General features: G+C 39.8%; 1 protein-coding gene and 1 long non-coding RNA gene across 2 annotated transcripts; both read right to left on the bottom strand.

Moving 5' to 3' along the window:
* Positions 1 to 26,495: 26,495 nt before the first annotated feature.
* LOC128651681 (uncharacterized) lies at positions 26,496 to 68,809 on the bottom strand. The gene is made up of 3 exons (XR_008401160.1): positions 68,700 to 68,809; positions 27,363 to 27,509; positions 26,496 to 26,617 (listed from the first exon to the last, which is right to left on the bottom strand). It is a non-coding gene; the product is annotated as an uncharacterized LOC128651681 (long non-coding RNA).
* Positions 68,810 to 76,329: 7,520 nt separating this feature from the next.
* LOC128652373 (maestro heat-like repeat-containing protein family member 1) lies at positions 76,330 to 105,786 on the bottom strand. The gene is made up of 8 exons (XM_053705312.1): positions 105,699 to 105,786; positions 101,759 to 101,853; positions 86,419 to 86,568; positions 85,380 to 85,534; positions 85,110 to 85,215; positions 83,969 to 84,120; positions 76,604 to 76,738; positions 76,330 to 76,390 (listed from the first exon to the last, which is right to left on the bottom strand). Exons 1-8 carry the CDS (start codon positions 105,784 to 105,786, stop codon positions 76,330 to 76,332), a joined length of 942 nt encoding a protein of 313 aa, XP_053561287.1.
* Between the last annotated feature and the right edge of the window lie 4,291 nt (positions 105,787 to 110,077).

Here is a 110,077-nt window from a genome sequence, read left to right on the forward strand (position 1 = left end):
TCCTCTTTCTTCCCTTGTTCCCCTTTTGGATCCTCCTTAATCTCCACGAACTGCTCCAGGGGCAGCAGTGAAAAAATTTCCAAAAATTCCCTCTTCCAGATCTTATCCTTGATCTCCTGTGTAAGATGGATGCCTAAAGGCCCAATCGTGCACAAGCATGGCCTGCTCATGGCAACTTCAGCTACCTTGATAACCTCTCCTCCTGTCCCACTCCCCCCTGCCGGAGCCAATCCCGCCCCCTGTGCCCCAGCGGTTTGACCCCCTTGCTGTCCCCACACCCCAGCCACCCCTAAAGCCCCGCTGCACTGCCTCTCTACCTGAGCCACTAAATCCTTCAAACCCTGCAACAGTACCGCATTCACACCCGCACCCCCAGATCCTGTAGTATTAGCCACTGCAGTGTTAACCCCGATCCCAGGCTCCTCACCTGCCGCCCTTGGAGCCGTAATTGGCTGGTCCGGTACCACCGGGTCTGTCCCCCGCGTTCCTTCTTCTGATCTGCCAGCAGTCACCCTGACTGTCTCCCTCCTTCTCGCTGGTGACCTTGTCCTCCTTCTGTCCCTGTCGTCATCCCGCCGTCTCCTTGGTGACCTGTTCAGCCTGCCCCACGAAGGGGACGAGTGGGATGTCCTGCTCCTCTGTCCCCTCACTGGAGAACGTGACCTTGATCGCCGTCTGTTGTTCCCAGACCTCCCGGCTCCTGGGCCCCCATTGCTGGGGCCGTCGTCCCTTCCAGCCTGCGAAGAAAGCACAACCTCAGAACCAGCCCTACCAGGCCATCCCGTTCCTGTCCCTACTCTGTCGTCCTCCCCTCCATGCCTCCTGCTTGTGTCCAGGCTACCGCCTGCCCCCACCTCAGCCCTCTCTCTGGCAGCCCCAGGTGCCCACATTTGCAACAGCTGCGCCAAAGCCCTCATGTCCCCTACCTGGTCCGCCGTGTCTGGTCCTTCCTCCAAGGCCCCCCCTTGGCCTTCTTCGTCGAATTCATTATAGGAATCCCCCAAGAATATGGTGTCCATATCCATATCATTGAAGTCCAACTGCGCCTCAAGCGGCGCCTGCCTGCCAGGCCCGCCGTCACTGGTCCCGGGAAGCTCTGGGGAAAGGATAAGAGGAGGAGAGACAACCAACATCAGTGCAACCACACCACAAAGTGAAACCCAATGACCCCCCCCCCCCGCCGACCCAGAATGAGGGATGATGATGATGGGGGGGGGGCAGGGCGGGTGGGGGAGGAGAAGGGGGGGGGGGTTTAGAGATGTCTGGTTCAATGTCCCACATAAGTAACCGTGCAATTGGGCTATTGATTGTACAGGGGCCGTTTAAATGCATCCACACCTCATGTCACCTGCTAGCAGTTTCCCATATCTCTATCAAGCAATGAATAACCTAAGCTTATGGGCAGGAAGCCAGAGAGAGAAATCTGTCAAGCTACATCCTGCTACGCTAATTAAAAGCCTGTTGGGGATTCTCATCTCTGGCCTTATCTATAGCCCCCCCCCTCCCCCGCTACGTGGCCCCCTCCTAAGCACATCCCAGGAATTGGGCCTTATCCCCGGCCAGCACTGAGGCGTAACAAATGCTCCCCCCCCCCCATTCCCGGCCTTATTACCGGCCCCCAACAGAATTACCCTTACTAAATCTGGGCCTTATCCCCGGCCCTCACCCCGTTTGACATCCATGGCCTCATTCTGGCCTTACCCAATGCCCTCCCTGGCTCCCAAAGTCCCCGCTGCAGCCCGGGCGGGCCTCTGTTCCTCCCCCGCACCTCCTGCTAATCCCTGCAGGGCCCCGTGTCCGGCCCTCAGCCGTGGCCACTTCACCAACTTAGGCCTCCCGGCCGTCATCTGGTCCCCCCCAGGCCTGCCACCGCACTTGTGCCTCACCTCCTCCACCTCCTTACTACTTACCTCCGTCCTCGACGCACGTTGTCCCCCTCGTCTTCTGCTTCCGCTTCCCTCCGCGGGCCGTGCTTCCTCCGGCCCTGCTATTGACCGGATCGCCAGCCTCCTGCGCCAGCCCGGGCCTCCGTGTGGGCCCAGCCGGCGTCGATGTCCTGCTCCTCCGGCTCACTGGCTCCCCAGGTGATGTTGCCTCCACGTTTCTGCTGCGCAGGCTTCTGCCTCTCGCAGCGTTACCGCTACACAGCTCCGGACTGAGCCTCTCAGGCGGCTTGGCCCTCCTCACCGGCCGGCCCAGAGGAGGCCGTGGTGTCCTGCCTCTCGTCGTCTCGACCTCCGGTGTCGGAGCAGCCCCTGCCTTCCGGAGCTGCTCCAGCACCCAGTCTGCACCCCTGGCTTGGGCCAGGGCCTCCACCGCTGCTACTAAGTCCCGATTCGCCATGATGCAGAAGGTAAGTGTGCAACAAAGATAGCTTTCTTCCACACTTACCCTCTGTTCACAATTTTTGGCGCTCTTTCTAGGACCTCCCCCTCCTTTTATCTCTAACTCCAATCCCCACCTCACTACCCTTAGCCACCCCCACCTACCTCACATCGCTCTGTCACACCTATACAGGGGTCAAATGCCCTTCCCCTGAATAGGTGCCGTCCAGGGCTTCCTATACGCCTGTGTGTGTGTGTATGTGTGTTTATATATATATAATTATGGAATAGAACATAGGTAGCACAGTTTTACAAAATCATTGTAAGTCAGCTGTTCTGCAGATACTTTACAGTGTTCAGACTTTGCTACATGCAGAAAGTATCCTTTTTTTTTTAGAGCAGATAAAATAAAAAAGGGAGTTTTGACTGCTTGAATTTGTTAATGAAAATCATGGGCAGTAATCGTGATGCATCATGATGCATCATGGAATCGAATAGTTGACAGGATAATCGTAATCGAATAGAATCGTGAGACCAGTGAAGATGCGCACCCCTAGTAAAAATATAAAACTTTGCTGACACAGGTAACATGGTTTATGGATTTAGTAAGATGTTTCATAAATAGTTGACAACTATGTGATTTTTCCAGGGACAGTACAATTTTTTGGTTTCCTGTCCCTGCCTTTTAAGTCTGTCTCTTGTCCCGTTTTAGTCTATATTTAGTTTAATAATATTGTGTGCAGTGCAGTACTTCCACCAAGGAGGTCGCTGTGGCTTTCAATTTTACTTTATTGTCATTAACATTGTCATTGCTTACCCTGGGTGCGATTAAATATACGGCGCAGGCTTCGGCGCAAGCGTGGAAACCTGCGCCATCCGTAATTTCACCTCGCACGTCGGGGTATTACATATACTGCGCCTTTAGATGCTAAACTGGCGTAAGTAGGACAAACTGGCGATCTTCTGAAATGTGCGCAAATACACATTTCAATCATCGTAAGTAACTTACGCCAGTATTTTGTCCACGGAAAGTGTCAATAAAGAGTAGTTTTATGCAAATAAGGCTAACACTCATAAAAATGAACCGTAATTTCAAATAAAAATGCGACACGTAATTACGCTATTCAAAATTCATATATAAACCCATGTGCAGCCCCCATTTTTTTCAGTGTGTTTGGATGGTTCGTTGAGCTACAGCACACTACACTGAAGTGGAGGATTAGTCAGAGGAGAGAGAGAGGCGCAAACAGAGGAGTTAGTTAGGTCGCATTGTTGTTTGATTAAGCTTGTACACATACACATATTTTTACATATTGCACACATTTTGCATACATACATAAGCAAATAAACCTCCCTTTTTTTTTCTAACACCTAACACATTTTATTTGAATTTTACAGTGTGATAGGCTGAGTGTTTGGTTGTAATTGTGTGTGATTGAACTGGGAGTGTGTGTAGTGTGATTTAGTGTGAGGATGGCAGGGAGAGGTAGAGAGGAGGGGAGGAGGGGAGAGGAGTGGCAGGGAGAGGAGTATAGGAGAGGACAGGAGGAGCAGTGGGCCCCCCCCCCCCCGTCAGGGAGTAAGTGGAGTGGGGAGAGGGAGAGCCAGAAGGGATGATGGGAGGGGAGATGCCCAAGAGCCCCAGAGAGCAGGCACATCTAGGAAAGGTGCAGAGGGTGCACATGGGGACATAAGGGGGAGGAGGGAGAGGATAGGGAGGAACCCACACCAGGGACATCACAGGGAGGAAGCCAAGTGTCCATAGAGGATGAGAGGCTGAGATGTCCCAACTTCTCATTTGATGAAAATGTTGCCCTTGTCCAGGCCATCATGGACAATAACAGTGCCCTCTTCGGGCAGGAGAAGGGCAAAGGCATTGCCAAAAAGCAAAAAATGGCATGGTTGGCGGTAGAGGATACTGTCAACAGTGTGGCCCCGCAGAGGAGGACTGTTGAGGGCCTTAAAAAACACTGGAATGACTGCAAGAGGCGGGTCAAAGAAAAGATGGGGCAGGAAGCTATGCACCAGAAGGGAACAGGCGGTGGTCCATCCCTGGATATAGAGTATAACACCTGGCAGGAGATGATATGCAGGTCCCTGAGTATCACAGAAGTCCGTGGACTTCCAGGGGCTAGTGACTCAGGGGCTGCAACCACAGCACATCATGCTGGTGAGTAACATCACACACACCAGTATTATATGTATTTGAGATATAACATCCTTTAATATCATACATTCATGTACACAATGAGGAGCATGGTATTTGGCGTACTAACGAAAACATATACAATTATACTTGACATTACTGCTACTTAACACAATGCAATTCATGATATGAGGTTGAACAGTGCAATACTAACATGTCTCAGAGTAACACAGGCCACAAGCCACATGTAGAGTTTTCAGTAAATGGACACTATAGCCATCACAATACTTTTAGCTCAATGAAGCAGGTTCTGTGCCTACATCAGGCTAAAGTAAATTGTGTGACCATTGTGTCACTTAAAGAACACATTTTTTCCATCATTGACATGTACACATAACTATTGTATGAAACACATACCTGTATACTGCACATATTCAAATCCCTCATAGAACAAATCACAATGTGCACATGCATGTTCTAGAGTTTGACATGAGAATCAGTATAGGCCCTAGCATGTATCAATGTACATTGTATGCCCACATGGACATATATCTGACTGTACTAATCCCTTTCATCATTTGACTCCTCCACAGAACCTCCTGTCACAAGGATACTAACAGCCATGCCGCCACCACCACCACCACCAGTCTTCAGGCAACCACACAAACAGTATGCGCCCAGGCATGAGCATGGTTGGATGGCTTCAGTTGAGGACCCAGGAGTGATGCCATCACCATTGCCATCTGACCCCTGGCAAGATTCCTGGACAAAGGAATATTCTTCTTTTGGCTTTGAGGGGGAGCCAAGACAGCCACAAAGGGTCCATGTATTTACCCCCCCCCCCCAACACAATTTCATGGCAGTCATGGCTTTTACCCACAGACTATGTCACAAGAAGTGCCAATTGGACAGGCTGAGTGGTCACACACTGGTCATCAGTGGGACTATCAATAAACTATGAGAGCTCCACCATCCTCATCACTTGGGCGAGTTCCACCATCCTCATCACTTGGGCGAGTTCAACCATCCTCATCACTTGGGTGAGTTCCACCATCTGCAGATGAAAATATAGCAGAAACTACTCAAGCACCATCAGATGCAGTTAAACCTGCCCCACCAGAACAAGCAGATGCAGCTGAACATGCCCCACCAGAACCAGCAGATGCAGCTGAACCTGCCCCACCAGAACAAGCAGATGCAGGTGACCCTGCCCCACTAGAACAAGCAGATGCAGCTGAACATGCCCCACCAGAACCAGCAGATGCAGGTGACCCTGCACCTCAAGCAACTAGAAGCCCTGCTGCTCAAGAGCCTGTGGATGCATTGTATTCTCCCCTGGGTGAGGAATACATTGCACTCCAGAGGAGGCTCATAACAAGCACCGAGAGCATACAAAGAGGCCAAGAGGGGTTCTTCAGGAGCCAAGAGAGGTTCTTCAGGAGCCATGAGAGGTTCTTCAGGAGCCAAGAGATGTTACACAAATGTAGCATAGAGCTGCAGAGGGACATGGCAGCATCATTAAGTGGAAGTGTTCAAAACCAGTCACAGATGATGCGAATTCTGTCTGATATGCAGATGCAGATGCAGATGGACAATAGATGGAGAGAACAAAATCAACTCTTGGGTGTGTTGGTTGAGAACTTTACACACCAGCAGGACACAACCTCCAGCCTATCATCTGTTGCCAGCACACCAGAAGAAACACCAAAATCTGCTAGAACAAAGAGAACAAGGCAATCCACTACAGGCACCTCAGCTCCCTCATCCAAAAAGCCCAAGAAAAATAAATAATGTTATAGTTCACCATAAACATTGTCCTTTGTTATTTACCATGTAATTGTCATACATATCAATGTGATGTGTGTTTTTTTACACTAATATTGTTAAAACATGATAATATGACCTGTGTTGAAATAGCCAAACAAAACAAGTGAGATTATCATGTTTATGACATATTCATGTACTATAACCGACATCACATAGTTGTTTATGAAGGGTACATATAATAGTATTCACTTATAAGATGTAAATCAATGTTTCTCACATCCAATATAAATTGACACTTTGGTATATATATAAATAATAATGTATTTACAGAAGGTGTGAACATAAGGTATAAACATCCATTTTCATTCTTCTTAATAATGATAGTCAAGAAATCATAGGGACATAAACATGAATTAAACAAATGAGACATTTTCAGTAATTAGGGTGGTTAAGGGAAGGGGGGTGGGATGTAGTAGTTTTACTTACATGCAGTGGAAATCCGCAGTATGTAATTCGACAAGACATGATATATACACATGCAATGGTTGGTGAGGTACAGTCAAAAATCATAATACATGTGAATGTTATGGTTTACTGTAATTCTGAACAAGTAACTTACAGGTGAAGTATTCACGGATGACAAAGTCCGTCACTTCATTCCCCCTCAGTGTCCCCCTGCCCACATCCTCAGGTACAGGAACCAGCTGCTGATCTTGGTCTGGTTCTATGTCCCCCAATATATGTGTGTCCACAGCAATGTTATGTAGAATACAACATGCATTGACAATGGAACACACTTTGTTGGGGTTATACTGTAAAGCTCTGCCTGTCAAATCCAGACACCTGAATCTGTTTTTGAGTAGACCAAAGCTCCTTTCTATTACATTTCGGGTACGTATGTGGGCCTCCTGGTACCTGAGTTGTGGCTCTGTAAGGGGGTGTGCTAAGGGGGTTAACAGACATGGTCTGCAGCCTTACCCTGCATCACCTGTCATGTAACATGTGTATTCTGATTACTACAGGTTCATCATGTGCTTAAAGGGACATAACATGGATTTAATTTAAAATATATATTTTTCAAAAACATTAAATTGGTGCATTGTAAGCAATATACTTTTATGCCAGGATTAGTCTAGACAAAATTCTAATTTCATGATTCAGATAGAACATGCCATTTTAAGAAAATATCCTTTTAAGTGAAAAACTATTTATAGTATACTGTCCCTTTAAAGGGACATGAAACACACATTTCTTCTTTCATGAGTTAGAAATAACCTGCAATTTTATTCAACTTTATAATTTACTTCTATTATGTAATTTGCTCCATTCTCTTGATACCATTTGCTGACAAGCATATTAGATATGCTCAGTAGCTGCTGATTGGTGGCTGCACATAGATGCCTCATGTGATTGGCTCATCTATGTGCATTGCTATTTCTTCAACAAAGGATATATAAAGAATGAATCAAATTAGATAATAGAAGTAAATTGTAATGTTGTTTAACATTGTATTCTCTATCTGAAACATGACATAATTATTTTGTGTTTAGTGTCCCTTTAGTAGAAAAATACAGACAGAATGAAGGTAGTGCATACTCACCAAGCAGCCAACCTCCCGAGAGTGTTCCAAAATCAAAAATCTGGAATAAGGAGGTCTGGCGCAGGATGTAGGAATCATGGGCACTCCCTGGAAAGCCTGCATACACATATGTGAATTTCAGAGTGGTATCACAGACCATCTGGCAATTCAAGGAGTAAAACCCTTTCCTGTTAATATAGAGAAATTGCGCTTCATGTGGGGCCACTATACGCACATGTGTGCAATCAATTGCCCCCATGACATTGGGAATACCCCCTAGTCGATAGAAGCCTTGTTTAAGACTGTTCCATTCCTGGGGGGTACGGGGGAAATTAATATTTCACTGTGTCTGGTTATCTAGAGCAGTCAAAACCTCCCCTAGGAGCCTGGAGAAGGTGGACTGTGCTAGGCCAGACACAAGGCCCTCTGTGGACTGGTATGAGCCAGATGCCAGGAAGTGCACAACACACAAAAGCTTCTACATACCAGTCAGAGTTCGTTTCCTATTCGCTTGAGGGTCAATATCATCCGTCAAGACCTCATATAGGTCAATGAGGCTTGCAGAAGTCAAGCAATACTTTTCCCTGACCTCCCCTTCTGTCATTCCAAACAGGGTGACCCTAACCCTGTGTATCCTTGGTGCCCTTGCTCTTCCCCTCTGCTGATGCCGACATCTTATAGGTCCTACTGGCCTATGACCAGCTGCAGCAACAACAGAAGCAGGGGCAGCACCAGGAGCAGGGACAGCAGCAGGAGGAGCAGGGACAGCAGCAGCAGGAGCAGGGACAGTTACAGCACCATGACCAGGGACCTCAGCAGCATCTATATCAGCAGCAGGTATAGCCTCCACAGCAGCAGCAGGTATATCCTCCACAACAGGGGCTTGTAGGGCTTCTAGCACCTCTGGTGTCCTACGATGCTGTCTCTCTAGATATTGTAGATAAAGCAGGGGAAACATGGTGGCTAATAAGGGTGTGCATTGACAGGTGTTTTAAGGCTGCAGGTGAGAGGTTGTGCTGTTTGTGATTGGTTTGACACACTTGCAGGGGCAGGAATAATAAATGCTTAGAAGAGGTTTAACTGTTTGAGATTTGCGGCTGATATGTATGTGATTGCGCTTGCGTTTGTTAGGCCTTCAGGGAGTTACGTTGCTTTTTTAGTCAGTGGAAGGGTTACTGCGCCTGCAATACGGCCGAAGGGTGAAATATACGCGTGTAACTTGTATGCTATGCCATATATATAATACCAAAATTGCGTAAAATCCGTCGGCGGAGGATTTTGCGGGCGACGCTGCATATGTAATGGAGCCCCTTATGCATGTTTTTTTTTTAGTCTACTTTATCAGTAGTCTTCTGATGTATTGAAGTTTAGCAATGTTTAGACAGGTATCAGGTAAGGGGAAGCCATGAGATATGATATGTAACACTAGGGAGGGTAAAGGGCAAGGGGTGAGGGAGCAAGGCATCTCAATAGTGTTACACAATTTGAAACATTTTTCCATTTTCCCATTTATATGCTGTGGCTCTGCTTAGCAGGTGCTTAAAGCATTGGGTTCTTCATGTACCAGGACTGGAAATCACAGGGGAGAAAAAAATCCAGATTTACCGGGACATTTCTGGTCTTATTAACCTACTGCCAGCAATCACTGCAGCAGCTAAGATCAAAACTTAGGGCTAGATTTATCAAAGGCTAGGCAAGCTCTGTATGTTCTTCGCCTGTAATTGCGCCCCAGCTCGCCTCCGGAGAGGCGCACATGTGCGCCTAAATTTATCAAAAAAATAGACGTAACTGTGAGGGCGAGCTGGGGCATAATAATGATAAATTGCGCCTGTCGGGAACAGCATTTACTCCCTTTTTACTCCCTATTTATCACAGTACATCCCTATAAATATTTGCACCGCCATGTTTTGATTATTAAAAACACGTTTTTTAGGTAACTATTTAGTTAATATTTATATTACACAATGTTTCTGTGCTGTTTGTGCCATATGTTGACACAAAAATAAATATATCAATATATCGATACATCTATATAAAAAATGTATTACCATATGCGCCTGTGGAAGCGCAAATTACTGGGAATAACAGTATCTTCTTTGCGCTGAACTTTTGAAAAATTAGTTAAAAGAGTAAAGTACTGCATCACAAGATGTAAAAGCATGTATTATAATGGTGTTCGACTCAGTCTGTATGGTGAAATATACAACACGCAATTACAGCCAGAATTATCGGCGCAAAGCAATGATGAATAAGCAACTGGGCGTATTTGTAGGTCGGGCTGTTAAATTACGCCTATTACTAATGTATATTGGTGCACTCGGGAGCGCGCCTGTGCGCCTAGGCGAATGCAAGTGAAGTGTGAAGAAGTTTCTTTCAGATTTGCACAATTATAGGCGCAGAGTGCTTTGATAAATATGAGGATCCGTTTGTATGCGTTATTTTGGACGATATTACAGGAGAATGGCTTTGATAAATCTTTACCTCAAAAAAATGCCACCTACTTGAGAAACTTTCAATAGTGTATTAGAAAAAGTAAAACATAAAAAAAAATCCTCAGCATGCCTACATATATTGTCTAGATATGTGCATGATTGAAAAATTTGTTTCGGTTCGGATTGATTCGGATTTTTTCTAATTTCGGTTCAGATCGATTAGAATTCGGAAAAATTCAAATGAATTCGTTTCGGATTTGTTTCGGATTCAAATAAATTCGGCTGGATTCGGTTCGTTTCGGAAATTCGGAATTTCAGTATGTGTTAGGTGGGATATGCTGTGTATTAGACTAGTATTATGTACTGTATATTAGGTGTAACCCATAGCAGAGTGATATAACCTAATATACTGTACAATACTAGTGTAATCCATGGCCATCCGAATCTACCGAATAAATCCAAACTAATTCGGATTTATTCAGTAGATTCGGCAGTATTTTAATTCAGAAATTCAAATAGATCCGAATCTCCGAACTTACCGAATTTTCCGAATTTCCGAATCGGTCCGAAACGAATCGCACATGTCTAATATTGTCCTCTATTCCAGCAGCCTCAACACAGCAGGTGGCAGGTTACACTTATTAAGGTAACATCACTGTCTAATTTCAGGCTGTGTAACTAGGGTACATTGTGGTGTACAGATGCTGAATGGTTTATAATTTAACTTTTGCTTGTTTATTTTGTTAGTTGCCATAAGGGTATTCTTCATATGTCAGTTATGTGCTTGTGAGTAAGGGAGGAGATAAGGAGCTTGAAGATTTAACCACCTGCATTAAAGGGCTATAACAGTGCAAAAAAATGTTTCTAATATGTTAGAGTATTTATCATTGCAATATTGCTTGCTCATACCCATATGTTTAACCCCTGCAAAGGGATTAAACATATAATTAAAGTCAGTTCTAGAACAGCATTGCACTACTGGGAGCTATCTGAAAAAATCTGGTGAGCCATTGACAAAAGACAATGGGGCATATGTATCAAGCTCCGAATGGAGCTTGATGCCCCGTGTTTCTGGCGAGCCTGCAGGCTCACCAGAAACAGCAGTTATGAAGCAGCGGTCACAAAGACTGCTGCTCCATAACCTGTCCGCCTGCTCTGAGCAGGCGGACACACAGCGCCACAATACAACCCGATCGAGTACGATCGGGTTGATTGAAACCCCCCTGCTGGCAGCCGATTGGCCGCGAGTCTGCAGGGGGCGGCGTTGCACAAGCAGCTCTTGTGAGCTGCTGGTGCAATGCTGAATACGGCGAGCGTATTGCTCGCCATATTCAGCGAGGTTTGGCGGACCTGATCCTCAGTGTCGGATCAGGTCCGCCAGATCTTGATAACTTGGTGCCTATGTGTGTAGCCACCAATCAAAAGCTAGCTCCCAGTAGTGCATTAATGTTGCAGAGGATATGCACTAATTTCTTTCAACAAAAGCATCAGAGGGAACAAAGTTTATTTAATAATAGAAGTTTATTTAAATTGCATTTGAATACAAAATAACATAAATAATAAAAGTAATATTGTTTTTATCACAGCACACCAAGGCAGCCTGGAGAGAAGTCCTAGAAGGGGAGGGCTTTTGACCCCATGATGCTCTTAGCAAGAGGGTTGGGTATGATGTGGAGATGTGGGGGGTATAAGTAGGGGATGGGGGACAGGAAGTAGGCCTCTTCGATAGAACTGAGGTGTGAAGATTACAGTTACTGTTCAATAATCAGTATTCTATGAAAAGTTTTAGCCAAATAACCAGAACAAGGAAGCACAACTTGCTTATGATGATATGAAGTAGCTTTCCTTCATTTGAATGTAGCCAATGAGCATGAGTGTTTAGAGAGCCAATCAGCTGCCATGTTGTTTTGGCAATGAGCCAATAAGGTCACAGTAGGATTCAGCTATTGATGTCATGTATTGGAGCGGAGAGGAGGACATTTTGTCAATGTATTATGAGATTGCCATCAAGTTGGTTGTTTTTTTTCTGTGTTCTTTCATTTAGTGAGCTTGTAAAACGTAATAAAATGAAAGAAATGGCACAAAGAGTTGACTGGTCACCCAGTAAGCGATGTAAAATAGTACTATTAAGTGAGCAAGGCTACAGTTATGAAGAAATTAGAAGAAATATTGGTGGAAACTTAACCAAAGGTGGCATTTCTAAATTCTTGAAGCGGTATAAGGAGACTCAGTCACTACAAAACCAGACTGGTAAAGGTGCACAACAGCAAGTGATGATAGAAGAATTGAGAGACTGTGTCTACGTGACAGAAGAAAATCATCTGGGTGTATACAAGATGAAATAGAGCAATGCAATGTGAAGTTGAGTGCAAGGACTGTTCGGTGCAGACTGCAGGATTTTGGTCTAAATGCTAGAATTCCATGAAAAAAGCAATTTTTGGCTCTCAAACAGAGGTTGAAAAGATTTAACTGGGCTAAAACCCATGTTAAGTGGACAGCGGAACAATGGGATTGGTAATGATGGCATAAAATACATAAGGAGAAGAATCGGAGAAGATTTGTATCCTGATTGCATTACACGTACCATGAAACACCCAGTTTGTGTTATGATCTGGGGCTGTATGACATCTAAAGGTGTGGGCAGAAATTGCGTGATAAATGGGAATATAAATGCCCAAAAATACATAAATGAAATACTTGAGCCCAAACTGAAGCTTTCCGTACGTGATCTTTTCCAAGATAATAAAGCATTTATATTTCAACAGGATTCAGCTCCATGTCATGTTGCTGCTGTATGCAAAAAGTGGTTTCAAGATAATCATATTCCACTGCTTTAATGTCCTGGGAATAGCCCAGACCTTAACCCAATCAAAAATCTATGGAGCCGACTAAAGAAACTTGTTAGTCAGAAGCAACCCAGCAATACAACCCAATTAATAGAAGCAATAATTGAATCTTGGTTTCACATTATAACAGCTGCAGAACTAAAAAAACTTGGTTCACTCCATGGGAAGGCATTTGGTTAGCTTAGGGAAGGGATTGCTTCCCGGTAGCAGGCTTGCTGGGATATTTGGCAGTACGGGGTTGGCCGGGGACCCATTATTTAGGTATGAGGATGGATCTTTTCTATCAAGTTTTCAATTTGTGGCTGTGTTTAGAAAGGCCCTGGCTAGGGCGCAGTTTGAAGCATCCAAATTTGGTTCACACTCATTTAAAACAGGGGCCGCTACAGAAGCCAGTCTGTTGGGTTTGGGGGAGCAGGTGATTAAGAGAGTGGGGAGGTGGGAATCCTGAGGGATTTTGTGGGGATATTCTGTTTACAGTTGTTTTTAAATTTTAGGTTCAAAGTTTATATATGTTTATAATAAAATGTGGAGCTGCTGCCTTTACAATCCAATTTTGGTGTCTGTCTTCTTCTTGCGGGATAATGCATTTATGGGGTCAAGGTCTTCACTGCCTAAAGGACGATGGAATGGGCATGCAGTTTGTAATTTAAGCTTGGGAAGCCCAGATGGGGGAGGCAGTAATGCAGGGTGAACATACTTGCCTAGAAAATAAACCACAAACAATGTATTATGTTAAAATGAAATGGAGGCCAAATGTACTGTACTTAAAGGGACATTAAACATTTTTGACATGGTAATATAAAATGATACATCATAAATATAAAAAAAACTCTGCAAAATACTTTCTTTATATATTTTGTCCCTTTTTCCTATAATTTCATTATGGAATTGTGAGCTTTTCTGTTCCTGTTAGAAATGGAAGTGCAGAACACTGTAATATTCCACAAGCCATTGGCTGCACACTCTAGTGACCAATTTATAGCTATCTCTAATTGGCCACAGCAGAGAAGGTAACCTAAGTTACAACATGGCAGCTCCCATTGATTTATAGATACTACAATTTTACACTAATTTTTTTAACGGCTAATGAAACTTTAAAATATACATCTATATTTTATTCTCAGACTAATCTTTTCTTTGAATGCTTCATTCTATTTAGCAATTATTTGTGTTTAATGTCCCTTTAAAATTATATAAAACATATATGAAAAAAACAACACCTTATAATTTACAGGATACATTGGGGCACTACTACATTTAATAAAAAATAAAACAAAATCTTAGAGAAGAATAGTAACTTCAATCTTTCTTTGCATTTAGTAATTTGGGGCATATTCACTTTAAAATGCCCTTGTCGTGTTTAGTAGATTATACCATAGAAGTGAGTCTAGCTTGAGTTACTGAATATAGGGGTCTTTTCTGAAAGGTCCAAAAATTATGCAGTTACAGATTTTCAGTACATTATAGGGCATAAACTAGTGCAGACATTTACAGGCAACAAGTTCACATTACTTTACTTTAAAGGGACACTAAACCCAAACATTTTCTTTCATGATTCAGATAGAGCATGCAATTTTCTAATTTACTACTATTATCAATTTTTTTTGTTCTCTTGTTATCTTTATTTAAAAAGCAGGAATGTGATGCATAGCTTATTGGTGGGTAAATGTAAGCCTCCAATAAGCAAGCGCTATCCATGGTGCCGAACCTAAAATGGGCTGGGTGCTAAGATTTACATTCCTGCTTTTAAAATAAAGATAGCAAGATAAAGAAGAAAAATTGATAATAGGAGTAAATTAGAAAGTTAAAATGTCATGCTCTATCTGAATCATGAAAGAAAAAATGTGGGTTCAGTGTCCCTTTAAATAAGAACATTACATCTAAACGGTGGTATTTCATAAATGTTGTTTTCAATAAAATATATTTTTATGGTTTAAAAACTACTTTGTTTAATATGTGTGTGTGTGGGGGGGGGGGTGTTCCTGTTTATCATTAGTTATGGAAGATGTCTTATTAGCTATTGCCAACAAGCAACAAAGTATGAGCATCGACTGTGCACAAAACATGTTTTCCTGCTAGTTTTAACACCAATTTAAAGGGACATCATACAATAGATTTTTTTTGCATAAATGTTTTGTAGATGACACATTTATATAGCCCATCTGGTTGTGTTTTTGTAAGAATGTATAGTTTTGCTTATTTTTAAATAACATTGTGTTGATTTTCAGACTCCTAACCAAGCACCAAAGTTTTAGATGTATACTGATGTATACAGACTTCAGACTGCTTCTGTTTGTATAATGGGTCGTTTCATAAGCAGGGGAAGGGGGAGGGGGGGAGGTTCTGCTCTCAGCTATTTTCAGTGGGTGTCCCAAACTAATCTCATCAACAGTGCTAAACTGGGAGCTTCTAAGTGTTTTTAAACGTTTTTTTACTGGATTTTTATATCAGTATCTGTCCATATTATTTTTTATATTAGCGTCTATTACATGCAGTTAAATGAAAAATGGTGCATACTGCCCCTTTAAAAAGTTTGAACATATTTTAACAGATTTGATTATTATTTTTTCCTATGCACAACTGAAAATGTTTGAGCATAATTTTCTCTTAAAACTCTGCAGAAGACGGAACTCTAAATAACATTACAATTACATGTGAAGATAATTATGAGTGAAAAAGATATGCCCCGTATACATGTGAGCATAGGAGGAGGGGCGTTTGACCAGAGGGGAGCAGATAGGCCCCTGGGAGGGTTTTAGAGGTGTGGTAACGGAGGGGGGTATATAAGTGCAGCAACGTGATGTTGGCGCCATTCCAAAAAGTTAAATTGGTGATACGGTGGGTGCCAATTATTTCCTGTTTCTATCTCATGTGCCATGGAGATTGAGCAACTCATGGTGAAGCTCGGGGAGGCTGCCAGTGATAGAGGCTCAGCCTAGCTGCAGGAACATCTTTCCGGATTCCTAGGTCATGCTGAAGGGAGTGCCAGGGAGTCTTCAGCATCGGTGAGGTCCCATCCCACGCAACGCTCTCAACTGCCGGAGCGGCTCAGCCCTGAGCTGAGTCAGGGAGGAATGTGCAGAAGGAGGAGTCCAAGTGGCGACTCCAGAAGATTGTCCCGCCGCACTTGAACGCCATCCGGTGTGTCACAACAGGTGCTCCCATTTGGGTGGGACGAAAACGGATCATCATTCTGTAGTAGTCACGGACATCCATGGTGCGACGATGGCTGATTCGGGTGAGGCATTGCTGTACCGGTCACACGGCCCAGTTTGGCCTGAAGTAGTGGTGGGCTTCTGGGGAAGAGGGTCCTTGTGGGGTGGGAGTCACCGTAATCGTGGATAGGCAGGTGGTATCTTTGGTAAGAGGTTCCGATGTGGGTAGTGACGGCTTGAGGGTTATGCAGCCAGTAACTGGTTTCAGGAAAAGGTCCCAGTGGTGAACCCCTCTGTGTCTACTGGAATAGGAGGGGGCTTGCAGTATGTGGGAGGGGCAGTTGAGGACCCTGATGGCTTGTTTATTGATGAGCCCGTAGCAGGTTTTGGGTCGGGGGCCTGGGATTAGGGAGATCACATGGGAAACTTGTTGCCTGTAAATGTCTGCACTAGTTTATGCCCTATAATGTACTGAAAATCTGTAACTGCATAATTTTTGGACCTTTCAGAAAAGACCCCTATATTCAGTAACTCAAGCTAGACTCACTTCTATGGTATAATCTACTAAACACGACAAGGGCATTTTAAAGTGAATATGCCCCAAATTACTAAATGCAAAGAAAGATTGAAGTTACTATTCTTCTCTAAGATTTTGTTTCCATGGTAGCCTGGGGGTCAACCCCGAATTACAGGTTGTCGATACTGCAAAATCCATAGGGCATGCACCTTAGTAAGGAGACTAGGGATAAGTTTTGGAAACAGGAGTATATTGAGTTGTTTTCATTGCTCCCGTTGGAGCAGTCTTTTGAGGTTCCAGATGATACAAAAAAAGAGAATAATAAAAAAGAGGAGGACGAGCATAAAAAACGTTATAGAAAGTTGGCGAGAACATTTACTAATTGGTTCCAGGCGTTCGTGATTTATGCTAGTGTTATGTTCGACAAATTTCCTGAGCAAGGGGCCCCTCTTTTTTGTTATCTCGATGAGATAGCCATGGCCCAGCGTACATATGGGGGAATGGCGTGGTGGACGTATGATGAGCATTTTCTTCAGTGTCTCACGGTTAAGACTGACATGAAGATGGATGACCGTGATATGGGTCTATGGCTTAAGGTTATGACTCATTTGAGGGCATCACAGCCCTTTCGGGCAGCGGCCATTGGACTGTCAGCAGCGAGTTCGCCGGCAGCTGGCAGAAAAGGTTTCTGCTTTGCCTTTAATGAGGGTCAGTGCAAGTGGGGTTCCTCCTGCAAGTTTAGTCACGAGTGCTCCGGATGTGGGTGTTCCCATGCATTCGCTAAGTGCTTCAAAAAAGGACGGACAGGGGGTAAGCCTGATGTGCCTAAGGAAGGGAGCGTCCCAAATCAGGGTGGAAAGGATAGAGCGATGGTTAGGTCACTATGCCAGTGAGAAGGGTTGTAGAGAGCGGGCCGCCACACTGTTGCATGCTTTTTCTTTTGGTTTCGTTATACGTTCTGTGGGGGGGGTCTGAGGTTTTCATGGGAAATTTGAAGTCCGCTAGGAAGTGGCCGCAGGTTATTAGGGAGAAACTTCGGAAGGAAGTTGACTTGGGACGTATGGCTGGTTCTGTTTCTTGTTTGCCTTTTCAGGGCCTAAGGATTTCTCCGTTGGGCGTGGTGCCTAAATGCGAGCCTGGTAAATTTTGCCTTATTCACCATCTGTCTTTTCCAAAAGGTTCTTCTGTTAACGATGGGGTTTCCCCAGATTTGGCTTTGGCGACATACGCGTCTTTTGACAACGCGATTGCGCTGGTGAGGTAGGCTGGTAGGCACGCTTTACTTGCTAAAGTTGATATTGAGGCGGCATTTAGGTTATTGCAGGTACACCCGATTTCTCAAAAGTTATTGGGTTGCTTTTTTGAGGGGCCATTTTATGTTGACTTATGCCTGCCCATGGGATGTTCGATTTCTTGCTCCCTATTCAAGAGCTTTAGCCCATTCTTGGAGTGGGTGGTGCATCAAACATCTGGAAGGCCCTCTCTTGTCCATTATTTGGATGACTTTCTGTTTGTAGGTCCTTCGGGTGCATCTGTGCTGAGCTGCGGAATACGTTTTATCAAATAGCTGATAATTTTGGTGTTTCGATTGCTATGGAAAAGTCTGAGGGCCCAGTCACGGTCCTGTGATTTTTGGGCATAACTATTGATTTGGATTTGATGGAATGTAGACTTCCCAGCAGTAAAATTGAGGACATGCTGCAGGGATTACAATACTTTTTGTCGGCTAAAAAAATTAAATTGGTAGAACTGCAGTCTTTGCTAGGGAAGCTGAATTTTGCTTGCTGGATTATCCCTGTGGGGGAGTTTTTTGCTGCAGACTTTCTCTGGCTATGGCGTGGATTCGGCAGCCTCATCATTTTGAATGACTGACTGCACCGCTTAAGAAGGATCTGCAAGTATGATGGGTTTTCCTTGAGCATTTTAATGGTTCTGCTTTGATCCAGGCTCCAAGAGTCTCTAATGTGGAACTGGGTCTCGCAACAGATGTCGCTGGTAGGTTTTGGGGCTATTCTGGGTGATGAGCAGTGTGCGTCTGAATGGCCCAGTGAGTGGAGATTGACGGATTTGGTGAAGAATTTGTTTTATCTGTAGTTATTCCCCATTTTGTTTGCCCTGTTTGTGTGGGAAGATATGATTAGGGACAGGTCTATTCTCTTTTCAACTGATAATATGGGCGTGGTGGTCACAATTAACAGCTTGCGCTCCTCTTCCCCACCGGTGATTAGGTTGTTAAGAGTTTTGGAGCTACAGTGTATGCGGTTGAATGATTTGGTGCGTGCTAAGCATATTCCAGGGGTTGCAAAACTCAATTGCTGATGCTCTTTCTCGATTGCAGTGGCAGCACTTTCGAGAGTTGGCGCCTGAGGCAGACGTGGAAGGGAAGGATTTCCCGGATGCCCTATGGGACCTTGGAACAGAGGACTTGCCAATTTGGTAAGAGCATCCTTGGCTCCTAATACGTGGTCTGCTTACTCAAAGTTGTGGGCCATTTGGGAGGAGCGTTTGGCAACCCATGGGTTAGTGGCTGGTGATGGGGACTGTCAAAGAGTTATGTTGGAGTGGATTTGGAGTTAGGGTTAGAGAGACTTTGAAATTCTGCTTTGGATAAGAGGTTGTCGACCCTTGCATTAAGTTTCTGGTTGCTGAATGTAACTGTCATTACAAAATTGTTTTGCATATGGCAGGTTGTAAAAGGGCTTAAGAGAAAGGGTTGCCATGCTGACCTTCGGCGCCCAAATTCCTTTTGCATTATTGGTCAAGCTATGTGAAGCATTGAAGAGTGTATGCTCCTCGGGCTATGAGGTGCGACTGTGTCAGGCTGATTTTTCATAGGCCTTTTTTGGTGCTTTTCGGATATCTGAGTTAATTAGTGCCAATCAATGGATTCATGGTGGATTGGGAGCTGTTGATGAGTCCATCTTGTTGCGTAGGTCCAAGATGAATCAGTTGGGGAAAGGGAGATCAGTGGTTTTGTTTCCCACAGGGGTTAACACTTGTCCTTGCTTGGCTATGCAGTAGTTTCTTGAAATACGGCCAATGGTGGGGGATCATTATTGCATGTTAACGGCAGGGCTCTGTCTCACTATCAGTTCCGGGCTGTGTTTGGGAGGGCCCTGATAATTTGGGGTTTCACTCCGGGGGAGTTTGGGTCACACTCTTTTAGAATCGGTGCGGCTACTGAAGCCTCAGTGTTGGGTTTAAGTGATGATGAGATACGGGCGGTGGGGAGGTGGAACTCTGATAGTTTCCGTACCTGTGTGTGACCTCAGTTTCAGGTTTAATTGTACTGTTTTGTTTATTTTATAGGTCCTATTCAAGTGTGGGTTGTGGGACATTTGTTTATCTTTTGGGCAAGAAAAACAGCCGTGAGTAGGGCGGATGGCCTGCAGTTAGGTTTTGACAGAGCTAAGGCCTCGGTGCGGTGGTTTGGAGTGCGAGGTCTTCGGTGGGATCAGGTTCTGTCGTCGGTGGTGTGCCATGCTAAGCAGTTTCCTCCTCCTAATATTTTGGTGGTACATGCAATTGTATAGTCAAATATGGTGCCACAATTGATCTGGCGTGCAGCATGGGACCAGGCTAGGTTGAATACCAGTAGGAAGAAAATTAATAAGTTGGTGTAATATTTTGTTAAAAAAATTGATGGGGTCGTTGTTCACCACTATGATTTAGAGGATGTAGGTCAAGGGGATTTAAATGATTTTGGATTGAGTCTTTTCATTTTAAATATTCAGGAAAAGTTGAAAATGCTGGTATGAGGGATGGCGGAACTGGGATGTGGTGTCAACCCAGTTTTTGGCGGGGTGTTAGTCATCATTTTCAAGGTGAACGACCAAGGCAAAGCTGTTTGCCAGCCTCCCCAAGGGGTGGGAGAGCTAGATAATTAGCTTCATGGGCATGGGGTTCCTTGAAGCTGGTTATTAGGTTAAGAAAAGTAACGGACTTAGCCTAGTGTTAGGTCCAGGTGAAGCAGAATACGGCCTGGTCGAGGTAATTAAATGAGACTAGCATCCCATTTATTTTTTTCTGAGTTTAAACAATTGGTTATGTTGTGCTACTTTCAAGGTTAAGTTATATTTTGTTATTTATTTGATTGTTATTTAATAAACAGGCTGTGGCCAGATTTTTCTACCAAATTTCTATTGTCTGTGTTTTATTTATGTTATGTGTGTCTAAGTCAGGTATGTTTTGGGGCCGGTAAGTTGACGACTAAAATGGTCAAGATATGCCCCGTATAAGTGTGAGCACAGGAGGAGGGGCATTTGACCAGAGGGGAGGAGATAGGCCCCTGGGTGGAATTTAGAGGTGTGGTAACGGAGGGGGGTATATAAGTGCAGGAAAGTGATATTGGTACCCAGCAGACCGACCTCTTGGAATTGAGATGGATATTCTGTGATAAAGATACAAGGAGACACAGAGGTGCCTATATGGCCTAGTACAGTTTGGACCCAAAAAGCAATGGTGTATATAATGTGAAATACCAACTGAGGGCAAAGAAGAATTTGGAACAAAAAGTACATCACTAGTTATCAATCTTTCTGACACCCTGTTGACACCTACACAAGAAAAAGTATTAAGCTACGGCCTGAACTTTGTACCAACAGCTAAGTTCAATATATTTAACACAATAGTAGATGTCAACAGACTGGTCAGAAACTTGACCCTAAAAAAACATTTTCACAGTACACAAGACATAAGAGAGACCTTAGAGGCAAATACAATAAGTGAAGAAACCACATCAGAGATACAATTAGATTTCCAAGACTCATGTGCTAAGGAGACTCTAATGAGTCTACTTAGTGAACAAGTGAGCACAGGAGAAGAAAAAAATGCACACATAGGTTTCAAACCTAAGTCCACTTTTTACCCCATCCAGTCCAGGGGGACAATTTTAGAACAATTTCAAGAAAGAGTGGTTAAAGACTTAGAAATATTAAACACAGCCAGTAGTCCCTATCAAGACACTAACTTAACAAGAAAGGAGAGAACAGCTTTGAAAGAAATTGCAGAGAATGATAATTTAGTCATCAAAAAATCGGACAAGGGGGGAAGTATAGTGGTACTAAATAAGGCAGACTATGATAAAGAAATAAAAAGACAACTTGACAATATAAATAACTACCAAATTTTAAGAGGAGACCCAAAATCAAACTACATGCTTCAACTTTCCCATTTACTGGATGAGGGTCTAGCAAATGGTTTTATTAACAAAGAGACACATGATTATATGGTAAACAAACATCCAAAGACACCATTATTTCACATATTCCCAAAAGTACATAAAAGTACAGAAAATGTTCAGGGGCGACCCATAGTGTCAGGGATGGGATCACTACTAGAACCGGTATCAGAATGGGTAGATTCCATCCTACAGCCATTAGTTCTAAACCTAACCAGCTATCTCAGGGATTCCACGCATTTAATACAAAAATTAAAAAATATTACATGGACCACCAAAAGCAGATGGCTATCCCTAGACGTAGTGTCGCTCTACAGTAACATACCACATGCACTAGGTATAGAAGCAGTTAAGTACTTTCTACAAACACGTAGCAATTTGGATGAGAATTTTCAGGAATTTCTCCTAAGAATCATAGAATACCTTCTAACACATAATTATTTTTCTTATGGAGGGGTGTTCTATCTGCAGAGATGTGGCACAGCTATGGGGGCAAAGTTTGCCCCCACTTACGCCAACCTATTTATGGGTTGGTGGGAGCTGTGCCACATCTATGCGGAGGGAAGCCCCTTCAGGGATAATATCAAACTTTACCATAGATTCATAGATGACCTGATTCTAATATGGGAGGGGGATGATGCATCCATAGAAAATTTCCTACAATACATAGGAAATAATAAGATGGGAATAAGATTCACACACGAGTTAAAGAATAAGGAAATTAATTATTTGGACCTCACACTGCGAGGTAATTACTTTAAAGGTGTAATTGAAACAACAATATATAAAAAACCAATAACTAGGAATGCACTGCTACATGCAAGGAGTGAACACCCCAAAGAAACTTTTAGGGCCATAGCCAAAGGTCAACACATTAGAATAAAAAGAAATTGCTCTAATGACGAAGACTATCTAAAAGAAGCAAATATTCTAGATAAACAACTTAAAGTGAGGGGCTACAATAAACAGACTATAAAGAATGCACGCATGGCAGTATCTAAAAAAGCACAGGGAGATTTGATTGTAACTAAACCCAAAAAGAAACCCAGATTTGACACTAATAGAATCAAGTTTGTCACACAATACTCACCTCAATATAACCAAATATGTAATATAATCAAGAAACACCTACCTATTTTGAAGGCAGATAATACTCTAGCAAAAATATTAGACAGCAATTGTCTCTTTTCATATAGAAGGGGTAGGACTATAGGGAATATAGTCTCCCCTACTAATCTCAAAACAAACAAAAGAACAACGTGGTTACAATCTAAAGGCCTCTACAAATGTGGTTATAGTGACTGTAAAGCTTGTAAACATGCAGATATAGGAAACACCTTCAAATCGACTAAGACAGGAGAAATACTACAAATAAACAAACACTTAAATTGCAGAGACAAAGGGGTAGTGTACCTCATAGAGTGCAATATTTGCAAACTTCAGTATATTGGAAAAACAGTGAGAGAAATAAGAAATAGAATTAGGGAGCACTTATCCAGCATCACAGTAGACACTGAAAAGAGCAGACAAAGAGAGGATAAACTGCTACCAATAACTAAACACTTTATAGAGGTACACAATAGGAACACCACATCACTCAGATGGACAATAGTAGAAAAAATAACCCTAGATTCAAGGGGGGGAGATCTGGACAGTATACTCAGTAAAAAAGAGGTATACTGGATGTTCCGCATGAAAACAAATGTACCCTATGGATTTAATTCCAGGTTTGAGCTTATAAATTATTGGAAATAAACCTACTATACAAACAATTCCAGTGAAGATAGTAAAGGAATATTATATATCCATATAACTAGATGACCAAGGGTTTAATCTAGAGTACTGAAATTTAAATCAAAGAAAAAACACAAAAAATACACAAATGATATTTAAATTTAAATCCTGTAAATAACTATTTCGAGATGACATCAATACTGAGACCAAAGATAGTGATTTCGTTAACTCGAATTAATGTTATATTCCAAACAACAACAGACTCTAAAAGCCTACAATTAATAAAAGCTATTAAAAAAGCATATACTCACACTAAATGTTTCAGGTACCCCATACCATACAATATAATAGAGGATACTACACGAATAATAACACTCAGGGGTTAATTTTCTGAGACTAATTGGGCAAGACTGTTTTTAATTAACCTCATTAAGAAATGTATATGGTTGTGCAAACATTGCACCAGATCAGAGGTCTATGAGTACGGCTCAACAGAGCTGAAACGCGTAAGACCTGACCTGATCTGATGCCCTTTTAAGTTCCCCATGTTTTGGATATGCTTTTAACCAAATTTCAATAAAATTCAAGTTTTAATCTACTCACGGCTGGATACTCCCTTGCTTGTATTTGGATATAATGTGAAATATACTCACATTTGGTAAAGCATCTCCATTGATGCTATTCAGGCAGGAAGGGGTCAATACAGTCACCCAACAGACTATGACAAGGCTTCCACAGGAGGCAATCAGCAAAAATCCAATGGACCAAGGATATTTTTAATCCTTTTAAGTAAAGTTTTTTACCTTTATACAAAACACTTGCTATCGTGTATTATTTGGATCTATCCTTGGTCCATTGGATTTTTGCTAATTGCCTCCTGTGGAAGCCTTGTCATAGTCTGTTGGGTGACTGTATTGACCCCTTCCTGCCTGAATAGCATCAATGGAGATGCTTTACCAAATGTGAGTATATTTCACACTATATACACCATTGCTCTTTGGGTCCAAACTGTACTAGGCCATATAGGCACCTCTGTGTCTCCTTGTATCTTTATCACAGAATATCCATCTCAATTCCAAGAGGTCGGTCTGCTGGGTGACTGTGATAGATCCCAGACTGCTTCTACTGCACTAATTGGAGTGCTTGTAAGATTGTGAGTTTAATTAGCACAACTTGATCGTATATATTGTGTGGAACAAACAATATTGGGCCATGTGGCGCATCTGTCTTTTTTCTTGTTTATAGATTGCCTTCATAGGATCCAGGCCGGGTCCTCTACAGATTGCTGCCTTGAACATCTTCATTCCATCCTATAGAGACTCTTTTTTATACCCTCTATTACAGTTTCTAATGTTCATAATACCGGATAAATAGTGTATTAATTGTGATAATATTCCTTATGAGTCACATTGTTCTTTTTTTGAATCAACCAGCTCTTGACACACATTATACCAATCATCATATATATCACATAGTTTATTGATTGAATTAATTTCTCACTATATCCTTATTATATATACCAGTTATTTTCTCTAGGGCGCCCCATATCTTATAGACAAAGTGATATTGGTGCCATTCCAAAAAGTTAAATTGGTGATACGGTGGGTGCCAATTATTTCCTGTTACCCTCTCTCCCTCCCTATGATGTTTTTGTTTGTCACCGCTGTAGCGGGGTGTTAGTCATTATTTTCAAGGAGGATGACCAAGGTAAAGCTGTTTGCCAGCCTCCCCAAGAGGTGGGAGAGCTAGATAATTAGCTTAATGGGCATGGGGTTCCCTGAAGCTGGTTATTAGGTTAAGAAATGTAACAGACTAAGCCTAGTGCTAGGTCACGGTGAAGCAGAATACGGCCTGGTCGAGGTAATCAAATGAGATTAGCATCCCGGTTTTTTGAGTTTAAACAATTGGTTATGTGGTGCTACTTTCAAGGTTAAGTTATATTTTGTTATTTATTTGATTGATATCTAATAAACAGGCTGTCGCCAGATTTATATACCAAATTTCTATTGTGTCTGTATTTTATTTATGTTATGTGTGTCTAAGTCAGGTATGTTTTGGGGCCGGTAAGTTGACAACTAAAATGGTCAGAGGGGATACAGACTATGTTAATGAATTGCTATGAAACTCACTGAGACAATCAGAGGATTATCACTTTGAAATTTCTCTAGAAGTGAACAATGGCAGCAGCGCAGTTGTTCCACAAGAAGTCCATGAGCCTTCACTCTGCTGAATCTGCAAAGCTCTCCAAGAAGAAGGACGGAATGCAGCTGAATGCTTTGGTTCTCCTACAGATAAAAACACATTCACATTATTTTTTTCTACCATTACAGTCTTGTTAATAAGATTATCCTTAAAGGGATATTAAACCCAACATGTTTATTTCTTGATACAGATAGATCATACACTTTTAAACAACTTTCCAATTTACTTCTGTTAACAATTTGCTTCATTCTCTTCATATCATTTGTTAAAGAAGCAGCAATACACTACTGGGAGCTAGCTGAACTCATCAGGTAAGCCAATGAAAAGAGTTATATTTGTGCAGCTGACAATACCAAGAGAACATAGCAAATTAAATAATATAAATAAATTTAAAAGTTGTTTAAAATTGTATGCTGTATCTGAATCATAAGATAAAGTTTTTGGGTTTCATGTCTCTTTAAGCATATGAGGTTGAGCTATAGCAAGTATATGAATTCCCTAGTCTTCAGAAAACTAGTGTATATAGTATACAAAGGAAGGCATAATAACTTACATCATTCAGGAAGGCCCTACACTGGAGAAGGACATCTACAAAGTTATTTCCAAGTCCTTTGATTTTAACCAGCTTTACAAACTTTGAGAGCGATGTTAATGCCTCATCAACTATGTTCTCTTCTAGGGGATCATAAAGTCCATTGATCAGGCTTTCCAAGATGATGTTTTTGTACTTTTTCACCTATGTAGAAAGGAGACACTTTTGTGTTTCATTACATGTTACCCTTGTTTCTCATAAATACATTTGAACCTGCAACATCTTATATGGTAGAAAAAAAAATGGGAACCATGTTCTCATACAGACTTTATTAATTTGTAATTAATTGGAGCTAAATAAGATATGGGGGGGGGGGGGGGGAACGTGTGCACGGTGCTGCAGAAAAAAAGGAGAAAATGACTCCCACATCTATGTTAGATGTAATCAAATGTTAGTATTAAAAGTCCAAATAAGAAATCAGATATATTTGTATATATTTACTTATTTGTATTGCCATGTCCGACTCAGAGCAGAATTATAAACATGTGTTTTACCTGTATTATTGTAAAACATCCTATATAATAAAACGCCAGGTAAGTTTGTCCGAAGCTCTCATGCACAGTAGTGACTGCGCAAGGACAAGCATACCTGGCTGTTGACACCATAACGGAGGATCAGCGAGTGAGGATCAGACAGCAGAGAGGGTGGGCGGGAGTGGGTGTGGTGTGGGGCGTAATCAAATGGGAAGGGGTGTGATGGGGCATGTCCAGGTGGGAGTGGCAGGGGAGTGGCCAGGTGGGAGCGGCGGGGGCATGGCCGGGCAGGAGCACAGGCGAGTGGGACCGCTGCACTGCAGAAAATGGCCCATGTACACAGGCTTTAGGACTAGTTAGACAAAAAGCCCTAAGATACTTGTAGTATGTAATAATTGATATAGGCGATGGCTTACATATTTTGGAGCACCTTGTGTAGCATTCCCCAAGGCTATTATTGACAAACAATGCTGAACAGAGCTCCGGGTGTTACTCACTGCTGCCAGAGCACGAACTACACATTTCTTCATCTTTTTACTTAACAAGTTGTTATCAGACAGCATCTAAAAACAGAAAAAGCTAAGAGATTATTTCTGTATCTGCATATTTAATAATAAAAACCAAGACGTGTGAATATCTTCGTTATAACAGTAAAATCAATATTCACTCTACCATTGGAATGTTTTACTGCAATTAATATCCTATTTTTTTTTTTAATTATTAACATGTACATGAAATACAACATACAACTAAAAAAACACATATTTCAAATTTAAGAACTTACTTTTAGATATAAATTTTGATATTTTTTTATATATCAAATCAGTATTACATTTGTTATTACAGTATTATACTGGGAATGCTGAAATATACAATATTTTACAAAATAATGTCAGAGGTTCAGAAATTATTGAGAAAGAAGTATTCACTATTCAGCAAATATTTAGGACCAGATTACAAGTGGAGTGCAAAATATCACTTTGGCTCCACTTTGTAATAGCAGCACACTCTAATGTGCGCTGGTATTATAAGTTGAAAGCAATGTGAACGTGAGCTCTTGTTCACATTGCTGGGAAGCATTGCGCTCACAAGAGCGTGCTTCCATAGGCTCTAATGGGAACCTCGTACTGATGCTATCATAGACGGCATCGAACCTAAGCGCAGCGAATGGGGTAAGACGAGCAATATGGCAGCAATATTAAATATATATGTATATGCTTATATAGATATATGAGAGAAAAAAAGGGAGAAACAACGATGACACTACATATGTTGTTGCCTAAACTAGTATACATATAAGTCCAATATTACTATTGGTAGTGGTAGGACTATATCAAGGTAATATGTGAGGTGGGTGCTGTACACAAGGGGAAACTGTTTACACAAGGAACCAGTGGACTACTGGGAAGTGTGTACATATATAGCACTCAACAACATTCGACAAAAAATGTATATATCATCAATGGAGAAATACAATAAAACATCCGGAGTGAGGAGGTTAAAACGTAACTTTTATTAATTGTACATAATAAAAAAGAGAATAATAATATAAAAACATAGGGCATGGACGCCTATACTTCTGAATTGAATTTTTACTGTAACCAGGTGTGGTGTAAATAAAGGTCACTGGTGATACATGTGCATAAAAGATAGCACTGACACATTCACTGAAATAAATGGCCTGTCTGCGAGTACCAAATCACAGGGTAACTGGGACAAGGAAACCATACCTACTAATGGGTATGATACTATCTACTCCTGTTCCATTGGAAGAGGTTAATACCAATGATTATAAAATGTAATATTAGCCTGGATAGGCTGTATTATTATTACAATGGGTATATATATGTGTGGAGGAACTTCCTTATGGTATAGTAAGTGTGCCCGATTTATTTTGGTTCAAAAGAAGTTTTTCCGTTTTAGAATTGCCTAGATATATTGGGGTACACAGAGTAATAAATTACCCCAAGGTGTAATAATTGTAGTGGCCCATGGGTATAATACTGCAGTGAAAACGCTCAACAATACAGGCAGGGAGGACAGAGTATAGCCGCTGGCTATGAGATATTATGTTAGTGTAGTGAAATAAAACTACTGCATAACAAATTTTAGCACCATAATTAACTCCAGAAAGTTGCAAATATGGTGGCAGGCTAAAATACTAGGATCAATTAGGTATGGCACATAAAACTGATTCCTGAGCCTAAACAGTGAAGACTGTCATCAACACAGGACACAGTGTAATCGTATAAATCTAATGACAATAATTTTATTGTTCTCCCTTAATATGAAAGTGTTGATGTGGTCCTATGCCTTACCCTGGTTTGTATTGAATAATAAAGAGCAATCAGGTGTAAAACACACCGTAAACTATGTGCACCTTAAATACTGGTACATAACGTTAGGGAACTGTTACGGCTGAGAATCCGGCTAGAGATTATTTGGTGACTAGACAATTCAGTACTGAGAACTATGACCCAGGAAGGCAGGCAGTCCAAGCTACTAGATATCCATTAGCATACTTCGATATTTAACTGAATTAAAATAACATTGGATATGTACGTCAAAGGTTTACTGGCTAAGATGTATCTTATTTTAACTCAAAGAGTAGTGACAATATTTATCATTTAAACAAATAATTTCCCCTTTTTTTATTAAATAAGGCTATTACTACTGCAACACCATTTGTCAGCCAAATGCAAATTAACATTAACAGTAAATAGCTAGCAAATGTGGAAGATATAGGAGAAATGTCGATGCAAGTTAAAAAACAAGGTAGAGTGTGGAGAGAGACTACTATGTCCCTACTCCCCCTAACATGTTTCGCATAACTGCTTTTTCAAAGGTGGGACACCCGCCTCAGATCCGGACTAATATAGACAAATGGCTGAGTGACGTCATGGATAGAAAGCAATTCAATAGGTGGAGGTACATACTAACTGCTGATAGGTCAGTAAGGGGGGCGTGATAGTCCTGATGCGTGCACCGTATACACAAGCATATGGAGGTTGCTAGGTAACCAAGATCGTGTACCTCATCGCTTAGATCATCATATGATTAAACAAACAGATTTAATTCAGAGGATATAAAAAAGACAAACGTAATACAAGTAACAAATAATGATGTAAATATGTATTAACGGACTTGAGTTAGTGCTGTAATGATCTTAGATTATACACATATTCAATACATTACTTTAACCATACACAAAAAAAATATATATATATGTTAAGTATGTTTGAAATGGATAATGTTACAGATAGGGTTGCCACCTTTTGCCCAGAAAATTCCTGGACACTTTTTAAGTGGGCGTGGAGGGGGTGTGGTTTGGGGCTTCGCTTCTCGCGGCATCAAATTTATTATGAAATCAATTTATATATTATATGTAATTAAGGTTGCTATCAATTATTATATTAAGGTTGCTATCAATGCAGCTATCAAGATAAACTTGGGAAGCTGTGAGACAAATCTCTGCAATCCCCCATCACATCACAGACTGACATTGTAAATATATATCTATAAGGAGAAAGCACTGGTATATGCAAATACTAACGCACCTCACTGATAAATATTCCACCCACCCAGAAACCACCCTCAGCTAAGAAGTTCAGAACTGCTGTTATTATTTATTTTGAAAGAGAGCTTCCTGCAGCGTCATTATATACTAAACTAATTCCGCCTTATGCCACAGGCTGGCTGTGATGTCTATATACGGAGGGCACATGCCTTCCTTTTTGTCTCGCACAGCTCTTATGGAGACGGTCTCCTTAGTAATTAGTAAAGCCTGGTGCCTACCTAGTTTTCGTGTTTGCGCACCCTTCTGCTCCTCCCTTCACTGCTTCTGACTAGGCGAATGCTGCAGGATATGACGACTCCCCTCAAAGGCTCCGACCCTCTTCCCCCCTCCCACTGTGTCACACAGTCACTCACGTCATCATCATACTCCGTCTCTCCTGCAGACTACCCATTTTTTTTTAGTAACCCCAAACTAAGCACTCCTCTGCTCTGGCCATCTTATATTTTGTAAAGTCTGTGCTCACTGCGTCAGGGGAGCGCTAAGCCCGGGGCATTTGAGGCTAGTTACGGACACGGGACACAGAGCCTCAGACCGGGACTGTCCCGGTGAAATCGGGGCGGGTGGAAAACCTAGTTACAGATTGAATGTGGTAAAATATAAACCACTCCAGACAGTGACTCACAAGAAAAATTCAAATTGAAAATGGTAAATAATATCTCCTGAGTGTTACAGTGTCAAAGATAAACCTGTTATGTAGAACAGGTGTCGTCATAAGCCCAAATAGTAGGGGATGTGTGATAATGGTGAGCCCTCCTGATAAGGGCAAGTATTTTATGGGTAACTGAGGTGTAGTGACAGTGACCAGGATGTGAGAAAAATGGTTGAAATGAAAGGATTACTAAAATCTCAAACAATAGAATGCAATGAACTGGGGTGGTGGGGGGGTGGTAAGTGGTGAAATAGTAGAATATGTGATCACCAGTAATGGCAACTCTGTTATGGATATGAGAGACAGGTGTAATATAGCCAACCTAGGAAATGCGAGTGTAAGTGGTCAAAAAAGTGATTGGTTAGACATAAAGTGACAAGCCTGTATGGGCCAAAAAAACACAATACAGTGTGTGAACATCTTATAAAAACCGTGTCAAAGAGGAGAAGGACAAACAGGGACCTGGTAGTGGGAAGGAGGCAATAAAACAATTGTGTAATTGTATGATGTAGTTTATGTATCAATCTCTATATGATGATTACCACTAAATAGTTTATATTACATTCACATTATAGGAAACAATAAAAAATATTCTGCTTGATTACCACTAAATAGTTTATATTACATTCCCATTATAGGAAACAATAATAAATATTCTGCTTGTTTAGTCCTTTGGGGTGAATGCAATCTAAGAGATAAATCCATCTACATTCTGCCCTCAAGAAGGCTGATTCAAGTTTACCTCCTCTTATACCTAGTGAAACTTTCTCAATCCCTTGACATTTAATATCTTGAGTATTGGAATTGTGGGACAGTAGGAAGTGTGATGCAATGTAAGGGTCTTGCCCTCTTCTTGATCTTTGCTTGCATTTTTTATATTTCTGACATGTTCTTGAAATCTGATATTTAGTTTTCGACTTGTCATGCCAACATAGATCTTGGAGCATGTACAAAACAATGCATATATAATGCAATTGGTAGTGCAACTGATATAATTTTTCATTTTGTGGGTATGTCCGAATCGATCATGGATGCTATCTGTCTTTCTGATATAGTTACAGCTTGAACAAGACCCACATGGGAAAGACCCAGGTACAATAGAGGTCCTAGTTTTGCCCACTTGAAAGTGGCTGCTGTAAACCATATTTTTAATACTTTGAGTTCTTCTATATCCCCCTTTAACAGAATCACCAACAATAGGTTTTAAATCTGGATCCAATAGTAGTATGTTCCAGTGTTTGTTCATGATGTCAGTGATCAAATGAGTCAGTGGGTTATATGCGAGTATCAGTCTGGTCTGATCCTCTTTCTCTTTCTTTTTCTTCTTTTTGAGCAGGTTAATTCTGATGGTATTTAGGGCTCTTGATCTGGCTTTTTTGATCCCTCTTTTGCTGTATCCTCTATTCAATAGTCTCTTCTCTAGATCTTTCACCTGCCCCTTGAATAAAGATAGATCACTACAATTTCTCCTTACCCTAAGAAATTCTCCCACAGGTAGGGATTTGGTAGTGCCAGGGGCATGGGCGCTGGTTTTGTGCAGTAGGCTATTAGTAGCTGTGGGTTTCCTAAAGAGGTCAGTATGGATTTTGCCCTCTGTATCTTTGAAAATTGTCAGATCCAAGAACTCTATTTTTGATTGACTCATGGTGTATGTTAATTTAATATTCAGCGTATTATCATTTAACTTGCCCAAAAAAGTCTCCAATTCCTCCTGGGTACCCTCCCATAGAAACATAATATCATCTATGTAGCGGATTCAAAGTGGTATTAGATTGGTATCATCTGTGTATCTGAAAATACACATTGTCTCTCCTACCACCCAAGAAAGAGGTTGGCGTATGTGGGTGCACATGCTGTGCCCATCGCCGTGCCTTGTATCTGTAGATAGAATAAGTTGGCAAAGGTAAAGAAATTGTACTTAAGTACAAATTCTAATAGTTGAGAATAAAATGATCATGCGTATCTTCTTCTTTTGAACCTTCTTCTAAAAAGAATTGTACTGCCTGGAGTCCTTTGTTATGGGCTATGGATGTATAAAGCGCCTCCACATTTGCAGTCACCAACCACATTTCTTTCTTAACAGTGATGTTGTCAAGTCTTTCAAGTACCTCCATAGTATCTTTTACGAAAGACGGGAGTGCTATTACAAACTCCCTCAACCTATGGTCAACATACTGACTGGCACGTTCGGATAAGCACTCGTTGCCGGACACAATTGGTCTACCTGGAGGGATGTCAATGTTCTTATGTACTTTAGGGATAAGATACAATGTCAGTGCTATCTTTTATGCACATGTATCACCAGTGACCTTTATTTACACCACACCTGGTTACAGTAAAAGTTCGATTCAGAAGTATAGGCGTCCATGCCCTTGTGTTTTTGTATTATTATTCTCTTTTTTATTATGTACAATTAATAAAAGTTAAGTTTTAACCTCCTCACTCCGGATGTTTTCAATATTGTATTTCTCTATTGATGATATTATATCCATTTTTTGTCGAATGTTGTTGAGTGCTATATATGTACACACTTCCCAGTAGCCCACTGGTTCCTTGTGTTATATCGATATATATTTATGTATTAATATGTGAGCATACGCATATTATCACGTATGTATATAAGCCTATACATAAATATATTTACTGGGAACACAAAGTTCCCATAGACTGAAATGTAAAGGCATTTTTCAATGCCGTTTTTTTTTCTAACACCCCCCAACTTTACCCCCCAACTTTACCCCCAAAATACTGCCTAGTGTAGTTATTTTATTTAAAAATAAAAATTCTACAATGTGTTTTTTTTTTTTAATACGATACACTACACTGTATTTTGGGGGCATTTGGTGGACATTTATAAAATTAACCAGAGATCTGATCTCTCGAGCTCGCAGTGGCAATAACCAGCCACTTGTAATGGCTGGTTATTTATTGCGCACCCACAAATGGGCACATTTTCCCGTTTGCGGTGCACAATAAATTAGAGCTTAACTTGTAATCTAGCCCTTACAGTTTTAATGCATTTGTAGAAATATTAAACTCCACCCACCCCCAGCATTTTATTCCGTGGGAAAATCATTTTCTTATGCTTTCTAACATTTATATTAATCATAGTTGCCAAGATTTGAAAACATTTCCAAGAACACTTTGCTGCAGATCCAGGACAATTTATGGCTTGCATAGCTCCACCCACTCACACCCCAAAACAAGCACATGAAATACTAGTAGTAACAGTACTACAGCCATACTGATTGCTTAAAGTGATTGCAGAGTCAAAATTAATCTTAAATGATTCAGATAGCCTTTGATGAAAAAAATATGTAGATATCCTCAGCATAAGCAATGCACTACTGGGAGAAAGCTGGTGATTGGGGGCTACACACATTTGTATTTTGTCATTGGCTCATAAGATGTGGTCAGCTAACTCCCAGTAGTGCATTGCTATACTGGAGATGACTTTGCGCATGTGTTTAATCCCTTTTTTCGTGGTTTAAACACATAGTTATATGCAAGCAACAGTGCAATAATAAATGTGCTAACATATTAGAGCATTTTATTTTTGTACTTTTACAGCCCTTTACTGCAGGTTAAATCATTAAGCTCCTCACCTCCCTCACTCTCAAGCAAATAACTGGCATAGGAAGAATAACTTAACAGCAAGTACCTGTCAGGGTTTTTTCCCTGTTTTGTTTGCCATGTGCTGCTGGCAGCCATTTTACTCACCTCTCCATTTTGAAACCCTCCAGGTCCAGGTGATAAACTCTCCACATTTTCCGGTTGTTATGGGTTATCCCTGGCTCCAAAAGCACAATCCCAGTCTCGACTGGCGCAGGTCTGAAATTTTGTCATTGTCCCCACAATGTATTTCCACTTGTCTTCGGAAACCAGTTAAAGTCTTGTGCACTTCTTTGGTATCTCAATTGCCAGAGGAGTACGAGAGTTCCTAGACGTTTTTGACAAAGTGCGTGCTGGTACGTTGCCTCCTCACCGGTCTTACGATTGTGCTATAGACCTGCAACCCAAAGACCATGCATTATAAGGGTCTTAATCGTCTTACCATTAAGAATGCTTACCCTATTCCGCTCATTACGGAACTCTTTGACCGCCTCAAGGGAGCTACGGTCTTTACTAAACTTGATTTGAGAGGAGCGTACAATCTCGTTAGGATTAAGGAGGGCTACGAATGGAAAATAGCATTTAACACCAGGAGCGGGAATCATGAGTATCTTGTAATGCTCTTTGGCCTATGTAATGCTCCTGCTGTTTTCCAGTAATTTATTAATGATGTCCTACGAGATAAGTTGCAACAGTCTGTTGTGGTGTACTTAGACAACATCCTGATACACTCACCCACACTTGAGGCTCATCGTTCTGATGTTACACGGGTTCTTCAGAGACGTGAAAACGCCCTGTTTTGTAAACTCGAGAAATGTGAGTTCCATCAGACTCAAGTAACCTTCCTAGGTTATGTTATCTCCGTTGCAGGGTTCTCCATGGATCCTGACAAGTTATCTGCAGTTCTGCAGTGGCCTCGCCCAGTTGGTCTTCGGTCTATTCAACGTTTTTTGGGGTTCGCCAATTACTATAGAAAGTTTATTAAAAACTTTTCTTCCGTGATCAAACCTATCACAGACATGACCCGTAAAGAGAATGATCCACTCCATTGGTCTCCTACTGCCATTAAGGCCTTTGATAGTCTTAAGACTGCCTTTGCTGCCACTCCAGTTCTGGCTCATCCTAACACTGTCCTGCCTTTCGTTCTTGAGGTCAATGCGTCTGAGACTGGAGTAGGTGCCCTCTTGTCTCAACGTCCTACGCCTGACGGTTCCTTGCATCCGTGTGGTTTCTTCTCTAAGAAATTGTCTCCAGCGGAGTGCAATTATGAAATTGGCAACAGGGAATTACTGGCCATAATTTTGGCACTCAAGGAATGGAGGCATCTTCTCAAGGGTACTAGCGTGCCAGTGCTCATTCTTACTGACCACAAGAATTTAACTTATCTATCTGAAGCAAAACATTTGTTGACCCGACAAGCCAGATGGGCGCTATTTTTGTCTTGGTTTAATTATGTGGTCTCCTACCTGCCTGGTAGTAAGAATGTTAGGGCTGATGCCCTTTCTCAACAATTTTCACCTCTGTCCAAGGAGTCTGTACCTACTCCTGTTATATCTCCTGGCCATATTTTGGCTACCATACGTACTAATTTGACTTCTCCCTTGGGGGAGAAGATCCTGGCTACACAAACCAATGCACCTCCTGAGAAACCTAGTGGTAAGTGTTTTGTTCCTGAGAATCTTCGAACTAAACTTTTGCACACTTACCACTATCCTAAAGCCGCAGGTCACCCAGGCAAGAACCAAATGATGTGGTCTGTCACTCGACAATTCAATGGGGTTGCGGAACGGTCTAATCAAGCTCTGGAACAGTTCCTCCGTTGCTATATCTCAGATCACCACAATAATTGGTCTGAACTGTTACCTTGAGCAGAGTTTGCTCGTAATAGTGCTATTAATGCTTCCTCCAAGTTATCCCCATTCATGGCGAATTATGGGTTTCAACCATCCTTGTTGCCCGATTCATTCATGTCTTAGGGTATTCCGGCTTTGGAGGAGCATCTCCGGCAACTCCGTTCCACGTGGGTGCAGATTCAGAATTGCCCTCATCGTTTTATGCAGCGCCAAAAGTTCCAGGCTGATCGTAGGCGTCTGCCTACACCTTCCTACCAGGTTGGTGAGAGAGTTTGACTGTCCTCCTGCAACTTGAACCTTCGTGTGCCTTCCAATAAATTGGCTCCCCGTTATGTTGGTCCTTTTCGTATACTCCGACGGGTCAATCCTGTGGCCTACGCTCTTGACCTTCCTCCTGCAATGCGCATCTCCAATGTTTTTCATGTTTCCCTCTTGAAACCATTGGTTTGTAATTGGTTTACCACTGTGTTGCCTTGTCCCTGTCCTATCTTTGTTGACAACCATGAGGAGTATGAGGTCAGCAGCATTATTGACTCTCGTATGTCCAGGGGCCGTGTACAGTATTTGGTTCACTGGAGGGGCTACGGTCCAGAGGAGCATTCTTGGGTTCCCTCCTCTGATGTTCATGCTCCCGCCCTCCTCCGTGCCTTCCATGCCCGTTTCCCCAATAAGCCTTTTGTTCTCCCGTGGGGGAGGGGTCGTTGAGGGGAGGGTACTGTCAGGGTTTTTTCTCTGTTTTGTTTGCCATGTGCTGCTGGCAGCCATTTTACTCACCTCTCTTGCTGACTATGGTGCATTGTGGGGGATGCTGCTCATTTCCTGCACTTCCTTTTATGGCCAGACTGGTGTGCATCATCCGTGTGAGACAGGATGCCGTCTCAGAATTGTGATGTCATCACTTATTATTTAAAGGGCATCTGTTGAGTATGCTTTGCCTTTGTGTTGTCTCAGACCTGTTTGTGAGAGTTCCTGTGTATTACCTGCCTGCCTGACGTCCTTCCTGGTTCCTGATCCCTGGCTTGTTCCTGACTCTGCTGTTTTCCTTGTTCCTGATTCTGGCTTGTCTGAATATTCGCTTTGGCTCCTGACTTGGCTCATCTGACTACCAGCTCTGGTTTTGACTCCTGGCTTGTTATTTGACTTGTGGACTTTTTATTATTTTTTTGCTATTAATAAAGGTGTGATTATTTTTGCACTTCTCGTCTCAGTCTGATTCCTGGCACCCTGACAGTAGCAAAATAACCACGCAAGGGTTAAATTATTAACCCTTCAGCAAATTTATAGCAGAACACCACAAAGAACACTCAATAACAAATTTGTTACACAGGCTGAAATTAGTTAGATATAACCACAGTATGTTTAACCTGCTAACTGCTGTATTGGGGCTGATGGAATGGAGAATAATATATGTAGCTATACTGAGGATTTGTTTATTTTTTATGTTTCACTTCTGCTAAAACACTATTGAAAGTTTAAAAAGTAGGTGACATTTAATGAGGTAAAGATTTGTTTTTGATCTTTGCTGATGCTGTGATTGTGGGCAGTAGGTTAATAGATCCTTGAATGCCCTTGTAAATCTGTATTTTTTTGTTTGTTTGTTCTCTGAATTCCAGTCCCAGTACATAAAGACCTGATGCCTTAAACCCCTGCTAAGCAAAGCCTCAGTGTATAAATGGGGGAAATTACATGTTACAAATTGTGCAGATGCCTTATTTCATCACACATTGCATTCTACACACCCTAGTGTACAGTTTATCCCATCTCATAGGTTTCCCTTACATGACACCTGACTACACACTGAGAAATTTCAACAAAACTGAAGATCACAGATAAGGTTTCAGGAAAAAAAACTTACATAAAGTAGCAACATCAAAAGCCACAGTGACCTCTGTGGTGGGAGTACTGTACTACACACAATATTATATAACTGTATAAAGGCTTAATGGGACATTCCAGACAAAATTTAAAGGGACAGTCTAGTCAAAATTAAACTTTCATGATTCAGATATGGCATGCAATTATTTTTTTTTAAATAATTTTTTATTGAGGTTTTTTTATAATGACAGCATAAAAATATGACATATACATATTACAGAACATAACAGTGATTGTCTCAACAACAATATGACAGAAAAAGGAAACATAATAAATGTCAAGATATATTTGAAAACCTCCTTTTATGCTTTTTATATCATAATGGGAGTAGCTATTATTCCAGACCATTGTCTTGAAGTTCAAATAATTTCAGCAGAAGAAAACAGAAGCAAGCTATGTAAAATAATATTTGACCCACAGTTTCTCCTACCTGTAAAAAAGCAAGTATTATCTTCTTTCAAGTCTAAAACTGAAAACAAAATCTTATTCCCTTAAGTCGCCCTGCGTTGGTATTTTCTATTTTTAATCGAAAAAAAAAAAAAGTAAAAATAAAATAATCAACCAAAATCTTAAAAAAGAAGAAGAGAAAAAAAAAAAAAAAGGGATAAAATCCCCTTCCCTGCTGCTCCCTCTACCAAATACCTAACAGGATCATTTCTGAATTTTGGAAAGGAAAGATTATATAATCTCTATCATTTTCGGGTAGTGATTTAATATATATTGCCCATTTATTAAAAAATGTCCTAATGTCCTCTTCGTTGTTAATGTCTGTGTCTTTTTGTTCTAATAAGCATTGTTTCTTGAGGCAGTTTTGAATTTCCTGCACACTTGGTACCGAGCGCATTTTCCATTTTTTGCATATTAAATATCTAGTGGCTAAAATAGAGATAGATATCAATTTATCATTAGGATGATGTTTAATTAAATTGTCAATACATAGTATGATCTGAAATAAAGTAAAAGATATAGGTGGAATCTTCAATACCTTATTCAGCCAATATTCAAGTTTGTGCCAGGTATTTCTCACTTTTGGGCAAGACCAGAACATATGCACTATATTAGCAGCTGGGAGAGAACATTTCGGGCATTTGTCAAAACCCAGGTTGTGCACCTTAAAGCCCATCTCCGGAGTGAAGTATGCCCTGTGGAGCAGTTTAATATGTGCTTCGCGCCATGTGGCAGACAAGGTTACTTGAGCCACTTTTCCTATAGAATGTTGCAGGATTTTTGAGTCGACCCTATTCTGTGGTAGAAATAGAGTCCATGTTTCAGCAATCCTTGACAGGTTACAGTTGCCCCTACTGCCAACCAATAATTGATAGGCCACAGAGATAGACATGTAATCAGCCTTCATAAGTGTAAGCCAGTTTTCCACCTTGCCTAGTTTCCAACCCCAGCCCTCTTCTCTGACTATTTCAGCCAGGAAATGCCTTACCTGTAAGTAGGCAAAGAAGTCTTTATTAGGCAGAGTAAATTCTCTTTTCAGTGCTTCAAATGTTTTAATAATTTTCCTATCAGCATCTATCAGCAAGATCATTCTATTTAGCCCTTTCGTATGCCATCTATTAAAAACCTCAGAATGTAATCCAGGTTGGAATTGTGGATTCCCTATCAGGGGAAGGTAGTGCGAAGCCTTAAAGTTAATTGAAAGAATTTTTTGCAATTTTCCACCATGCCCTGATAGGATTATAGATAACTTTTAATTTTTTAATTTCTAGGGGCAGCTTCTTAGGGGGTGAATGTATAAGGGATAAAGGATGGTATGGATCACATATATTAGCTTCCAGTTGGTTATTTAGAATGTAATCTTTAGACAGAATCCAACCCGCCACTATTCGCGCTAAAAAACTAAGATTGTATGCTCTAATGTCTGGGAGTGCTAAGCCCCCATAATCACGTGGAAGGGTAAGTTTATTAAGAGATATTCGTGCTCTTTTCCCTTGCCAGAGAAATTGTCTGATTAGGCCATTGATCATGCATATATCTCTTTCAAAAAGGATTACTGGAATATTCTGCAGTATATATAGTAATTTCGGGAGGAGGATCATTTTGACCAATGCTATCCTTCCTGAGATTGAAAGTGGCAGACTTTGCCAAGTTCTAAGTTTTTCCTTAAATTGGTTAATAATTGGGGGAATGTTAAGCTCATATACCAAATCTGAGTTCGCAGGAATAATTATTCCTAGGTATTTAAATGATTCTTTTACTCTTTTAAATGGATTCTCCAAACATGAATCCTTACTCCTGCGGATCCAGAGGATTTCTGATTTAGATGCATTTATTTTATACCCTGAGAAGGTACCGAATTGGTCAATTATCTGCATCAGTTTTGGAATATTAACCTTGGTATTTGATAAATACAACAAGACATCATCTGCATACAAACCTATTTTCATCTCATGATTTAGGATCTTTATTCCCTCTAAACTTTGCCTTATCATAATAACCAAGGGTTCAATGGCAATGTTAAACAAAAGCGGGGAGAGAGGGCAGCCCTGGCGCGTTCCTCTTTCAAGAGTTATTGATGGAGATATCATACCGTTAGTTATCAAGCTTGTAGCTGATCTTTTGTAAAGACTCTCTACGAATTGGGGGAATTTTCCCTTAATTCCAAATTTCAACAAAGATGTGTTAAGATGTTTAAATGTAACAGAGTCAAATGCTTTTTCTGCGTCAATGGACAGAATAGCTGTATCTGATGCCCCAGGGTCTTCCTCTCTCCCCGCCAAGATCTTTTCGTAGTATTCCAAAGTAACCAATACCTCCCTAATTTTGGCCGAGGAGTTTCGTCCATTCATAAAGCCGGCTTGATCCGGATGAATCACTTTGGGCAGAATTAACTGTAGTCTAGATGCTAAGATAGACATTAAGATCTTGTAGTCTGAATTAAGTAGGGCTATTGTTCTATATGATTCTTTAAGCCTAGGATCTTTTCCTGCTTTAAGGATTAAGGTTGTGTGGGAGAAGGAAAATGAGGCTGAGACTGGTTTGCCTTTAATATAATATTCGTTATATAAGTTTGTTAAATATGGGGCACTTTCTTCAACTAGTATTTTGTAGAATTCGTTAGGTAGTCCATCCGGACCAGCCGCCTTATTAATCGGTGATTTAGAGATTGCCAACTTTACTTCTTGGACCGATATAGGAGCATTAAGGCCGATGATGCATTCATCAGTTAATGATGGGCTAACAATCTTATTCCAAAACTCTGCAGATTTATCTTGGTCATAACCCTTATCAGAATATACATTTTGATAATATTTCACTAATATAGTTGCAATCCTATCAGGATCTAAAATTCGCTTTCCCTTATCTAAGAGTTCTTCAATATACGGATATTTTTTTTCATTATTAACCAATCTAGACAACATCTTTCCAGATTTGTTCCCAAATCTGTAGAATTTAGCCTGAGTTTTTAGTTCTTTCTGCACTTGTTGAGTTAAGATAAATGTGTCCCTAGTTTCTTTGGCTCGCACATACTTAGCCCAGTTTGAGGCATTTTTATGCAGTAAGAATTTATTATACGAGTTAGATAGTGCCTTATTTATTTCTTTTTCTCTTGTCTTTAATTTTTTAGTTAGAGCGATATTATAGGTTAATATTTCTCCTCTGAGAACCGCCTTGGCGGTATCCCAGAGTAGTTCTGGGCGTTCAATATATTCATGGTTGAACTGTATAAATTCCTCAAATTTTGACCTGAGATGAGTTTTAAATTTCATATCCGTTACTAAGTAATGTGGAAAAAGAAAACGCAAAGATTTAATTTGCGGCCGTTTCATCTGAATATGCAAAGAAATGGGGGCATGATCTGATATTGTCATGGGAAGGATTCTTGCTTGCACGGTTGTAGGCCCTATACGCTCATCTATAAGGAATAAGTCTATTCGTGAGAGGGTTTTATGTGCTTTTGAAAGACAAGTAAATTCCTGTACATTAGGGTTTTGAATACGCCATATATCCCGTAGTGCTAAATTTTGTTTTATTTTCTGGATCATTTTAAATTCTAAATTATCCTTTTTCTGTTTTTTCTGTTTCGTGGTTTCTCGAAGCCTGTCTAATGGACATTGCGGCGCCATATTAAAATCCCCACCAATAATGAGGTGTCCCAAACTATACAGTAATAATTTAGATTGTATTTTATTCCAAAATTCTATGTCAAGAGTATTAGGGCCATATATATTACATAGTGTAAAGGTATCATGGGCGAGTTTTATTTTTAACAGAACGAATCTTCCCTCCGGATCGGGCTCGCAGTGCACAACCTCAATCTGGGCTTTTTTCCCTATTAAGATAGCTACTCCCCTTTTTTTACCAATACTTGGTGAAAAGAACACTTCTTTAACCCATGAGGTTTTGAGTTTAGAGGATTCCTCTGAGTTAAGGTGTGTTTCTTGGATTAACCCTATGTCCGTCTGGGACTTCATTAATTGTGTCAGTATAGCTTTTCGCTTAATAGGGGTAGAAATCCCTACCACGTTCCATGATACAATCCTAAGTTTTTCTATTTTCTTGTAGTTTTAAACCTACTCTGCGGTGAAGCAGCAAGGAGGGAGAAGAAGAGAAAGGAGGAAAAAAAAAAAAAAAAAAGGGGGAAGAAGAAAAAAAAAAAAAAGAAGGGGGACCACAGTGAGACCCCCAAAAGGAGGAGGGGGGGGGAGCTCAGGCAATTTCCCTAAGTGCCCCATCTATCTCTAAATAAAGGAATTGTACCCATGATTAGGCCTACTCTGCCAGAGCTAACCCCTTTGGTACTGATAAGTCCAAAGTTGTAAAAAATTTCTCTGCTGCGGCAGCCTCCACAAAAAAATATGTAACATCCTTCACTGTTACTTTAAGTTTAGCAGGAAAAATGATGGTGGCATCCAGGCCATGTTTAATAAATTTAGTGCACATTGGTGCCAGATCTTTCCTTTTTAAGGCTGTCTCAGCCGAGAAATCCTGAAAAATTAAAATTTTAGCACCATCAATAATAAGTGGCTGAGTTTTACGGAATTGTTGTAAAAATTTAAGTTTGTCTTGATAGTTAAGTAGTTTGGCAATTATAGGTCTAGGTCTGATAGAATTATTATTAGATGTACGGGGTGGACCAAGCCTGTGTGCCCTCTCTACCAGGACTTGACGGTGTGTCGCCGGAAATTTGAGAGCTTTAGTGAGAGTGTCCGAGATAAAGAGGACCAAGTCCCCATACTGGCTTTCTTCTGGGAGACCTATTATTCTAATGTTGTTCCTTCTACTACGATTTTCTAGGTCTTCCAGCCTAGATAAGGTTTTTTGAATACTTGTACTCATGTTTTCGAATTTAGAGCCATATGAGGTAGTGAGGTCCTCCAAATCAGACACTCTCTGCTCAGCCTCCTGTAACCTTACTGAAAATTGTCTAATTTCTTGTGTTAAAGCCGTTATATCTTGTTTAATTTCTGCTTTTAAAGCATCAAACTTGGGGGAGAGGGCCTCTGAGATACTGACAACCAAAGTCTGAATGTTCAATGCTTCAGGTGTAGCTATGTTTATCATGGTAGATTGGGCATCGACAACTGGATCTTGAGTGCCCTTAGGCTTTCTGTCCCTATGTCTTACTGCCATAGTTGGGGAAGGTGTTTTGGCCGAGATGCCAAGAAACTTATCCATGTACCAGGTGTGGTAGAGTGGTGAGAAAAGGGTGAGTCAAGAGTAAAAGTAATAAAAAAATCTAGTATATAGCCGTGTGGAAAGAGCAAGAAAATTTAATTTTAATTTAAGGCCTCTAAGTGTTTGCTTTACACTTGGGCTTTATGAAGAAGAGTGTTTATTTTAGTGTACAGCTAAACTAAAGTAAGTGAGAATTACCAGGGTAATGTGCTTTAATAAGTGAGCATTAATCTAATTTAAATTCAAATTCCAAAAAAAAAAAAAAAAAAAAAAAAAAGGGGTGACCCAAAACTTTGGCAGAAGGTTTTTCAGGAGATTATACACCTAAGTAGAATGTCAATTTTTGTTTGCCAGCATGTGAAGATTTTCCTATACCAGTCACTAAGCTCATTAAGAGAAGTGGGACACCCAGCTAGCTGAGTTAGCAAAGGGGGTATCAAGCCTGACCCAAAGAAAATTTTAATATGGGCTGCTATCTCAGGCAGTATTTAAAGAGCAGCTCACCCCCTTAATTCAATTAATCCTGCAGATAAGATAACTTACAAGGGGGTGTTTGGAAGTTTTAGGGCGATTTTAGAAAAAATATATATCAGCTAATCTACACAGGTAACACACCTTATCCCATATTCCTAGTCTTATCATTTAGCCACTATGGAAATATAGAAAAAATACCAAACTAAATATAATTTCCTGTGGTTTAACCTAGGCAGTTCAAAACTTATTTCAGTTTTATCTAAACAACCAGTGTTCTTTCAGAGAGCATTTATATAAATCAGTAAGCTGTGAAAAATTTACTTTTAACCTTTTTGTATCTGCAATATAAGTAGCCTAGAAACCTATAACATAATCAGTCCTCTTAGAAATCTAGTATATAGCCATGTGGGGAGAGCAGGAAAAATTAATTTTGATTTAAGGCCTCTAAATGTTTGCTTTACGCTTGGACTTTATGAAAAAAAAGTGTTTATTTTAGTATACGACTAAACTCAGGTAAGTGAAAATTACCAGAGTAATGTGCTTTAATAAGTAAGCATCAATCTGATTTAAATTCAAATTAAAAAAAAAAGGATGACCCAGAGCTTTGGCAGAAGGTTTTTCAGAACGTTATGCACCTAGGTAGAATACCACTTTTTTATTTACCTGTGTGTAAGGATTTTCCTATACCAATCGCTGAACTCGTTAAAAAGGAATGAGATACCCCAATACCTGAACTAGCAAAAGGAGCATCAAGCCTGGACCAGAAAAATTTTAGTATAGGCTGCTAGCTCAGGCAATATTTAGAGAGCAGTGAAATGAGGCAATTCACCTCCTTAATTCAATTAATCCTGCAAATAAGATAACTTACAAGGGGGTGTTTAAAGAGTTTTAGGGCGATCTTAGAAAAAATATATATCAGTTAATCTACACAGGTAACACTTTTTTGTAAGCCTAGTCTTATCATCGCTTAGCCACTCTAGAAAAAATAGAGAAAATACCAAACTAGATATAATTTCCTATGGTTTAGCCTAGATGATTCAAAACTTATTTCAGTTATATCTAAACAAGCAGTGTTCTTTCAGAGAATATTTATATGATTCAGTAAGCTATATATAAAACAGATTTGCTTTTAACCTTTTAGTATATGCAATTTAAATAGCCTAGAAACCTATGATATAACCAATCCTCATTCAGAAGAGTAAAGCATAGATAAGAGCAGCAATCATTGGTTATAACTTTCAGAAAAAAGGAGAAAAATAAATAAATCAACCAATAGTCCAAAACAAGTGAAATTATTTTCAGTGTAGCTTCAATATGTTTTTAGACCATTAGTACACGTAGGTTAGTGTATCATTGTATGCTTGTAATCCCATGGCCTTCTATCACTGTTTTTATCAAGTGTAGTAAAAGGAAATCTCTTAGTTGATGTTGTGACCTCCCTTTTATAGCTGGTCTTTAAGTCACTGTAAGCGGTCTGGGATTTTTATGCCAGGTTAGTTTTGCTGGTAGTCCCTGCAATAGTTTACAATGTGTCCCACGATCTTCTTAACTCTCGTATTCAAGTGCCTTCCTTAGTAGGATGTTTCAGATTTTTAAGCCCTGATGGCCCCCTTCATTTTCCTTCAATTCCCCCCTCTTAAAAAGTTCTTGTGTTACGATGTCGTTGTTAATGTCAAAGTTAGTAAACTATGAATGAGACTCACCCCTTTGATCATTGGTTCTGCTGCTCACCTCTGTGTTGTATCCCTCGGCGCAGAGGAGATCGTTGCCTCTATCTTCCAGTACCTCTGCGAAGTGCGGCTTCCGCAGCCGGCTCTCCTCACGCAACGTCGGTGGGAGGAGAGAGACCGGCGTCTCACTGGGCGCTGCCGCGAGCCAGAAAGGAACAGCCTCCCCACCAACAGTCCGCTCCAGGGCGAGAGTCACCCCCCTCCCACGCAGCACCGGTGGGGGAGGGAGAGAAGAAGCAGAGAGGCCGGCCAGCAACCCAGCAGGTGAGACCACCGGTCAGCAGCAGGTCTACTCAAAAAGAGGCACAGGGGGTCCAAATTCGTCAATCAGAGTCCGCTGGAGGATAGAGGGGGGAAGGGAGCTTTTTTACCTTATACAGAGAAAGGTTCCATAGGGCAGGTAAATGGAGACCCAAGTCTCAATGCGGAGCTGGAGGGTAGAACAAAAAAGTCCAAGTTAAGTTGAAGAGACAGGCAGGTATTGCCTATATAAAAAGTCCAAATATATGGGGACAAGTGCCAGTGGAATGACAAGCCACTGTGAGGGGTTCCGGAGTAATTCTTTTTAGCTGGCCTAAGAATAGTAGCTCACTAGCCAGGAGCAAGGTGCGGGGTTCCACCGCCAAATTCTGTGGGCCTGGAGCTGCAATCTGAGCCACACCTGCGTAGCACACCTGTGCAGCCACACCTGTGTAGCTCCACCTCCACCGGAACTCTCAGAGCCCTATGGCATGCAATTTTAAACAACTTTCCAATTTACTTTTATCATCAAATTTGCTTAGTTCCCTTGGTAGTATTTTTGGAAAGCTAAACCTAGGTAGGGTCAAACTGATTTCTAAACCATTTAAAACCGCCTCTTAGCTCAGAGCATTTGACAGTTTTTCACAGTTAGACAGTACTAGTTCATGTGTGTCATATAGATGACATTGTGCTCACTTCCGTGGAGTTATTTACGAATCTGCACTGATTGGCTAACCTGCATGTCTGTCAAAAGCACTGATATAATGTGGCAGCCTGCAGAAGCTTAGATACAAGGTAATTACAGAGGTAAAACATTTATTAATACTGTGTTGGTTATGCAAAACTGGGGAATGGGTAATAAAAGGATTATCTATCTTTTTAAACAATAAAAATTCTGGTGTAGACTGACCCTTTACGGTTTCAGTTTTGAATAGAAACATTTTTGTAATATGTATTGGCAAAAAGGCTTCTAATTAAAGTTATAGCTTTTTTTCAAAAGTGTATTTAAGTATGGACTGTGCACCAGCATTTTAAACACATCACTTGCTCAGCCTAAAGTGCTTTTTACATCTGGTAATGACTCAATTTGCTAAACGATGACATGATACAAGCCCCACTTCCTCTCTGAGCAGCTGCAGTATGTAAAATGCTGGTGCACTGACAATATCTAGCTATACTTCACATGCACGTGTAGACAAACATGTTGACACTAAAACATTGATAACTTTTACTAGAAGCATTTTTGCGAATACATGTATATTGCAAACATGCTTCTATTCAAAGATGTATTTCATCTATGTGTATTTAAATTTTGACTGGAATCTCCCTTTAACTGAACATGGGACAGGCTTAAAGGGACATTAAACACTTTGAGATGGTAATATAAAATGATACATAATATATATTTATATATATATATATATATATATATATATATAGTAATATATATATAAATAAAAGTCTACAATATACTTTCATTATTTATTTTGTCCCCTTTTCCTGTAATTCTATTCTGAAATTGTGAGCTTTTCAGTTCCTGTTAGAAATGGAAGTGCAGGACACTGTAATATTCCACACAGCCATTGGCTGCAAACTAGTGACGTATAACTTTCCCTGATTTGCCACTGCAGAGAAAGTAACCTAAGTTGCAACTTTAAATAGGACATTAAAAATGAAATAAATGCTAAATAGAATGATGCATTCAAAGAAAAGATTATAACATGTAAATATAAATATATATTTATAGTTTTATTAACTGTTTAAATATTGACAAAAGAAGTGTAAAGTTTTAGTATCTATAAAACAATGGGAGCTGCCATGCTGTAACTTAGGTTACCTTCTCTGCTGTGGTCAATTAGGGCCAGATATAAGTTGGTCACTAGAGTATGCAGCCAATAGGAGAAAGGGGAAGCAGGCACCACTAAGAGGTGCTGGATAAAAAATATCAAAGTTTATTAAATCGACACAAAAATTTAAAAATCCTCACTAGGATCATACAGACATGGAACCATAGGTCAGACAGACAAACAGGCAAGACGTCTGATGCGTTTCACGCCCCCTAGAGGAGCTTATTCATAGATTTGGTGACAGTACACTGAATACCCTTATATGTGAACAACCCACAAAACAATGACCAATCCAAGGCCAAAAACAAGCCTGCAGTAAAAACAGTGATTGGAAATGCTAATTGGACACATATATGTGGGCATACAGAGAATAGAAAGAAGATCCTAATTAGAAACAAATAGTTCAATTACTATATTCAATAATAATAGATCCAAATAGCACGAACACCAAAAAACAAAAGCAGTATTCCAGTATGACTCTAGAACACAGCACTTAACAAAATGCAAATGTACACATAAAGCAATTAAAAACAAGGAAATGTTTGTCACCAAACTGTACAATACCAATGATAAAAGTAAAAAACAATTGTTATTATTATAGAAGGAGCATGACACCAGACAACATAAATAACCTCAACTGAAAATATAGGTTAGTTGTCAATGAAATAATTGGTGTCACATTCCTTATTCATACCCATGGGAAGAAGAGTTTTTAATTTTAACATCCAGAAAAGTTATTTTTTCTCCAAAATTGTATATATATATTGCCTCCTCTAATAGGGACAATAGCTGTATCAATGATTGGAACCGAATTATCAGCTAAATTAGTAAAATGATGACCATTGAAATGATTGGCCACCACAAAGTCCTTGTTGTAGTTTTTGACATCCCTGGTGTGCTCACTGAATTTCTTTCTTATTTCCCTAGATGTTTGGCCTGTATATTGGCACTAACAAAGATTACAGGTAAGCAGATAGATGACAAATGTTGTGCCACAATTGGCATAAAAATTAATATCAAACTGCTGTTTGGTGATACTACTAGAGAAATTGCTTCCCAATACAACATGGGCACACATATGGCAATTTCTCTTGCCACACTTGAAATTGCCTTATTTATTTTACCAAGATGATTTGAGAGCCTTATTATCTTTTATCATACTAGGAGATATACTCGGAGCCAATGTTCTGGACTTTTTAGAAACACATTTGAAATTGTTTACATAGGATTTTAAAATATCGTCTCCCAAAACAATATGCATGTGCTTCTTTAGAATTCTTACAATTGTGTCATACTGTTGGGAATATGCAGTACTGAATACTATAGCATCTTTGAATCTATTATCCTGACTAGTATTCATAGTCATTTTTTATTATTATTATTACTACTGGTATTGGTATAGGACTTGACTTCATTGCAACATTTCTCTAGAGGTCCTTCCTTATAACCCCTACGTATAAGCCTATTTTTCAATTCTACTGATTGTTTTTCATAGATAGAATCCGATTTGGTATTTCTCCTCAGTCTAATAAATTGGCCTTTAGGTATTGCCTTAATTAAATGACTGGGATGTTGAGAAGGGGCATGGAGAATCGTCTTGCCGGCCGTGGGTTTCCTAAAAGTTTGAGTTATGATCTCATTATTGTGTATATGTAAGGTCAAACCAAGATAGTTTGCTTTTTGTTGAGTATATAAACCAGTGAACTTCAAATTCAAAGAGGTTTGATTGATGTAAGACATGAATGTATTGAACTCAATGTCATGTAATGGTTTATTCATGATGACCAACAGGTCATCAATATAGCGAACAAAAAGCAAAATGTCCTCAAGCCATGGGTTATGGACACTATATATATGCATAATTTCCCACCAGGAAACATATTAGCAAAAGCGGGGGCAAATTTTTCCCCATGGCAGTGCCACAAATTTGATTGAAATAATTGCCATCGAACATAAAGAAATGTGAGAAAAGGAATCTCAAAACATCTCCTATATAATGTTTTATAATTGGTTCTAAACCAAATTGAGTTCTAAAAAGAACTCCACTGCCTGAATCCCAAGATGTTGGAGGATGCAAGTGTACAGAGAGCAGATGTCAACAACAACCCAAGAGAAGTTACTGTGCCAACTTACAGAATCCAAGGACTGCAAAAGGTGAGCACTGTCCTGGAGGTATGACAATTGTTTCTTAGCAATGGGTTGTAGTATGCCATCTAACCATGCCCCCAAAGGCTCAAACAAGGAGCCCACCCCACGAGACTATAGGTCTCCCAGGGGGTGATGGCAATCCTTGTGAACCTTGGGGACATGGTAAAATATAGGTTTTAAGGGGTCAGTGGGTACCAAATTATTTACATCATTTTCTTTGAAAACCCCTAGACTTACTCATTCAAGCACTAGGGGGGGTAGTTATCAAGCCGTCTACTTTTCTGGCTTCGCCGGCCCAATACGCCCGCCTAAGCTCGCCTACCTTCGCCGCCGCGGACCTGAAAAAATACGCCTTAGTTATCAAATAAAGCTGTCAAAAAGCTGCGCACCAAGTACGGGGCGATGAGCAGCGGACTGTGACAGTTATCACTCATCCGATCTCGCTGCCCTTCGGCTTTTTCCCAGCTTTATTGCTAGCCTGTCACTAAGCACCCACACTAAACTACACTGTTCTACCCCCTATACCGGCGCCCCCGGAGCCCCCCGCAACTCAATAAATAAACCGCCGATCCTAGACCCCGCCGCAAGTCTTATAAATGTATTAACCCCTAAACCCGCCGCTCCCGGACACCGCTGCCACCTACAGTATACCTAGTAACCCCTATCCTGCCCTCCCTACACCGTCGCCCTCTATTATAAAATTATTAACCCCTATCCTGCTGATCCCGCACCTCTCCGCAACTAAATAAATAGTTTAACCCCTAAACCGCCGCTCCCTGAACCTGCCGCAACCTATATTAAACCTATTAACCCCTAATCTGCCCCCCACTACACCGCCGCCACTGTAATAAAATTATTAACCCCTAAACCTAAGTCTAACCCTAACCCTTACGCCCCCTTAACTTAAATATTAATTAAATAAATCTAAATAAATTAACTCTTATTAACTAAATGAATCCTATTTAAAACTAAATACTTACCTATAAAATAAACCCTAATATAGCTACAATATAAATAATAATTATATTCTAGCTATCTTAGGCCTAGATTTGGAGTTCGGCGGTAGCCGTCAAAACCAGCGTTAGAGGCTCCTAACGCTGGTTTTAGGCTACCGCCGGTATTTGGAGTCAGTGATTAAAGGGTCTAACGCTCACTTTTCAGCCGCGACTTTTCCATACCGCAGATCCCCCTACGCCATTTGCGTATCCTATCTTTTCAATGGGATCTTTCTAACGCTGGTATTTAGAGTCGTTTCTGAAGTGAGCGTAAGAACTCTAACGACAAAACTCCAGCCGCCTGAAAATAGCAGGAGTTAAGAGCTTTCTGGCTAACGCCGGTTCATAAAGCTCTTAACTACTGTACCCTAAAGTACACTAACACCCATAAACTACCTATGTACCCCTAAACCGAGGTCCCCCCACATCGCCGCCACTCGATTAAAATTTTTAACCCCTAATCTGCCGACCGCCACCTACGTTATACTTATGTACCCCTAATCTGCTGCCCCTAACATCGCCGACCCCTATATTATATTAATTAACCCCTAATCTGCCCCCCTCAACGTCGCCGACACCTGCCTACACTTATTAACCCCTAATCTGCCGAGCGGACCTGAGCGCTACTATAATAAAGTTATGAACCCCTAACCCGCCTCACTAACCCTATCATAAATAGTATTAACCCCTAATCTGCCCTCCCTAACATCGCCGACGCCTAACTTCAATTATTAACCCCTAATCTGCCGACCGGAGCTCACCGCTATTCTAATAAATGTATTAACCCCTAAAGCTAAGTCTAACCCTAACACTAACACCCCCCTAAGTTAAATATAATTTTTATCTAACGAAATAAATTAACTCTTATTAAATAAATGATTCCTATTTAAAGCTAAATACTTACCTGTAAAATAAATCCTAATATAGCTACAATATAAATTATAATTATATTATAGCTATTTTAGGATTTATATTTATTTTACAGGCAACTTTGTAATTATTTTAACCAGGTACAATAGCTATTAAATAGTTAAGAACTATTTAATAGTTACCTAGTTAAAATAATAACAAATTTACCTGTAAAATAAATCCTAACCTAAGATATAATTAAACCTAACACTACCCTATCAATAAAATAATTAAATAAACTACCTACAATTACCTACAATTAACCTAACACTACACTATCAATAAATTAATTAAACACAATTCCTACAAATAAATACAATTAAATAAACTAGCTAAAGTACAAAAAATAAAAAAGAACTAAGTTACAGAAGATAAAAAAATATTTACAAACATAAGAAAAATATTACAACAATTTTAAACTAATTACACCTACTCTAAGCCCCCTAATAAAATAACAAAGCCCCCCAAAATAAAAAATTCCCTACCCTATTCTAAATTAAAAAAGTTACAAGCTCTTTTACCTTACCAGCCCTGAACAGGGCCCTTTGCGGGGCATGCCCCAAGAATTTCAGCTCTTTTGCCTGTAAAAGAATAAATACAATACCCCCCCCCCCCAACATTACAACCCACCACCCACATACCCCTAATCTAACCCAAACCCCCCCTTAAATAAACCTAACACTAAGCCCCTGAAGATCTTCCTACCTTGTCTTCACCATACCAGGTTCACCGATCTGTCCTGAAGAGCTCCTCCGATGTCCTGATCCAAGCCCAAGCGGGGGCTGAAGAGGTCCATGATCTGGTCAAAGTCTTCATCCAAGCGGGGCAGAAGAGGATCTTCCATCCGATTGAAGTCATCATCCAGGCGGCATCTTCTATGGTCTTCCATCCGGAGCGAAGCGGCAGGATCCTGAAGACCTCCAGCGCGGAACATCCATCCGGACCGACGACTGAACGACGAATGACTGTTCCTTTAAGGGACGTCATCCAAGATGGTGTCCCTCGAATTCCGATTGGCTGATAGGATTCTATCAGCCAATCGGAATTAAGGTAGGAATTTTCTGATTGGCTGATGGAATCAGCCAATCAGAATCAAGTTCAATCCGATTGGCTGATCCAATCAGCCAATTAGATTGAGCTCGCATTCTATTGGCTGTTCCGATCAGCCAATAGAATGCGAGCTCAATCTGATTGGCTGATTGGATCGGCCAATCGGATTGAACTAGATTCTGATTGGCTGATTCCATCAGCCAATCAGAAAATTCCTACCTTAATTCCGATTGGCTGATAGAATCCTATCAGCCAATCGGAATTCGAGGGACGCCATCTTGGATGACGTCCCTTAAAGGAACAGTCATTCGTCATTCAGTCGTCGGTCCGGATGGATGTTCCGCGCTGGAGGTCTTCAGGATCCTGCCGCTTCGCTCCGGATGGAAGACCATAGAAGATGCCGCCTGGATGATGACTTCAATCGGATGGAAGATCCTCTTCTGCCCCGCTTGGATGAAGACTTTGACCGGATCATGGACCTCTTCAGCCCCCGCTTGGGCTTGGATCAGGACATCGGAGGAGCTCTTCAGGACGGATCGGTGAACCTGGTATGGTGAAGACAAGGTAGGAAGATTTTCAGGGGCTTAGTGTTAGGTTTATTTAAGGGGGGTTTGGGTTAGATTAGGGGTATGTGGGTGGTGGGTTGTAATGTTGGGGGGGGGGGGTATTGTATTTATTCTTTTACAGGCAAAAGAGCTGAAATTCTTGGGGCATGCCCCGCAAAGGGCCCTGTTCAGGGCTGGTAAGGTAAAAGAGCTTGTAACTTTTTTAATTTAGAATAGGGTAGGGAATTTTTTATTTTGGGGGGCTTTGTTATTTTATTAGGGGGCTTAGAGTAGGTGTAATTAGTTTAAAATTGTTGTAATATTTTTCTTATGTTTGTAAATATTTTTTTATTTTCTGTAACTTAGTTCTTTTTTATTTTTTGTACTTTAGCTAGTTTATTTAATTGTATTTATTTGTAGGAATTGTGTTTAATTAATTTATTGATAGTGTAGTGTTAGGTTAATTGTAGGTAATTGTAGGTAGTTTATTTAATTATTTTATTGATAGGGTAGTGTTAGGTTTAATTATATCTTAGGTTAGGATTTATTTTACAGGTAAATTTGTTATTATTTTAACTAGGTAACTATTAAATAGTTCTTAACTATTTAATAGCTATTGTACCTGGTTAAAATAATTACAAAGTTGCCTGTAAAATAAATATAAATCCTAAAATAGCTATAATATAATTATAATTTATATTGTAGCTATATTAGGATTTATTTTACAGGTAAGTATTTAGCTTTAAATAGGAATCATTTATTTAATAAGAGTTAATTTATTTCGTTAGATAAAAATTATATTTAACTTAGGGGGGTGTTAGTGTTAGGGTTAGACTTAGCTTTAGGGGTTAATACATTTATTAGAATAGCGGTGAGCTCCGGTCGGCAGATTAGGGGTTAATAATTGAAGTTAGGTGTCGGCGATGTTAGGGAGGGCAGATTAGGGGTTAATACTATTTATGATAGGGTTAGTGAGGCGGATTAGGGGTTCATAACTTTATTATAGTAGCGCTCAGGTCCGCTCGGCAGATTAGGGGTTAATAAGTGTAGGCAGGTGTCGGCGACGTTGAGGGGGGCAGATTAGGGGTTAATAAATATAATATAGGGGTCGGCGATGTTAGGGCAGCAGATTAGGGGTACATAGGGATAACGTAGGTTGCGGTGGTGTCCGGAGCGGCAGATTAGGGGTTAATAATAATATGCAGGGGTCAGCGATAGTGGGGGCAGCAGATTAGGGGTGAATAAGTGTAAGGTTAGGGGTGTTTAGACTCGGGGTACATGTTAGAGTGTTAGGTGCAGACGTAGGAAGTGTTTCCCCATAGCAAACAATGGGGCTGCGTTAGGAGCTGAACGCTGCTTTTTTGCAGGTGTTAGGATTTTTCCAGCTCAAACAGCCCCATTGTTTCCTATGGGGATATCGTGCACAAGCACGTTTTTGAGGCCGGCCGCGTCCGTAAGCAACGCTGGTATCGAGAGTTGCATTTGCGGTAAAAATGCTCTACGCTCCTTTTTTGGAGCCTAACGCAGCATTTGTTTAAACTCTCGATACCAGAGTTAATTTTATGGTGCGGCCAGAAAAAAGCCCGCGGAGCGTTAACAGCCCTTTTACCGCCAAACTCCAAATCTAGGCCTTAGGATTTATATTTATTTTACAGGTAACTTTCAATTTATTTTAACTAGGTACAATAGCTATTAAATAGTTATTAACTATTTAATAGCTTACCTAGCTAAAATAAAGAGAAATGTACCTGTGAAATAAATCCTAACCTAAGTTACAATTACACCTAACACTACACTATACTTTAATAAATTATTCCTATTTAAAACTAAATACTTACCTGTAAAATAAACCCTAAGATAGCTACAATGTAATTAATAATTATATTATAGCTATCTTAGGATTTATATTTATTTTACAGGTAACTTTGTATTTATTTTAGCTAGTTAGAATAGTTATTAAATAGTTAGTAACTATTTAATAACTACCCAGCTAAAAGAAATACAAAATTACCTGTAAAATAAATCCTAACTTAAGTTACAATTAAACCTAATACTACACTATCATTAAATTAATTAAATAAACTACCTACAAATAACTACAATTAAATACAATTACATAAACTAACTAAAGTACAAAAAATAAAAAAAGCTAAGTTACAAAAAATAAAAAAATAAGTTACAAACATGTTAAAAATATTACAACAATTTTAAGCTACTTACACCTAATCTAAGCCCCCTAATAAAATAACAAACCCCCCCAAAATAAAAAAATGCCCTACCCTATTCTAAATTAACCCCTTAATGACCGGACCATTTTTCAATTTTCTTACCCTTAATGACAATGGCTATTTTTACATTTCTGCAGTGTTTGTGTTTAGCTGTAATTTTCCTCTTACTCATTTACTGTACCCACACATATTATATACCGTTTTTCTCGCCATTAAATGGACTTTCTAAAGATACCATTATTTTCATCATGTCTTATAATTTACTACAAAAAAAATAATAAAATATGAGGAAAAAATGGAAAAAAACACACTTTTTCTAACTTTGACCCCCAAAATTTGTTACACATCTACAATCACCAAAAAACACCCATGCTATATAGTTTCTAAATTTTGTCCTGAGTTTAGAAATACCCAATGTTTACATGTTCTTAGCTTTTTTTGCAAGTTATAGGGCCATAAATACAAGTAGCACTTCGCTATTTCCAAACCACTTTTTTTCAAAATTAGCGCTAGTTACATTGGAACCCTGATATCTGTCAGGAATACCTGAATATCCCTTGACATGTATATATTTTTTGTTAGAAGACAACCCAAAGTATTGATCTAGGCACATTTTGGTATATTTTATTCCACCATTTCACCGCCAAATGCGAGCAAATAAAAAAAAAACTTTACATTTTTCACAATTTTAGGTTTCTCACTGAAATTATTTACAAACAGCTTGTGCTATTATGGCACAAATTGTTGTAAAAGCTTCTTTGGGATCCCCTTTGTTCAGAAATAGCAGACTTATATGGCTTTGGCATTGCTTTTTTGTAATTAGAAGGCCGCTAAATGCTGCTGCGCACCACACGTAAATTATGCTCAGCAGTGAAGGGGTTAATTAGGTAGGTTGTAGGGAGCTTGCAGGGTTAATTTTAGCTTTAGGGTAGAGATCAGCCTCCCACCTGACACATCCCACCCCCTGATCCCTCCCAAACAGCTCTCTTCCCTCCCCCACCCCACAAATGTCCCCGCCATCTTAAGTACTGGCAGAAAGTCTGCCAGTACTAAATAAAAGGAGTTTTTTTTTTTTTTTTATAAAAAAAATAAAATATTTTAGCTGTGATGGACTCCTGCCTTAGCCCCAACCTCCATGATCCCCCCCCCAGCTCTCTAACCCTCTCCCCTATCTAATTGCGGCCATCTTGGGTACTGGCAGCTGTCTGCCAGTACCCAATTTGCACAAAAACAAAAGTATTTTCTGTAGTGTAGCAGCCCCCCACAATACCCCTACCCCCCTCCCCCTCCCAGATCCTTTTATATGATTTAAAAAAAAAATCTTTCCCCCCCCCCCCTCTTCCCTCATTGGTGTCAGTGGCCAGCTAATGCGCGCGCACGCTCCCGGCACCCGGCGTGCACATTGCACTTCTAGGAACCGGATGCCGGGTAGCGATGGGCCGCCCACCCACCTCCCTGTTGCGCTCCCACCCACCAACGAACTACCGGTGCAGAGAGGGCCACAGAGTGGCCCTCTCTGCATCGGAGTCTTCTAAAAAGGTATTGCAGGATGCCTCCATATGGAGGCATCACTGCAATACCCTGAGAGCTGCTGGAAGCAATTGCGATCGCTTCCAGCACTCTCCTAGACAACTGACGTACCAGGTACGTCCATTATCATTAACTACTTGTTAATGCATGACGTACCTGGTACGTCAGTTGTCATTAAGGGGTTAAATAAATTTCAAAGCTCTTTTACCTTACCAGCCCTTAAAAGGGCCATTTGTGGGGGCATGCCCCAAAGAAAACAGCTCTTTTGCCTGTAAAAGAAGAATACAACCCCCCCCCAACATTAAAACCCACCACCAACATACCCCTAATCTAACCCAAACCCCCCTTACAAAAACCTAACACTAATCCCCTGAAGATCATCCTACCTTGAGTTGTCTTCACTCAGCCGAGCCACCGATGGAACTGAAGAGGACATCCGGAGCGGAAGAAGTTAATCCTCCAAGCGGCGCTGAAGAAATCTTCCATCCGATGAAGTCATCATCCAGGCGGCGCTGAAGAAAAGTCTTCGATCCGGCCGATGTCATCTTCAAAGAGGCGCTGAAGAGGTCTTCTATCCGGGCGAAGTCAACTTCCAAGCCGGGTCTTGAATCTTCCTTCCGCCGACGCGGAACCACCTTCTTCACCGACGGACTACGACGAATGATGGCTCCTTTAAGGGACGTCATCCAAGATGGCGTCCCCTCAATTCCGATTGGCTGATAAGATTCTATCAGCCAATCGGAATTAAGGTAGGAAAATCTGATTGGCTGATGGAATCAGCCAATCAGATTCAAGTTCAATCCGATTGGCTAATCCAATCAGCCAATCAGATTGAGCTCGCATTCTATTGGCTGATCGGAACAGCCAATAGAATGCGAGCTCAATCTGATTGGCTGATTCCATCAGCCAATCAGATTTTTCCTACCTTAATTCCGATTGGCTGATAGAATCCTATCAGCCAATCGGAATTGAGGGGACGCCATCTTGGATGACGTCCCTTAAAGGAGCCGTCATTCGTCGTAGTCCGTCGGTGAAGAAGGTGGTTCCGCGTCGGCGGAAGGAAGATTCAAGACCCGGCTTGGAAGATGACTTCGCCCGGATAGAAGACCTCTTCAGCGCCTCTTTGAAGATGACATCGGCCGGATCGAAGACTTTTCTTCAGCGCCGCCTGGATGATGACTTCATCGGATGGAAGATTTCTTCAGCGCCGCTTGGAGGATTAACTTCTTCCGCTCCGGATGTCCTCTTCAGTTCCATCGGTGGCTCGGCTGAGTGAAGACAACTAAAGGTAGGATGATCTTCAGGGGATTAGTGTTAGGTTTTTGTAAGGGGGGTTTGGGTTAGATTAGGGGTATGTAGGTGGTGGGTTTTAATGTTGGGGGGGGTTGTATTTTTCTTTTACAGGCAAAAGAGCTGTTTTCTTTGGGGCATGCCCCCACAAATGGCCCTTTTAAGGGCTGGTAAGGTAAAAGAGCTTTGAAATTTATTTAATTTAGAATAGGGTAGGGCATTTTTTTATTTTGGGGGGTTTGTTATTTTATTAGGGGGCTTAGATTAGGTGTAAGTAGCTTAAAATTGTTGTAATATTTTTAACATGTTTGTAACTTATTTTTTTATTTTTTGTAACTTAGCTTTTTTTATTTTTTGTACTTTAGTTAGTTTATGTAATTGTATTTAATTGTAGTTATTTGTAGGTAGTTTATTTAATTAATTTAATGATAGTGTAGTATTAGGTTTAATTGTAACTTAAGTTAGGATTTATTTTACAGGTAATTTTGTATTTCTTTTAGCTAGGTAGTTATTAAATAGTTACTAACTATTTAATAACTATTCTAACTAGCTAAAATAAATACAAAGTTACCTGTAAAATAAATATAAATCCTAAGATAGCTATAATATAATTATTAATTACATTGTAGCTATCTTAGGGTTTATTTTACAGGTAAGTATTTAGTTTTAAATAGGAATAATTTATTAAAGTATAGTGTAGTGTTAGGTGTAATTGTAACTTAGGTTAGGATTTATTTCACAGGTACATTTCTCTTTATTTTAGCTAGGTAAGCTATTAAATAGTTAATAACTATTTAATAGTTATTGTACATGGTTAAAATAAATTGAAAGTTACCTTTAAAATAAATATAAATCCTAAGATAGCTAGAATATAATTATTATTTATATTGTAGCTATATTAGGGTTTATTTTAAAGGTAAGTATTTAGTTTTAAATAGGATTCATTTAGTTAATAAAGAGTTAATTTATTTAGATTTATTTAATTAATATTTAAGTTAGGGGGGCGTTAGGGTTAGGGTTAGACTTAGGTTTAGGGGTTAATAATTTTATTTCAGTGGTGGCGGCGTAGTGGGGGGCAGGATAGGGGTTAATAAATTTATTATAGGTGGCGACGGTGTAGGGGGGGCAGATTAGGGGTTAATACATTTAATATAGGTTGCGGCGGGTTCAGGGAGCGGCGGTTTAGGGGTTAATACATTTATTATAGTTGCGGTGGGCTCCGGGAGCGGCGGTTTAGGGGTTAATATGTATAGAGTAGCTTGCGGTGGGCTCCGGGAGCGGCGGTTTAGGGGGTAATAACTTTATTTAGTTGCGGCGGTGTAGGGGGGACAGATTAGTGGTGTTTAGACTCTGGGTACATTTTAGGGTTTTAGGTGTAGACAGCTCCCATAGAAATCAATGGGATGTCTGTCAGCAGTGAACTTGTACTTTCGCTATGGTCAGACTCCCATTGATTCCTATGGGATCCGCCGCCTCCAGGGGTGGCGGATTGAAAACCAGGTACGCTGGGCCGTAAAAGTGCCGAGCGTACCTGCTAGTTTTTTGATAACTAGCAAAAGTAGTGAGAATGTGCCGCACTTGTGTGCGGAACATCTGGAGTGACGTAAGAATCGATCTGTGTCAGACTGAGTCCGGCGGATCGATGCTTACGTCACAAAATTCTACTTTTGCCGGTCTCGAGCCTTTGATAACTAAGGCGTATCAGCCTCGCCACAAATACGCTGCGGAATTCCAGCGTATTTGAGGTTGACGGCTTGATAACTAGGCCCCTAGATGTTCTAGTTCACGCCTATATTTTGTATGGGGATTACACGGCAGCTTGTGATATACTCTTTCGTCAGAGAGCTGATTGTATGCCTCCTGAAAGTAGGAGAACTACTATGTTGCCACCTTTATCCGCATTTCTAATGACAATATCCAGTTTTAAAATATATTTCTGTACCATCTTATGATAGGAATTACTCATGGGACCCCTATATTGGATAGGATAAAAATCTGAATAGATTTTTTGTGGGGGTAATAAATCTTGGGGCGTCATTTGTATGGAACCTCCACTGTATAATTCTATCAGCGTTGTCACTGTGCATGCATCAACAAAAGATAGATGAGGCCCTATTTCACTACTATTTATAAGAGGTAAACTCACCATGGAGCTTTCTTCATTAGAATTAGTAAGAGCAAAAAACCTTTTAAGGGCAAGCTTACGAACTAATTTGTTAATATCCAAAAAGGGTGTTGAAACTGGAAAATTTACTAGTGGGTGCAAACCCTAACCCTTTAGATCAGTGTTTTTCAACCAGTGTGCCCCGGCACACTAGTGTGCCGTGAGAGATCCTCAGGTGTGCTGCGGCAGACTGACAATAGTGTGACATATTTTTTAAATTTTGCTTGTTTTTTTATTCTGGGCCGTTTTTTTATTTTGAGTGAGATGATGACTGAGGGTAACTGCACAGCGGCAGCTCGCCTCCCCGACCCGTGTTCACACTTGGAAGGAACCCCCACCCACCCCAACACGTGTCTAGTGCCGGCTCTACACGCAGCACCATGTGACACTTCAATCCCCCATGCATGCTGTCGCAGCTTTGCTCCTCCTCCAGAACAGTTCCAGCCAGATCACATCCCTCACGTGATCTTCTCAGCACAAGGAACATGACCGGAGGACTGGAGACTCACTGGAGAGGAAGAGGGAGGAGCCAGCCAGGCGCTGTGTGGACTCGGAGTGTGTGCAGAACTAGCATGGGGGAAGGAGCAGCACTGGCTGGTACAGTCTGGTAGTGGCACAGAAAGTGTGACAAAGTCAGAAGATAGAGAAGGTCTGAATCTGGGGAGTGGGGTTTCAGGAGTGTTAGTGTGTAATAATTATATCATGTTGTTTGTAATTTGTGTGTGCTGTGGAAGTTGACTGCAGGTCAAATCATATCCTGAAAAAAACATAACCAAGCACCTCCATTATGATTCACTGTTTAAGGAGTGTAACGTTCAAAAAAAGTCCTCAAATTTACTGTTACCACCTTTATATCTTCTTTCTTGGTAATTTGGGTGTGCAAGTTGACTGCTGGTCAAATATCACTAAAAAAAGCATAACCAAGCTAGCACCTCCATACTTTTACATAATTTTACTAGAGTTCAGGAGGGACCCTTTTTTAAGATTCCAAGAAAAGAAATAGGTCAATAGAATTAAGTAAATTAGTTTATATATGTATTGTATCTGCTGTCTGAATTGTTTTGTGTCATGTATGTGTGTGTGCATGTATGTATGTGTGCATGTATGTGTGTGTGCATGTATGTATGTGTGTATGTATGCATTTGTGTGTGTATGCGTTTGTCTGCGTGTGTTTGTGTGTATATGTATGGCATCATTTACAACCATGACATATTGACATTCATTCACAGACAATCATTATGATTGTTTGGGAATGAATGCCAATATGTCATGTATAGTTTGTAGGAGGCATGGCATGACAGCACAGCACAGTACAGTGTGTGTGTGTATATATATATACTGTATTAGGCTACAATGTGTGATTTTGTAAAATTTTGGGATGGTGGTGTGCCGCAGCATTTTTTAATGTAAAAAAGTGTGCCACGGCAAAAATAAAGATTGAAAATCACTGCTTTAGATAACACACTGGTTTCTACAACCATCATTATTTATAGTCTCCATATTACTTATATTCTCAGTAGTAGAAAAGTCACTATTAATTAAGGTCCCTTCTTTTTTTGGTTTTCCTTTGCCTTTTGGTTCGCCATCTTCGTCTATTCCTTTTATTTGCAGTGTGGTTTGGCGTGTTTTCGGGCATACTACTTGTGTTGTTGTAACCACTCTTCCCCCATGGTATCCTGTAAGAAATCACAAGAAAGAGAGGGAGAAGAGGAAAGAGAAGATAGAGAATAAGAAGAATAGTTAAAAGAATAAGAAGTGCCTGAAAAACAGGCTTCTGAATCAGTTGTATCCCCTTCTGATGCACTGAAGGTCACTTTTCTTTTGACTGTTTTCTTTAGAATGGACTTAGGAGTGTTCTGCATGGCTCCCTCTTTGGGCTGATTAGATTTTTTATTATTGTTACTGTTGTTCACTTGGATTTTCTTCAAATTTCTGTTAACTCTTTGTTGTCGGCGCACAGCAGTCTAATTATAGACTCTTTGCTGCTCATAATCTTCTTTATCTCTTTGGATTTTTTCCCCTTTTCTAATGGCTTTCTCCTTATCTTGTTTAGTAATAATGTCACTCATTTTATTATTCAAGGTGATGTATTTAGAATTATCCTCAAATCGCTTGAAGTCTTCTTTTAGTGATGAAATATTAGGTGCCAACTTAGAAAGTTTTTTATTTTTTACTCTTATTAGTATATTAATGAGTTTCAATGAGCACTCAGTGAGAGAAAGATTCCACTCATCCATGTCTTCAAGGTCCTCAAAATGAAAAGAGGGGTATTTCTTTATTCATAACCCTCTTGGGATTCTCTGTGTCTGCAAATATTTCGTAAAAGCGACAATGTCCCACATCAGTCTGAGGTCTGTGATAAGAGTTTGTTCTAATGATTTAAACTGAGTTTTCATTTCAGGATTTTCAGAAACCACATTTTCCATTGTAAAGATGGTATAAAAAAAATTCTTGTCTGGTATTGATATCAAAAAAGTCCTCATGGTTTATTATTGGAGGTACTGAATGGTTAATAACATTAACCGTATTTGTGTCTAATGGATCTGACATGCCTGTATCTATGCCTGCCATGTCTGAGTTGCGTAAAGTATTTGTATAAAAAAATGCTTTCATACACAATACACTATACAAAATGTATGTGCAGCACCCCTCTAATACGTGTTGGGCAGAGCGGAGCAAGTTTGGATATATTTATAAACAGGTGAGTGTCGATCATGCATCGACTTACTTGCGTTTGTCAACAACAGAAATTGCAGTGGATTATAGCAACGAGCATAAAGGCACCAAGTGACAGTTTCAACCTAAAAAAAGTTGTACTCACGTAAGTCTTACGTCTTATGCCGAACAAATCACCCAGGATCTGTAGAGAAGGATTCCGATGCAGTAGCTGAAGAGAGACGCACAGATCCCAGCACCTTCCTACAGCTCCAAACATACAGCGGAATTGAACCCGCTGATCAAAAAAAGACCAACACGGAGTACCATAGCAGCGGTCAAATTAAGCCGCAAGAGAGATAATGCGAGAAAGGGGAAGCAGACACTACTAAGAGGTGCTGGATAAACAATAAGCTTTTACTTGTTGTTGTTTAAAGAGGACTGTAACTTAAACGTTATCCATGTTGTACTCTGGACATTCATAGGCCAAAGGTGTCAAGCAAGATCTAATCACTGACTGTGTATGGTAACGTTGGTTAAATCTGTGGAAGTAGAGATATAGTCAGTCTTGGCTCAAAAGGTGGAAACCTTAAATCCTAATGCTTTGAAGGAGGAATGCATTGCCAAAGGTGTGCGATTATCTTTTCAACTGAATGCAATAATTGGAATGGGCTACGAGAATAGCTGAATTGGTTCGCAAGAATCTCTCACTGGAGAGGGAGGTGCAGTGATGCTGAAGGAGGAGGGCTTACTTAATGCTGCCAAGCTACTCATTTGTATACAAGCTCTCGACAAAGGGAGTCCCAGGAGGGGATTGTAAGCTGCTCTCTCTCTAAGGTCACGTAAGCATTCCTTGTACTTGCATTGCATTAAGGACTAATCACTGGTCCAGTTAGACCTTGTGTGCGGTGAAAGCCGTGGTCATTTACCGGAAAGATTATTCTGGACAGTAGTCTATATGACTTTACCTTTGTGCTTACACAGCAAAATCTTCTGTTACCGCCTATGTTTTAAAAGGCTAATTAGCCTCAGATGTTTATGCAGCAAATTGTATGCTGACTTACCTATGAATGCTACATTCCCTAATCTTTGTTACTAATACCCAAGTATTACCTAGATTATTTAGATAACAATCAGATAGATTACGAGTTTTGCGTTATGAGTGAAAAAGCCTCATAACGCTGCTTTTTCACTACCGCTGGTATTATGAGTCTTGCAGGTACAGCTGTACCGCACACTTTTTTGGCAGTCACGCAACATAACTACCGCAGCTTTCAAAAAGTCCTTTTTCAATGGGACTTCCATAACGCCGGTATTACGAGTTTGCCTGGGAGGCCAAAAAGTGAGCGGTACAGCCAATACTGTCAAGATCCATACCGTAAACTGAAAGTCAGTAGTTATGGCTTTTATGTTACAGAGCCGTAACATAAACTCATAACTAAAGTGTTAAAAAGTACACTAACACCCATAAACTACCTATTAACCCCTAAGCCGAGGCCCTCCCGCATCGCAAAAACTATAATACAATTATTAACCCCTAATCTGCCGCTCCGGACATCGCCGCCACTATAATAAACATATTAAACCCTAAACTGCCGTACTCCCACATCACAAACACTAGTTAAATATTATTAACCCCTAATCTGCTGCCCCCAACGTCACCACCGCGATTATACTAAAGTTATTAACCCCTAAACCTAACCCTAAGTTTAACCCTAACGTAACCCTAACACCCCTAACTTTAGTATAATTAAAATAAATCTAAATAAAAATTACTATCATTAACTAGATAATTCATATTTAAAACTAAATACTTACCTATAAAATAAAACCTAAGCTAGCTACAATATAACTAATAGTTACATTGTAGCTATCTTAGGTGTTATTTTTATTTTACAGGTAAGTTTGTATTTATTTTTACTAAGTAGACTAGTTAGTAAATAATTATTAACTATTTACTAGCTACCTAGTTAAAATAAATACAAATTTACCTGTAAAATAAAACCTAACCTGTCTTACACTAACACCTAACATTACACTACAATTAAATAAATTACATTAAGTAAATACAATTAACTAAATTACAAAAAAGTAAACTCTAAATTAAAAAAAAAAAAACTAAATTACACAAAATAAAAAAGAAATAATCAAATATTTAAACTAATTACACCTAATCTAATAGCCCTATCAAAATAAAAAAAGCCCCCCAAAAATAAAAAAACCTAGCCTAAACTAAACTGCCAATAGCCCTTAAAAGGGCTTTTTGCAGGGCATTGCCCCAAAGAAATCAGCTCTTTTACCTGTAAAAAAAATACAAACAACCCCCCCAATAGTAAAACCCACCACCCACACAACCAACCCCCCAAATAAAATCCTATCTAAAAAACCTAAGCTACCCATTGCCCTGAAAATGGCATTTGGATGGTCTCTTTTACATTTCCCAAAGACCCTAATCTAAAAATAAAAGCCACCAAATAAACCCTTAAAAAACCTAACACTAACCCCTGAAGATCCACTTACAGTTTTTGAAGACCGGACATCCATCCTCATCAAGCGGGCAGAAGTCCTCAACGAAGCTGGGAGAAGTCTTCATCCAAGCAGCAAGAAGTGGTCCTCCCGGCAGGCAGAAGTCTTCAACCAGACGGCATCTTCTATCTTCATCCTTCCAATGCGGAACGGCTCCATCTTCATGACATCCGGCGGGGATCATCCTCTACTGAAGATCCGGCAGGGATCATCCTCTACTGAAGAATGAAGGTTCCTTTAAGGGACGTCATCCAAAATGGCGTCCCTTGAATTCCGATTGGCTGATAGAATTCTATCAGCCAATCGGAATTAAAGTTGAAAAAATCCTATTGGCTGATCCAATCAGCCAATGGGATTGAGCTTGCATTCTATTGGCTGTTCGAATCAGCCAATAGCATGTGAGCTCAATCCCATTGGCTGATTGCATCAGCCAATAGGATTTTTTCAACTTTAATTCCGATTTGCTGATCAGCCAATCGGAATTCAAGGGACCCCATCTTGGATGCAATTCCTTTATAGGAACCTTCATTCTTCAGTAGACGTCGAAAGAAGAGGATGCTCCATGCCGGATGTCTTGAAGATGGAGCCGCTCCGCGTCGGAAGGATGAAGATAGAAGATGCCGTCTGGATGAAGACTTCTGCCCGCCTAGAGGACCACTTCTTGCCACTTGGATGATGACTTCTCTCGGTTTCTTTGAGGACTTCTGCCCACTTGGATGAAGACTTCTCCCGGCCTGATGAGGATGGATGTCTGGTCTTCAAAAACTGTAAGTGGATCTTCGGGGTTAGTGTTAGGTTTTTTTAAGGGTTTATTGGGTGGGTTTTATTTTTAGATTAGGGTCTTTGGGCAATGTAAAAGAGCTAAATGCCCTTTTAAGGGCAATGTCCATCCAAATGCCGATTTCAGGGCAATGGGTAGCTTAGGTTTTTCAGATAGGATTTTATGTGGGGGGTTGGTTGTGTGGTTGGTGGGTTTTACTGTTGGGGGGTTGTTTATATTTTTTTTACAGGTAAAAGAGCTGATTTCTTTGGGGCAATGCCCCGCAAAAGGCCCTTTTATGGGGCTGCATTACAGAGTTTTACACTCCATTATTGCAGGTGTTAAGCTTTTTTATAGCCGGCTCTCCCCATTGAATTCTATGGGGAAATCATGCACGAGCACGTAAAACCAGCTCACCGCAGCGCTGGTATTTGGGTGTGGTATGGAGCTCAAAGGAGCTCAACGCTGCAATATTGCCGGCTAACGCCGGGTTTTAGCAAACCTGTAATACCAGCACTGTTAAAGGTGAGCGGTGGAAATAACTTGCAAGTTAGCAGCGAGGCAGCCATAACGCAAAACTCGTAATCTGGCAGAATATTTTTAGGAATAGAATGTATATGGATACTTTTGTTTGTTTCTTTTTGTTGATGTGTCACATGGAAATTCTTCGTTTGTAGCTATCCTCTTTTTCTTCTTATTTAAAGTTAAAAATAATCTAATTTAAAGGGTCTTCACCACTACCTGTCAAAAGGCATATAACACATACCAGGCTTTCTCAGCCTAAATTGGGATAAGAATTGTTCTCTCTCTGTTTATTTAAATGTATATATATATATATATATATATATATAGAGAGAGAGAGAGAGAGAGAGAGAGAGAGAGAGAGAGAGAGAGAGAGAGCTGGTATGTGCATTCACACTCCGTCAAACAGCTGCCAGGGTGCTAGTGAACTTCAATACAAGCGAACAAAAAAACTTGCACTCTCTGGTCTTTTCAAAAGTATTCCTTTACTGTGAACAGTGACGTTTCGGGGACAAAGTATCCCCTTCCTCAGACCTGGGATACTTTGTCCCTGAAACACCACTGTTCACAGTAAAGGAATACTTTTGAAAAGACCAGAGTGTGCAAGTTTTTTGTTCGTATATATATATATATATATATATATATGATTAATAAATTTATATTGCTATCTCAAATATAATGTCCCTTTATTAGACAGGCACAGGAAGCCAAATAAACTAGACTGTCCCAGGAGAAATGGACAGTTGGCAACTACAGTATGATTAATGTTTTTTTGTTTTTTTTTCCTTGCGCATTACTTTAAGGAAGATATTGTCCAATAAAAATGTTTTGGATTATTTTAATTTGTAACATATTTTTTTCTAAATAATCTATATTAATCGCCACTTAAAGCGCATAGGTTGCACTACTCATAGTATAAAGATGATGAAGTGTTTTGAACATATACCTCAGAGAAGAATGCAGTCACGGCAGTGCTTCTGGCAGGATCTGATGTTTCTAGGTGGGGCAGGAGATCATTGCTTAATGCAACTAAATGTTCTCTAAATTCATCTCCTGACTTAGCCATGTATCTAGATAACAAAAGGTTTTTATATATTATATTTATTACTTTATTTTATTGGTTTAATTAAATATATCACAATTCCATACTGAAATCACAATCTCACAGAAAGCTCTGGTAGCAATGCATTATATTATTCAATGTGTAGGTTATTATTTGCAGTGAGAAGGAAATTAACCCCTCAGTGACCAGACCACTTTTCCATTTGTTGACCGTTTGGGACCAGGGATATTTTTACATTTCTGTGGTGTTTGTGTTTAACTGAAATTTTCCTCTTACTCATTTAATGTACCCACACATATTATATACCGTTTTTCTCGCCATTAAATGGGCTTTCTAAAGATACCATTATTTTTTATCATATCTTGTACATTCTTATAAAAAAAAAAATATAAAATATGATGAAAAAATGGAAATAAACACACTTTTTCTAACTTTGACCAACAACCACCAAAAAACACCCACGCTAAATAGTTTCTAAATTTTGTCCTGAGTTTAGAAATATCCAATGTTTACATGTTCTTTGCTTTTTTTCAAGTTATAGGGCAATAAGTACAAGTAGCACTTTGCTATTTCAAAACCATTTTTTTTTCAAAATTAGCTATAGTTACATTGGAACACTGATATCTGTCAGGAATCCCTGAATAACCCTTTACATGTTGAAAAAAATTTTTTAGTAGACAACCCAAAGTATTGATCTAGGCCCATTTTGTATATTTCATGCCGCCATTTCATTGCCAAATGCGATCAAATGAAAAAAATTATTAACTTTTTTACTAACTTTTTCACAAACTTTAGGTTTCTCACTGAAATTATTTACAAACAACTTGTGGAATTATGGCACAAATGGTTGTAAATGCTTCTCTGGGATCCTCTTTGTTCAGAAATAGCAGACATTTATGGCTTTGGCATTACTTTTTGGTAATTAGAAGGCCACTAAATGCCGCTGCGCACCACACGTGTATTATTCCCAGCAGTGAAGGGGTTAATTAGGTAGCTTGTAGGGAGCTTGAAGGGGTTAAATTTAGCTTTAGTGTAGTGTAGTAGACAAACCAAAGTATTGATCTAGGCCCATTTTGGTATATTTCATGCAACCATTTCACCTACAAATGCAATCAAATAAAAAAAAATCATTAACTTTTTCACAATTTTAGGCCTAGATTTGGAGTTTGGCGGTAGCCGTGAAAACCAGCGTTAGAGGCTCCTAACGCTGGTTTTAGGCTACCGCCGGTATTTGGAGTCACTGAAAAAAGGGTCTAACGCTCACTTTTCAGCTGCGACTTTTCCATACCGCAGATCCCCTTACGTAAATTGCGTATCCTATCTTTTCAATGGGATCTTTCAGACTCCGGTATTTAGAGTCGTGTCTGAAGTGAGCGTTAGAAATCTAACGACAAAACTCCAGCCGCAGAAAAAAAACAGGAGTTAAGAGCTTTCTGGGCTAACGCCGGTTCATAAAGCTCTTAACTACTGTGCTCTAAAGTACACTAACACCCATAAACTACCTATGTACCCCTAAACCGAGGTCCCCCCACATCGCCGCCACTCGATTAAATTTTTTTAACCCCTAATCTGCCGACCGCCACCTACGTTATACTTATGTACCCCTAATCTGCTGCCCCTAACACCGCCGACCCCTATATTATATTTATTAACCCCTAACCTGCCCCCCACAACGTCGCCGCCAGCTACCTACAATAATTAACCCCTAATCTGCCGACCGCAAAGCGCCGCTACTTAAGTTATCCTTATGTACCCCTAATCTGCTGCCCCTAACACCGCCGACCCCTATATTATATTTATTAACCCTAATCTGCCCCCCACAACGTCGCCGCCAGCTACTTACAATAATTAACCCCTAATCTGCCGACCGCAAAGCGCCGCCACCTACATTATAGCTATGTACCCCTAATCTGCTGCCCCTAACACCGCCGACCCCATTATTATATTTATTAACCCCTAATCTGCCCCCCTCAACGTCGCCTCCACCTGCCTACACTTATTAACCCCTAATCTGCCGACCGGAGCTCACCGCTACTATAATAAATGTATTAACCCCTAAAGCTAAGTCTAACCCTAACACTAACACCCCCCTAAGTTAAATATAATTTTAATCTAACGAAATAAATGAAATCTTATTAAATAAATTATTCCTATTTAAAGCTAAATACTTACCTGTAAAATAAACCCTAATATAGCTACAATATAAATTATAATTACATTGTAGCTATTTTAGGATTAATATTTATTTTACAGGCAACTTTGTAATTATTTTAACCAGGTACAATAGCTATTAAATAGTTAAGAACTATTTAATAGTTACCTAGTTAAAATAATTACAAAATCACCTGTAAAATAAATCCTAACCTAAGTTACAATTAAACCTAACACTACACTATCAATAAATTAATTAAATAAAATACCTACAATTACCTACAATTAAACCTAACACCACACTATCAATAAATAAATTAAATACAATTCCTACAAATAACTACAATGAAATAAACTAACTAAAGTACAAAAAATAAAAAAGAACTAAGTTACAAAAAATAAAAAAATATTTACAAACATAAGAAAAATATTACAACAATTTTAAACTAATTACACCTACTCTAAGCCCCCTAATAAAATAACAAAGACCCCCAAAATAAAAAATGCCCTACCCTATTCTAAATTAATAAAGTTAAAAGCTCTTTTACCTTACCAGCCCTGAACAGGGCCCTTTGCGGGGCATGCCCCAAGAAGTTCAGCTCTTTTGCCTGTAAAAAAAAACATACAATACCCCCCCCCAACATTACAACCCACCACCCACATACCCCTAATCTAACCCAAACCCCCCTTAAATAAACCTAACACTAAGCCCCTGAAGATCTTCCTACCTTGTCTTCACCTCACCAGGTATCACCGATCCGTCCTGGCTCCAAAATCTTCATCCAACCCAAGCGGGGGCTGGCGATCCATCATCCGGTGGCTGAAGAGGTCCAGAAGAGGCTCCAAAGTCTTCATCCTATCCGGGAAGAAGAGTAGATCCGGACCGGCAACCATCATCTTCCAAGCGGTATCTTCTATCTTCATCCGATGAGGACCGGCTCCATCCTGAAGACCTCCAGCGCGGATCCGTCCTCTTCTTCCGATGACTTCCCGACGAATGACGGTTCCTTTAAGGGACATCATCCAAGATGGCGTCCCTCGAATTCCGATTGGCTGATAGGATTCTATCAGCCAATCGGAATTAAGGATAGGATTCTATCAGCCAATCGGAATTAAGGTAGGAATATTCTGATTGGCTGATGGAATCAGCCAATCAGAATCAAGTTCAATCCGATTGGCTGATCCAATCAGCCAATCAGATTGAGCTTGATTCTGATTGGCTGATTCCATCAGCCAATCAGAATAGTCCTACCTTAATTCCGATTGGCTGATAGAATCCTATCAGCTAATCGGAATTCGAGGGACGCCATCTTGGATGACGTCATTTAAAGGAACCGTCATTCGTCGTTCAGTCGTCGGGCAGGATGGATGTTCCGCGTCGCAGGTCTTCAGGATGGAGCCGGTCGTCATCGGATGAAGATAGAAGATGCCGCTTGGATCAAGATGGTTGCCGGTCCGGATCGCCTCTACTTCCCGGATAGGATGAAGACTTTGGAGCCTCTTCTGGACCTCTTCAGCCACCGGATGATGGATCGCCAGCCCCCGCTTGGGTTGGATGAAGATTTTGGAGCCAGGACAGATCAGTGATACCTGGTGAGGTGAAGACAAGGTAGGATGATCTTCAGGGGCTTAGTGTTAGGTTTATTTAAGGGGGGTTTGGGTTAGGTTAGGGGTATGTGGGTGGTGGGTTGTAATGTTGGGGGGGGGGGGTATTGTATGTTTTTTTTTACAGGCAAAAGAGCTGAACTTCTTGGGGCATGCCCCGCAAAGGGCCCTGTTCAGGGCTGGTAAGGTAAAAGAGCTTTTAACTTTATTAATTTAGAATAGGGTAGGGCATTTTTTATTTTGGGGGTCTTTGTTATTTTATTAGGGGGCTTAGAGTAGGTGTAATTAGTTTAAAATTGTTGTAATATTTTTCTTATGTTTGTAAATATTTTTTTATTTTTTGTAACTTAGTTCTTTTTTATTTTTTGTACTTTAGTTAGTTTATTTCATTGTAGTTATTTGTAGGTATTTTATTTAATTAATGTATTGATAGTGTAGTGTTAGGTTTAATTGTAGATAATTGTAGGTATTTTATTTAATTAATTTATTGATAGTGTAGTGTTAGGTTTAATTGTAACTTAGGTTAGGATTTATTTTACAGGTAATTTTGTTATTATTTTAACTAGGTAACTATTAAATAGTTCTTAACTATTTAATAGCTATTGTACCTGGTTAAAATAATTACAAAGTTGCCTGTAAAATAAATATTAATCCTAAAATAGCTACAATATAATTATAATTTATATTGTAGCTATATTAGGATTTATTTTACAGGTAAGTATTTAGCTTTAAATAGGAATAAGTTATTTAATAAGAGTTAATTAATTTCGTTAGATTTAAATTATATTTAAGTTAGGGGGGTGTTAGTGTTAGGGTTAGACTTAGCTTTAGGGGTTAATACATTTATTATAGTAGCGGTGAGCTCCGGTCGGCAGATTAGGGGTTAATAAGTGTAGGCAGGTGGAGGCGACGTTGTGGGGGGCAGATTAGGGGTTAATAAATATAATATAGGGGTCGGCGGTGTTAGGGGCAGCAGATTAGGGGTACATAAGGATAATGTAAGTAGCGGCGGTTTACGGAGCGGCAGATTAGGGGTTAATAATAATATGCAGGGGTCAGCGATAGCGGGGGCGGAAGATTAGGGGTTAATAAGTGTAAGGATAGGGGTGTTTAGACTCGGGGTACATGTTAGAGTGTTAGGTGCAGACGTAGGAAGTGTTTCCCCATAGGAAACAATGGGGCTGCGTTAGGAGCTGAACTCGGCTTTTTTGCAGGTGTTAGGTTTTTTTTCAGCTCAAACAGCCCCATTGTTTCCTATGGGGGAATCGTGCACGAGCACGTTTTTGAGGCTGGCCGCATCCGTAAGCAACTCTGGTATCGAGAGTTGCAGATGCGTTAAAAATGCTCTACGCTCCTTTTTTGGAGCCTAACGCAGCCATTCTGTGAACTCTCAATACCAGAGTTATTTTTATGGTGCGGCCAGAAAAAAGCCGGCGTTAGCTACGCGGGTCGTTACCGACAAAATTCTAAATCTAGCCGTTAGGTTGTAAATTCTTCTCTGGGATCCCCTTTGTTCAGAAATTGCAGACATATACGGCTTGGCATTGCTTTTTGGTAATTGGAAGGCCGCTAAATACCGCTGTGCACCACACTTGTTTTATCCCCAGCAATGAAGGTGTTAATTAGGTAGCTTGTATGGTTAATTTTAGCTTTAGTGTAGAGATCAGCCTGACCCCTCTCAAACAGCTCTCTTCCCTCCCCACCCCACAATTGTCCCCCCATTTTAAGTACTGACAGAAAGTCTGCCAGTACTATAATAAAAGGCTGCTTTTATATAAATATATATATATATATATATATATATATATATATATACTGATATATATACTGTATATGTATATGTAGGATCCCCTTTTATACCCAACCTCCATGATCCCCTTCAAACAGCTCTCTAACCCTCCCCCCTCTGCCTATTTGCCGCCATCTTAGGTACTGGCTGTCTGCCAGTACCCAGTTTGCCTCAATTTATACATTTAAAAAAAATAAGAAAATTAATTTCTGTAGTGTAGCTTCCCCCCCCTCATTACCCTCCCCCCCCTCCCCCTCCCAGATCCCTTTCCCTCAATGGATCCCACATAGGATCCACCTCATTGCCCTTCCTCCCTCTTCTCTCTTTCCCCCTCACTTCCTGGGTCTTTTTTTTTTTCTTTCCCATCTGAGTAGCATGGTGTAGTGGTCCCGCCCTCCTCCCACCCCTCCTGCGATGGGCCGCCCACCCACCTCCCTCTTTACGCTCCCACCCACCAACGATTGGCACCACCGCTGTCCGAAGCAGAGAGGGCCACAGAGTGGCCCTCTCTGCATCGGTAACTCTGCAAATCTATTTCTACAATGCCCCACTCATAGGGCATGCAGAAATAGTGCAGTCTTGCTATTTTGAGCGAGATCACAACAGAGAGAAGGCCAGGACAGGGTATGACGCTGGTCATTAATGGGTTAAAGGGACATTAAACCCATTTTTTTTTTCTTTAATGATTCAGATAGACCATGCGATTTTAAGCAGCTTTCTTTTTTTTAAATTTCTTTATTTTAGATCCAACAAAGTAAACAAAATACAACTTGCAAGTTATATGACACGCAGGGCTGCAAAAAAAAAAAGCAGAGTAAAGAAGCGGAGAAAAAAGCAGCAAAAGAATTTCTTTCTGCCTGTTACATTCACTTTGTTGGTGTTTTACTTTTAATAATAAAATAAACATGTGTTGAATTATCTCATAATCATGTAATTCTTCTTGCAGCCAATCATTTCTAATAGGATACAACAGATTTTTATTTTGAGTTTCCTATCCCCTAGTATCTGAATTTAAAACTCCTCTTAAACCACATGGATTGGTTCATCATTAATGATCAGTATCAATGATAGGAAGAACCAATATACTTTATCCTGTCTATACCTCATACAAGTATAATAACTATAGTCCAACAAAATAACAAAATATATATAGAAAAAAAAGGGAAAAGGGGGATTTAACATTCTCCTTCCCTCTTTCACTACTCTAGCCATATTCTTGGGAGAACCTCACATTGTACCAGAGAATGGAATGCATTCAGCTTTTTAAGTGGTGCAATTAGTTGTAGTTGTAACTCTATAGAATATGTTTGTATTGGCCCTAACCACTTCCCCAAATAGCTATTTAAAGCTTTCTCTATATTAGATAATATAAGGTATTGTTCCATAGTTATAAGATCTCTTATTTCTATTGAGAACCTAGAGAAAGGGGGGGGGGTATTGTTAGCTTTCCAGACGGCTAAGATAAGGTTTCTTCCTAATAGTATAACTGAGTTGATCAGTTTGTGACTTCTGTGTCTATCTGCAGCACATAAAAAAAAGATAGTTTTCATATCCATGCAGAAATCCCTTTTTAGAGCCCTATTGAGACAATAATTGACTTTGTTCCAAAATTGTCTGATTTTCGGGCAATACCTTTAAGCAGATTTCTAATTTACTCCTATTATCAGTTTTCTTCATTCTCTTGGTATCTTTATTTCAAAAGCAGAAAAGTAAAGCTTAGGAGATGGACCATTTCAGCACCCTGGATAGCGCGTGCTTATTGGCCACCAGCAAGCAAGCATAACCCAGGTTCTGAACCAAAAATGGGCAGTCTCCTAAGATTTGCATTCCTGCTTTTCAAATAAAGATACCAAAAGAACAAAGAAAAAATGATAATAGGAATAAAGAAGAAAATTGCTTAAATTTGCATGCTCTATCTGAATTATTAAAGAAAAAAATTGGGTTTAGTATCCCTTTAATTGTAATTAACTACAGCAATGGAAACACAAATAATATAATCAAGAAGCTCTTTAAGTGGTATATATCTGAACTGCAAAATAAAGCCAACACAATCACAGTATAAATGCTTTTCAAATATTTTTTTTTTCAGATGGTTTTGTAATGTGGCACTTAACTGCTGATAATACTATACATATATAGAAAAAACAATATCAAATGTACTACTATTGCTATAAATTTGGAATATTTTCTACATGTGAAACAATGTGAAATAATATGTTTGCTGCATGCTCACTGTACTTACCTTGTAAACAAGCAAATTGCTTTGTAGAAGTTATTTGGACACTTGGGTTGCTGAAAGCAGCTGTTCTCTAAACACTGCCTGGCATCGCCATCTTTACAGTGCTCAAGGGCCCTTCTTAAGATGTCCATTGCCGCACTAGCCAGGAAGCAGAAGGGTGAATTAGTGAAGAAAAGTATATGTTTGTCAACTGTAGAGTTATTGGGTTAGCTTACAAGTGGAGCGCTAAATTATCGTGCGCCCGCAAACAGGCAAATTCACCCATTTACGGGCGCACAATAAACAACCAGCCACTACAAGTGACTGGTTATTGCTACGGCGAGCTTGCGGTATCAGTTAGTGCTAAGAAAATTAACCAGAGATCAGATTTTGAGACTAGTTAATTTTCTAAAAGTTCCCCAAATGGCCCCAAAATAAAGTATAGTAATCTTTATTAAAAATATAAAAATGGTAGCATCTTTATTTTTTTAATAAAGTAACTGCAAAAAGCAGTTATAAGGGGCAAAAAGAGGCAGCGGAGGGGTGTTAGAAAAAATATATTGCGGTCTATGGGAAACTGTGTGTTCCCTGTAAATATATATGTATATGCTTATATACATATATATATATATATATATATATATATATATATATGTATTAATATGTGTATATACACATATTAACACATAAATATATATATCTAGATGCAGGAGGATCAGGAGGGAAGGTTATTGGTACAAGGTTAAGAAGTGCCAAGAGAAAAGGGAACAAAAAGTGATATGTAACCTAAAGTGATCATATTCTATCTGAGGCAGAGGAATTGTCAAAAGAATTCAATTTTGTACCATCATATATACCAGGTGATCTAGAAGTAGATTTTGAATTATTTAAGATGCAGAGGCTTCTGGCAATCAGGGAGAAGTACCACCTCCTTGTGTGTTTACGCCTAGGTTTAACCTGGTTACTCAGCAATTGAAACATTCGGTGTACAAGTATTGGGTCACTTTATCCACTGATGATTCCTTCAAGGGGGTATTTAAGGCCCGTCCTCTGATTGGATATAGAAGAGGTAAAAGTTTGAAGGACCTCCTGGTTCGAACGGATCCTGTGGATAGCTATAATGCAAGAAGTTGTGAAATTACCCCAGGGTGCCATCAGTCTGATAGGTGCACCACTCGCAACAGTTTGATTTTTGGTTATTCCTTTGATCGTCCAAGGACTGGTAAAAATATTTACTTGAAACAGAGATTAACGTGTTCATCTCAAATGGTGGTCTATATCATCAAATGCCCATGTGGACTTACCTATGTGAGGAAAACTGAGCGTCCCCTGAAGGAGAGGATTGCCAACCTTGGGCGCGATCCGATATAGATCGCAGTTTGTGGCGCAAGCGAGGGAACCGGCGTCGCCCGCAGTTTCAGCTCACAACTCGGGCGACGCCGGTTCTCTCGCTTGCGCCGTAAGTCTGACAAACCAGCGATGTCCAGAAATCTGCGTAAGTACAGATTTTTGGAGTCGCCAGTGACTTGCGCCACGTTAGAAACTGCCGGCGCCTATAAAACCTGACTAAAGTCTAAAACACCCGCACTGTCTAACACGCCTCCCTAACATAGCCCGACAAGTCTAACACGCCTCCCTAACATAGCCCGCACTGTCTAACCCTCTATCCGCTATCCCCCCCTCACTATCCTAACAATAAAAAAGCTATTAACCCCTAAACCGCCGCTCCCGTACCCCGCCGCAACCTAATAAAATTATTAACCCCTAAACCGCCGCTCCCGTACCCCGCCGCCAGCTATATTATATCTATAACCCCCTAAAGTGAGCCCCTAACACCGCCACCATCTATATTAAAATTATTAACCCCCAATGTAAGCCCCTTACACCGCCGCCATCTCTATTAAAATGATTAACCCCTAATTTAATCTACCTACCCTGCCGCCAGCTATATTATCTATGTTAACCCTAAGTATATTATAGTTAATATAGGTATTACATTATATATATTAACTATATTAACCCTAATTATATTAGGGTTAATATAGTTAATATAGTTACTATAGTATTTATATTAACTATATTAACTCCCCTAACTAAATTTATATTAAATTAATCTAATTCATTTATAAACTAAAATATTCCTATTTAAATCTAAATACTTACCTATAAAATAAACCCTAAGATAGCTACAATATAATTAATAATTACGTTGTAGCTATGTTAGGGTTAATATTTATTTTACAGGTAAATTGTTAATTATTTTAACTAGGTATAATAGCTATTAAATAGTTATTAACTATTTAATATCTACCTAGTTATAATAATTACCCAATTACCTGTAAAATAAATCCTAACCTAAGTTACAAATACACCTACACTATCAATAAATTAAATAAACTACAAACATCTATCTAAAAATACAATTAAATTAACTAAACTAAATTACAAAAAAAAACAAACACTAAATTACAAAAAATAAAAAAAGATTACAAGATTTTTAAGCTAATTACACCTATTCTAAGCCCCCTAATAAAATAATAAACCCCCAAAATAAAAAAAATTCCCTGCCCTATTCTAAATTAAACAAATTTCAAAGCTCTTTACCTTACCAGCCCTTAAAAGGGCCTTTTGTGGGGCATGCCCCAAAGAATTCAGCTCTTTTGCATACAAATACAATACCCCCCCCCCATTACAACCCACCACCCACATACCCCTATTCTAAAACCACCCAAACCCCCCTTAAAAAAGCCTAACACTACCCCCCTGAAGATCTCCCTACCTTGTCTTCACCACACCGGGCCGAACTCCTGATCCGATCCGGGCGATGTCTTCCTCCAAGCGGCAAAGAAGAATTCTTCCTCCGGCGATGTCTTCCTCCAAGCGGCAAAGAAGAATTCTTCCTCCGGCGACGTCTTCCTCCAAGCGGCAGCAAAGTCTTCATTCTTCCGGTGGCATCTTCAATCTTCTTTCTTCGCTCCGCCGCCGCGGAGCATCCATCCCGGCCGACTACTGAACTTGGAATGAGGTACCTTTAAATGACGTCATCCAAGATGGCGTCCGCCGAATTCCAATTGGCTGATAGGATTCTATCAGCCAATCGGAATTAAGTTAAAAAAATCTGATTGGCTGATTGAATCAGCCAATCAGATTCAAGTTCAATCCGATTGGCTGATCCAATCAGCCAATCAGATTGAGCTTGCATTCTATTGGCTGATCGGAACAGCCAATAGAATGCGAGCTCAATCTGATTGGCTGATTGGATCAGCCAATCGGATTGAACTTGAATCTGATTGGCTGATTCAATCAGCCAATCAGATTTTTTTAACTTAATTCCGATCGGCTGATAGAATCCTATCAGCCAATCGGAATTCGGCGGACGCCATCTTGGATGACGTCATTTAAAGGTACCTCATTCCAAGTTCAGTAGTCGGCCGGGATGGATGCTCCGCGGCGGCGCAGCGAAGAAAGAAGATTGAAGATGCCACCGGAAGAATGAAGACTTTGCTGCCGCTTGGAGGAAGACGTCGCCGGAGGAAGAATTCTTCTTTGCCGCTTGGAGGAAGACATCGCCGGAGGAAGAATTCTTCTTTGCCGCTTGGAGGAAGACATCGCCGGAAGAAGAATTCTTCTTTGCCGCTTGGAGGAAGACATCGCCCGGATCGGATCAGGAGTTCGGCCCGGTGTGGTGAAGACAAGGTAGGGAGATCTTCAGGGGGGTAGTGTTAGGCTTTTTTAAGGGGGGTTTGGGTGGTTTTAGAATAGGGGTATGTGGGTGGTGGGTTGTAATGGGGGGGGGGTATTGTATTTGTATGCAAAAGAGCTGAATTCTTTGGGGCATGCCCCACAAAAGGCCCTTTTAAGGGCTGGTAAGGTAAAGAGCTTTGAAATTTGTTTAATTTAGAATAGGGCAGGGATTTTTTTTTATTTTGGGGGTTTATTATTTTATTAGGGGGCTTAGAATAGGTGTAATTAGCTTAAAAATCTTGTAATCTTTTTTTATTTTTTGTAATTTAGTGTTTGTTTTTTTTTGTAATTTAGTTTAGTTAATTTAATTGTATTTTTAGATAGATGTTTGTAGTTTATTTAATTTATTGATAGTGTAGGTGTATTTGTAACTTAGGTTAGGATTTATTTTACAGGTAATTGGGTAATTATTTTAACTAGGTAGATATTAAATAGTTAATAACTATTTAATAGCTATTATACCTAGTTAAAATAATTAACAATTTACCTGTAAAATAAATATTAACCCTAACATAGCTACAATGTAATTATTAATTATATTGTAGCTATCTTAGGGTTTATGTTATAGGTAAGTATTTAGATTTTAATAGGAACATTTTAGTTTATAAATGAATTAGATTAATTTAATATAAATTTAGTTAGGGGTGTTAGGGTTAGATAGAGTTAATATAGTTAATATAAATACTATAGTAACTATATTAACTATATTAACCCTAATATAATTAGGGTTAATATAGTTAATATATATAATGTAATACCTATATTAACTATAATATACTTAGGGTTAATATAGATAATATAGCTGGCGGCGGGGTAGGTAGATTAAATAAGGGGTTAATCATTTTAATAGAGATGGCGGCGGTGTAAGTGGCTTACATTAGGGGTTAATAATATTAATATAGCTGGCGGCGGTATAGGGGGATTAGGTTAGGGGTTAATAATTTTTATATAGGTGGCGGCGGTGTAAGGGGTCAGATTAGGGGATAGATAAGGTAGATGGCGGCGGTTTTAGGGGCTCACAGTAGGGGGTTAGTTTATGTAGATGGCGGCGGGGTCCGTGAGCGGCGGTTTAGGGGTTAATAACTTTATTAGGGATTTCGGGGGGGGGGATCGCGGTTGACAGGTAGATAAACATTGCGCATGCGTTAGGTGTTAGGTTTATTTTAGCAGCCAGTTTAGGGAGTTACGGGGCTCCAATAGTCAGCGTAAGGCTTCTTACGGCTGCTTTTTGTGGCGAGGTGAAAATGGAGTAAGTTTTCTCCATTTTCGCCACGTAAGTCCTTACGCTGCATATTGGATACCAAACTGCGCGGGTTTGGTATACCTGCCTATAGCCCAAAAAACTACGGGCGACGGCAGAAATATACGCGCGTAACTTCTAGGTTACGCCGTATATAGGATACCAAACCCGCGCAAATATTGGCGTCGCCGGCTTTTGCGGGCGACGATTTTTATCGGATTGACCCCCAGAGGTCAACCATAAGACAGGGACTGAAAAAGGGCAAGAGTGAACACCCAGTGGCGATGCATTTTGTTCAAGAGAAGCATACAGTGGCTGACCTGTGCTGTATGCCAATTGACCAAGTTAAGAAACCCCAGAGGGGAGGTGATGCAAACAAACTATTCCTTTGAAAAGAGACTGAGTGGATTTACAAATTGTAAACAATGGCACCGTGGGGTCTCAATAAGCAGATCTGGCTGTCATGCTTCTGGATGAAAGATAATGTTGCTACTTAAGTGGTTGTAATTATGAATTTGTCATTATGCTATTTAATCCTTCATCTAGTTTAGTGCATCAGTATGGTGATTGCATAAACATTTTGGTGAAATAATGAATTTAGATGGATTAAACACAATTAGGTTTGTAATAGTGATGGTCAATAATGTATATATTTTCAGTATGTTTCTGTTATTAGTAGTAGGAGGCATCATCTTCTTTTTCTTTTTTTTTATAAAACAGCTGTCTGTCGCCATGATGGCAGGAGCATGCCTTTTTTTTTGTATTGGTTTCCATGGTAACGGCCTTCCGTTGTCGAGCTTGATTCCTGTTGCTAGCAAATTTATTTTCAAGTATTGCATATTTAGTTCACGCACGGTTAGTGATTTTTGGAGCTTTTTATTTTTTGCCTTTACCTGATGGTGTACGATGTTGATCAAGTTACACTTTTTCTGTGTAACAGCGGTGACGTCATCACCGGAAGTTGTTGCCTGCTGTTCTGGTTTGAGCTGCAAGATGTGTGGCAATATTCATTTGGGGATATTTTTTAAGGTGAGTGGGTTTATGTTTGTTAGAAAGCTATTACTGTATCCTTGACAAAGGTCCCAGGGGGAGGACCAAAACGTTAGATGTAAGGTAACACCACAATGTGGCAATAAAGTGGTGACTTTGATTAGAAAATCGGGTGCGAGGTGATTTTTCTTTGATTGTGTTTGGGAGACTCAGCACCGGCTTCTTAGAAACAACAGGGAGTGCAGAGGTTGTGTGGAATTATGTATATATACATATATATTTACATGTGCTGCCCATCACTGCGTAACTTACCCCCTTTGCTGCACTGGTTCACATGCCGTGTCTTACGGCATGAGACCGAGGTTCCCACTGGAACCTATGGAAGCGTGCTCTTGTGAGTGCATTGCTTCCATGCAATGCGAATGTGAGGTCGCGTTCGCATTACACCTAACTCGTAATACCAAAGTACATTAGTGTGCGCTGGTATTACTCAGTTGAGCACAAATATTGTTTTAGCGTAAGCGATATTTTGCGCTCAACTCATAATCTGGCCCATTATCTTTAATAATTAATTTAATTTTTGGAGTGTATTCTCAGGTAGAGTGGAGTTTTATCATTTTAACCAGTTACAATTTCGGTTTCCTTATATGTTTATTGTGATGTTGGCGTTAAAGGGACATAAACCCGAACATTTTCTTTCTGTATTTAGATAGAACATACACTTTTAAACAACTTTCCAATTTACTTCTATTATGAATTTTCTATGTTTTCTTTTTGTCCTCTGTTGAAAAGCAAAAAGGTCAGTTTTGGAGTGTGCACATGTCTGCAACCCTATATGGCAGCAGTTTTGCAAGAATGTTATACAAGAGTACTGTGGCAGCACTGTTTCCTGCCATGTAGTGCTCCAGACGTGCACGCTACCTATCTAGATATCTCTTCAACAAAGAGTAGCATGAGAAGAAAGCTAATTTGATAATGGAAGTATGCTGAAAACGTTTTAAAAATTGTATTCTCTCTGAATCATGAAAGATAAATTTTGGATTTCCCTTTAAAGAATATACTATATCCCCCATTTATTACTGTAGTACTTTAAATTTGCCTTAAATTTGTAAGGCTACACAGAGCAAGAAGCAAAATAACAGATGGAGGAAGATGGTAGGAAGAGATAATCAAAGATCGGGTCCCGCACCTGCGCACCTGCAACTATTGTATTTAGTTTTGACTTTTTAAACTCCTAAATGTATAATCTAAAACTATCTCTGCCCTTTAAAAGATATAAAATGTTTAAGATTAACTTTTTCAACATATTTCTCTCTTTTGAATGCCACCTATGTTTATATTTATTAATAAACAATACGTATAACATAACATCTATAACAATGAAGCTAAGTATTTGACAAATCTTAGAGACTTACACCAACAATTTGCTTGCTTGATCGTCATTAAAATTGTCCCCGATAGTCATGATAAGGAATTTAAGGACTGTGCTGTAGAGTTGGGGAAATGTTTCATGAATCCATTCAGGATTATTCAATGCAGAGATGATTTCCCGCATGGCTGATATTGCCTAATAGAGTAACAAAACATTTTTATAAGATCATTGAAACAGGAACATTTTATATAAAATAATAAATATGTAAAAACATGGTCACATTCTTCTACTCTCTTAAAACAATAGCATTGATCAACTTTGAAAAATGTAAAGATGTAAGAATATGATTAATAAAATAATGTAGGAAAAAATGCTAAACTTAAGGGACATAATAAAACTATAGAAAAAGTCTCAAATACTCTATTGCATTTTTTATTGCACTATAGCATGTCTCTAACTAAGGGCTCACTTCCACTGAACCATAAAAAATGGAGCCGTAAGCTAAACAGCTAAAAGTAGTTTACGGCTCCATTTTAGTACCAGGTTTCCATTAAAATATTTTGCACATTGCGTGCAGTCGCTCTTTTTGTGTAGGTGTAAGTTAATGTTGTGTTAACACTTCCATCTGACATCAGATTTCTTGAAAATCGATTGGTTGCTAAGCTGGTTGTAATTTTTTTCAATGTTTCGACTGCTTCCAACAATGTATTAATGGTTTGCACTTTTATTGAAAACCAGATATACGTTTTCTCTAAATGCCTTCTAATACTTTCCATGGGATGGGAGAATATTTTTGGAAGCCAGACCACAGCTGCTGATATTGAGGTATAATGCAGTATCGGAAGCAGTCGATAAACAACCTCACACAAACCTAATTACAGCTCAATGGAAACGAGCCCAATGTGGTTATGGTCTAGTTTTGTTCTGGGGTATTAACTTATTTCTTCCCTTAATCTAGACACATGTAGCATAGTGGGTAGTCATCAATCTGGAAGTGGAAGTGCATTGCCACTCTGGATCAGACTAAATATATAGATGTGGGTTCCCACTGACGTTCACACAAGGGGTACAACTAATGTTTTGTGATTGATTTTTTATGCCCTATCTGTATTGGATTGTATTCAAGACAGGACTATATTATTTATAGTATACCACATACAGACTGTTCTCTTTGTATACCTTACCTGTTCTTGCATATTCCCCTGCTCAGTATAATCAATTAACGTCTGCAGTACAATCGGTGTTGATACTGGACTCGCTGCTAAGGATTTCCACATCAGACAAGTGTCACTGAAAGCAAAATCTGGGGTCAATTAACTGACCATTAATGGATCTCTTACATGGTGTTGTAAGTGTAACTTGTGATATGTTGAAACACATATTTGTGTAAATGAAGATAGGTATATAAAATGTTTCTGTTTTTATTGTACTGTATGAATTTGGTAGAAATATACCTGCTGTAGGGTAGAGGCTCCTCCAGTAGTTTGTCGGTCACTTCCACTGGGCACCATGTTGTTAAAAAGTGCAGAGCCTTTAGCACATTAGACTTGGCATCCTGATGTTTAATTTCTTTGAAATGGACAGTAATAATGTCTAATACGACCAACACCTGAAAAAATTATTTTAAAAAATGGCTCTAAGGTACATTTACACAGACCTCTCTGTGCATAAGAATGTTGCAGAATGAATTTATGACTTTAAAAAATACTATGACAAACTTAAACCTATAAAACATCCAATAAAATCTAAAAATATATAAGATCTCTATACTTTTTCTAAGAATGTATGATGTTTTTGAGATATCCATTCTATTCATTCTGATTTCTTTTGTATATAATATCTGAAATTCAATTACTTTATATTCTACTTATCACCCTAACATGTAATTGAAAGAAACCTTTTAGAACCTGATAATAATAAAAAAATCAACTAAGAATTAAGCTACCATTTTCCTGTTATACAAACTCATAGTGGTTAGTTACTGCCAGATAGTCTTAAGTTTTATCATCTATCAAACCATATTTCTATTCATCTCTATTATATTCTGTCTTTTAATGGAGTTCTTTAATGTGGGATATGTAGATTTGCTGTTTTGAAGACAATGACAAATAAACAAATTTGATTGGTTGATAATAGTCTTGAATGCTGACCAATGGTTAAATATGAAAGTCACATTTTTAAGGTAACATAAGTAGGAGATGCAAAGCAACAGTTAGAGCTCATGATGAATAACTATAAAAAAATAGTTAAATGAGACATTTTATCAAGCATCTATAATACTTGTGAATGTGTGTATGAATAAAATAGCACTATTGCATAAAGATAACAGGACCCTATTATTTTGAAACATTTATCACATAGGGCCTGTTGGGGAAACTGTATCTGACAAGGGTGATTATGATCCTTAAGTTGGAGGAACAAAGTTCTTATATTTTCATTGGTTATAAAGGCTTAGGTATAGATGATGGATCCCTTCTTGACAATGAAACTTACCTGTAGATGAAGGTGATGTCCTACTATAGATAACAAGCAGGCCAGAAAAGAGGATGTCAAGATGGCTGTATGTCCATCTGATGAAATGATGTGCCTGAAGATCCCATTGAGAAAGGATTTAGCTGATGAATCCGAACAGAGACCAAATAGCTAAAGAAAAACATATTGTCCAGCTGTCATTATAAAGCCATACTTATTCTTTATAACTATAAGACAGTTGGCTAGATGCATTATTGCCTGCGTCTGACTTGTTACATGGGAGTCTAGCTGGGGGGGGGGGGGGGAGAGTGGGTAAATGTTCCCCTGGAATTTTTCTCTTTATATCCAATAACAAACACCCACTTGAGTTATTTTTTTTTTATATAAAAACAGAATTTATGCTTACCTGATAAATTACTTTCTCCAACGGTGTGTCCGGTCCACGGCGTCATCCTTACTTGTGGGATATTCTCTTCCCCAACAGGAAATGGCAAAGAGTCCCAGCAAATCTGGCCATATAGTCCCTCCTAGGCTCCGCCCACCCCAGTCATTCGACCGACGGACAGGAGGAAATATATATAGGAGAAACCATATGGTACCGTGGTGACTGTAGTTAGAGAAAATAATTCATCAAACCTGATTAAAAAACCAGGGCGGGCCGTGGACCGGACACACCGTTGGAGAAAGTAATTTATCAGGTAAGCATAAATTCTGTTTTCTCCAACATTGGTGTGTCCGGTCCACTGCGTCATCCTTACTTGTGGGAACCAATACCAAAGCTTTAGGACCCGGATGAAGGGAGGGAGCAAATCAGGTTACCTAAACGGAAGGCACCACAGCTTGCAAAACCTTTCTCTCAAAAATAGCCTCCGAAGAAGCAAAAGTATCAAATTTGTAAAATTTGGCAAAAGTGTGCAGTGAAGACCAAGTCGCTGCCTTACATATCTGGTCAACAGAAGCCTCGTTCTTGAAGGCCCATGTGGAAGCCACAGCCCTAGTGGAGTGAGCTGTGATTCTTTCAGGAGGCTGCCATCCGGCAGTCTCATAAGCCAATCGGATAATGCTTTTAAGCCAAAAGGAAAGAGAAGTAGCAGTCGCTTTTTGACCTCTCCTTTTACCAGAATAAACAACAAACAAGGAAGATGTTTGTCTGAAATCTTTAGTAGCCTCTAAATAGAACTTTAGAGCACGGACAACGTCCAAATTGTGTAACAAACGTTCCTTCTTTGAAACTGGATTCGTACACAAAGAAGGTACAACTATCTCCTGGTTAATATTTTTGTTAGAAACAACTTTCGGAAGAAAACCAGGCTTAGTACGCAAAACCACCTTATCTGCATGGAACACCAGATAGGGCGGAGAACACTGCAGAGCAGATAACTCTGAAACTCTTCTAGCAGAAGAAATAGCAACCAAAAACAAAACTTTCCAAGATAGTAACTTAATATCTATGGAATGTAAAGGTTCAAACGGAACCTCTTGAAGAACTGAAATAGCTAGATTTAGACTCCAGGGAGGAGTCAAAGGTCTGTAAACAGGCTTGATCCTAACCAGAGCCTGAACAAATGCTTGAACATCTGGCACAACTGCCAGTCTTTTGTGCAGTAAGACAGATAAAGCAGAGATCTGTCCCTTTAGAGAACTTGCAGATAATCCTTTCTCCAAACCTTCTTGTAGAAAGGATAGAATCTTAGGAAATTTTATCTTGTTCCATGGGAATCCTTTGGATTCACACCAACAGATATATTTTTTCCATATTTTATGGTAAATTGTTCTAGTTACAGGCTTTCTAGCCTGAATCAGAGTATCTATTACAGAATCTGAAAACCCACGCTTTGATAAAATCAAGCGTTCAATCTCCAAGCCGTCAGTTGGAGGGAAACCAGATTCGGATGTTCGAATGGACCCTGAACAAGAAGGTCCTGTCTCAAAGGTAGCTTCCATGGTGGAGCCGATGACATATTCACCAGGTCTGCATACCAAGTCCTGCATGGCCACGCAGGAGCTATCAAGATCACCGAGGCCCTCTCCTGATTGATCCTGGCTACCAGCCTGGGAATGAGAGGAAACGGTGGGAATACATAAGCTAGGTTGAAGGTCCAAGGTGCTACTAGTGCATCTACTAGGGTCGCCTTGGGATCCCTGGATCTGGACCCATAGCAAGGAACCTTGAAGTTCTGACGAGACGCCATCAGATCCATGTCTGGAATGCCCCATAATTGAGTTATTTGGGCAAAGATTTCCGGATGGAGTTCCCACTCCCCCGGATGGAATGTCTGACGACTCAGAAAATCCGCTTCCCAATTTTCCACTCCTGGGATGTGGATCGCAGACAAGTGGCAGGAGTGATCCTCCGCCCATTGAATTATTTTGGTCACTTCTTTCATCGCCAGGGAACTCCTTGTTCCCCCCTGATGATTGATATATGCAACAGTCGTCATGTTGTCTGATTGGAACCTTATGAATTTGGCCTTTGCTAGTTGAGGCCAAGCTCTGAGAGCATTGAATATCGCTCTCAGTTCCAGAATGTTTATCGGGAGAAGAGACTCTTCCCGAGACCATAGACCCTGAGCTTTCAGGGATTCCCAGACCGCGCCCCAGCCCACTAGACTGGCGTCGGTCGTGACAATGACCCACTCTGGTCTGCGGAAGCTCATTCCCTGGGACAGATTGTCCAGGGTCAGCCACCAACGGAGTGAATCTCTGGTCTTTTGATCTACTTGAATCATCGGAGACAAGTCTGTATAATCCCCATTCCACTGTTTGAGCATGCACAGTTGTAATGGTCTTAGATGAATTCGTGCAAAAGGAACTATGTCCATTGTTGCAACCATCAATCCTATTACTTCCATGCACTGTGCTATGGAAGGACGAGGAACAGAATGAAGTATTTGACAAGAGCTTAGGAGTTTTGATTTTCTGACCTCTGTCAGAAAAATCCTCATTTCTAAGGAATCTATTATTGTTCCCAAGAAGGGAACTCTTGTCGACGGGGACAGAGAACTTTTTTCTTTGTTCACCTTCCATCCGTGAGATCTGAGAAAGGCTAGGACGATGTCAGTATGAGCCTTGCTTTTGACAGGGACGACGCTTGTATTAGGATGTCGTCCAAGTAAGATACTACTGCAATGCCCCTTGGTCTTAGAACCGCTAGAAGGGACCCTAGTACCTTTGTGAAAATCCTTGGAGCCGTGGCTAATCCGAATGGAAGTGCCACAAACTGGTAATGCTTGTCCAGAAAAGCGAACCTTAGGAACTGATGATATTCCTTGTGGATAGGAATATGTAGGTACGCATCCTTTAAATCCACGGTAGTCATAAATTGACCTTCCTGGATGGTGGGTAGAATCATTCGAATAGTTTCCATTTTGAACGATGGTACCCTGAGAAATTTGTTTAGGATCTTCAAATCCAAAATTGGTCTGAAAGTTCCCTCTTTTTTGGGAACTACGAACAGATTGGAATAAAATCCCATTCCTTGTTCTCTTATTGGAACTGGATGTATCACTCCCATCTTTAACAGGTCTTCTACACAATGTAAGAATGCCTGTCTCTTTATTTGGTTTGAGGATAAGTGAGACCTGTGGAACCTTCCCCTTGGGGGTAGTTCCTTGAATTCCAGGAGATAACCTTGAGAAACTATTTCTAGCGCCCAAGGATCCTGAACATCTCTTGCCCAAGCCTGAGCAAAGAGAGAGAGTCTGCCCCCCACTAGATCCGGTCCCGGATCGGGGGCTATCCCTTCATGCTGTTTTGGTAGCAGTGGTAGGCTTCTTGGCCTGCTTACCCTTGTTCCAGCCTTGCATTGGTTTCCAGGCTGGTTTGGGTTGTGAGGCATTACCCTCTTGCTTAGAGGATGCAGAATTAGAGGCTGGTCCGTTTCTGCGAAAGGGACGAAAATTAGGCTTATTTTTAGCCTTAAAAGACTTATCCTGTGGGAGGGCGTGGCCCTTTCCCCCAGTGATGTCTGAAATAATCTCTTCAATTCTGGTCCAAATAATGTTTTACCTTTGAAAGGGATGTTAAGCAATTTTGTCTTGGAAGACACATCCGCTGACCAAGACTTTAGCCAAAGCGCTCTGCGCGCCACGATAGCAAACCCTGAATTTTTCGCCGCTAATCTAGCTAATTGCAAAACGGCATCTAAAACAAAAGAGTTAGCCAATTTAAGTGCGTGAACTCTGTCCATAACCTCCTCATATGGAGTTTCTCTACTGAGCGACTTTTCTAGTTCCTCGAACCAGAAACACGCTGCCGTAGTGACAGGAACAATGCGTGAAATTGGTTGTAGAAGGTAACCTTGCTGTACAAAAATCTTTTTAAGCAAACCTTCTAATTTTTTATCCATAGGATCTTTAAAAGCACAACTATCTTCGATAGGAATAGTAGTGCGTTTGTTTAGAGTAGAAACTGCCCCCTCGACCTTGGGGACTGTCTGCCATAAGTCCTTTCTGGGGTCGACTATAGGAAATAATTTCTTAAATATAGGGGGGGGGACAAAAGGTATGCCGGGCTTTTCCCACTCTTTATTTACTATGTCCGCCACCCGCTTGGGTATAGGAAAAGCGTCGGGGGGAACCGGAACCTCTAGGAACTTGTCCATATTACATAATTTCTCTGGAATGACCAAGTTGTCACAATCATCCAGAGTAGATAACACCTCCTTAAGCAGTGCGCGGAGATGTTCTAATTTAAATTTAAATGTCACAACATCAGGTTCAGCTTGATGAGAAATTTTTCCTGAATCTGAGATTTCTCCATCAGACAAAACCTCCCTCATGGCCCCTTCAGAATGGTGTGAGGGTATGTCAGAACAATTATCATCAGCGCCCTCTTGCTCTTCAGTGTTTAAAACAGAGCAATCACGCTTTCTCTGATAAGTAGGCATTTTGGATAAAAGATTTGCTATGGAGTTATCCATTACAGCCGTTAATTGTTGCATGGTAATAAGTATTGGCGCACTAGATGTACTAGGGGCCTCCTGTATGGGCAAAACTGGTGTAGACACAGTAGGGGATGATGTAGTATCATGTTTACTCCCCTCATTTGAGGAATCATCTTGGGCAATATCATTATCTGTGGCATTACTGTCCTTACTGTGTTTGGACGCTATGGCACAATTATCACATAAATTTAAATGGGGAGACACATTGGCTTTCATACATATAGAACATAGCTTATCTGAAGGTACAGACATGTTAAACAGGCTTAAACTTGTCAACAAAGCACAAAAAACGATTTAAAATAAAACCGTTACTGTCTCTTTAAATTTCAAACTGAAAACACTTTATTACTGAATATGTGAAAAAGTATGAAGGAATTGTTCAAAAATTACCAAAATTTCACCACAGTGTCTTAAAGCATTAAAAGTATTGCACACCGGGGGGCGGAGCAAGCCTGGAACCTGAACGGTCGCACTTCATTTCAGCTCTGCTGATACTACTTATAATTCTATCTAATTGACCGTCAGTCCAGCTTAAATTTATGATACAAGTATCCCGGACTCTTTAGTGGATGTCAGGAATCCATAGGACGCTACCAGAAGAAGAGGGTTACTAGATATTGGACTTATAATCAGGCCGGCCAAGATCTGCCATTTTCTCTCCCGCATGGCAGATGGGGAACATGACCCCTAACTGGGAAGAAAGCGTTCGGCAGTTGTTGTGTACTCATTTCCAGAAGCTGGAACATACACTTACCCTGTCATTTCTATCCATCACCGGCAAAGTATCTCCTGAAGACACCCAACAATGTTTGCTTCTACATAAGGCCTCACAGAATGCACCCGGAGAATACCAGAGTACCGCAGGCAGGACAGAACATCCGGTGCAAGCCTCTAAAGCTTACCCTTGGCCTATTGCAGCTACTCGCAGCCACACTATAGCTTGCAATCCCCTACACTTGTCAGCGCAAGATGAAGTTCAGCAGGGGCTATCTTGGTGTCGCAACGCCGTGGAGAGCACAGCATGTGATCGCTCGTCGGAGAAGGATGTGGCGGCTGAGGTGTTGGTGAATATGCAAGTGCCGGACGAGAGAGGACTATCCGGGTCAATGCTGCTACATCTTTGTCTGCCTGCGTGTTCAGCTTTACCCATGGAGCTCCAGCCGGGGAACACAGTTGCGAGCAGAATACCGTTGCAGATCGCCCAGAGAAAATCTCCAGCCCTGCGATCTGGGGTGGGGTGAAGAATTTCGCCCTCTTTGTTTACCTTGTCATTGCATTCTCAACCTGGTTAACGAAGAGACTGTAAGTGACAATGGTTGCCTGCTTTGGACTTATCACACTGACTTACTTAGCTAATGTTACTTGCCTACACTTTGTCTTGTAAGGGCAGAGGGACACAGTCAGGTTCTCCACGCTATCTCTATATGTTCTCACTCCGTATTTTGCTGTTCCTTACAGTTATTGTTCAACTATACTTTATGAAGGGTCACATTACAGTTTTCCCTATCCTAGATACCATTTCAATTTAAATACCTACAATAGACATATCTGGGCTAACAATCTCTGGGAATTCAGGTGCTTATTTCCATGAGTGCACATCATATGGACAAATGCAATATACCTGTCTACCTGTCATTCTGATGCTAATATGACTTGTTATAAGTATAGCCCAATACCATAATGGTATCTAAAATGTTATATCCTAAGGTGCCAAGATGGTTGACAGCGTTATTACTTTATAAACACGCTTAGGTGTCTGATGATGTTTGAGACAGCTACTTAGCCAATATTACTATGTTTATGGCAACCATCTTTATATTTAGACCCATATAATAGTTACCCATTGGTTCTCACTAATAGGACTTTGAACATGCATTATTTCCTTTAGCAGTCATATGGAAAATATTAGTGAGGTCACTAAATGAGTTGGCATAGTCAGCATATCACATGATGAGGGGTCTCTTAACACCTGAGAAAGCAATAATATGCAGCACTAAAAACTATCTTATGTTTATATTCACACTTTTATGGCAGTAACCCGCCTGTGCTGACTATGTGGCTCAAGTGCATGTAATATCTTACCTAGCAGATTGGCCCCGGGTCATACTAAACAGTTAATCCCCCTTGACTACAGGGCAGCGTACTTTGTCTCTTTACATACTTTAGACCACCTTGAGACATAGTAGTAGTCTATTTTTTTGACATTCATGCACATGTCTAGCCCAACAATTACAGTGAGGTCTCCACGCAATTGACTGCATAATTTGAAATTAACACATTAATGTCTTGTTGGGTCTATCATATAGCTCTAGGAGCTAGTGTCTGCACTGGGGGTATCTGTGGAGGTTTTGCCTCCCCTTCCAATTCTGTCAAATATAATGAGGAGTCACATATGCACATTTTATTTCAAGTCAATGTTGGATATTGTGTATTGCATTTTTCCTCCCTAACAGTTGTGTGTGTTTGTTGATTTGCCTTCCTGTTCCTGGATGCTGGGCCCGCACCTAGGAGGAGGGAGCAAATGTTTTTTTGCACTGTTTGTTTTATTTTTATTTCTGAGAGGGGAGGTATTCTGATGTTTAACTAGATGTCCTTGCATTGCCCTAACTACATTTTGTACTCCATTTGTTATTATGTCCTTCACTACAATCTAAAGACACACAATTATGCTGAATGTTACCTTTATTTTGTTCATCTTGTTCACCCTCTATCCTGTTTTTGCCCAACAGTGGTCTAGGTCATAGTGTACACTGCATAGCAATGTCCTCCCTTTATATGTCGCTGTGGGCTGCTTTCATTGCTGGGGCGGGTAGCCCCCTTTTTTTTCTTTTTTTTTTTTAAATGCCTGAGTTACTTCTTACTGCTGGCCGGACCTGCACCAATGCCATAATGTATAGTCTTTCCCCTTATGATATCATAATGCAACTGCATAATCCAGGTACCTATAGCTTTAGATCCTCAAGCTCTATTATGGTAGGTACAACATCAGTCCCCGTGTAACCAGCTCACCTATATGGCCATGGTGTTTTATTTTCTTGTAGTTCGTCCACCATGAGTCAGAAAGCTGTGGCTTATGTTACCCCTCTAAAGATACATGATTCTTTGACATATCTTGTCTACTATATTTTATTTACCACCTCCTCCCCCCCGTATATAATATACCTCCTACTTTAGGAGGATTAACCTTGCGGTTTTTCTTGCCTATACCGCACCCCAATTACTCCCTCCATATGTACATCTTGCAGTACAATATAAGATTGACCATCTTTCTTTTCATTCAGCTTGGCAAGATTGTCTAACATTTTTTATCACCAGATTTATTTCAGATTTTGAACTCATCGCAACATATCTATGTTTTCTAATATTACTTATGCACAGAAAAGAATTCCTCCTTCATAGCATTTCAATCTTTTCTGGGTCCATGAGTGGCCCTATCTGTTACTAGAGGATATTACACTTGTTACAAAAAGAGGTTTTATTTCCGTATTGTACTATTACATTTCTGCAGTATTCCACTTTTTATTGTTAAGATACTTTTGCCTGGGAACAATCTGCAAATTGTTATTCTTACTTTGATGTACATTAGCATACTATTGTACTTGTTAAAATCCTCAATAAAAATTTATTTAAAAAAAAAAAAAAAAAAAAAAAAAGTATTGCACACCAATTTTCAGAGCTTTAACCTTTAAAATAACGGAACCGGAGCCGTTTTTAAATTTAACCCCTATACAGTCCCAGCTATAGTCTTTGCTGAGACCCAACCAAGCCCAGAGGGGAATACGATACCAAATGACGCCTTCTAGAAGCTTTTTTAGTGATTCTTAGATCCTCACACATGCATCTGCATGCCCTGCTCTCCAAAAACAACTGCGCAGTAATGGCGCGAAAATGAGGCTCAGTCTATAACTAGAAAGGCCCCCAGACTAAAAAAGGTGTCCAACACAGTGCCTGCCGTTTTTTAAACGTTCCCCAAGATTATAAATGCCAATTGTTAGCTAGAATCTGAATAATATGCCCCAATAAAGCAATCGATTTAGCCCATAAAAATGTCTACCAGTTTTTTAGCCCTTTTTAAGCCCTTTATTCTTTTATGTTTGACTAAGAAAATGGCTTACCGGTCCCCATGAGGGGAAATGACAGCCTTCCAGCATTACTCAGTCTTGTTAGAAATATGGCTAGTCATACCTTAAGCAGAAAAGTCTGCTAACTGTTTCCCCCAACTGAAGTTACTTCATCTCAACAGTCCTATGTGGAAACAGCAATCGATTTTAGTTACTGTCTGCTAAAATCATCTTCCTCTTACAAACAGAAATCTTCATCCTTTTCTGTTTCAGAGTAAATAGTACATAGATAGCAAAAGATGAGGCAGCAGTCGGTTCCTTGTGTGCATAAAAACCAATTCTTTATTCTTCTTGTTTAAAACATTACTTCACATCACAGCAAACAGGTAAAAGGAATGCAGGTGGTTGACTAGTTTCGGCAATGCCGTAATCATAAACCTGCAGTCACTTAAGAGGTGAACATATTTAAAGGGATTGCTTAACACAGTGATTGGTCAATGTTAATGGGAGGTTACAACCCCTCCCTTACATATTAACCTCTTACTAGTAAATTACTTGTTGCATCTAAATGCAGCATTTAACATGAAAATATTTCAACTATGGCTATAGAACATCAATTAAATCGCTTGTTTAATACAAAATACAATTTATAAATTTATACAATGCAATGATCTAGTAATCTTGAAAGCTGGCCTGCAGGTTAGAGCTCTATGCAATGAGCGGAGAAAACCTTTACTAATAGATTGTAGAACCTTTCATTTAGAGAAGCTAGCGAGTATTGCGAGTTTGATAAGATGTTGGTTGAAGTAGTGGAGACTTCTAAAAAAGAACTGATTAACACTAAACATAGTAAGTTTCTGCGAGACCAGAGGGATTACCATGAGAACAAAGTTTATATTTGGCATAAAAATAGAAGGCCTAGAAATAGACCTAATAAAAATAAAGCTAAAAATATTATAAACACTTCGGAGTCAGACAATGAAGAAGTGAAAGGTGGTCCCTCGGGTAAGCGCAGAAACTACAAACATAAAAAGAAGGTAACTTTTGTAACCACTGACACCACAGACGATGAACAATCTTCCTTTGCAGCTTCCACTTCAGGTGAAGACAATTCAGGGTCAGACAGTGAAGGAGCATTAGGGTTGCCCACTCCTGAGGTTCTAGCACAGGTCAGTATGATGAATGTGAATGAAAACCCCATAGGAATAGGAGCAAAGGGGGCCAAATCTAAGACCAATAGCCAAATGGGGCATAAATCACATACACATGCAGCTCTGACTGATGCTGCTAAAACTAAGAGTAATGTAAATATGGGGGCAACCCCAAAAGATAATACTCAGGTTTTTCGGTCGGCACTAAAACAACCGAGAGGAGGAGGGAGAGGCCACACCCACACCCAGATACAGCACAGGTATACCCTCAGGGAAAACAAGAACGGCAACAAAATAAAATAGGTAGTGTGGTTAATCTATCAACACACGAGCTTACAAAAGCAGAATATAGTGTTTTGAATTATGGATTGGGATTCTGTCCCAATAATAATTTCAATTTGTTTAACACCATTATTGATCTAAACAAATTTATTAGAAAATTGACCCTAGACAAACATTTTTCTACAAGTGCCGACACAAATGAAATCATGACAGAACAGATAGATGAAGTATATAATGTAACAAGTAGCACTAGAGAGAACAGGGATTTTTCTGAGACATGTGATATTATCACTTTGGAAAGTCTTTTACAAAATACTGATAATGGTGAAAGTCCAAATTTGATTAATTTTCCCATTTTTAAAAAACAGACAACCTTTTATCCCATACATAGTCGAGGGAAAGCACTTGAGTTGTTCCATAAATGTGTAGTTGATGATCTCACTAGTCTACACCAGTCAAACAAAGTCAGAAGTCACAATTTAACAGTAAATGAAAAATTGGCACTAAACAGCCTCAAAAGTAATGAATCTATCGTCATAAAAAAAGCCGATAAGGGAGGAAGTGTTGTTGTTATGGACAAAACAGCATATATTTCAGAAGCTAAAAGACAGCTAGAAGATACTACTACATATGTCACTCTAACTAGTAACCCAACTAATAGGTTTCAAAAAGAACTCTACAGTTTATTGGATGATGGCATGCAGTATGGCATTTTGGATGGGGAAACACTAAAATATCTATATGTGGTTAATCCTATCACTCCAGTGTTTCACCACCTGCCCAAAGTTCATAAATGTCTTTCCGATGTAAAGGGGCGCCCAATCGTTTCAGGCATTGGCTCCCTTTTGGAGCCATTGTCTGAATGGTTGGACGCCATCCTCCAACCAATTGTCCTCAACTTACATAGTTATATCAGGGACACGACACATGTATTGCAGCTCCTAGATGATTTCATATGGACCACAGACCATAGTTGGTTGGCGGTGGATGTGGTATCATTATACTCCAGTATTCCACAAGATTTGGGAGTAAAAGCCATTAAATATTTTCTGGAGCTGCACTACAACATGGAGGAATACCTAATGGATTACATACTTAGGGTTACTACCTTTTTGCTGCAGCACAACTACTTCCTTTTTGAGGGCACTTACTATCTGCAGAGACAGGGCACGGCAATGGGGGCAAAATTTGCCCCCTCCTATGCCAACATTTTTATGGGTTGGCTGGAAAGGTGCTTTGTCTATGCAGATAGTAATCCCTATAGGAGACATATCAGCCTGTATAGGCGCTTTATTGACGATTTACTTCTGATATGGAAATCGAGTGAGGCAGAGGCAAGTGACTTTGTGCGCTACCTTAATGAAAGTGAAAATGGTGTGAATTTCACTTTTGAGTGGAATAAATCAACCATTAACTATCTGGATGTCACCCTTAGAGGGGTTGCTGACACAGGAAAAGTCATCACCCGCCTCTATAGGAAGCCTATTTCGGGTAACACACTCCTGCATAGCAGAAGTGCTCACCCGAAGCATGTTTTCCGAGGGATAGCCAAAGGTCAGCTATTGCGGACAAGACGTATCTGTAATACTGAGACAGACTTTGAGGAAGAGAGTACACACATGGTAAATCGATTGATAGAGAGAGGGTACCAGCCCAATATGGTGGAAAATGTGGCTAAGGAGGTGAGGAAAGTGGACAGACGTGATACCTTCAGAAGTAGACCAAACAAAAAGGGTGATAATAAAATCCTTTTTGTTACTCAATACTCTTCTGAATATAATGACATTTGTAATATCATAAGAAAATATTTCCCATTGTTATATGGGGATAAGGCCTTAAAAAAGACAGTGGAAAAGGGTTTCAATTGTGTTTACTCTAGGGGTCCAACTCTAGGTAACATTTTATCTCCATCCCTTTTACCCCAAAAGGAGACATCAGCCACATGGCTAGCTGTGAATGGTACATACAAATGCAGCAGTGGCAGATGTAAGGCGTGTGACTTTATAACAGAGGGAAAGAGATTCTACTCTTATGTAACCAATGATGCATTTGATACAAAAGGATGCATCAGGTGCTCAACCCAATTCGTCGTGTACCTCATTGAATGCACTCAACATTGCCGGCAATATGTAGGTATGACTACGAGAGATGTCCGTACGAGGATACGAGAACATCTAGGATATATCAAAAATGAAAAAACTTGTTCGGCTTTGGCAAAGCATTTCATTGAGGTACACGACGGAGATGTCAGTACATTTAATTGGAGGGCAATTGAACAGATTAAGCAACCCTCAAGAGGGGGTAATAAAGATGAGATCCTAGCCAGACAGGAAGCCTTCTGGATTTTCAAACTCCGTACACAGGTGCCAGAGGGCTTCAATTCTGAGTTTGATCTCATCAATCATTGGCATTAATGAATATTTTCCACTCTGACTTTATCTGATATTTATTTTTGAGCTTATATATTAAGGGTCTTTTCAGAGGTCTGCTGAGAGTTCCATTATTACCTACACTGTTACCCTTTACATATTTATCCCATTGATTTGGACTGGTGCCCACTAGACCATATTTGTAACAATCATAATAGTTGTAATATTTGTAATACTGCCAATCTTCCACCGTGACTGATCTGGCAACAGTTTCTCTTGAAAACAAAACACAGATATATATTGTTGCAATATTGTGATTGACAAGCTGGTTTCTGCTCTATAGATTCAAACTCACGGACTGGCTATATGTATAATATATATTACTATGGGCACTTTGTGTGTTTAAACATACTCAATAGTAACATACATGTGTTAGAAAAAATATTTTATGGCTATCATTATCAAATAGTTTTCCCATGTTTTTTCCTTAATAATAGCTCTTATGGCAAATGAATTTGTTGGTGTTATCTATCACCACACATCTGTCCAAATATTTTAAGGTTTAAAGCAATATTTGTTTATCATGAGAATGTTCCTATTATTATTGATGGCATCTATGTTTTCTAAACTAGGCGAAAAATTTAAGATGGCCCTTACGAATTTAGTAACCATATATATATATATATTTTTTTTTTTTTTTTTTTTTTGTATATCGTTGGAAATATATTCATTAACAGCCTATTGAGTGTTGAATAATTAACCATTGCTATTTCTAACATGATTACACCTTAGCTATAAATGAAAGGTTCTACAATCTATTAGTAAAGGTTTTCTCCGCTCATTGCATAGAGCTCTAACCTGCAGGCCAGCTTTCAAGATTACTAGATCATTGCATTGTATAAATTTATAAATTGTATTTTGTATTAAACAAGCGATTTAATTGATGTTCTATAGCCATAGTTGAAATATTTTCATGTTAAATGCTGCATTTAGATGCAACAAGTAATTTACTAGTAAGAGGTTAATATGTAAGGGAGGGGTTGTAACCTCCCATTAACATTGACCAATCACTGTGTTAAGCAATCCCTTTAAATATGTTCACCTCTTAAGTGACTGCAGGTTTATGATTACGGCATTGCCGAAACTAGTCAACCACCTGCATTCCTTTTACCTGTTTGCTGTGATGTGAAGTAATGTTTTAAACAAGAAGAATAAAGAATTGGTTTTTATGCACACAAGGAACCGACTGCTGCCTCATCTTTTGCTATCTATTTATTTTGGGATGACAAGGAGTCCCTGTTCTTTGGCAGTTTGTCCCTTCGAAGATCCTCAAACTTCGGTTCTCACTGTGAAGTCAATACAGTGCAAGCACCGTGTCTCCTGGATGGTGATAGGCTGAAGGCGGCACACCCCCAGCTACGCACAACCCCGATGACGTCACACGCCAAGCTGCGGAGGCCCGACATTTGAAACTAGAAGCGGTACGGAGAGGAGCTAATTCCTATAGGTGAACCGGCGGCTCTAGCCGCAGATTGTCCCCATTTAGGATTATACCTCTGAGGAATTCGCCACTAAGTTTCTTTTGGGCCGTTAAGAAACCTCCTATGGCAGAAGGGTGAGTCTTTTACTTTCACCCTATTCCGCATCAGTGGATGCCTTGGAGGATTGAGGTTGTTGAAGCTTCCTTGGGGGGTGTGTATGTTAAGCCTATATGCCTGTTTTTCACGGAACAGTGCCTTAAAGTGACATTTTAAACCGAAGTTCAGATATCCACTAGAGTGTGTTTGTTTCGCCTGGGATAATTTTCTATTGTTGTAAATAGTACATACCAGCACTATTTTAAAATAACAAACACTTGATAGAAGAATAAAAACTACATTAAAACACCAAAAAACTCTTAACCATCTCCGTGGAGATGTTGCCTGTGCAACGGCAAAGAGAATGACTGGGGTGGGCGGAGCCTAGGAGGGACTATATGGCCAGCTTTGCTGGGACTCTTTGCCATTTCCTGTTGGGGAAGAGAATATCCCACAAGTAAGGATGACGCCGTGGACCGGACACACCAATGTTGGAGAAAAAAGTATAATTTTAAAAAGTTAAAGTATACAACAAGCATATTTCTCCTTGCACAGTTTCCCACTAATAATATTTTAGAATGGATATTTGTGGTGCTTGTTTTTTTAAAACAAAAAACAAAAAAACAAAACAAACATACATCAATTCACAAACGTTTTTGTATGCATATGCAGCTATATATATCTTATTAATAAATTGATGAAGAGTTCAATCATTTTGTTGGTTGGTTTAACAACAAAACAAGCAAGTAAGATAAAAATAGACTCAGACTGCTTATCTGTCTTTCTGATGCATTACATTAATGGGATGGCACCTATCACACATTCTTCAACTATGATTTGTGATTTTGGGTGCAAAATAGTTGGAGAATAAAGTAAAGTAACTCTTTTTTTCTTACCAGTTAATAAATTCTTTCACCTAAAATGTCTGATTCTTTCATAATCAGGTAAGCTCAAACTCATTGAAGCTAACACTTACGTTTCCAATAAACTCAGGGAAGTCCAAATCCAGGTTTTCAACATTTTGGTCATCAAGTAATTGTTCATTCAACGTCTTTTGAAAAGTGTTGTCATCTGCATAAAGAGAATTTTTTATTCAATTTAATTTAAAAGCAGCTACTCCCTATTCAACACTCCTAGACCTATCTGTATAAAATAAAACAATAACATAATCTACTTATAGCTATTTAAAATGTACCTTTTCCTCTATCTATAAATTGTAAGAGAGAGTTGACAGCTTCTAAGCTTCCAAGGTAGACGTCTTCTTGCGGATGAAATATATATGGGGCAAAAAGACTAATCCAATCACAGATGTTCCCCAATGATGACAAAAGAGGCTTTGTTGAAGAAAAATAAATAATAATCAGATTGCTACGTGACCCAAATAGAGAAAAGTGAAAATGTACTGTTTATTTGTTATTGTGTTTTTAAAGTTAATCTTTTCTAAAAAAAAATTGCAAGGATGAGATCTAGAATATGGTATCATGGAGGTGTTAATTTTTCTACATATGTCTACTTCTTCATTCAGCAGTTCCATAATGTCTTTGGTATTATCATGGGAAGTGAATTTTAAATGAAAACCTGTGATAATGCAGCTATTCAGTTTCACATGATGGTAATGTCAATTGCTTATTTTCAGATACGTACAAATTTTCAATGGATGAACACATTTGGCAATTATTTTCTATCCAGATTACTACAAATTTAAAAATGTGAAGCAAATTGGTTCAGTAATTTAAATGTTATTCATATATGAATATTATTGTTTTTAAGGAAACTGGCAATTTTTAGACAAAGCTATAGCAACAATGACTGCTCCAATCTTCATGTTATTGATCAGAGAAATGTCTCTTATGAGACAGGGTATTCATTTGTTGTTTGAAAAAAAAAAATGTTATGCTTACCTGATAAATTTCTTTCTTTACGGACATGGAGAGTCCAAAATGTCATTCCAAAAGGTCCCCCTAGAACCTTAATAAAGATTTGAGCAGCCATAGCAAGGCCAAAGGGAAGGTCAACAATTGGAAGATTTTTTTCTAGTAAAGAAAAATGCAGTAAATGTTGATGTACCCAGAGAATGGGAACATGAAAATACATAACCGTCAGGTCCATAGGAGTTAACAACTGACTCTCCTGAACCAAGGGTAGAATGTAATCAATAGTCTACATTCTGATGACCCTTATGCATCCAGGACGGAACCTTGAGAAAATTGAGGAGACACTTGCAGTCCCAAAAAAGGTAGGAAAATTCCAATTTTCTTGGAAACTACATACAGGAGGGTAGAATGTAATCAATAGTCTACATTCTGATGACCCTTATGCATCCAGGACGGAACCTTGAGAAAATTGAGGAGACACTTGCGGTCCCAAAAAGGGTAGGAAAAATTCCCATTTTCTTGGAAACTACATACAGGAGAGAGAAAATCCATAACCCTGTTTCACCATAGGAACTGGGATTTAGTGGGATCTGAACCCACATCTCCATTCAAAGACGAGAACCCCCAATCACTGTGAAGATTAAAATCTTGAGTCTTGCATCTGAGACCACTAGGCCTTCCTAACTCCCCCCAGAGAAGGTCAGAGGTTTTTTTTTGTTTTGTTTTTAAAGAAACATCCAAATTTGGACCATACAAAATCTCCTCAAAAAAGGACAGATTGAAATAACATCTTATTCTTACGATAGTCCCAAGAAAGGATATATATATATATATATATATATATATAAAACAAAAGAACTCTGGGCAAATTATGCATTCCCAGAAGAAACACAATAATCTCCAATTGAAAGAGATTATAAAACAGTGATATAAGATAAAACTTATAAGTTCCATAGAAAAACTAAGTATCACCTGGGATGTATGTCCCAAACATCCCATATCTCTCATATGAGAAATGAAAAATTAAATCATACACCAACAATATGAAGACACCCAAAAATAAACAGTGTCTAGGGGTGCTAAGAAATTTGAAAGGTACATGAGACCTATTTAGCAGCCATGAGAAATATTGTGATTCTCATACCAAGACCCCAAAAGGACTTGCAGCTGAGACCCTTAATACTACAAATAGAAGCAGTAAGAAAATAATAGTTAGACGCCACAAGATGGCATTCACATAAAAATACCATATAAGGCATACAAAGGTCCTTTGTCTGTACTCTTTTAAAGGGACCACCAAAGAACAACAGGCAGAAACAACCCTATATATAGGAAAATCTCTAAGTTACAAATAGCTACACAGATGAGGGAAGCAAGAGTAAGCAGGAAAACAGTACAGAGGAAAATGCTGCAATTCTGGTTATGAAAATTAAGAGGAAAAATGAATTTGCCAACCACTGATAAAGATTAAACTATCCCCACATGGTAATATTAAAAAATATGTACACAAAAGAGGGATAAATACAAATACTAAGGTAGCCTAGATAGTCTAAGTATATACCCCAAAACTAAAACATAGCATAAGCAGACACCATGCTTATATAGCTGTTCAGCGTAGACTTCACTTATTGTGTGGAAAGTAAATTAAAACATAGCCACAGCAGACATGACATGTCAGTACCAGAAAAAAACAGCAGATGGCAGTAATAATTGTAAATCCTTAGGATTAACAAAATATAAAAGTGAATATAATTCTTCAAATTCACTATATAAAACCATCTTAATAAAAAATAAAGTGCTCAAATCGCTAATACAGTTAAAAAGCTATGTATATGCAAATTCGGAATCCAAAACCGCAAAACAGAAATTGCACAAAAAATTCCACTGCCGTTCTAGCATTAATCCAACATGGAATCTGTAAAACTGAGCGTAGAAAAAGAAAACACAGCACTGGAGCGCTAAGAAAAAGCTCAAACCCACTAAGCCATCGAGCTGAGACATCAGGATGGCTAACAGAGGAAAGGAACGGCTCCTCAAATAGGCCCAATATTGAGTCCTTGCCAGAGTAACGGCAATACAGCGCAGTAAGATAAGCGCATGAAAAGTACAGCTGTATCAGCAGTCTCTCACTTAGACCATTAGTGCTATATAAGTAAAAAGTACTGGGAGTACAGGAATCATGTACTGTATTACAGATCTCAAGGTAGGATATTTCTTCGGTGACGCGCAACTCACAACAGCATAGAGTTTAAGCACACCAATACACCCGATGACAGCGGGAAGATTAAAATGGTGCCACCTCAAGGAAATAGAAAGTGTGCATATCGAAAAACTTATACGTCACAATGACTGCAAGTATCACCAGCTAAATGATCCAATTAAACAGATCATGAAAGGCTATCAGAATAGCGTGAAATGACCTCCACATATACAAAGAGGTGCTGCTACAGACTAAATACTGTGCTCCAACTGTGATAAGCACAAGAAACATCCGTAGTAACGAATTATACAGGGGTAAAAAAGAGGGAAGTAAAAAATCACTCAGCTTAGATTCTCACAAGCATAAAAACTGGCAAACCTGTAACCTGCTAAGCCCAGCACTGACAGCGGCAAATCTCCCGTTCTGCTCAGCCGCAACATATCCCAAACTCTAGGATATATATTAAATAAATACAAACCCTTTTGGAGGTCCCTCTTCCATAAAATTCCGGACCTGGGAAATATGTAAATAAAAGGACCCTCCAGGGGGGCGGAGTTTGGCCGCAGCTAAGATGGCTGCATAAATCCAGAGCTCCGGAATAGCAGGCGCTTTCAAAGTATATAATTTTAAGCAGCAGTGTCACCAAACACCTACATTATTGAGGAGGTGATCGCTCAACTATCCAGGGACAAATTGCAGCTGCAGTTTGGCTATCCACTCTTGTGGAACACTGAGGAGCGGAGCGGAAGGCGACCCGACATCAAGAGCACACCCGGTGAGCACGTCGCAACCCCACGAGGTATGAGCCTTGCGACATCAACATAAATAACTGCTGTGCTCACTAGTTAACAGGCCGTCCTGATCGTAGATCCTGCACTTCACATAACCTATGACACGGTTACTTTTATGGCGATATAGGAAAGGACACATAACGGCACCGCTCAGGCACACGCATCAAAGTTTTTTCCTTACTACATAAATAAAGAGCGGACTGCCAAATATCACATTGTGGAGTCTGAATTACAGGACTTAACCTCATCTTCCCTCCCAGAGAGATTTAACTTGCAGGGAACCCTATCCCACTTTAGATAATTTCATTTCATAGGAGTGCCAAAAGGGACTGTGTTAAAAGAAAACAAAGGGGAAGGAGAGCAGAGTGAGGAAAGAGGACATGTTTCATTTTTGTCTTTTTATTAATATAGTTCGCTCTGACACAGGGTTAAAACCTGACCTTCCCCTTGTAACATACTATTTACCCTGTACTGAATACTGAACTGTGACAAATAAAAAAAGACACTATGGCCGCAAAGAAAAATACCAAGCCCAATAAACAACTGAAAACAATAGGGAGAGAACATACAATGAGCTCTTTTTTTTCTACACCAGACAATAAGACGAAATCTCTATCAAAATCTATGAGAGAGCCTTCTTCCCCTAGTTCCCTTATGGATGATGAAAACTCCCAAGATCAAGATATCTCTACACAAATACCCGTCTCTTTGCTCTCTTCTCTGGCGTCCAAACAAGATATAGCTGACATTGTGAGGACATGTATGAGAGAGGAAATGGCAGAAATTAAACAAGACATTCATACTCTGGGCTTTAGAGTCGAGGCCATAGAGGATCAGTCAGGTATTGTTAAGGAGAAGTTTGCTGTTATACAGGACCAAGTGTCCTCTCAGGCGTCTATTATTGAAGACCTCAACGACAAGCTCGAGGACCTCGAGAACAGAGGTCGGCGGAAGAATCTCCGCATTAGAGGCATTCCCGAATCAGTACTCCCCAAAGATTTTTATACCTACTTTGGATCTCTGTTTGCTCACTTGAAGGGATCACAGCAAGCGGTAGACATACAATGGGTCAGGGCCCACAGGGCGTTGAGACCAAAGCCTCCTGATACTGCACCCCCAGGGACGTTATAATGAAAGTTAAAAATTACTTGGAAAAGGAAGAAATTCTCACCTTATCACGGAAACATCAGCCAGTGAGGTTCAGGGGGACAGTATTACAATTTTACACCGACTTGGCTCCTAGGACCCTACAAAGACGCCGGGAATTGGCACCTTTGACAAAGCTACTGCATGACAAAAAAATCCTGTACAGGTGGGGATTCCCTTCCACCTGTATGTGCTACGTGATACCAGAAGATTGGTGTGCAGGAATATTTCAGATGTTCCAGAATTTTGCAGAGGCCTAAATCTTGATCCTCCGGATTTCCCATCGTCTGATACCCAACCACACCCCTCCAAGAGACAGGAGAAAAGGCAACAACCTGAAAAGTGGTCACCAGCACCATCAAGAACTATCAAAAAACCCACTAATTCGGGAGCTCCACCAGAAAAAAGAAGGCAATTAATTCTACTGCAGTTGAAGGAACTTGAAAGTCTGAGAAATAACCCTGGAGATATGTGTCGATCTTCCTGATGGTGAAGAGTAACAACCCCGTAAAGTATAGTTTTGACTTTAATAGTTTATATGTTTGAGACTCAAAAGTTTACACTGCAATGTTTTTATATGGTTAAGCAATAAGATACACTGCAAATTGTTCTAATCTAGCCTGATCCCCTTTTGAATTTGGATTAATATGGTCCATTGGCTTCTCTCCGGAGATAGGAGAGGCGCTGATTCATTGTTTTTGTTTGAGATATGTGTGTTGTATTTTTGTTTGAATTTTTATGTGAATTTCCTACGAGGTTTGTATAAATTACGAATTGAATGTCATAACAGAAGAATAATACTGTTTAGAGCTGGATGTTATATGAGACACTTTTCAGGGAAATCTATTATTTTAATTGCCAATGACTGCCCCAAATAGAACACTTAAATTTATTACACAAAACATTAGAGGTTTAAACTCTCCAACTAAAAGATCTATAGCCATGTCAGATTTTTATAAAATAAAAGGAGATATCCTATTTCTGCAAGAGACGCACTTTAAACGTTCACATGAACCACGTTATATGAGCTCACAGTACAATAGGCATTTCCATAGCTCTGGCATTTCAAAGAAATGCGGAGTGAGCATTTTGATGCACAAATCTATCCACTTTCATCATATTCAAACACATAATGACACTGAAGGCCGTTTTTTTAGGGGTTTTTGGACTGCTATATGGTAGGCCAGTGACTTTAATTAATGTCTATGCGCCCAATACCCTTCAACTACCCTTTTACAAAAAGACGTTTAGACGTATACAGGACATAGCTAAACGGGCTAGTTTTTATTGGAGGGGACCTTAACATACCCATACATCCAGAAGTGAATAGTTCCAACCCAAACCCCAGCACATCTAGGCGTACACTCAAACATTTATGGAAACTGATGCGCGATTATAATCTGTATGACACTTGGAGGTTACACAACCCGGACAAGAGGGAATACAACTTTTTCTCCTCCCCAAATAAGACATATAGCCGTCTTGACTATCTGCTCACTAACCAGATAGGTTTGGAACACATTAGGAATGCAGACAGTGTGGTCAGATCACTCAGCGGTATTCTTTGACATTTCATGGCCCCATACCCCAGTTGCCCCATATATATGGAAAATGGATGACTCCTTACTAAGAGGAGATATACAATTAACTAAAAAACAAGAAACACTGCAAGAATATTTTACTTTTAACTCAACTGATGATATGGACCCCATTACAGTTTGGGAAGCGCACAAGTGTTTCATGAGAGGGGAATTCATTAAAAGAAAGGCACAATTTAAAAAAATAGCAAGACAGAAATATCTAGATCTTACCTCGAAACTTTCAGTTTTAGAACATAAGCATAGACAAAACCAGGATGACCAATCTGTACAACTGTTACTCCAAAACACTAGAAAGGCCCTTCATGACTTACTATTACAGGAACACGCAGCCACTACATCGAAATTTAAGCAACGCTTTTTTTATGAAGGCAATAGGGCAGGCAAACTACTAGCAAGGGCCCTTAAAATTAAGAAATTTAAATCTTTTGTACATGAAATAAAAACAGCTAAAAACAAAAAGGTCCACTCTACTAAAGACATTCTTACACAATTCGAGAAGTACTATACACAGCTATATAATATACCTGGTACCAGGGAGGTCCCAGACTTACAAAACTATTTGAGGGAGATCCCTCTTCCTATGTTAGATGAAGATCAAGCAGCAGACCTGGAAGCCCCGTTCACCCCGGAAGAGGTGAAGGCGGCGATTTATGATCTCAATGCAGGGAAAAGCCCTGGCCCAGACGGCTTCTCCGTCTCATACTATAAAACTCTTGCTCCATTGCTAATTCCCCACCTATTAGAGATGTTTAACAAAGTTAATGTTCACAGCCCATTTCCTCCAAACATGCTAGAAGCTCACATAACAGTAGTCCCAAAGCCAGGGAAGCCCTCAGATGAACCTCAAAGTTATAGACCAATTTCTCTTTTAAATGTGGACGTAAAATTATATGCAAAGATTCTAGCCCTACGAATAAATAAAATTCTCCCGAAACTTATACACACAAACCAAGTAGGCTTTATCCCCCATAGAGAGGCGAGAGACAATACCATTAAAATTTTGAATCTGATGGAATATGCACAAACACGTAACATCCCAGCCGTGTTTTTGGCCATGGATGCAGAAAAGGCCTTTGATCGGCTAAACTGGTCCTTCCTAAAAAGTATATTTCTAAGATTTGGCATGAGTGAAAGCTTTATAAACAAAATATTTACACTGTATAACGTTCCCACAGCTAAGATTAAATTAAATGACTCCCTCTCCAACAAGATCTGGATCAATAACGGAACCAGACAGGGCTGTCGACTGTCGCCCATTTTATTTGTGCTAACAATTGAAACTCTTGCAGCAGCGATCAGAAACAACCCGAATATAAAAGGTATTATGGTACAAGACACCCAATACAAACAGGCATTATATGCTGACGACATCATATTATCACTTACATCCCCATTACAATCCATAGCAGCATTAAATGCTGAGTTGGATATATATAGTAAATTCTCTGGGTTCAAAATCAACCCCACGAAATCAGAGATGTTAGGAATACTTGCCTCTGAAATAGAAATGCAAGAAATAGCACACAAAAAATAGCACAAAAATATCACTATCGCATACAAAACTCATCCATAAAATACTTAGGGGTTCAGATATCACATAATCAACAGCTTTTGTTCCAACAAAATTTCCAACATTTCCTGGGAGACCTCCAACAAGAATTACATAGCTGGGAAAACAAAAGT

Source organism: Bombina bombina, chromosome 3 (genome assembly GCF_027579735.1).
Source record: "Bombina bombina isolate aBomBom1 chromosome 3, aBomBom1.pri, whole genome shotgun sequence".
Lineage (NCBI taxonomy): Eukaryota > Metazoa > Chordata > Amphibia > Anura > Bombinatoridae > Bombina > Bombina bombina.

Coding starts and splice junctions, on each gene's coding strand:
- LOC128652373 (XM_053705312.1), bottom strand. CDS start 105,786: ATGTGTCCTTTCCTATATCGCCATAAAAGTAACCGTGTCATAGGTTAT. Junction 86,569..101,758: donor TCCCTGAGTTTATTGGAAAC/GTAAGTGTTAGC, acceptor GTTTTTCTTTAG/CTATTTGGTCTCTGTTCGGA. Junction 84,121..85,109: donor AGGGGAATATGCAAGAACAG/GTAAGGTATACA, acceptor TTACTCTATTAG/GCAATATCAGCCATGCGGGA.